This window comes from Sturnus vulgaris, chromosome 5, assembly GCF_052056855.1.
Source record: "Sturnus vulgaris isolate bStuVul1 chromosome 5, bStuVul1.hap1, whole genome shotgun sequence".
NCBI classification, from domain to species: domain Eukaryota; kingdom Metazoa; phylum Chordata; class Aves; order Passeriformes; family Sturnidae; genus Sturnus; species Sturnus vulgaris.
In genome coordinates this window covers 30,687,528-30,814,203 of record NC_142247.1, presented here as the reverse complement: position 1 = coordinate 30,814,203, position 126,676 = coordinate 30,687,528, and the positions used below count along the sequence as shown (strand labels likewise).

Genomic DNA, 126,676 nt, shown 5'->3' with positions numbered 1-126,676 from the left:
GCTTAATCATTTCAAGGATACTCAATGTTCTCACTTGGGAAGGAATAGCCAGTACTTTTGCCCTGCTTGCTTTCTTCAGACTATTTGTAATTTTAGAATCCTCAGTGGAGGAGAAGATGCAGACAGCTTTGATTCATGCTGATACGGCAGATTTTCTGCTGCTTTTCCACAAAATATTTCCTTCATTTGGAAGAAAGGTCCTGATCCCTGGGCAGATAAATTTGCTGCTTCTGCCTGGTGGTCACCTGGAGATGATCATTACAGAAACCAGAAAACCTATGCCTTCTTCCAGTGGGCCTTTTTCTTGCCTGAGATCTCAGCAGTGGAGGAGTAAACCATGAGAGCTGCCCCATCTGGAGGATGAGAAACCCTGATGCCATGGCTGTCTGCAGGGAATGTTTCTGGCAGGAGCCTTCTGGATGTGTGCTGTCCAAGGAACCCTGGTGCAGATCCAAGGAATCTCTTCTGTCCAGACAGTTCCAGGTGGTGGCAGTAGAAGGAGCTGACCCATCAGGGGAATCCTTTCCTGCCCACCAAATCCCCTCATTTATAACAGCAGGCTGGAAGCACATGCTCCACATCACACAGCAGAGGAGCCTGGCTGCAAGCACAGAGCCTGGTCATGGCACACATCACACACTGGCAGCGCAGCCACAGCCTCTGCATGGCTTGGAGACTCTGCCCCACACCAGACCACCCAGCTAGGGCTGGGATAAACTGGGAAAGGGGAGAGATCTGGTGCAGAGCAACACCACACACTGCCAAGGTGTCTGTCAGAAGGCACATTCCATTGCTACCACTCTGCCACAGTTACTTTCCCAATCTCCTGCCTCAGCCTCACTGTGCATCAAGATCCAAGATGCCCCACCACCCCTGCATGATGTGCTGCCTCAAGCACTGATGAAGCAGATGCCTGCCTCTCCAATCTCTCCCCATCTTCATGGATCCCAACAGGGTTTAGTGAATTAGTCTAAGATCCAGCTGTAGAACAGCTGGTTCAGCTAGATCCCAAGACATTTTTCTTGTAATCAAACATCTTGTGTCTCTCACTGCAGCACTTGCAGACCTGGATTTTCACCTGAGAGCTACCTATTAACTGGGAATCTTTGGACTCTGGCTTCAGGGTCCTGTTAGTGAAGCAAAAAGTCCCAGTTACCCTATCCATGAGCAAGCTGCTAAAAATATCAGGATCACATGGGATGAAGCCTGTACTTGCTGTACACAGAGGTGTGGTTTGTTTAATAGATCACTGAAACAGAAAGGTCTGCGGGATTCATTGAGATTTTCTTTCTCTGCCCACCAAAGCTGCTCTCTGAGTCATAATGTGTGGTGCTGAGTCTGTCCCCTGCCTGCAAGAACAGTATGTTACTTTCTCTCCTTCAGTCATTTTTAAAGTGATGCCCCTGCCCAAATCGGATTTTCTCTGTACTGTGGTCTTTGTTAAGAAATTCCAGCCTGTGGGTGATGCTCAGATACTGCAGTAGGTCATCTCTGGGGTCAAGGTGTGGAAGAAGCTGGTTACAGCTGAAAAGATTCAATAAGGAGCCAGGAGAGATCAGGAGATCCATCAGGGAAATGTGTCTGTAGGGCAAAGTGCTTGATCCCTCCTGGAAGTACTTTCCAGGGATGCTCTGAGTGTTCACCAGGTTCCTATGTCTGATGGTGTGGAAGAGGCCCCCGGCCTTCCTACCCCACATCACAGCTGTTTCTGGAAAAGTCATAACTGGAGTAATTTGGGCAGAGACATCATCTCAGAAATGACTGCAGCAGAGAATATCCAACTGACTCACACGCTAAGTTTCTTTTCACACAGTAATTGTATCTCAGCTTCCCCCCAGATTCCACCTTCTGTCTGCCCCAGTGCAGTGTAGGTTGGCCCCAATGCAGTGCCTGCCTGCCTGGGAACTTTAGCAGTACTTTCAGTGCACACTGATGCAGAAATGCTCTAAACCCAGTAGTGAATATTGCTGAACTGGCTTTTTTTTTTTCCTACCCCATATGGTCAATATTTAATTTTTGGTGAACAAAGATATTTCTCACATTCTGTTTCCCTGCAGGAATCCACTTCCTTTCAGGTTTGGATGACTCAAGATGTGAGGAATTATATTAGACATTATGTGAGAGGGGAAAATATGTGGATATGGGAGGAGACAGAAGCGGTTGAATGGAAGGAAAGAAATGGAGAAATAGGAAAAGGATAACAGATGGAAGATGGTGAGAGAAAATATCAAGAAAGTGAAGGGGAGGAGAGATAGAATAAATCATTACTCCTTAGGGAACCTCAGAGAGGTGAGGGTCAGTAAAGGAAGGTGAACAGAGAAAACAGGAAAAAAGGACAGTGTGAAGAGAGTGGTTCAAAATTGTGAGGAAAGCACAATCTGCAGGAAAGGAGGAGGGAGCTGATGGCCCAGAAGGTAAAGCAGATGTGAGAGGAGAACCTATGTCCTATTCTGACAGAGTTTTGGGTGACTGGTTGGTTCTAACAGGTAGCCAGGCAGAAGAAGGCCAGAGGTCTGGCTGCCATCATGTGCTGCTTCCCTCCATCCACCACACTAACCAGACTTGGGACTTAGTGATGTGAAGAGAAACCGAGGGAGACAAATCTCTTCCATTTCCCAAAGGTGTTTCATGAACTCTCTCGGTAACACTTTCCAAGAGATGGGGAATGTCACTTTCCAAGAGACCCAGGCAAGGCCATTCCTCCCCCAGAGCCAGAAGGGAGTTCTTCAGTTTCTTCAGACCTAGGACAGTGTGTTATGCTGTAACTGTGTGAATTCACAGATGTAATAACCTTGCAGCTTATACTTTTCAGAGGAAAGATTCCATAATATGTTGAAGTGATTGCTCCAAGGCCCTCAAGCAATGAGTTTCTTATTCCTCTGAGAGGGCATGGGGGTGTAGAGAGGCTGTGCTGGCAAATCCAACCACTTCAAAGCATCCCTGCATGGCAACAATTGAAAGCAGGAAGGAGATCTGTCATCTAAATCCTCTTTCTGGGCTGGCTAATGTGCCTCAGGCAGTTTCACCTTCAGGCACACACACTGCATAACAGGGCTGGAGAAATCAGTGCCCCCTTCTCTCTCTAGGATCTAGGTGGGGATAAGGGAGCAGTGTCTCCTCATCAACCCCAAAGTCAAACAACCAGAACATGCAGAGTGAAGGCAGGTGTAGACAGAGTAGCTCCGAGACAAAACCTGAAGGATCCCCTCCCTCCCTCTCACACTCCACCACTGGACTGGTGATCTCTCCCCAGAGACATCTGCACACTCAGTCACATCCTTCTTGGAAAGGCAGGATTGGGCCCATGACTCCTTCTTAGAGAAGCAGGCTACTCTCCAGGAGCACAGTTGTCACCTTGCAGTCTTGGGTGGCTGAGGGCTTTTCAGAGGTCATTCAAGCCTCGGTTTCTCTGGACATTGCCCTGGCAAGTTCTGCCTTCCAGCTCAGCCCTCCACAGCAGTGGAGGGAGAAATGAGAGATCTGGCACCCAGTTGCCCCTCCGACATCAGACCACAGCGCTATAGGAGATAAAAAACCCTTCACCTCCACCCCATCAGCCTGTGTCCAACCTTCCTTCTCACTCTCCTGAGTTGTGTGCTCCACCTCACACCTCTAGTGCCACTAAGGAGCCAGAATATCCTTTTCCTGGCCACCATAACCACCATCAATGCCACTGATACCTCCTGGCTCCTCTTCCTCATATGCACCATTTCCTACAATGGCCCAAAAAGGAGGGCACTACCCTCATGGAGTATGGTAATATGATCCTGAAAAGCCTCTAATTAACCCTTATTATATAATTCACAGCTTCATCCGGCAGCTCCTGCCACAAAGGGCTCAACAGACAGTGTCAAAAATACCAATTATCTCCCTGGCTGCCACTTGAGAAGCAGAGAGAAAGAGAAACAGGTGTCACAGGTAGGAAATCTTGTGGCTGACAGTGACACAAGACAGAAAATGTACAGCAGAGAAACAGAGGCAACAGCTTTCTCTCCCTACCTTATCATAAAGGGATGAGAAGCTGGGATCTCATGTGTCTTCTGGCCCAATGCCCAGTTTGAGCAAAGCCCAAAATGAAACCCCATTTCCTCCAGATAAGCAGGTATCACACTAAGCAGCTATTTTCTTTATCTGAAGGCACTCATACACAACAGGTACAGCCAGTCCAGCCTTTATAGATTTAACCTGCACCTCCTTGTCCTGATGAATCCACCCTGTGATGCAGTTTGGCTTGGCTTAGCCACTTTTGTCAGCTGCATCCCTGTTCTGCAGCTCAGGACCTCGGTCCAACAATGCCATTTTTGGATGTTAGGAATCCCCAGTCATCAATTCCAGATGTTCAGGGAGGGAAAGAACAGAGGGGAAAGAAATCCCTAGGCCTGTGTTGTGATCTGGCAACAGCAGGCAGCTGAGGCAAGTTTGTGCCTATTTTCTCACAAGTCTGTGGGCAAGTCTGACCCTTCCTCACGCTCCAGGCCTGGCTATGCTTTTCCCTCCTTCAGCCACTTCTCCCCAGATATTCCCAGATCCTCCACCCACTCTTCAGGTTTCACCTTATTATTCAGGTCCCGTTTGTCCCTCGATACTCATGGCAGAGCTTCCACTGTCTTTGGAGCTGGAGAAAGACAAGTGGGACAAGGCACTGGGCTGGAAAATTGGGTGCAGAAGTTGCAATGAATTCTTAATGATGCCCTTTCTGGCAATGTATACAGAGGGATGGAGCAGAATACTTCTCTTTTTTGAAGTGTTTCTTATTTAAAAAGTGATGAGGCTTTTGGCTCATTTCCTACAGCAGCATTGGCTGGGCACCTGCTTACTTCTGCCTTGCTTAGCAGGAGTCACCAATACAACTCCTCAGACTCATTTTAGATGCCATTCCTTTCTCCTTTGGGAATGCATGGTAACTGCCAATCCCTGAGGAGCCTGGAAATCCTTCTGTAAGAGGTATCACATAACCATGTTGTGAGAGCCAGACCCTGTTCCAAGGAGCCCGACAAGGGAAGGGAAGACACAGATCCCTGTTGAATATTTGGGAAAACAAAGAATGGAGCAGTTCTGCACACTGCCATAGTCCCACCAAACCTGTGGCAGAACCTGAGTTTGTCCCTGTAGAAGACCAGCAGTGATAGTGATCTAACCATCATCTTAACAGTGTATGGGAACCTGTATAAAAGTATTCAAGTCTGTGTTTCATCTCATCCTTTCACTCCTAAATATTTCACTTTAAGGCTGCTTGGGTTTTCTTTCTCTCAATTTGTGTTTCCTTCAAGGGTCAGAGGGAAAATGTAGAGGCTGTTCAGTGACATCCTCTGCTCCTCTGCTATGGGTGAGCATGGCCTGTGCACTAAAAATCCCAAATCCCCTTGGGCTCTGTGTAGCTCTTAGTCTGTTCTCCAGCTCTGCACAATACACACCTTGGCGTTTTAATAGAAAATGCATCCAAGACATGGGGAAAGATGTTAGCCTGAGAGTTCCCTAGCCTGCACTGCTCTCATCCCCTTGAGAGACAGCTCTCGGGACAAAGGTCAGCAGCATGACCCTCACACCTTCAACCATATGCTCATTGCCCTTCAGAGCTGTTGGTTACTGGTGCCATTGGAGTCAACATTATCTGGAGAGGAAAGATTCCTTACTCTCCTCTCTTAGGCTTGGCCTGACCCTGAGGAGTCATGATGGCTCAGGATGTCCAGGCACTTAGTGCTGCAGAGAAGCATCCTCTATTCCAAGATGGCTATTGTAAAAGCCACCAAGATTTGGATAGGAAATCAAGACCCAGAAAGGTTGTTACCTTTGAAGTGGAAAGAGGATTCACCTGCCATTCCATCAGAGATGTTGTTCCAGTGCCTACAGTCAGTCCAGAAGAGGGCAATGTTGCCTACTTGCCTGTTGGTACTGCAACACAGAGGCACATGCACATTACACATGGCCAAAGAGATGACAATTGTCCCATATGACTTCCAGCAAAAGGCTCTGTGGCTAAGTCAGGTCTTTCTGTGCTGCAGCCTGTTACGGTTTGGATAAGTCACTGAACTTCATAAGGTTGGAAAAGAACCACATCAGCGCAAACCAACCACAAGAAAACACAAAATAGTCTTCCCGAGTCTGCAGCCAGCCAAACATGAGGCTGTGCAAAGAACCCCTGTTCTTCTTCAAGGTGGGTTTGCTTAGCAGGCCAACTCACGCTGGTCACCCTCACATTGCCCACTGCAGCCACTTCACTGCCCACAGCACAGACCTTGCCCCTTCTCTCACTCCATGATGCAGACATCATGGTCCACCAAGCAGGTTCTGGACGCAAAGATTTGCTGCAGCAACTGCAGTCTGTTGGACACAGTTACATCCAGAGGCACTTGAGACAATAATGTAGACACACAGACACAGCTCACACCTCTTGCCTTCTCTCAACACACACCATCTCACACAACAATGTGCAGAGAAGAGGACTCCTAAGGTCTCTGACTGGAACCAGCCAAAGGCTGTTTAAATACAAGCACTGCTTAACTCTTCCATGATAAATCATTTTGGCCCAGAGGGCTGACTACAGTGCCTCCATGTCCCCTCAGCCCAACAGTCCTCACCTGGCTTCAGGACATTTATGATGTCTTCAGCCCTGACAGTCTTTCCTTCCCAAAGCTTCCTACTCCCCCTAGACAGCTTTTGCAAATACATCTTGTCCTTTCTCATCCCTATGGCAGAGCAACCAAATGAAATGCAAGGACTGTGGAGACAAAATCTAATTTAGCAACAAAATAAACAGCATGGGGGCTCTCTACTGATTAGATTACACCTCTTTATAATTTATGCATTAATTCCTCCCAAGGTCTAAGATACCCTGTCTTAGAAGGCCTGCATCTCTGCAGTGCAGAGATGCAGATGCCAGGAACATCACTTCGACCGAAACATCCACCTTTCCACCAAGCAGATGAAGCACTGATTAACCCCAGAAGAGGTCCTCTTTGTTATGCACCATTGTCCATCCTCCAAAGATACACAGCCCAGCATCATTCCTTCCCACATTCAATCATTCTTCCCAGGTCCAGTGGAGAACATGTCAGACTGTGAAGCATCTGTCTGTAGTAGCATCTGCTCCTAGGTCTGCTCTCAAATCAATTCAAGCATTCATAAGAGTCATCAGCTACTGCAGCATATATATGTCCAGGAGCTGTTATAGTCACAACTCCCTAGAACCATTTATTCCCATCCTTTGCTACACAAGGAGCAGAGACTGTGAGCTGAGCACACTCAATAAGGAAGGCTAGAAGCCATGGCTAGATCTGTCTAATCAGAGCTGGATGTGCAAGAGCAAAAAAAAGAAACCCTCTGAGCCAAAGAGCCATAGCACTCTCAGGAGAAACTAGAAACATTAAGAAACAGGAGGCAGAGAAGAGACAAGACATGCAAGGGAATGGCTGCTATGTCACCATACACAAATTGGCCTAATTATGTGTATAAATGCACCAATAGGCATGGATTTGCTGGCTGTATCCTTGACTTTAAATATTGATGCTTAGGAAGAGCTGAGATCAGGATATCTGCTGGTGGATTAGGCTACAGATTGCTCAGTCATTACCCACGGCTGGATTGCCTGCCTTGGATTGCCTTGCTCCAGAGAGCTCTGGAGCTCAGACAGAGGATTTGTTGTGTAGGCAATGGGCAAGGAAGCTCTGCCTTACACCCAGGCAGAGCTGTCTGCCTGCCCTGGGTGCTGATTGGTGCAGGAAAGGGCCAGTATAATGACAGAACTGACAGCTGGGTAAAAATAAGGATATATCCAGAACAGGCAGAGAAACTGTGTGTTTGGGGCAAGCAGATGACTGCAGGGTGCCTGGGAGAATCTTCCCATGCCCTGACCCAACTCTCTCAGTTTCACCCATACCCTGTTTCCTCCCATCCCATCCATCCCATCCCATCCATCCCATCCCGTCCCGTCCCGTCCCGTCCCTTCCCTTCCCTTCCCTTCCCTTCCCTTCCCTTCCCTTCCCTTCCCTTCCCTTCCCTTCCCTTCCCTTCCCTTCCCTTCCCTTCCCTTCCCTTCCCTTCCCTTCCCTTCCCTCTCATCCCATTCCACCTTCTCTACCAGACAAGTCTGGAACAAATGGACTCAGAAGCAGCTTTTCATAGTTTTTGCTTGTTGATTTTTTTTTTTTTTAGGTTTTTTGTTGGTTTTGTTTTTTTTTTTAAATAAGAAATTTATTGCAAATATAGAAATTGATTTTCTCCATACAGGAATCTCCAAGTTGAGGAAAAACGATTTCGTGCCATTCAGTTTTAAAACAGGAAAAGAAGGAAAGAGAGAAAAAAAAAAGAAAGAAAAGAACAAGAAAGAAATACAATTCTAAAAGAAGAAAAGAATTTTTTTTTTTTTAAATAAGAAAGTAAAGAACGTAACTCCAACTTAAATTTGTCCATACACAACCGGGGGGGGTCACAGGGTTGTTACGGAAGGAGGAACACCAAAGAGGCCACAAGGAGCCAGTCCCAGCAGCTGCCTCCAGGCCCTTCCTTACATTCAAGGGCTGACACCCCCTTCTCTGTGCCTGGCAGCTGCCCGCCCCTTCCCACCCCCTCACCCCAGACGCTGTGCTTGTGGATGGACCAGCCGTACCAGCCCTGGAGGGTCTGGCCTGACCCGGACAGACTCTTCTTCTTCCCCCCAGGGAAGCTGGAGAGCAGGCGGGGGGGACAGGCCACCCGAGAGCAAGGCCTCACAGTGGCGGTGGTAGAGTCAGGGGGGAGGCGAAGGCCGAGCCGAACGCGAGGATGGGGCACACGGAGGGGGACCCGAAAGGGGGGAAGAGGGAATTTAACCCCTGGGGAGGCAGAGAGGAGAAGGAGTGGGAGAAGAGGGAGAAGAAGAAGAAGCCAGGCAGGGGATGCCCTCTCTCCACTCAGGGACAGGGTGGTTGGGGCAGCCCTGCAGAGCTGCCCTCGAGTAGGATGGCCGGGGAGAGGTGCGGGGACACCGCCCCAGGGCCTGTGGGGGGACAGTCAGGGGAGGAGACCGAGAACGCCCCTCACAGTACAAGGCCAAAGTGGCTGAGGGACACGGTTGGGAATGCGTGCGTGGGTAGGGGGGATGCAACAGACGCTCCCCCCTGCCCCTTCTTAAGGGGAGGACCCAAAAACACCCGCTCAGACAGCGTGGGCAGGGCACGGCTGAGGTGGGGCAGGCTCCACCAGCCCTAGAAGAAACCCCCATAGCCTGGTGGGGGGGCACAATGTGTCCATCCCACAGCAAGCCTCCCTCCTGCTCAGACGGTGGGACAGCAGCAGGCCGGCTCCAGCAAGAGGACATGGCTCCATGAGGCTCTTCTTGACTGCAGCTTGTGCAGAAGGAGGTGGTGATGGTGGAAGGGATGGTCTCCAGGCTCCTGGAGGCTGTGTGTCCTTCCTGACACGGCTGAGCTTTCCAGTCAGCAACAAGCATGGCAAATGTGCTTTTGGGGCCCTGGGTCCAGCTCTTGCCCATATGCCCACGCTGTAGCACTGAGCTCTGCCCTACAGAGAGGGGTCACAGCTCATCACGAAGTCTGCCCAGATTGTTTTCTCCAGGCACTGCTGACTTACTCCGCACCTCCTCTCAGAGAGCCTTCACCCCTGCACTCAATCCTTTTCCTTGCTGTTCTCTTTGTCCCTTTATCATCCCATTCTTTCCACTGCAGCCATCTCTTCCCTAGGTCCTTCCAGCCTGTCCCTCTTCTACACCTTCTCCATCTCCCTCTGCCTCTTACCTCCTTGTCTCACCACTCCTTGGTCCCACCATACCTTATTCACCCCTGTGTCTGCCCCTCCTCTTTCTCAGCTCCTTTTCCACCTTCCTCCTGCATCTTCCCCTCCTTCCTTCAAGCCTACCAGGCAGAGCCTCCTCCAGCAAGGCAGGCTGATTAGCATTGCAAACACACAGAGGCCTCCTCAGCCCGACATAATTCTTCATTTGTCAGTCATGAATATTTCACACCTGCCTCAAGAGGGATTTATTCAGCATGGAAGAGTGGGGAGGGGGAGAAGGGAACATGGTACTGCAGCATAAACTGGGGCAGCACCAGCAGATATGGGAAAGAGCACTACCCCACAGGAACAGCATGCCTAGAGTCTCACCTTCACTCTCCTGGGTGCAGGACCCCAGCCCAGGCTTCTCCCCAGGGCTGTTCTTGGGGCTAGAGGGCAGGTCTGTGCCCAAACTCATTCCTCACCCTCCACAATTTCCAGTGAGGTGAACTGAACCCCTGTTTTCTCTGCCAAGAGTAACCAGGCCAGAAATAAACTGTGAAAGTGTTTGGTCTTGGTTTGGCCACAGAGGTCCACTTTGCCCCGGGAGAAGGCAGCATTGAGGGACTTGCTAAAGCCAAGCCATAGAAACTTAGAAACTTCAGGGAGTCTCTCCACACTTTTTCCCAACAAAGAGGTTTTGAGGTTTCATCACGCCCTCTGCCAGGGTAAGCCAGGGGAGAGAATGCATTGGACAGACCTAATCCAGAGGTCTATGCAACCAATAAGAGGAAGGTGGTGGGAGATCTTCTAAGTGATTGTAACCAGTTCCACATCAAGTTTTCACTGTATCAGATGTTTCCCTTCAGTTAAAGCACTCCACATTCCCTCAAGAATAACTTTGCTTTTTGGGAAAGAGCAACCAGTTCAAAGAGAAGGTGGTGACCATTTCTCTTACAAGATCTATCTTGACAGGCCTCACTCCTGTTCCTCAATAACTAGGAGAAATGATGGCCACTAGAAAGAGCAGGCCTTTGGTATATAACACGCACCCCTTTACACACATGACCATGAAAAGCAGCTGAGAGACCACATTGGGAGCAAGGGAAAGGGGGACACTGGAAAGAAGAAGGAATGAGGTTTATGGGGTGATTGGTTTGGGTTCTCTTTTGGGTATGGTCCCTCTCAAACTGGTAGGAGTCTCTCATAAAATCACATCAGGGATCAATGAAAGGAGCAGAGGAAACAGGGACAAGGACAGGAGAGACTTGGAAGGAGGAGGTTAAATTCCAACAAACTGGCACATACACAACAGGTGTTTGCTCAGAAAAATACAGTAAAATTGTCATGCAAATAGAACATTAAATCTGCTTTCCTCCAACAGGAGTGGCATCACTTTGTGAGCCCTCATCCTGAGGGAGGGAGCAGGACAAAGAAGCAGGGAGGAGGAAGGAAGGTGAGACACTTTGTTCCCCTTCCTTGCCCTCTTCCTCCCACAGAACAGTCCATCTTGTGCAAACTTCATCCAATGGTTTGAAATGGGGGGCTACAGCTGGGAGAGAAATGGCTTTTCCCTCCTATCCCGCCTTATCCCCACCAGAGAAAAAAGAAGGGCCTGATGATAGCTGTATCCCTGACCTTTCTTTTCTGCCTCATGAGGTGGTGAGGGGGAAAAACAGAAACCTTTACAGGTTAATGCTTCCCCTTAAAGTATTGACTGAGCAGAACTGCCTACAAGACTACACAGCAGAGAAGCACAGGGAGGGAAGAGTTGGGGAGAGGAACAAGACTCCATCCCCCTTTGCCTGTCATCTCCCTTTTCCTGTCCAATTCTGTGCCCCAGCCATTAGTCTTTTCTGCTTGGATGGCTGCTGTGCTGGAAGACCACTGAGCCTGCTCCATGTGGTGCCTGGGGAGGTCTCTGTTGTGCCTGAGCGTCTCTCACAGCATTTACGTGTCTTGGGACTGCTGCACACTCCCAACAGGAGGAACACCTGCCAGCAGTGATGTGATTTCCCTTTGTGACTTCCCTTCATCCTCCTACACACAGGTGCACACGTGTGCACACACACCCCTTCCTCTGGGTTGAATTGGCTCTTACCCTGTGGAGTCAGTCCCACGAACACCTCTGGACTCAAGGAAAAATAATGTTTTGACTGTGGGAAAGCAGGCGGACAGTGAAAAGTCTGAGGCAATGGGGTCAGGACCTCGCTTTGGATTGTTACCAACAGCATCCCTACAAGGAAGAAACTCCACAGATCTTCATAGGTTTACACTCTGGGGATACCTGCTCTGGTTTTCATGCACCAGACTGCCTACTGCTCCCTCTCACTTACAGAAGGTGAAATTGTCATTGTGGCATAGAAGCCAGCTCTCACAGCTGGCATTGCTACTACCTGGCACATAACAAGCAAGTTCTCTGCATGCAGCATGTAAATCCCTCCTAGAGAAGCTCCTACACCCTCATCCTTCTCCCAGGGCCCCCAAAAACACTGGGTCTTCTGAGGAGCACCTCGAAGAGGAAATAACTACTTAGGGAGGGCCAAGATAACATAGGCCCTCATCCTGACAGAGGTGAACTATGGTCAAGTGTTGGCCAGATCATGGAGAGGAGGCTCACTGTGTTGCATAAGGACGTGTTCAGCAGGCAGCACTCCTGCCTGACAGAAAAACCTTGGGGGAGATGGTGACAAGATTGTGCTTTGTTGGGTTGTTCAAAAATGGGACTAGGTGGAGAGGGCAGTAGGCTCATTCCCAACTCTGTGACAGATCTTCTACCCAAGAGGCAGAGGTTGGGACCCAGCAAGGGCAACTGGAATTTTGTCAAGACAAAAAAGGATCTCTAAGAAAAGTTTGTCACACCTGTGAGGATGTGGAGGATTTAGGAGATGGTATGTTGCTCTCACCCTCACGAGGGCCTCTAAGTAGTCAAAGGAACACTGCCATCCATGTCCTCTTCTATCCTGGCACACAGAGCGGCTGCACACGCAAAGGGAGCTTCTTCCAGGCCATCCTTCTTGGGCTACTCCCAGGCCCCGTTCTCACATCCTATTTGTTCCTTGTGCTCCTGTCTTCACCCTAGGCTGTCCCCTATGCATGCCAGAACGTCCATAGCCTATACAAGAGAAAGACTCTTTATGAGGCCAATCCAGTGAGATGAGCAACTGAAATCCTGTTCTTCACATACACCTGGAAATGAGGAGGTTGGATGATGCTCTTCTCATGGACACCCACCCCACAGCCCATGGTGTAAATCAGTTGGGAAGAGCCACAGAAGCTTCATGGAGAACTTGTTCTGCTGAGGTCCTCTCCATGTCCCTTCCTCATAGAAAGGAGGACACAAACAGAGAGTATTAAACTGACTACACAAGGGCAGCCTGAGCATAGGCATGTGTGGTGAGGAGGACTTCTGACCTGTAGCACTTGTGGAGAGATGGGAACCCTATACACCTCTGAGAGACCAGGCCTTCCTGCCTTTTCCTCCACCACTTCTTGAGGACCTGGCTTGCCATGCCAAAGAGAACATTCACAACCCATTTCTCCCCACCAACCTGGCAGAAAACTGTCTCTGAGAAGGCCTGGAGAATGCCTGTCCCTCCAGAATTGCTGGTGTTCATCAGCAGCAACATGGCAGGAGAAGGGAAGGAGGAAGAGCAGCAAGGGCACAGAGTTATACTGTTGTCCTACCCTCCTTGGTCCTTCACATCTCTTCTCCTTCCTCTGAGGAGGACAGAGATTTGTGAAGTATCTAGACTGGAAGTTCAAGTCTAGGGACCCTTAATAGAGAGAGATAGGGAAGGGCAAAATAAAAGAAGGGAGAGAACTTCTTCTAGCAATTCCCACCTGTCTTGGAAGGGGACAGGAGAGAGAGAAAAGACTCCACTGCTAAAGAAAATGAGGGCAAAAGTTAGTGATTGAAGATTTGGCATAGCAGGTGTACAAGGTGGATAAGGAAGCTTTCTAAACCAAAGTCCTTCCCTCCCACCCAAAAGAAAAATCAGCCTTCAACACCTTCAACAGGAACAGAAAGATGAATAGTTCACAGCTGAGTTTCATGCCCCGTGAGTGTCCATCCCTGCCCTTCTCCTGCCACCACTGCCACCCACTCCCAGGCCATTCCCACCCACCCACACTCCAACGTTGTTACCACAGTGTCAGAGCAAGACACTCCTCCCAGCCACCTGTGGGCAGAACAATGGTCCCCGTAACACAGTAGAGACAATTTGGCGTGTGTGTGTGTGTGTGTGTGTGTGTGTGTGTGTGTCAGTGTATGTGTCTGTGTGTGTAAGAGTTGTTGTAAACTTTAAGAAAAGGTTTTGTCAGTTTTGTATTTGTCAGGAGTATTTTGTTGTTGGTTTATTTTTCACAGTCAAGTGGCTTTTTTTTTTCTGGTTGTTGGAGGGGGGGTCTTGGTTTGTATTGTTTCCTTGTGAGGAAGAGTCACAGCTTCTGCTGAGCAGAGACTCCTTTCCAGTAATCCAGGATGTCATGCAGATCCTCGTCCTTGGCAAATTGAACTTTCTTCCGCAGGGCATGCCCAGCTGCCATGTAAACCTCTTCCCTGTGATGCTTCTTGTAAGGCCGGAATCGCTCCCAGATCTTGTGGGTGCTCTCTGAGGAGTACTCGGGGCTGGAGGAGTAGCCCGAGAAGTAGTGTCTGGGGGAGAGCTGGGAGTACGTGGAGTCTCGCTTGGACCGGGACAGTGGCTTGAGGAATGACACCCGCTGGCTCAAGGTGTCAGCACTTTCCTCATAGTACAGGGCCGGGAAGGAGTGACGGTGCTCACTGCAGTGGTAAGAAGGCTTGACCTCCAAGTGGTGGATGGCACTTGGAGACACCAAGGGAAGACGATCCAAAGGGCTGTTTAGTGGGCTGCCCTTCTCAATGTATTTGGAATCAGACTTGCTGAGTGGTGGGTGATCAGGCACATCCAAGCTGAAGACCTTGGCGCTCTTGATGGAGCCACTAGAGGAGACACTGCAGGTCTTCCTGGCCACAGCGGCATCAGCACTGAGCTGGCGCTGCAAAGGGTGGTGGGAGCTTTCCTTGTAGGGTGGGGAAAGAAAGCTGGGCCGCTCCAGCCCACTCGAGGAACCGGCTGGGATGGACTGGCACTCAAAGGCCATATCTGAGTCAACACCAGTCCCACCACCCAGGAAAGATGCTGTGTCCAGCTTGAGGGCATCAATACAGTTGTTGATGATCTGGTTGACCTTGTCTACCTCCTTGGCTATAGTAGAGATCTCAGCAGCTGAGCCTTGCCCATTGTCAAGCTCCCTCAGGTCCTCATCTCGCTGGGTTCTCTCCAGGCCATCCCCACCACCAGTCCGCACCTCAATGTAGTTACCTTTAGTGGTGACTTTAGGAGTCTCCATCCCAGCGTCCATTGACTTTGATGGGGGCAACTTCTCCCCAATCATGGAAGGGATGGAGGACATCCGTGAGACAGGAATGACAGGTGGCTCACCCAGCTTCTGGGAAGGATGGACCATGGTACTGGTATCGATATCTGATCCATAACGCATTTCCAGAATGGTCTTTTTGACATTGAGTGACTTCTGTTTCTCCTCCTGCATTCTCCGCTTCCGCAGGCAGTAGTACACCACCCCCAGGACAATGACCATCCCAAAGAGGCAACCCAGGGTGGTCATAATATAGTGTGTAGTGGTGGAAGTACTGGAAATAGGATCCTCCCTGCCTTTGCTCCGGGTTGCAAAGGTCAGGCAAGTATGGTTGTAACGCCTGTTGTTGCGGATAGAGGCCACACAGAATGTATAATCAGTGTGGGCCTTCAGCTTGTTGACAGTGACATATTCCTTCTTGCTCTTCAGAGTTGCTATGTCAGAAACGTAGCTGTTGTTGTATTGGACCAGCACATACATCTTACTGTAGGGCATGGGGATGGTGACCATCAAGATGGCTGAAGTGATTGTGACATCATGTAGCTTAATGCTGGGACTGAAGGAGGAGTCAGTGGTGGAAGAGGCTGGAGGCTTGACTGAGAGGAAATCCCCAGGGCTGATGGCTGACCCCTCATCCAGATCTCGCTGGGAGTCAGGGGTATAAGGAGTTGGGTTGACCCTGGAGAGGGAGGGGATGGTGCCCCCTCTGCACATGGACTGGAAGATGGTGATGGCATTGCGGTTGTGGTGAGGCCGAGGCACCAGAAGCGGATACCCAGCAAACTCCCGTGGAGTCTCACACTGGAGGCGGTCATAGTTCTTGGTGACATTGTTGAAGAGAGCCAGCCAGTTAAGAAAGCCGTAGAGGCTGCAGTCACAGTTGAAGGGGTTGCCAGCCAGCTCGCACACCATCAGGTTGCTCAAGCTGGTGAAAGTGTTGCCCTCCAGACGGCTGAGGCGGTTGGATGACAAGTCAATGCTAATCAAGCTGGGGCACTCAGAGAAGGCAGTAGGGGTGACGAGCTCAATTAGGTTATGCTGCACAAAGAGGAACTGGAGACGAGCCATGCCCCGCAACATGCCCTCTGTCAGGTTGGTGAGTTTGTTGTAGCCCAGCTGTAGGACCTGGAGGTTTGACTGACCCATGAAAGCCCCATCCTCAATGTAGGAGATCTCATTCTTGGTCAGGTTCAAATCAGTCAGGTTGCCGAAGCGGTTGAGGGAGGAGTACAGCACCACTTTGAGCTTGTTCTCATTCAGACGCAAGTCGTGCACCGTGCTGTTGATATGCTGGGGGATGGTCTCATACGGGGGCTGGTTCTGGCTGCAGATGGCCAGCCACACATACCCTTTGTCCCCCTCAATCAGCCAGCAGTCACCTCGCACAGTGCCAGGGGAAAACAAGCAGAGCAGGGCAGCTGCCCACCACCCCAGGCACAGCATGGTCTGCAGTGGTGCCCTCATCAGGATGGGGGAAAAGAAATCCCCAACAAAAACCAACGCCAAATCTCAGGACAACAGCAAAAAGAAACTAGGGGCACGAACTGGGGTTTAGCAATGGAAGGGAATGAGCACCCCAGTCCTATCAGATGTCATCACCATTATTTCTTCTTGCCCTCTGGGTCAAGCCAGGAGCATAGTGAAAGGGGGAACACATGCAATCTTCTTCCAGAACACCCAAAAGCTATGACCATGGATGTTTGGTCTGGAAGGGAACTACCTTGTGCTTCTTTTCTAAACAAAAATTCAGGCCAAGGATAATGAATCTTCTTTGATGTTCATGAGCGACTCACACACTTTTTCCACTTTTCTCCCCTCCCACCCACCCCCCACCCATACCAAACCCACCCCAAAACAAAAACCCAAGTCTTCCCCCCTCTAGTCTTCCCCCGCCCCTCCACAGTGTGATTTGGAAGAACAAGGCAGGGCTGCCTCCTGTGTCGCTCACGCTCCCTTGGTTTCTACTCCTTCTCTTCCTTCTTTCCTGGGTTCCCTCTGAGAAGCTTCAGAGCTTCGGATCAAACATGTTGAAAACAAAAATACAAAGAGGGAAAGAGCAAGTGTGCACGAGAGAGATCCATCTGTCACTGGAATCTGGAAAAGAAAACACAAAAGACAAGAAGAGGCATCATTTGGAAGGGTCTTCGAGATAAGTGTATAGACAGCAATGTTTCATGACAAGAGGGAGATGGGGAAGAGACACATTAAGGGGGGTGCAAGCAAGAGAGGTGTGGTACTGCCTGCCGTGCTGATAAGCCTTTGAGGAGGGAACCCGCACGATGTATAATGTCATATCAGGGATATGCAGAAGGGTATCTGGGCTCCCTTAAGTAGTGTGATCACAGCCAGGGACCTGGGGGAAGGCAGTGGCGTGGGAGTAGAAGGGGAAGGGAAAGAAGTGTGGGAAACATAAAGCTGTTACTGCGGGGGCTCAAAACCCCTAGTGTAAACAAAGGCAAGCCCCAATCACAGCCAAAGCCATGAATTTTCAGCTGCCTGAAAATGATGTACACAGAATGCATGAAGCGGGGAAAATGCAGACAAGCTTCTTCCCCCTCTACCCCCCCAAAAAAAGCCAAACTTTTTTTTCCTTTACTTCCTTCCTTCCTTGATGCAAGAGGGATAAATAATTCAAGCCACGTGTAACCACTTCTGCTCTAAAAATTGTTCCTGACTCTTGGTGCATGGACAAGGCTGTTGAGGTGAACCAGTCTGGCTTGAGCACAGTGGGGGGGTGAGGAGCAGGCAGTGTGTCAAATACCAGCCTCCAGTCTCTCACCCAACGATGCCAGAACTCCAAATCTGAAGCACATCACTCATCTACCCCCCACCAAAGAGAGGTGCACAGTTTTCACCTTCATAGTTTACTACCTCTCCCTGGGGGCTATGAACACTGCCCCTTTGTAAGAAAACACACCTTGCAGACAGAGTGACATTTGCTTGTTAAACCACAACAAATGTATTTCTGGGCTCTGGGAGAGCTTCTGGTTCTGACTGCGAAGCGCAGCCTGGAGCACCTTTTTCTCCAGCTACAGCTTCAACCCTTCTCCCTGTGCTGAGACAAGAGCTTGGCAGGGGTGTCCTCAGGCAGCACAGAGGAAATAATTTCATACAGCAGATAAACCATGTGGGCACTGTGCTCTTTTTTTTTTTTTTTTTTTTCATTGTGAGGAAAAAGGAAACACTAAAAAAACCAGAGAAAATTATTCTTTGTTAATGAAAAATAAAGATCCCCTCTTGCCCCTTTTATTTTGGGGGGAGCTGCTCACTAAAGATATCGCTGAAGCTTTTGCTGCAAAAGCTGAACCAATTTCTCGCACAGAGGCACAAAGGGCAGAAATAAAATGAAGGAAGATAAATGAAGGAGGAGTGAACCCTTGAGGAACAAGGCTTACGTCTGTGGAGAAATCTGAGCTGATTTGGGTCTGTGGAATTACCAGGCCAGCTGGATTAAGGGATCAGAGATAGTGTCACAGAGAAACACTTAAATATTCAATAATCCAAAAAGTAAAGCCAAGACAGAGAAGGGAAGAGGGAGAAGAGCTAGACCAATGAGAAAGAGAAAAAACCTCCGTTCCCCACAGCTCATTGTCTGAGGCAACCAAACTCATGTCACTTATGGTTGTCATATGATGGCCTTCAGTTGCTGCCTCAGCTCTGCCTCAGCCAGCAATGAAGCAGAAGGCAGAGGTTTTAACAGTCTGTTGCTTTGTTTCTCAGCCTTGTAATCCAACGAGAAATAATTTCCTGACACTGTTTCCCCAGATGCATCAGATAGGAGGCACATCTGGCTCTCCACAGGTTGGGATCCACAGGCCTCTGATATTCCTCAGCACCCATCCCCTGCCATTTCCAGAGGTGACTCCATGCAGATACACAGCCAATTCCCCATATCATCTCTGTCCCTTTACCTTCCTTGCTAATGTTCCTTCACTTCACCTGATTTCTTCCACTGAATAAAAGAGTGGCAGATACTACCATGCTTTTTGCACATTGGTGCCCAAAATATGTCCACCCCCAGCAGAGGCCAGGGGCAGCCCCTGAACAAGCAGTGGAAAGATTTAGAGATTATAGTCAGCATCCTTCTCTGAGCATTATGTCCTGGCATTATGTTCTCACCTCATCAATTACTCTGCACAATATCCAGTTCCATGCAGGAACATCCCAGCCTACTTGCTTTGACCCCTTTTGGTAGGGCAGACTGCTCCAAAAGGTGTGCTGAAGTCACCATTGCCTGCTGTAGATTGTTCATAGTGCACAGAGAGAAACTGAGGCCAGGACCATGTTCCTCTGCAGCAACCCCAGCAATCCCTGAGAGCCACCCCATCCCACTCAAGGAGCTGCACTCAGGCAGGACAGAGAGGGTTTGGAAGGGCAGATGTCCTAGTAGCCTGGAAAGGAAAGAGGTGAGTGGGCTACAGGTAGATGGAAACAAAGTGGTGTTTATTGTTGCTATTTGCCAAAACCAAGGGGACCATTCAGAAATTCCTGATTCCTGTCCACCTCCCACCTGGGCTGTATAGGGTCAAGTCATTCCTCAAGCCAAACTCATTGGTCCCCTTGGGTCCTAGCTGTGTATGAGAAATGCACAGACCTAGACATTCTTCCCCCAATGGTTCCTGTCTCCCCACAATCATGGTGGTTTCAAGGGCCCCGAGTCCAGCCCAATCCATGGCCTACTGCACCCCTGCCCATGGCCCAGCACCCCATTTCAGCTCAGCCCAATGCCATCATTCCCTGCTACAGCAATGCTGCAGGAGTGCTGGTCTCCAACTCTACCACAGCCATGCCCTGCCCTCTAGGGAACAGTTGCTCCCTGACCCTGGCAATGCTTAGTCAAAGGGAGGCCCGGAATGAGGGGCAGTACTATGCCCTCCTTTAAGCCAAAAGAACATAAATCACACAGCACTGGAGGCCAACAGCACAAGGAAGCAACACTCTGTCCTTTTTGCTGGCCTGAAAGGTGCTGACAATGGAGTTGGCTGTTTCCCTCTCTTGCTTCTCAGGGAACAGAGCAAGAAGGCACAGGGATGGAGTGTGGGAAGGGAAAGAAGAAAGTCCAGCACAGCATAGAGCCAAGGAAGGGGGATGCAAGGGTTGTGGAGAACTCATGGGCAAGAGAAAAAGTTAGGACACCAGATATGTTTTATACGGAAGGTACAAGACAGCCACCTCCATGTGCTAGACTTATTTAGTTGTAGGGTTTCAACACTCTTCAGTGTCACCCAAGATTTACAACAAGCCCTTGGCTCCTGGCCATCCTCATGTATGTGGGAACATGAAGGAACAGTAGTGACATTGCACCCATGAAAGCTGTGCTGTCCTTGGCCGGCACAAGTCAGCCTATCAGCTCCCACGTGATTTCCCTCTGCTTTATTGTCAATTAATGGATGCCTCAATGTTATTTATCTGCAGCACTTTGGAGAAGAGCAGAAGGCCACAGGGATGGTTCCATTGTTCAGAGTAAAGAAAAGAGAAAGGAAGGTGAAACAGAGGGTGGAGAGTCCCAAATCTGAGTAAGGAGATAGGCGTCAATGGCTGCAAACATCCTTTTGACTTGGAGCTCAAGGTAGCACAGGGGCTGACACAGGATTGAGGTCACTAGTGAGATGGCAGCATAAAATACAGACAGTGAAAGCATGGACAGGCAGGATAGGAGGCACAGAGGCAAACTGGGGCCTGAGGGAGTGGAAGAACCAAAACTGAGAGAGAATACAAGGCAACCAGAAAAGTCACAGCTGCAATTTTGGGCCTAAAATTCTGACCTTGCCAACCTTGTCCTCTTGGGGCCCCATGCACTGGAAAAACCAGCACTTAATTCTACCATTGCTTAAACGGTGCTAAGAGCCTCCCATTTGAAATGCATGCATTAAAAACTTGCCAAACACTCTTGACTCCTCTGGGGACACCCCGAAACCAGGCCAAAGCTCCTGCTGCTTTCTTAAGCTTCATGCTGCAGCTGAGCATCATCCCTCTTCCCAGCTCAGTGTGCTGCCTGCTCCTGGCAGGCCTCAGGGCACAAACTATCTCCAAGGGACTCTGCCTCCTCTTCTTGGCTTTAAGGTCCTTCCAGGATTTCTCTAACTACTTTCTGAAAGAGGAGCCTTTCACAGAGGTGCCTGGCACTCAAAATTTGTGCCTTACTTGAAGGGACTCTCCCTATCTGCTGGGTAGTTTCTGTAATTCACAGTGGTCTGAGCATCACTGCAGCCACCCCAAATCACCACCCAGACTTGCTTTTGCACCTGGCTCTAGTGGAAGCACAGTGCCGTGGGAGAAGCTTGCAGCACAGCTGTAGCACTTACACGACAGCAGTCCCTTCCCTCTCAGCCTTGCTTACAGGGAATTTTTGCAGGAGTGACCTTCAAGTCATGCAGCAAAGAACCTGTGACTGTGTCCAGAGGTGCTCCATAAGCTCTGACAAGTCTGGGAACAAGAGGGAGCAGGAAGCCTGATGACCTGTGGTTTTGTGGCAGGGAAGACATTTGTGCATCCATGAGAGTGAAAGAATGCCTTCTACTGTAGATTCTCTGATGCTCACCAAGAGTTGAGCTCACACAACACTCTTTCCTTTAATGGGTCTCAATGAAGGTTTCTTTCTCAAGTTCTCTCTTCTCTAATTGATCCCCTATTTTCATGGAACATGTAAGATCTCGACATCTCTCAGTTCCATTCCAATGTTACATTTGTTTGAAATCAGCCCTGTACCTTCAAAAATGCAGAGGTCAAAGGAGCTGAACAGCCATACTAGAAAGTCATGCGACAAAAGGTGTTCCCATGTCACTAACCGGACAACACTAACAGGAGGTGAACTGATTTCAGTGAGTCCTGCTGAAGGGTGTCCACTCAACCTTAGAGACTCTGTAAATTTGGCAGAATGCTGTTGCAAGAAAAATCTCAGGCTTCAGCTCTGGGCAGGTTCATTTCATCCTATACAAATCCACAGTGCCTGCAGGTAGAAAATTAATTCCTCTGAAAGCTGGGCTGGCCCTGCATAAGTGGGAGGAAGACTGCAGCTCCCAAACTCCAGCTGTCCCTCACATCTGGAAGCCCAAACCCCTAGGATCCCAGAAGGACATTGGGAACCAAACAAGATCCCAGCTGCTTCTCACAGGACACCACTGCAAGGATACTCAGAGAGCTCAAATTCCAGCCAGCAAGGATGGGACCCTGCAGAGAGGAAGGGAAAAGGGATGAAATATAGGCTGCAGTACTGCCCCAAGGACATGCTGCTCTGTGGTCTTGCCCTTTGGCCAGTTTGGGACACAGGAAGGAAGAATTCAGAAGGAAGAATTCACATACCCAGGCTCAAACAAACACACTGCCATTGACTCAAAATCTTTGCTAGGACAAACAGCTTAAAGACTAACCATGAAAAAAACCCAACATGTGGCTGTATATAAAGCCCTTGCTCTCCCATCGCGCCTCTCCAACAGCGATTAGATGCCTAATTTGTTAGGCAGCAAGAGAGAGAGAATGGGAAGGCTCAAGGGAGAAAAATGAAGCAGCTCAGAAGCATGAAAGAGAGAGCTTTAGAAGCATAAATCTTATTTTAGAGTGATAAATACTGGCAGAAAGGTCTTTCATATGCCTGTGGTTCCCTGGCAGGCCAGAAAGCCACTTTTGTTTTCCAAAGTGAAATGGTTACCTTTTATATTAATATGATTATTGAAGATTAAGGCGGATTTGCATCAAGCCAGCTCCACCCAGCCAGCCTGCAGCAGCAATCCACAGAAGCGTGTACATGGGGGTAGGCTTGGGAAACAGCCTTCTCCAGGATGAAGAGCATGTCAAGAGATTGAGGTTTCACAAAAATTATTACCAGTAATAAGGCTGCCTTCAGTGCTCTCCCTCCAGAGCGGAGCCTGGGAAACATACTCCCCTTGTCATTCCATGAGCCCAGATAGGAGGCGGTAGAAAGGCTTAGAAATAATTCCTGCTGGCCATGGGGAGGGAGCATGGGGTCTGTGTGACTCTCTGTAGGGATCTGCCATAGGGAGTTGACAGCAAGACTGGCTATGCTTGGTGCACTGGAATGGATGTGAGTCACTGTAGAGAAAGAAGTGGCTCTGTCGGCTCCAGGGGTGCGAGGTGGAGGGGGTGTGTGTGCGGAGGAGTCGCTGTAGGTGATGGGGTGGATGTGTGGGCTGGGGGTGGATGTGGTTTAGTCATCTGTGAAGCAGAGAATCAGTGGTGGCTCCTGGGGAGGGAGGAATTGCCATGGAGAGCCAGGCAAAGGCTGTTCGTGAGTTTATGTGTGTGTGCGTGTGTGCTGGCATGAAGCAGGCACCGCGGAGAAAGGGGTGGGAGTGCTCGGCTGTGTGAGAGGCGCTGCAGGGGACGGGGTGGGAGTGCAGGCTGCATGTGGGCGTGCAGGGATCATGGAGACAGCCAGTGTGTGTTTGGGAGAGAGGCTGTAGGGAAGGGGTGGGAACACTCCTTCAGTGTGTGTCCCCTGATGTGAGTCACTGTAGGGAGCGGGGTGTGAGGGCAGGCTCTGTGCATGTGCGTGTGCACGTGTGGAGGGGCTGCTCTACGGGACAAGGAATGACCTCTGCTGTCTGTGAGGTTTTGAGGGGTAAAGGCACAGGAATGGCAGCTCTGTATGAGCGTGTGTGTGAGCTGCTGCAGGTAACAGGCCAGGAGTGGGGGCTCTGGGAGCATTTGGCAGGCAGGGTGGGAGCACTGGTGCTGTTGTGTGCTCCCATGCAGCATGTCCAGCATGAAATAAGGAGAAATCCTTGGGCAGTATGTGCTGTCACTGCAAAGACCTCCTATTCCTCAGGGTCATTGCGATACCTCCTCTGCTGTCCTGTGCTGGTCTTGGTGTCCTTTTTCCTTCAACAAGCCCTGGCTCTCACCAGTCTGTCTATGAACAGCAGTAAGCTATTTAAGAAATGCCCTCACTCAAACCAAACATAACTCCAGTATTTCTGGATGCTAAAAGCATCCCCAGCAACCTAGCAGTGCCAGTTCAGAGTGCCTCCAAACATGCTACCCTGCAGGTAGGGCAGGAAAAGGGCACGGTCCTCGAATTACTGCTCACTACAGTCGCTTACAGGGGGGACCCAGAGCCTAAGGAATCACATATGTCCTGGAGTAGCAATCACTTCCTGACATGCACAGGCAGCCATTTGTCCTGTGTAGGACACCTGCAAATTCCTACAGGGTACAGACATCAGCATTCAAGCATCCTTCAACATTCTCTTGCCTTCCAGCCAACCTTGTCCTGGGTGGCCACCTTAGAGAGATTCCCTCACTGGCAGTGAGACCCTCAGCCCCTCAAAGCTCTTGCTCTGGTCAATGCATGCCTGGATTCAGCAAGAGGAATAGCCTCACACTGGGCAGGGCGTTATGTTTCCACACGGATGCTTCCACCTTCTTTCCATCCTCCACCCGCAGGCAGCAGCACAGCTCAGCCCGCTGAGGGGGGACCCTCCTCCCGGCCGGCTCGCCCACCTATATTTCAAGCTAACATCTGACATGCATTTTGACACAACCGTGCCTCCCCTCTCTTTTCCCCACTACCTTGCCTTGTTTAGACCCTGGTTTTTTCTTCCATTGCCAAAACACAATGACTGTTATAATTAACAGATTATCTCAGTGCGACAGCTGCAGTCCTTTGAAAATTAGGTTGAATAACAGGATCCTGCCGTATGGTAATTTCTTTTCATCTCTCAAATATTTTCTCTCTCTCACTCTCATTTCTACCTCATATCTATTTTTCTTTCTTTCTTTTCTCTCTCTCCCTTCCTACATTCCACCAGCTCCCTGACTGCATGAGCAGTATCTTTGAGGTGAGACAGGCTGAAGGGCTCTCTCTGCCTTCATCAGCTGTTTTCATTTCCCTTCTTTTACTACCACACCTCACAGAAAAGCAGTGCTTGCAAGTAGGCTCATAAATACGCGAGGAAAATACATGCCCACCAGAGGCAATGGTCAAGGGCCCTCTCTGAAGCCCCATTGGTTCAGAAAAGCAGCCCAGTGAATTTCATGGGGAGGAGAGGGGAGGGGAGAAACTGGGATGCAATAGCCTGAACCATTGCATGCAACTTTGCCACAGGGAGCTGAGTGCAACGGTGCAGCTGAGTGGTTTGCACTGTTAGCCAGGGTGCTCTACCCACCCACTACCCGTCCGCCTTCTTGCTGACTCAGTATCTGCCCCTGACTCACCACTTGCTCACTGAATGGGGACTGGCAGTACTTACACGGCATCCTTCCCTCTCACTCAGGCAATAGCTCTGCCACTTACCACCCCCTTTCCCATTATCCACCTACATCTGTCTCTCTACCGACTCAATCAACCCAAGGCAGCCAGAAAAGCAGCTTGCTGGGGATTCAGGGTTTCAAAATCAAAATAAGAACTGCTCCCAGCTGGACCCAAATTAGAGGCTCTGGAAATCTCCTCCTCCGAGACTAGAGATCCCCTGGCCCTAGCTGTAAACGGGACTGATCCATTCACAGAAGTGCCTGGACTCCTCGGTCTCTGCTTGGGCTGTGCCAGCAACACAGCGTTTCAGGCTGTGAGGATGACCAGCCAGACATGTGGGATGGGTCTCTTGGAATGGCGTCCAGGATTTGGCAACTGAAAGGTTTCAAGTTCATTATGTTCTGGACTCAAGAAGTCTGCAACTTTGTTGTTGACTGCACCAGGACAATTAGTTAATTATTCTCAATGCCTGGCTTGAACTCACACAAAATGCCTTGGGCCTGCACTGCTTATTTCAGCCATGTCTGTAATCGATACAATATCATCTGTTACATTTAAACATCATTTTTTCCTTTTCAAAAACAGGGAAGGATCCCTCCATATGACATGTCCATCACAGCCCAACACTCCTCTGCAGAAGCCAGTTTCAGCTGGGTCCCAGCCTCCTCCTGCCTCCTCAGCACAGCCATTTCCTCTCCTCCCATGGAGTTCCACCTCATTTATTTTCTTAATCCCAACTGGGTAGAACAGAAACTCTTTGTCACCATTATTCTGCCAAAAGCCAAGTAGTTTTTTTTATAACAAACACTTATCCATTCCATTGTATTTCAGCAGTCTCCAGCAATGCATCGCCTCATCGTCCGTGATCTCTCTCTTTTCATCCTTTGCCATCCTCAACCCCACATTTTCTCTGCTTTCACTCCAGGCCCTGTAATAGCTCATGGCACTTATAGCACATCTCTTCATTCATCCACTGTCACTTACCCAAATGTTACCTCCATTTATTAATTCTTCTTTTTTCTAGTAGCATCCCTCCTCTGAGTGCTTTGTACAGTCCTACTTACGTATCCAATAATAGTATTTTCCCAATGAGTGAGTCATATACCCCTTTGCTGACATTTAGAATTCTCCTTGTTCTTTGAAACACATTTATTCATTCCCCATCTCTACAATTATATATGTCTACTCATGGCGTTGCATTTCCTACAGCAGCTGTGCAGCAAACAGATGATTTGTGCAGATAACCCAGGAAAATACTTTTTCCTCCTGGTACTTTGACATCCTCCATTTTAATTATGTAGGCCAAAGCTAATTGAAGTTATGATGCAATCAAAAATAGGGAACAGCTCAATTTAAAAAACACCCCACCCTTTCCTTTGTTCTTGCTCAGTCCAGTCAGTTCTCCATCTTATTTCCCCACCTATTCTCTGCTCTGCTTCTTTCGATGCTGTCAGTAGCAGAGTACATGGAGGCCGCAATTGTTATTTGGCCTCTGATTTCATAGCTGCTGAAAATATTTTCAGTGAGAAACAATCTTTGCTTCAGACTGTTTCCAGGCTGAAAGGACCAAAAAAAAAAAAAAAAAAAAAAAAAAAAAAAAAAAAAAGAGCATTACTCAGCTAATACAGGCACGTAAATGTCTTACCCACTTACCCACGTAATAGGTACTTCATGGCCAGGGAATCATGCTTACCCCCTTAAATCTCTCTCCGGGTAGCCCTAGAAAGCATTCTGGCAGCCCCTCCTTGTTCCTCACTGTGGCCCTTTTTCTTCCCCCACAGTTCTTTGCTTCTCTTTGAGTCCTTAGTCACCCTTGCATATTCCATATTTTATTTATTCCTTACTACTCCTCCTAATCTGCATAGGCCAAACCCTAAGCTCCGGAGTCACCCTGACTCATTTTCTACCCAGGAAAAGCAATGATTTATATCAGTGGGAAAGCCTGTGATGTCAATCTGGACAGAGACTGATTCTGCATGGGGACTCCCGCATGATTATTTCTTGTTCTCACTCATTCAGGTCTCCATTTAGCAACACACTTAAGCATGCACCCAACTGTAAACCCATGCAAGTCCCATTCAGCTTCTCAATTGCTTTCTTCTGCAACATCTGTGTTGATGGTTCCCACATCTTCCAAACACAACAGATTCTCCCTCTGTGCTTCCTCTTCCTAACCTCTGTTACCCATTCACCAACATCCTTCCTCTTGCTCTGAGAAATTTGGTTTTTTCCATTTTTTTTTCCTTTGCTTGTTTGGATTTTCTTATTTTCACTGCTGCCTGGGGACTCCAGCTTGTAATTTCACCTCCCTGTTCCTGAGATTGCTATGTTGAATAAAACACTGGCTTCCCCCTCTTCTCTCCAAAATTCTGAAATACTGAATTGGGCCACATAAGGAGAAAAGCTATTGGCCAGGACTGCTGTCTCTGATACTGAAACAGAGCTGGCAGTAATATTTACAGGCGACTTTGAAAGCTCCAAGGATGGCTTGTGGCCAAAAATGATGATATCCACCCCCTCTTTTTTTTAATGATGTCTTCCTATGACTCAGTCTGGTCCATAAGTCAAAATATTTTTTTTTTTTTACCCATCCTCTCTTTAAGAAATGAGAACAAGAGCCTAAGAACAGAACGCTGTAGCATCACGGACAGGACAAGTTACGTCACAAGTAATGCAACTTGGGGTGTCCTTGGTATCTTTAAAAGAAGCAGAACAAAAGGCATATGTCCTCTTTCCGGAGAAATGAGTTTTGGCAGAGCTAAACTGGCAATTGCCTGAGTTTTCTAAACTTAGTTTTATCTGTAAGCAAAGCAAGAAACACGCGGGAAGCAGAGACACGGTGACCTCAGGGGCTCATGACTTCCCAGGCTCAGCAAGGAGCTGCCATGCCCTTTATTATCCACCATTGTGCGGAGGCAGAGCCTGGAATAAAGGGATGGTGTCGGGGGAGCTGTGACAGCTGTTTCAAAGTGGGGCTGTGGTGTACCAGCCCAGCCTGCCCACGCACCCGCACCTCTGCCTCCAGCCACGCACCCTGCAGCACAAACAGCCACTCAAACGCTTGGGAAACCAGCAGTTCAGCCCGAGACCACTAAATTTGCTCCTCGCCTTCTTTGTCTGCCAGTGGCAGGGAAAAAAAAAATGCATGTTTGGAAATTGGCAGTGTTGCGTATAGCATTACCAGGCTGGAGTTATACTGACTGCTAGACTGCTACAGGAAAAAAAAACAAACAAAACCAAACAAAACCAAACAAAACCAAACAAAACCAAACCAAATCAAACAAAACAAACAAAAAAACAAAACCACCACCACCAAAAAACCAAGACCCCCAAAAAACCAAACCAAACAAACAAAAAAAAACCCCAACAAACCAAAAAAACAAACAAACCCAACAAAAACCCAGGAAAAATCTAAACCAATTAAAAAAAAAAAACAGAAGAGGGGAGCAGGCTGAGAGCTGTGAAGAAGGGTGAGGTGTGAACGGGGGAGAGCCAGGCAAGGAAATAGGGAGAGAAATGAGACAGTACTGTATCCAAGAGTAGATACTATGATGATGGGGACATTAAGAATATGATAGATAGGCAGGGAAGGAAGGCAAGCAGACAGAGGAAGGTACAGAGAAAGAGACAGAGACGAGGGAGGGAGAGAGAAGGAAGAGAGAGAGGCAGAATTAATTTAGGAGGAATATACTGAAAACATAATCCTCTCAACAGAGTTAAAAAAGAGAGCGAGAGAGAATTAAACAAACAGCGACAGGAAACTGAGAAAGAATAACTTTTTTTTTATGAGCTTGTTAACATTTGTGAAGTTAAGTAACCCTAAATTTATGCCATTAATTTGCATGTATTACATTTTTTTTCTGTGCTGCCAGTTTATAGTCTCTGTGAAACCTTTAAAAAGTGGCTTTTTTTCTCCTTTTCCCTTTGCCTATGTTAATTAAGGCTTGTGATATATGTATATTTTTACACTGCTGCTGTGCTCTAGCATTTAATCATGAAATGGTCCTTTTTGCCTTTTCTTTGGGCTGCTCCTGCCTCATCTTTTCCCCTTCACAGAAACCTGAGGAGGCCTATGGGCCCACCCACCAGCACTGATCTGCAAGCATGCCTAGAGCCAGACCCATGATCCCAGGCTGGGATTCTCCCTGTCAAACAAGGCAGCAAGGCAGAGGATCTTCTGAAGGGTTAACATTTCCAATGCACTGGGGCATTCACATTGCTATACTGAAGCACATGGTATTTACACATTAGCAATCACTGGGGAGCCATAAATCGGATTCTCAGGGGAAATCCAGCCAAAGAACAGAGTGAAATTCCTAATGAAGGAAGTCACAGCCAAAGCTGGAGGAGGCGTAAGTGACAGATACCCTCTAATCGGCTGCTGGAATAAAAGGGGATGCAGGTCATCCTCCAGGGCTTTAGTAGCCCCTAGAATTATCCAACCTAGGATGTACATAGAAAGTGCTGCTGTAGAAAATGCGAGTCCAGTTTCTCCCCTGCTTCCAGGGGACTGCACCACTCCAGTTCTCAGGGGCAGTGTCCCTCCTCTCCTCCCAAGGACTCTTCTTTCTGGGCAGACAGATCTCTCTCTTGAGCACATTGCTGACTTTGGAAGTGCCCAAGGCCAACACAAAGCGTAGCTGGTGGAGCCCTTTTGGCAGCTGTCCCAGTGAGCATATTTCTGAGCTCAGCTGGACAGAAGTCCTGGTCCTAAATGTGCTTTGATTGCTTTGCTCCTCTCCAAAGGCTCTGTTTCTCCCAGCTGTAAGCAGAGTTTGCTGAAGCAAGAAGCAGGTTGCTAAGCCTGGCTTGGATGCTGTTTGGTCCTTAGTGGAGCTGATGGGACTCGTTAAAAGCCAGCTGAGCTGAGTCCATGAACAGTGAACACTGATTCAGGCCTAATCACCCTCCATGGGAGACACAGCAACTGGAGGAGGAAATAAGGGAGATTGCTGGTCACAGCAGAAGTGGTGTTCCCTCATCCCCTGTGGAGGAAGCTTGTGATCTCCTTGGGGTCTGACAGGCATATGAGAGGTCTCTGGAGGGTCTCTGCTGAACTGGAGTTGGGAAGGAGAGGTAGGGGAGACAGACCTGGCTTTCCACACTGTCATTTATTTTGCCATATGGGGGTGTTGAGCACCGGAGAGGATATTCTGATTTACTCCCTGGCTTACCGTTGCTGTGGCAACGGGAGAAATACAGGCCAAACCAGGCTGCATCTGCAATGTGGTGGTAATAGGGAGTTTGGATTCCCATGTGTGTGTATGTTTGTTTGTTTGTTTGTTTGGCTGTTGCAGGAGCCACATGGTAAAAAAGCACCGTTGTGATGAAAAGGGAATGAGGTCTGAATTGTACCCAAATACACCCTCCTCTCATGCAATAGCCAAACAGTCATGCATGCAGTCCTACTGACAGCACACAGCTCAAGGAACACCAGCACACACATGTGGCCTTTCTTCCCACCACAAGTACACCCCTGGAGCTGGGGGTCCCCAGCTGCTCTCCCACCCTTAAAAGAAGCCGGACTTCTTATTTCATAGGCACAAAGTCCCTGTACACCAGAAACTTTGTGCTTGGGTTCTGAAATGCAGCTAAGAGTCTAGGGTCCCCCTGGTGTCAGCAGGAGAATCTCCTCTGCTGTCAGACCCACATATCCCATATCCCACTCAGCTGTGATTCTAAGGCATCACAATTCCCCCATTGGTTACTGAGCAAATACTCCTCCCCGCAAATACTCCTCCAGCACATTGTAGTGACAAGTTCTTACCTCCCCACACACACACACTCCCCAAGCTGATCAACAAAACAAACTCAGACCTTTCTCAACAGTCATATCCCCAGTTGGGAGAGGTGGCCTTCATTGCCAACATCAGAGTGAGCCCTCAGGTCACATAAATTGGCCTGCTGCAGACACCAGCCTCCAGCTGTGCGAACTCATGAGTCTGCCAGCACAATTCCCACCCCAGAAAGCAAGTTGTAGAGCACAGTTAAATACAGCCTCTTTCACTCCCTCTCCTCCAGGCTGCTGGAACCTGAGTATCCTCAACCTAAACACTGGACTCTGGAGAAAGGCTCCATGTCCACTGCATCTGAAATATTGGCCCCAGAGACCTACTTTAGGTTAAGTGGAAGGAAGGAAATTATTTTTCAACTGCCCCTCATGACCCCAAAGCTTCTCCCTGCAGTGCTGGAAGCACAGAATAGCCTCATAGAAAGACAAAGTTGCTATTCAGCCATACCACGATCTGTTCTTCTCTGTCCCACAGTCCATAACAGGCTGAAGGTAGCATAGGTGCAGGCAAGAATGGCCTGGTAACAGGACAAGGACATGGTTTTCTCAGGCATGGAGAATTTGGAGTTCCTGGAAATCAGACTCCAAATCAGCTTTGGGGTTCCTCCATTGCAACTTTTGTAAAGGAGGGACAAAGTCCATGGCAGAGATAGGCAGAATTTCCTGAGTGTGGCAGAGCAAGAGCCTGTGAAGCAGGATTCCTCTGTGAGGACAGCACACTTGGGGTGAGACACCAGCAAAGACAAGGGGTGTCACTGAAAGGCTGGTGATGCCAGTAACCTGTTGGCTGCTGCTAACAGCACTAAGGTTGAGTTGGAAAAGATGAGGTGATGGAGATGAGAGGTATGAAAAGAGTATGAAAAGCTTCTATATTGCATATAATAATAATATTGTGCAGACAGGAGATGTCCAGCTCAATCCCAACAAGGACAGCCACAGGGAATGTGTGGTGGCTGCTGGTCTGCTGCAGGAATGCTGTGGATTTGCAGAATGCCTGTCCACCCGGGCTGTGCAGGAGAGGTGAGGCAGGATACAGATTCACCCCCTCTTGACTCCTGGCTGCCTTTTCTCCCATTATTCCTGAAACTCCATCTGGCCTCACTATTTTTACACACATACACATACAAAAAAAAAAAAAAGGGGGAAGATAAAATAAACACTTCATTTCTAACCTAATCAGCCCTTCTCTCACTAATTAGCACCCTCTGAGCACATCCACAGGCTGTGAGAGATACTCTGGGGCTGATAATGACCCCCAACCTGCAGTTGCATATGCTGAAGGGTCAGCAGAGCCAAGAGCAAGCCGTGGGGAAGCAGGGAACACAGCGACCTCTGTCATTGTCTCTTTTTTTCTCTGAAATGTAGGCTGATGGAAAGGGGACATCTTTTTTTTGGCAGGGTCCTTGGGCATGCATGTGTGTCTTTTTTGGTGAGAGAATGTGTGTGTGCACACGTGTGTCGAGAAGGGGGGAAGCTGGAGAGGTTTGGAGGGAGGGGACTGGAACAAGATTCTGGCACTGAGCCCAAACCTGAAACACATGCCAATTTATGCCTCTTGCTGGTGGTAATGAAGGGCTCCGTTCAGGACACACGGGACACTAATTAAGGGGCTTCAAAGGCGGCTTTCTGCAGAGTGCTCTCTAAAGGGGGGCTGAGGGGAGGAAGAAGCACAAGAGGGGGGTGTTCTCCACTCAATGGAAGACTTCTGGCTCCTAGTGCCGCTGGGGAAGGCACTTTTTCTTTCTCGCTGTTTCCCATAGCAACTCCTACCCGTGAGAGCTGAGAAGGTGCAAGCATCTGGCAGCTCCGGGCCAGCCCTCAGCAGCCAGCAGGCAAAGCAGGCTCCAGTGTGCAAAGGTGGAAAAGCAGCATAGCAGAGAGGAAGAAAAGAAGAAAAAGGTGGAACTGGGGAGGCAAATTGGTGTGATTACAAAAGTAGCACCTATAGTAACAGGAGTTGCTGTTAGTCTCCAGGGATTTGCAGGGACAAAGCTCCGGGTCACTGCAGCTCAAAACTCCATAGCTGAGCCTTGTCAGCTTCATCCCATAGGGTTATTTCATATGAAAGTTTGTGAACAGGACAACGGGCAGGGCTAGGAACGTGCCTCCATCCTGTCAGTCTGGGCACAAGGGCTTAGCTGGACACCAGAAACAAACAAAAACTGCACAGGCACCCAAACAGCTCTAGCCCACATCCCGGAGCTTCACAGACCTTGGCCTTACAACCTCTAAGCATTGCAGATCCACTCATAGCTGAGTGTCAAAGGAAAGGAGCCAGGCCATGGAACGGGTGACGTGACTCACCATGGTCATCAAAGGTCTCAGTTCAACTCTCTTGTAGGAAGGTCGGAAACCTGATACCCTTACCCTCACGCCTGGCTATCCCCTCCACCGGAGTAAACATGAAACAGCAGCTCTGGTGAAAAACAGGACTGTGCTGAGATTGATGAAACGGGGACAGAGTGTGGGAGGAAAGAGAAGAATAAACTGGCAGGGAGAGCAACAGAGTGTTAGTGAGAGACACGAAGAAAGGATGAGTGAGAAAGGTGGTGAGGAAGAGAAAAGAGAGAATAGAGGGTTATCATGGATTATAGTCACTGGGCCATGCACAACACAGAGAGAGAAAGTGAGGGAAAGAAAAGAGAGGTGATATGAGCACATGAAAAGAAGTGAGAAGAGGCTCACAAAAAGCAAAAGAAGCAGACGGCTTGAGAGATGAGCAGTGTTTCGCTGATCCTGCTCAACAGCATGGTGCCTGCCATCACTTACCACCCCACAAGCTGCCAGAATGCCCTACAGCTTCCCTTGGTTTCAGACAGAGTTGTCTTCTCTATGCCGGGCAGTCTCAGCACCACACACACCTGGACACAGCTCTTTGGGAGTCAGGACCAGTCCTGCCACGGGGAACCACAAGTACACGTTATTTAACCAAGGTGAAGCAGAAGGCTTTCAGTACTACTTTAATGCTTCTCCACAATTGTTTAGTTTCACTTAAACTAAAGTTAGTTTTTCTAACCTTTCTGCCCTCTCCTGTTCACTGTCCTCCTATGCACCAGCCCGCATTTAACTGCTTATTCCGGATGACCTGCTCCATGTCTCCCATGTTCAGTGTCACAAGCACGGCCACCTGCAGCCCAGAGCAGTTCAGCAGGGCTGTGCCTGCCACTGGAGACAAGGAGGGAGGAGGCTCATCCTGGAAGAAGCACCTGGGGTGAAACTGGCTGAGGTGTGACTGAGGCCAGTGACTGCCCAGAGCAAGAAGGACAGTGCAAGGCAGTTCTTAAGAGCTGCTCTTGGGCAACAGTTTTCACATGCATATCCAGAAATTCCCTGGTTTTTCTTACTACTGCCCAATGGTGAATCTTGCTGCCTAGTCCAAGTGATTTGTGAGAAGAGGTGGTCACGTTCCTAGACAGGCAGAATCAAAAGGGGGTTGGATGCAAAACACATTATGGTGCTAGAATCAGCCCTACAGCAGGTTTGCAACTGCCTGGGCTGAGAAACATCTGGGGTCTGCTGGGATCTGCAGAGAAAATAGATCAGCCTTAAGGAGGTACAAGCACAGTGTCAGAGGCAGTTGCAAGACACAGCCTTGGAAGAGCTTAGCTCCATCACTGACCTTTGCCCCATCCAAGCATAACAACCACTGCACAGGCCAGACAAGTTCAGGGCACTCATGTGTGCTGCCTCCACCCATCCCACAGACCACTAAACACTTCCCACCAGCGGCTAACAGCTGCTGAGCCTTTACAAGGAAACCCATAAAAGACCTAAATCAAATGGGAGAACAGCTGATCACCAGCCCCTTCTGACCATTGGGGAAAAAACAGTCAAGATATGCAGGTTCACAGAAAGACATCAGCCTTAGTTTCCATGGAGAGAGGAAACAGGAACACTCTCCAGCTTCCCCCTTCATCTCCCAGTTCTTCCTTCTCCCCCCACACCTCACCCTTCTGCCCTGTGCAATCCCAATTGGACACCATGCCAAAGACAGATAAACAGGCAACTAGTGAATCACTCCTATTAAGTTTGAACTTATTATTAAAAAAAAAGAAAAATAATAAAAACGAAAAACATGAAAAGAGGGAGAGAAAATCAAAGCTGGGATTACAGGCTTAGCAAGCATGAGTGCATATTCAGCCTACACTGTTCTCTTTGTGGCTCTGTCACACCGGTAGACTGCTAAGAGAGTTATACCATTACTAACATGACAGCATTGTCCTATACAGCCTGGCTTAGAAATCTCAGTAGCTGTGTGGAGGTGAAAAGTCCCTTGGCAGCGGCAGGCACTTGGCCTCATGATGCCTTCCACTCGCAGCATGGTGGCCAGGCAGGGAGAAGTATTCAATTATCAGACAGGCTCTGCCTTTTCCTAGGCCAGCTTTCTTTCATTGTCTGACTGCTTTCTCCCTGGCCAGTGATGCCTGAGAAGTCTGTCATGCAAGAGAAACTCAAGATGGTCCAGGCAATTCCTGAATCAGACAGACTTCTCACAGCTGAACCCCTGCTCCTCCTCACAAATACACAGTCTTCTCCAAGTATGGATAGGAGTCAGTCTTGAAGGTGGTGAATATCTCTTCACCAGCACAGGACCTCCAACAACTGCCTGGAAAACTGGATCTCCTTGTTCTCTGCTGGGCAGGAAGAACATCAGTCAGTTGTGTTTACTTCACATTTCTCTGGCCTAAAATTCATCCTACTGAGCCAAGACTGATTGCCCTCATTACTTCCACTTCCTAAGCAGGACCACACCAGTTTTTAAACACATCAAAGACATGTATGTTGCTCTGATGCATTTTTCAAACCCTTCCTTTTCCAGCTAATCCCCATATAAACATCACCCAGAGCACCACAGCAATCAGATAATCACCCATAGCCTCATCCACTGTTTGTACCCTTTGTGATGTCCTTGGGGACTGTGTTTCCTCACTGGGACAGTGATGTTACAGCGTGTCTGTGAATTGGCATGGATTGACAAGAAAAAGGCAGCTGGCAACAATAAATGCATCACCCCAGTCAGGACGTAGAAAGAGGAAAGGTCATTGTGTAACGTGGTCTCTCATTGCTCTGGAAACAGCCAGAATTCCTGCTTATGTAGCCACCAATGCAGGGGCTCAGCTTTGGTACCACTGAGGGAAGATGAGCTGGGTGCTGCAGGAATTGGCTGTGTCAGTCCCTGAGTCTTCAGAGAGGGAAAGAGGAGCTGGAGTGAGAAAGGCAGTGAGCTGAGAGGAGGAAAGAATTGGGTATGCAGTGCCTGGAGGGTGAGGGTCAGGACCAAGAGTAGCAGAAGGAGCTGCCTAGGACAGCTGCTCACCCAGATGGTCCCCAGTCTGTAGCCTTCAGATCTTGCCTTAGCTCCAGCCCCGTGGCTGGTGCTTGTGGCCTCATCTCCCCACATCTCTGTTCTGCATCCAGTACTGCAGGAATTGGGGCAGGGACCATTCCTCATTCACAGAACCCCAATACTATTTTCTCTGTCCCAACCCAAAGAGACAAGGGAAAAAAACCACAGGTTTTCTTTCCAAAGTTGTCCTGGGGCTAGGATACAATATTTTATGGCCCAGTTCTTAGCCTATTTGCATTCTGTATTTTTACTTCAACTGCTGTTTGTTTCCAGACATTTGGGATGCCTAATGATTTTCAAAGCACTGTTTATTTTAATCCCTCTAATTTATTAATAAATTAGTTGGCCTCGAAGTGCTTGGGAAAGAAGGGTAAGGAAGTTCTAACCAGTGCTTTGAATAAAGCATCAAACTGTCATATGATCACATCAAAGCAACAGCAAGCAGATCACTTTGTTGGCTATATCATGATACAGCCTCATAGGTCCTCCAGCTTGGTGTCAGGTTTCTTCATACATATCACTCTGCAACACTACCAGGCTCACCAACTCCAAGGATGAAGTAAAAAATAGCAATGCCCAGAGGCAGCTCCCTCTGAAAAGTCTGGCCCTTCTCACCCTCTGCGTGTTGTGAGAATGTAAGGTGCCACCGTGGTGCAGATAATATAAACCATGCTGACATCCACGTGGCTTTGCAGGCAAGGTTGTAATCTTCCCATAAATCACAGGTGCACTCAGCCTCCACTACACTTTCTTCAGCCCAGTGCTCTGTGACAAAGCTACAGTTTCACACACACAGGACAGTCCCTGAAAAAACAGCATAAAACACTGCTAATCATGCAAATGAAGGGCTAGGAATCGCTGCTAGTCCGTCCCAACAGGAGCATGCCATGTTTTCTCATCACCAGAAAGCAACTGACAGATCCTGAAAATCCTGGGGACTGCCACCAAATAACTTTTCCCATCTCCAGGAAAGTAGTGAGTGTGCCCCTTCGTATGTTTATGAGCCTCCCCCCATCTCGAGCCTTAAGACCGCATGCAGTCTTTTGCAGCTGATGGCTTCATCACATCCTTACTGCTGCAAAGCCCATTTGCTCTCAGTGATCCCACCGAGATAAAGACCCTCCTTCTCCCATCTCACGCTGACCTGTCAGCGTTGAACACGTTAGTCATGGGCTAGCCTTTGCCAGGGACACACGACCTGCAGGAAACAGAAGCCTCTCTCTTCTGTAGTGGCAGGGCTTGCTGCAAGTGCACATCTTGTGCTAAAGGGCTGAGGTGATTCCACAAACAGCTCTCTGAAAGCAGCCTGAAGTTGCTGCTGGTTGTCATGATGAGTTAGTTGTGCTAGATGTCCTCCAGAAGCACTGTTCTGCCTGGGAATAGACAATGACTACTTTTTAGAGGGGTTGAACACATCCTGCCTGAACCAGCTGATCACAACAGCCAACACGGCTGTCTGGCACGGGGGGGACACTTGCACCCATGTTCTCTTTGTACTTGTGGATAAATTGACAGAAACAGAGATGCCTCAAGAAAGGTGATCATGGGATAGAAGCTCTTTCACATAGGATGCAGTAAGAACAAAAACATTTCTGCAGTGCCAGTTGCAAAGTGGATTCCAGAGTGGAATCCTTGCTGCTATCCACAGGTCCTGTCAGTGCTGATGCAGCCTGAGCAGAAGTGAGCCCAGCCTGGCTCTGCACCCATCTAAAAGGCAGGTGCCTGCATGTCCAGCAGCTCAGATGTAACTCATTTGCAGGACAAGTGTATCATCAGGAGTGCCAGAGCAGGCAGTGATCACAGCAAGAGATTTCTCCCCTTCCCACCACAGATTAGGCACAGCTCCAGGGGCAGCTCCAGTTCCTGCAGAAACATCACTGCTGAGCGCTCACCGCACATTGCCATAGCTCCAGTCACAGTATTAATTTTTTTGTTTCTATTCTTTACTTAAAACCTCCCTTCTCTCCAAGCTGCATTTCCCATCTGATGCAGGTGAGCCCAGGGCCAAGGGCTGACTACCACAATGCTTTCTGGCTCGCCACCACTTTGAGGGGTGCCAGCCTGCCAATAGAGCATCTCCCCTCCCTTTATTCCTTCCCTGACTCCCTGCACTCCCACCACCTCTTGCCAGCACAAGAAGGGCCACCTGGGGAGGCAGTGAGACCGCTCACTCTCTTTCTGAGCTGTTTCCTCTCTCCCATTTCCTCCCTGTGTGTGGACAGACACCCTGGTGGCACCAACCCCCTCACTGGGAAGGGCACTAGAGACATGGTATCTGCCCTGCGCCTGGTATTCAACATCCAACACCTTGTTTTGAGGGCATATCAACCACTCCAGAAGCTTTTCCCTCTCACCCAGACCCCCAGAGTCAACAGGCAGTGATCCATGCTGTGCAGGAAGAAAAGGAATGTCATGAATCCCAGCACCCTGCTCTGTGTTGTGGACAGGGAGGAAAAGTGTACAAAGAAATCATAACTCTGCTCTTGGCTTGACTGTGGGAACTCAGTTGATAAAGTCAGGTTATTACCTGCATGTCCTAGCAAGGCACAAGCTCTCCTGTCTGCCCGTCTTCCCTGGGGCAGGGAGCTCCCTGCTTTAATAAAGCCTAATTGTCCAGCAAGTTCCCTGTGTGACAGAGGAAATAGAGATCTTCAAAATTTGGATTTGAATTGAGTCCTCAGCTTGACGATGTACCACTTAAAAAGAAGGCCAGGGTGGATGAACCCTGATCTTTGCTCTCAAAAAGGTGCACCAACAAGTGATAAGGACTTTGGGGAGAACTAACAAGGGGAACAGCATTTCTTGGAGCCTTCCCAAGAGGGGTATAACCAGCTCATGTACTTAAGGCTGTAACCTTTCTCATTCTCCCCATAGGTCTCTTGGTGTCTTTTCTTCTGTTGCCTCTCTGATCCTTGAGTAAAGAGCACAGCCTTAGCAACCCAGCCTCTGCAGGGAAGTCCAAGAAAGGCCAAACCCTTCAGGATCATGCCTTACTTGTCTCAGGGCACAGGGAAGGACCATCTGCCTCCAGGATGCTTCCTCCAGCAGTGGCAAACACTGAGGCCTGGGAAAAAGGAACAGAGGTTGGCCAATATAGATATGTCTCCCCAGGCCTCCCAGACAGGTTGAAAATGGTGGATTTTGTGAGTTGGCCAAAATTTACTATGAAATTATTAAACCTCACAAAATTATTCCATAAGGATTCTGCTCAGTGTTCACTTTAACTGTGCTTCATTGTTACATTTCACAGCTACACACCAGGTGCTTTTCTGCTGGGAAGAAAGGGGGCTGTAAAAGACCTATCCACGAAGGAGAGACTGCTCTGCACAGAGTGGTGTGTCTGTACACAGGGAGGAGGGCAGGTATTTCTTCTCCATGCTCCTCAGCAGGAGTGAACAGTAATGAACATGCTGGGAAAGGCCAGCAGCACCTGATTGAGGCACACAAGTCTTTGTGCAAGAGGTGCCAGCCAAAATGAAGAGACCATTCCTCTGTTAAATCATATTTAGTGTGCCCATAAAACTGGCGAGTGCCAACATCCTATTGTGAATGTTCACATGTGACGAGCCCACAGTGGCCCTGGGACATGTCCCCAGCCTGTGAGCCAGCCCCACAGGGTGTGTGTGTGCATTGCCTGGCTGCCAGGGCACCTGCCCACTGGGGAACTTTCCATCTCAACCAGCTGACAGCTGCTCTCCTGAGTTTCCTGGACACCAATAATGTTTTCCCTTTTCTAATCTCCCCGATGTAAATCCATTCACAACGAGCGCCTAGAGACTTTTAATTCCATCGGCATTAAACTCACTAAAACCTCTATTACCAAAAGCTTTTAGGATTTTCCCCGGAATCTACAAGTCAGGTTCATAACATGACAGAACTCCACCTCTCTAGGGTGTCTGAGAAATTAATTCACGCTTTCTAAACGCCAGGATCACTGACCAGACGTTCAAAGTATCTTCCTTGCCATTAGTAAGCTCGAGTTGCTGGTACAACACGGCCCTTGCTAGGGGCTGAGCTGTCTCCTGAAACACCTCTAACAGTCTGAGAAGAGCCCCCTCCCTGTACCAGGCAAGAGCAGATCACCTGCCATGGCAAAGCAGCACCAGAGGTTCACAGATGCTGTGTTAAAGGGAAGTGGTTCGTTTCAGTGCTGTTTTGCTGCATTCATAGAGCAAAGGTCTGGCAAATGCATCACAACACCAGTGCTCCTCTGTACCAAAATAAGTGAGAAGATATTGTGGTCTCACCTCAGTGCTGCACACAGGCAGGCACTGTAAAAGCACAAGGATTATCCAGCTACACCTCAGTAGAGAAGGTGGCTGGGTGCCGAGACAAATTGAAAGTGGTTGTGGTGGAGGGGTCAGACAGCTGTGAGTCAGTGAGTGAGGTTTCTAAATGCTGTAATACTCCAGCGATGGTGCATTTATCCTTTGGCCCTGGAGGTTCATTGGCTGCTGTAATAGAGCAGAGAGATGCAATCATCTTTTGATCCCAGAGGTCTTTTTAGGTGCTATAATAGAGTAGTGATGATCAAGCCATCTCCAAAGCCTTGGGGTTGCTGGCACACAGCTGGGTGACGTCAGTGTCTCTCAGCCCCCACAGTCCCCAGCTCCTGGATTCCAGGAGAGGTGTTGAAGATGTTGCTTCTACCCCAGAGGTTTGCAGGGACTGTGGTGATGTCAGCTTTGATACACTGCCAAAGTTCCCTCTGGCCTCACAGGAACTTTTAACCACGTGGAAAGGTGTGATACTGACCCCAGGTCTCTTGGCACTGGGCCACAAGTCTGGCTGCTCCCCCTCTATCCGCATCAGCTGTGGTGGGTGCAGCTCCAAGCTACCCACCAAAACAAATCACAGCTCTAAGAATTCAAGAGAGCTCACAGAGATCCAGCAAAGAGCAGCATGCAAAGACGATCCCCAGTGGTTTTTATCTGGGTTAAAAACATTTCCCTATGCAAGCAATCATTCTGCTTACACTTCATGGGCTGTCCAGGATGGAGACATTCTTACAAAGAGTCTGGCATTTGTGTCTAGTTACACATGCATTTGTAGCTACACACAAATAGCTAAAAATAAAAAAGGCTAAGTTAGCCAAGCTGCTGAAGATTTCAGCATCCTATATCATGGACTCAAAAAAAAAAACAAAAAACCCAAACCAAACCAAAAAACCTAAACAAGAACTGGGACCATGCTCCTGGGTAGGGAATGCTGTTGGACAGGGAAGATATGTTTGTACACTCAGGTCCTTACATTGAAGAGAGGAGGAAGTAAACAAATAAGGTTTCAGGATTTCCATAGGCTCAGGGATTTCTCTTCTCCCTTCAGCCCCAGCAGATTTCTAATTCTGGGCTCCAGCTTGGCTTGGAAATTGGAAGGTTTGCTGGATACCCTGTTATCCTGGCACTAAGTCCTGCATCCATAGTTCAGGCAGAAGATGGAAGCATGGGCAATCTCCCAGGAAGGTCTGGGAACTTTGCAGGTTAGGTTTCTGATCTGAGGCAATATCAAGAGTTTAGGTGGGTTTACACCTTTTCTGTGGCAGGGCTGGGGTTTGGTTTTCCCCAGAATTGAGTTCAAACTCAGAGGATGAAAATTCTTCGTACTATGGACTTCAACGTGATTAAACATGAACAGAATTTCCCTTCTCATGTCCCAGCAGGTAAGATGTGCACAAGGGAACAACTATTCCAGGTCAGAGAAATGTCCACACTGGCTCTCAGGAAAAACATGACTGGAATTCGAGGGAGAAAAGGTGGAAAAACATCAAAGCAGACAAATGAGGGACAATGTACTCCTGTCTCAATTTTCTTATTTGCCACTATGAGTTGCAGGCTAATATAGGCTCTGAAGACTGAACCTGCAGGTTCAGGCTCCAAAGTTGGGATCATCCTAAGCTAAAGCTCATTGGGGTACTCTTGTTCTCCACAAAATACACAAGTCCACTATGAACCTCTCTAAATTCTTGGACTTGACAAATTCTCATATCTTAGACCTCCACAGTTCAATACTGCAAATATGAATCCCATACATTTTAATTTCACTCTACATTCCTTCACTCCTAGGTGATGAGGAAAGGAAGGACAGATATATGTTTCATTATTTAATTTCCTACCACCATACACTCCCAGTCTGCTGACACCAACACCCCCTGTCTCCTCCATATCTTCACTTGGGGGTGTTCACAGGCTTTCTGTCTCACCTCAGAGGCCCTTCAGTTCTCCAGCATCCCTTCAGAAACAGGCTGACCTGGGTTTGGCTTGCAATTCCAAATGAAGCAGCACTGCAGGTGTACCAAGAGCTCTTCCAGAGCCCTCTCTCCCCACTACCTCTGCATCCAAACAGCTGATTTGCCTGCTCAAGGGCATCACAGCATGGGGCAGAGCTCTGCAAAGACATTCACCTTCACTTTCATTTGGCTGATACTCTTGATTCAGGACCTTTTGGGTATCTAAAGAGTTCTGAGTCTGCCCTGCAACACACATTACTTGGAACATACCAACATTCAGTTTCATTCACCAGAGCACAGTGCATTCTTTTCACTTAGTTCTCTTTCCCAGGCATTTCCCACAGCCCTTTCTGTCCACAGCCAACATAATAATTTTGTCTCATCTGCTAATTTCCATATAGTGTATCTCTCCTCCTACCTTTCCAATTCATTAAACAATAAGGTAAATCACAAGGGATTTAGAAGAGAACCTGGAGGCCACATTAACCTTTTGCCATGGTGAAACTTGGCTGTTTAATCTCCTCATTCTTTCAGTCTCCTACTCAGTTTTTGATCTATGTCAATATTTTGTCTCTCACTGACTGCTTAGCTTCTTTAGCAGCTCAAGTGCAGGATCTTTCAAAAGCCTTTTGGAAGTCTAAATACGTTATTTCACTTGGTTCTCCTTTATCCACTGCATTATTGACACATTCAAAAAGTTGTAGGAGATTAGCATGATGAAGTTTTCCCCTGCTGAACCCACACTGGATAGGCCCTATCAGACCACAATCTTCCAGATGTCTTCAAGCACTGCTTTTTAATTATCATTCCCACCAGTTTACCAGATACAGATGCAAAGCCTACTGATCTTTAATTCCCTAGATCATCACTGAAGCCTTTTTTTAAATATAGGTACAACATTTGGTCTTCTCCAATTCCCTGAATCAGTCGCTTTTTTATTTTTTTTCACAAGAGATTGCATATTTCTGTTAGCAGCTCAATCACTTAAGCTCCTTCCAAACTCTCGGATTTAACCATCTGGACTTGATAACTTATTGTTCAGGGAAAGGGGGGCGGAGGTTTCATAGTTGTTGGGTTGTTTTTTTTTCACTGGGTTTGTGGTTTTTTATGAGTTGCTTTGTCCCAGCACCATTATTCTACCAGCATATTTTCCAACAGATCCTCATCTAAGCAAATATAGGAAAAGAATCTCACAAATGCTGTTGGTAGGGACAGCTGATACAAGAGAAATAATATGAGAATTCAGCTCCCCAGCAACATCCTAAAAATGGAGATACTGAGTCACTTTAAGCACAGGAGGTGACTGGAATTGATCAATGCGAGTTTTCTTGGATAACATCCACCCTGTTCTGACCAACCAGGCTAGTTTTGCTCATTTGTTTGGGTCTCTTGCTGAATAGTGATTTCCCTCTTGACCCTAGAAGATTCAGGGCAGGAACAGTGCTAGCTTGATTATATACAGCCTAAGGTGTGATGAAAAGAAAGTGACCTCAATGCTGGGAGATGCATGAACCTGGGAGGAGATGAAACCCAGCAAGGATGAAAGGAAGTAAATCAGAAGGTGAGCAGAACATTGCTGGGCTGTTAGCTCCAGTGATTGCCTTTCAACTGCATCAGCCTCAAGACATGAAATGTAATGGGCAATGCTGAAGAACTCAAATAAGTAGCCCCATTATATGAGTGTTTCTCCTTTTGTGCAAGACTGGTTCTCGATAGATTTCACCATGCTGGCTGTCTTTAAAAGGCATGGCAGGATCAGGGTAGAGCCCAGTGGCCCTGATGTGCCACTCACTTTAAGCCACACCTTCCACTGGTCCTAAAACAGGGAGTCAGGGAGAAAGCTTGAGATAGAATAGAAGCACCCACAGGTTTATGTCACAGTGAACACACGACCAGCTGTGGATACATGTTCACCTGTCAGCCTGCCTCCCAGCCAACACTGGCATTCCAGCTTCTGGAAACCATCACACTCCCATCAAAAGTGACACTGAGAACATCTGTATGAAATCTGTGATATACCTGGCATACCTACCTTACCTGATGGACATGTACTCAAGTATTTATTTAGTAAAAGAAGAAGAGAAATTTCCATAAATCTCTCTTATCTAATTGCTGCTGTTCAGTTCTTGTGGGATATGTTGATGGGGCAATTATAGAAAAAAATATAGAAAAATTTGTAGAAAAAAATTGTGTAGATTGTTGAATTCATTCCCTGCAGACACTGCTTATGTGGGGTAATGTGGCCATAAGTTTTTCTGGGGAGCCATCTAAAGGCAAGTCTGTGCCTCCCTCTAAGACCTCACCAACATCCCTCCAGTACACAGCAAGGCAATTCTCAGCAGTGCTGGGCAGCACATTCACTTCCTCTGGCTCCGTGGGGCGAGGGCCAGGAGAACAGAGGACATGAGGAGGGGTTTCTCAGCCATCAGAGACCATATCAGGAGCAGACAAAAGTGCACAAGGAGAAGGCATCTCAAAGCAGGACAATCACAGGCTGGCTGTTCCCTTGATTAAGGAGGTGGATAGAAGATGAGCAGTTTACTGTGCAGAGCTGGTCCTCCTGCCACAATGCTTTTGAAACCACATCCCTGCCACAAATGTGGTCAGGCCAAACTATAGTCTGCAATATCAATATAAGATACTTCCATACCACTTTGTCACTGCAGGGACACGCTGCTCTTTTTCTGCCTCTGTCTCCACCCCTTTTTTCCCTTGCTGCTTCTGTCCTTTTTCTCTCAAGTGCTCCCTCTTTCTCATCTCAATGTCTGAATCCCCTCCATACTCTGAGTGTCTTGGATTCCCCTTTCCCTCTGCAACACCTCCCTCCACTGCCTACAGGTCTCCACCTCCACGAAGCAAGAGAGGGCTCACACTGGGCCGAGACAGAGAGGGAACCTGGAGGAGAAAGAGGTCTTCTTCATGCCTTGACTTAGCCCAACAAGACTCCCCACACACCAGACACAGCCCTGCTGCAGGTGCCTGTTTGGGCTGGAATGAAGCAACGTGGACACTCACACAGATGTTGTTCTACTGCACAGGGCATAAACCAGGCAGGGAGGTAGCACGAATCCCATCTAGCTGCTCTTCTAGCAAGGCTTTTAACTTGTCTCCCTCTCTTCACATGCACTGGTCTGCCATGTGTGTGTGTCTCAGGGCTGTCCTCAGCTGCTTGGCAGTGGATATGCAGAGGGTACAAGGGGGAGGTGAAATGACGGGGGCTGGGGATGGCCAGCTGCCAGTCATGGCCTGTACCAGGGTCCCCTCAGTCCCCTGACACACACAGACACGTGGCACGGCTGCTCGGGGAGGCCCAGCCAAGAAGCCTGTCCTTCTCCACTGAATCTCTACTCTGTTTCCTAAGTGACAAGCCACAAACTCCCTTTCTCTTCCCAAACAAACAGAGGCTTGAGAGAATCGCTGCCTCGGCCCTGGCAAGCAGCCCCCTGGTCATTACAGATTCTTGTCCAGCATCCAGCCCCCTGCGAATGACAGCCCTCAGCCATGTCAGCAGAGTCCACAGGCTGAACCTCCCTTTCCCCACTGCATCCCTCTGTGCAGCCTGAAGCCTTGCTCCTTCACATCCCTATTCCTCAACACCCCCCTCTCCCACTGGCTGCTGCCTGTTCCACGGAAAGGTAGGGGAAACTGTGGTACAGAATGGTGACCAGAGTGAGCGTTTGCTAGGATTAGGACCCTTAGCAACAAGGTTTGGTAGACAGTGTCACCTCTTGACTTTAACCTCCAAAAGCTCATTTTGCTGGGATTTATAGTAAAAGTGACTTCAAACTGCTAAACCTGGTGAACAAATTCTCCTCCTAATCACCAGAGACTTGCACACATCCACACAAAAGCATGAGGCAAATCACCCCTCCCCACCTTCCTGCCCTTTGGCCCTTCAGCACAAACAAAATTACCTCCCTCAGCAAGACAAGCACCTGAGTGACAGACCTGGAAAAAGTCCCTGCAGAGTAACAGTGAGAGTTTGCACTCATACTCTGTCCCAAACGAGCACCTGCCTCCAGTGGGGCTGGCTCAGCCTCTGTCCATGGTGCAACCCGATTTTCTGCCAACATGGTCCTATGAGGAATGATAATGCCTCTCCTGGGACCTGTGTGCTGACCTGTGGCGTGGTCAGGGCTGGAGAACAACATCCTCCTGCTGAGACAATGCTTCCCTCCCCTTCCTCTTCCTCTTCAGCATGATGCCTGCCCTCCTCCCAAAGAATGCCATCCTCTCCAGCATCTGCCTGGAGTGGGACATGGCTTGCTCCCAGACTGTAATTTAACCCTCTTTCAGACTGGCTTGCCTGACAGGAGGGACTGAACCAGGCTGGCTGCAGCGTGCAATTACATCTGTCAGATTAGCCATAGCACGCACGATCCGGAGCACGTGCCAGATGTGGCACACAAACAACACTCGGGCCAGCACCAAGACAGGGTTGTGCAGACAGATAATACCCAACACAACATAAATCTTGCCAGTACAGAGTTAAGCCAACATTCTTTTCTAAGCAAATCTCAAACAGCAGAGTGAAGTCATACTGGATCAGCATTTTCTACCATGTAGCTGCAGCAGTTTTAACCCAGCACCAAGGTCCCTAGAGCTGGATTTATTGTCTTGTCCACCCCGAGTCAGTGCCAAAGCCATGTCCTGAGAGGACAGAGGAATTTAACCAATGCCAAATTACTTTGGAGGCTCCAAATGGGAAGAGCTTGCTTTCTGCAAACCCTCCAACAATGACACTGAGAGTGACTGCATGGACACACTCCCTGCCAGGCTCCAGCCAAGAGGAGGAGCCACACATCAACAACACCATGGTCACTTGTCACCCGCAACACACACGCGCGCGCACCAAAGGGTGTGAACCACAGGGGAAAAGATCACTTCACAGTATCATCAGCTGGCACCAGCATCCAGAAACAACCCCACTGGGCAGCATCAGCCCTTCCCAAGGCTAACCAAAGCTGTTCCTGCCCAGCATGGTGGTCACAAAGGAGGAGAAGTGAGGAACGGGTGCTGAAAGAGGAAAAAGCAGGGCTCAGGACACCCCAGAGAAGGAAGAAAAAAAGCAAGAGGCACCAAAGTGAAGCTGAAGGCAGCAGTTTGTGTAGAAGGGTAGGTATTGGAGTAGTGGGTCAGGAGGCATTGAGAAACTGCAGATGCAGAAAACTGATGGCAGGGTCGTGCAGTGGCAGCAGAGAGATGCACTGGAAGATGCAGTGGAAGATGTGCCCTCCTTGTCAGCATCACCAGGTGGGACCTTGGCAGGAGGGGAGCAACCCATCACCTCCTTCAGGGGACACCACACCAGCACCACTGTTGGGGCTGCACAGTAGCACGGACCCTGCCAGTCCCTTCCCCTCAGAGAAACTCAGAAAAAACTCTGGTCTCTGCCAGAGTCTGTGCAGAGCCTGAAACTACAGCCTGGCAGGTTGCTAACTCCCAGACCTCCCCTTTAAAATCCACTCCTCTGAGGTTACCCACTACTTTGCCAGCAGCTCATTTCTTTAGGGTCTATTTTAGGGAGAGGCATCTCCAGGCACGTTCGTGCTTCTTGAGGACTGGCAGCACGTTTGGGCCTGCCCAGGCACTGGGAGAAACAGCTGCTCCCACTCCCCTCCTATCCCCACACCACAGCAGCACAGAGACATGGCATGGAAATAGTGCAGCTGATCTTCCTGCTTTCCCTGCAGAGGAGCTGAGGAAAGGGACACTGAGGGCAGCCCCAGGCAGCAGCAGGCCTTTCAGGTGCTCCCAAGAGCTTTGCACCCCAAAATGGGTCAGGCTCGGCACAGGGCCCCTTCACTGCCTGTGCAGGGCACATGGCGTTCCCAGCTTATGAAACACACTGTCTCCAGTAGGAAAATATCCCTTTCAGTTGAGAAGGAGCACCAGGGGATAGCAGATAATCAGTGACAAAGAGCATGCCCATCACCCCAAAAGCTGTGGCAGGCTGGGCTGGGTATTCAGAGGAGATACCTGGCTAGGAAATGGAGGCCACCATTGTCTGTGGGGAATTAGAATCCCTAAAATATCTGCGAGATGAGGAGGGAGGGGGAATCCTCCCCTCCATGCCCCACTCCCGGTAGCATGATGCCCACTCCTGCTCTGCTGCAAGCTGCATCCCTGAGGTGACCCAGGCCAGGGCTGCCGAGCCCAGCTTTGCTGCCGGCCAGGCTGCAGCAGAGTCAGCCTGGCTGTCCCTTCTCCCGAGAAACAGGGGAGGTGGAGGAAGATGACGAATGGAAAAGAGCAGACAGGTGTGTGCTGTGCCCAGGGAGGGATGGGAAAGGGGCGGAATGCACTCGGGACTGCGTGCGGGGGACCCGCAGCGCTTCCCCCGGCTGCTCGGCAAACAAGCCCTCCCTGCACACGCATGCAGAGCCGCCAGGGAAGGGGCTCACAAGGGAGGGAGCAGCTCTCCCTTGTGGGGAGAGCGCTGGTGAAAGCCTAGATTTTGTTCACAGCATAGCAGAAACCCTTCCCCTCCCTCACACCTCTGGGGGACGAGAGGAGGGAGGGCGGCATGGACGGAGAGAGGCACAGACAGAGGTGCAGGGGTTGGCTTACCTCACAGTGCCTGCGCTGGGGGTGCCCGGGTGCGCGGGAGGTAAATCCAGGGCTCTGCTCTCCTTGGCGAGTGCTGGGAAAGGTCTCTGTTCAGTCACATGAAGGAGTGGCCTGTGAGTAGGTGCTCCAGCTCACCGCTCGATCGAAGCTGCCATGGATTCATTGCGAACGACTTCGCCTTCTGTGAGGAGAGGAGGAAAGGGGAGGGAAAAAAAAAAGGAAAAAAACACCAGCTTAAGACTTGGAGGGTAGATTCACTTCTTTCTTAGGTTTCCAATGGCAACTGAATATGCCACATATGAAGATCCAGGGTGTGTGTGTGTGTGTGAATATGTGTGTGTGGGAGGGACAGAGAGATGCACAGCTGCTGAGTCCACAGGCAGTGTAGGGTGTGAGCTAGTCAAGGCATATCGGTGATTATGGGAACAGACAACTGGACACGGGCAGCAGAGTAGACAGACAGCCAGATGGAAAGAGACTAAAAGGATGGAAAGAGGTTGGCCTGTGTGCTAAAAGCTTGGCTGTCCCACTGCACACAAAAGGAGAGAGCACCTGACCCAGCACAGGGCAAGGTGCTGACAGAGCTGCACGGGGAGAAGGTGAAGTGTCTGCACACACACACGGCCGCACACACACACACACACACACACACACACACACACCACCTCCCAGCCCGCACAGCCACCCAGGCATGCCCCCTGCAAGGACACTCTACACACTCTGGACACACACACACAGATATTTACTCACACTACCTTACATACAACCCCTAGAAACTCAGAGCCCCTCTCAAGGATGAGGTGCTTCTCTTCTACGCATACACCCTGCACCTACCTACAAGGTTGCACATCTGTATTAAGATGCACACGTGATAACTCAGACAACCATCACACAACACCACATCAGCTCCACCCAGCCTATTCCATCACTCCTATGAGTACACAGCAAAAACATTTTTATATAGCACAGCAAATTGTGATCCCTGCACAAATGCACTTGGAACACACCAGCTCCTGACCCCTTATACAAAACTATCACTGCACAAACACACAGCATTTAATGAGCCCATTCCCGCAGCAGATACCAGAAAAAGTGCCATGTACACACACACATCCATATCAATGTAAACACCACACTAGCAAATGACGTATCTGTAAGAAAATGAGGGCACATAAAACATCCTCATGCACTCAAGAACATAAGTAAGCACCAGTGGCTGTATATCACACACAGATATACTCTGCTTATGAATTGCCTGCAGCATACAAACTGATTGTATCAGATACTGTTACCTACCTAAACTCAGCCCACACAGTGGCATAGCATCCTTCTGGATCCTAAACGTTAGCCCCAGCAACCACCAGACATATTCTGTCACATGGAAAACACAAATACTCATCAACATCCAACACAGGCAGACAAACACAAACTAGACATGAAACACAGACAGCCAGCACCACTCATCAAGAAATAAAAATAAAAATAAAAATAAAAATTAAAATTAAAATTAAAATTAAAATTAAAATTAAAAAATATATATTCTTGAAAGTTATGAAGCTGGAACTCACTTTGAAGACAGCTGTATTATTCTGTGCAAGTGCACGGCTGCATATGGACACATACACACTCCACTGTCACACCAAATCTGCTTTAACTGCCTCCATCTCTGAGTAAGATAGTAAGATTCCCCCCCTCCCTTTCTTTTTTTTTTTCACACTTTCTCTAATTCTGCCCGTTCTACAGTCTCCCATGTGTCTGTTAACGGTCTGGAGTTGCTGCTCCGGGAGGCAAAGTCTCTGGAGCAGAAAGCTTGCAAAAGCATCCAAGATCATCCCTTCTCTTTCCCTCCGTTCTGGTCTTAGATGTATATAATTTGCATGCAAAGAAGAGTGCACAGTCCCACCAGTCCCGAGTGCTCTGAAATTGGCTGATAGTGGCATCAGGGGATGTGACTGCAAACCTAAGCGTGGTGGAGATGTACATAAACCCTTATGGGAAGCGGAGATTTGGCCAGGAAGGCGCCGGCTTTCCCCAGGCCCCAGGAAAGACAAAGAGATACACGAGGTGGGTAAGAAGGGACAGGGGAATGCAGAGAGATCGGCCCAGCACCAGGGACAGCACAGTGAGCGCTCTGCCAGGCTTGTTTAACAAGCTCGGCAGTGTCACAGCGAGATGCTGCCAGCGATGACGGACAACAATCAGGGTTCGACATCAGGGCAAGCAAGCGTACCTGTGTGCCCCTGGGAAATGGGAGAGGCAGGGAAAAGCATGGACTTTGCAGCGGGGAAGAGCAGCTTAGTGTGGGTGCAGCTGTACATTATATGGCTTAGGGGTCCATGGCTGCACTGGGATCATTGGAGCAGTGGTGGCACAGACAAAAAAAGAAGAGCTCGCAGGCAGAAAAAGGGCTGGCATAGGCGTGGCTTAGACACAGGCAATGCAGGGGTTGCAGTCGGGTCTAGCCCCAGCCACATGGAGGAAGTGTGAAAGGAATCCCTTGTCCTGTGCTATTGGACAGCATGGGCTTCCAGCACATATAGATACACCTCAGTGTCAGTCAGTGGAGTGTACATTGCAATGGCCTCTTTCAGGAGCTCCCTGCCCTCACACACATTACCAGCAGCCTCAGCCCCTTCCCAGTGCACAGACTTTCCACACCATTACTCTGGCATGCCAACTTTCCACTCCTCAAAGCCACCTACTTCAGCACACTCTCACCTCCCCATGCTCGTGCCACATCCATGTCCATGTGGCAGCATCAGAGGAGCCAGAAGAAACATGTGGGGAAGCCCTCACTGCCACCTGAGCACCAAACAGCCCCTCTTCCCCTCTGCCTTCACTGGTGCTTCACTTTACTGAAGTGCTCTGAAGGAGTAGAAATTTCCTGTCTCTCTCAGCTAAGTTTGGCCCGCGCATCCAGGCAATTTCAGCTTGCTAGTAACGTCAGTGCCTCAGCACTGTGCTCAGCTGTACCTGCGTGCCTCTTCCCACAAACAGCCATTGTGCATTACAGCAGATGAATAATTTAGGCTGAAAGGGGACAAGTGAGAGAGTCTTTTGGGTCTCAGCAAGGCACATGTACAAAGAAGAGTGGAGATGGAGCTGCCTCATTTGGTCAAAGGTAACAGATGCTGCCAAACCTAGAAAAGCCACTATGGCCTGAAGTGCTACTTGGGTTAAAGTACGATCATGAGGGCAATTTAAAGAGGTATTTGGACTCAGAATTTCTAATAGGTGCTGAGAGTGACACAGAGATGTTGTGTGTGGATGGGCAAGGAGGATCTTCATCTCTGAGACACTTAGCACGGACCTAAGCAGCTGAAGAGAATTACTAGCAGAAAAGGGAACCATCATCCTAAACTGACCTGCAAACCATCTGCTCCTGTGCTTCAGAGGCATGGAAGAAGTACTATGACTGGCTAAACAAAGGAAAAGGGATTGAGAAAGCACAGAAAACAGGAGCTGAGTGGGATGCAGATGCGTGTTTGCATATGCACATCGGTGTTCCTCTCAAAGAGATTCCACATCAGAGTTTTCTGGTGGCATGCAGGGGGACCTGGAAGACACAAACCTGTGTATGTCAGTGCTGCACTGATGAGCCCATCTACATGGGATAATGCTGGAAGGGGGCAATATGGACAACGTGGCACCACGTGTGCAGGTGGGTGTGCAGGAATGCATGGCCTCTGGTGAGCACCTCTGTGTTGGTGCTGTGCATGTGCAGGTATGGATGTGCACGTGTGCATCAAGTGCTGCAGTGCAGAGTGAGCAGTGACTGTGTGTGAGTCTGTGCCTTGATGCACTGGTGCATTAATGAGGTGTCACAGGGGGCTGTGGGTCCCCTGTGGGCTGCCTTGTGTGTGTGTGGCAGCATTTACCTCGGTGAGACACTGGTGTGTTACTGCACACCTGCAGAGCCTTGGCAAAGCAGTGCAGTGCAGCAGCACAAAACTGTGGGAGTGTGCATGTACTGGAGGGCACCCCTGAGAGCATCCAGGTTTGCAGGGATGGGATCCCCTCTCTGGGTGGAACAGTCTGTCTGGCTCCTGCACTGCCTCTCCTCCTGGACTCCACTTTTCCTTTCTCACCTTCCCTCAGCTCCCCCTGCTCACTGGCAGCAGCATGCTCTGCCCTGGGAACCAACTCCCACTCACCACACTGGGACGGAACTCCTTTCTTAGCAGTTCCCTGGTATTTTCCCATATCGAGAGCCAGAAAGTGAAGAAAAAACCCACTGGGCAACCTGAACTGGACCTATTCCTTTTCCATGTCCTTATTCCTCTTTCCAACCCACAGGAACTGCATTACAAACTTACAGATTTTCACCCAAACCCACAAACTTCCACCCCCAAGCCTCACATCCAAGCCACGGGCCGTCTCAAGCTGACACAGCTCAGGTAGGGCAGCTCAAGGTAACAGAGTTAGGAGAGAGCAGTCCCTGAAGCTGGGAATATGGAGAGGCTCCTGCAGCTGCAGCCACACCTGTCTGACTTTCAGCTCCCCAGCCAGAATCACCCATAGCTGGGGTTGGAGTAAGAAATTGTATGCAAGAATTGCACTCAGCTCAGCTCAAAGTCATGCTTCTGGAGCCAAAACAACATGTCTTAGCTGCTCTGTTATTGCTCCTATCAGAAGGCTAAACCATCAGCCAGATCCCACTTCCAGGGGAACTTCCAGGCTGGGTTCCAAAGCATGGAGCCTGTCCACTTGGAGCACATCCTGGGGCAGTGGGATTTGAATAAGAAGAAAATTCCAAAGACATTTCTTTATTTCTTTAGCCAATTCTGCAGATCACTACCTCCCTCCCAAAAATCCTACCCAGAGCTCTACTTGTTTGTTCTGAGGCTGATCTAAATTACTCAACTCCCCAAACTGAAATGCAAGCAACTGGCCTCCATTTCAGGCTTTTCTTTTGCCCTATATCCCACTTCGCACCTATTCCCTGTGGAGGACAAAACTAGCACACAGGAGCCACTTGTGAAAATATGCACACCTTCCCTGGAAGGCTTCATGAGCTCCCAGTAAGACCCAGTTTCACCCAGGACCAGAAACATACAGTTTTGCCATGAAATGAAGCCGTAACACTTAAGCACTATCTGTTTTTTTCTCAACTGCAGTCTTGAATCTGGGATATCCCCAAACTTTACTCAACCTTATGTACTGAAAGCCTCACCTCTAAGCTCCATTTTGAACCCTTTGTCTCCAGTTTTCTTCTGAACTCAGCCTTTCACTTTACACATGAGTGTTCCATACCAGATCCCTTCTCTGATGTTTTCTCCACACCATACAAGATGACAGACTGGCAAAGTCTGGCTCTCTGATCCACAGCGCAGCAGCAGTCATGACCCACAGTGGACAGGATTTGCCAGATTTCTTTTCCCTACAGAGGAGCCCTGCTCATGCCTTAGACAGTTTGGGTGACCTTTTCACTGCTGGCAATCACAACCAGGAAAATAGCTCTCTGTGCTAATATTTAAATGTCCACTATGAAAAGCATGGAACCAGCCTCAGCACCTGCTTCAGGCTCTCCCTATGCAGTACCACAGCCTTGCTACTCCAATTCTTCCCTCACACTGAGCTCTTTCCCTCCAGCCCTGCATCTTTCTCTTCCCTGCTCAGCTTCATGAGCAGCTCCTGCCGATGCCTTTCCCCCATCCTGCCCTGCAGCCCTGCCAGCTTTCCAGGCCCCACCAGGAATACGGAGAGTGAGCCCCTGATTACCATTCAAGCCGGATTCTCATTAGGCTGAAATGCCCCTCCAGGAGATCCATTAACAGTCCATAAGGTTAACTCAATCCAGCCAGTCTTGTGAGGTCTCTGCCCAAATTCCCTATTACATTAACAATCTTGAGCCTTAATTAGCATGTGAGGCAGAGGTGGCATTATTAATGGAGATAATATGGAGCATTAAGAATAAACAGGCCAAAGCTGTCTCTCCCCCACCATGCATGCAAATCCTCTTCTGTGCAGAAACAGCATGAGCTTCCCCCATGAGCAGCACATGTGAGGGACTGGGGGGCCCCAGACCAAAGACAAACGCTGGAGCATACAGCCAGGCTGCTGCAGGAGGATGATGGGGAGGAAATGAGATCCCACAGTGGCTTTTCATCCACCTGGGAGATGAGGGGGGAGTGGGAAGACCACAGTGTGGCAAGTCCTGTGAGGTAAATCCTTGCACCAGGAAGGAGCAGCCGTGTCCTTGGCTAATCCAGTCATCCCATCTTTCTGGGAGGCTTGGCAAAGCAAGGCCAAGGTTATGTGAACTTCTATTCCCTTGCACGTTCAATTCACGCTGTCGTGTGCATGCACACAGGATAACACGATGGGTGTATGGGTTTGAACACCATGTGTAAGGAGGGGGTGTCTGTCCAAGGGGGAGCAGGCTGTAGGAACAAGCTGCAGCTGTGCAAAATGCTCCTCATGAGTCTCCTTTCTGACCACTGAGCCCCAGCACACTGAGAATACAGGACAGGACAGAGGGGCTTCAGCTGAAGGAGAGAAGCAGCCATTTGGGGGACCAGAGAATAAATGATGAGGATTCCAGCTTGGTGCAAATTGACCATGGAGTGGGGAAGGAACAGGTCCCTTTTCAGACAGACTGCTGACTGGCTGCACAGGTGGCTGCTCAAAACAGCTTGGTCATTACAGGTGAAGGGGCAGACCCTCTCCCAGGCCAGGCAGAGCCAGCACGGGTTACAGTAGAGGAGGGGAGGACTGGTGCTGCCAGCAGCAGCAAGGGGCTGGAGCAGCAAGGGGTCAGGGATGCACTGAGTATCAGCCAGGAGAAATTGCAAGCCTGACACTTTCTTCTAATACAAGCACTTGCAAAATCAGAAGGCAAAACGGGGGGGAGAGAAGCAGAAACAGCTAAGCCAAGGAAGCAGAGCCTAATGACAGGACCTATGGATTGCTAATTCACTTCCAGCAGCACCCAGCAGGATGGGGGCAAAGAGAGAAGCTTGTCTCAGGGAATGTCTTCCTGGCTTGTTCCTGAGGCCTGACCCATGCTGTTCCAGCATGGCTCTGTTGTGCTCAGTGTGTCCCTCCAGGCTTTGCAGAAGGGCTTGCACTGAGAGCAACGATCCCTGAAGCACAGAGTGATATCCTGTGCCTTGGCCCTGGAGCACTCGGCCAGTGCTAAATAGCCTTGCTTAGCAAGGAGCAGTGCCTCAGGCTGGGCTGCTCTCTCCCAGGGCTGCACTCAGCATCAGCCCAGCTGCCTTCACATGCCCAGAGGTGCAGCAGACAACAGTGGAGGCCCTGAGCAGAGCCCAGCTCTTCCACTTTCCAGCACAGCAAGTTCCCACTCCCCCAGGCCCACCAGCCAGCCCCTGCCAAATCCATTTGTCCAATCTTGCGCTTTCTACTAATCCTGTTGAGCCGTCCTTTAAGTTGCTCTGAGGCAGAGATAGAAAATACAAAGATGCCTTAAGAAGCTTCCCCTGACCTTGCTCAATTCAAGATAAAGGGCTTTGATTTAAAAAATTACAGTGGGGGTCTGTCACTGATCCATTGCGTGGATTAAAGGGAAACAAACAGAGACACAGGATGCAGCTAGTGCTAGGTGAGCAGACAGGGAGGGGAGAAAGGTTACAACCAGAGCCGGGGAGGAGACAAAACAAAAGAAAGGACAGAAAGTGAGAGGGGAGGAAGAAAAAATACCTTCTCCCTTGCCATCTCCGTACTTGGCTATTGGTAGAAAAGCTTTGTACATTCATGATGTTATACAACATGTCCCACCACCTTTCCTGGTCTGTAAGGAGGAGCGAAGCAGCTGCACTCTCAGTGGTGCAGTCAGGCTGGGGACTGGGAGGAGCTCCTTGCCCTGTCAGAAGCATCCAGTGGGGAACCTGACTGAAATCCCAAGGTACAAGTGCCTGCTAAAGAGATTGCTATCACTATCTCTCCTTACTATGTTGTGCAGACTTTTCTTCCTCCACCCCTTGACCCTTCCTTCACACCAGACCTCTCAGCTCATCTCCTTCCCTTCATGACAGTGCTGTCTCACTCTCCCTGCTGCTTGTCCTGGCCCACATCACATTTAACAGCATCTAAATGGACTTCCAACCACCCACCTCAGTCCCCTACAAACCTTGACTCAAAGGTTACTCAGAACAATTTTCCCCTGTAGGAAACGTCATAATGTCATAAGGACTAGTGAGGGCACCTTCTTCTTTTCCTGTGCCCTCCAACGTTTGTTGCACCCCACAAGGGCCCTTTAGTCCCTGGCATGAGCCTGTTTCCTCCCCCTGAACCTAATCTGTTTGAAGATCACTCACAAGATGGCTGATGTTTCATTTTCATTCTTCTTTTACAGGTATGTTAAACAGAAAATGAAGCTTAAAGAAGGTGTACACCTCTCAGAAAATGGTGGGAAAATGATAACAATGGGTGAGGAGAAGGCTAAAGTACTCAACAACTCTTTTTGCCTCAGTCTTCAATGGTAACATTTCTTCCCACATCTCTTGAGTGGATGGACAGTGGCATGGGGACTTGGAGAGCAAAGTGCTTCCCACTCTAAGTTCAAGTTCATGAACACCCGAGGAACCTGAACATACAAAAGTCTATGGGTCCTGACAAGATACATCCCAGAGTCCAAGGGAATTGTCCGATCTAGTTGCCAAGCCACTCTCCATGACTGACCTTTTATCAAAAAACTCATGGTAGTAAAATTAAGTTGCAGGTGACTGGGAGAAAGGAACTGTATACATCTTTGAAAAGGGTAGAATGGAGAACCCTGGGAACTACCAACCTGTCAGCCTCACTTCTGCGCCTGGGAAGATCATGGAAGATCCCCTTCCTATTCTTCAAGCCTCCTCAGAACCTGCCCAGTTATGTCTTGATGACCAAAGGCACCTTCAACTGCTTTCAGAATTTTTGCCCAGCTTCTTCAGCTCCCCTGTACCATGCATGGATATGTGGACACTGCAGCTGACTCAGACATTTTCACCTGAGTGGGACCTGGTGCAGCTCATTGCTGTGATGTCAATTCCCACCCAGCAGTGCCCCATGTCCTGTTGCTAAAAGCTACACCGTTGTAGCCAAGAAGGAAGCAGCTGATGGATGCAGAGAGATGAAAGGTAAAGCGATACTGGAAAAGAGACAACAAAGGGCGTAATATGAGACAGGTCTATAAAACCACAGATGACAGAGGAAAGAGGTGTGAACAGCCTCTTCCCACTCAAAGATCAAGGGTCAGGAAAGTTACAGGTTCAAGACAAACTGCATTTTTATGCTGCACAATTTCCTACTGCGAGAGTCTGAGGATGCTAAAACTTTACCTGACCTCAAAAATTGGCGGGAAAAATTCAGGGAGGAAACAAATCCACCAAGAACTATAAAGTACACAACAGATTTTCCAGCATTGGGTCCCTCAAACATGCATCACTGGAGGCTGAAAGGGTGTTCAGAGGAAGTGCTCCTATACAGTTGTCCTACCTGTATGCTATTCCCTCTTTCAGCTACAGCTGGAGATACTGCACTGGCTTGGTAAGGCTTTTTGTATTCCTATGGCTTTCCACAGCCAGGCTGACCCAGAAGTCATGGACAAGAGTACCTCTAAGTAACAGTATCATTTTGGTGCATTTTGGAGATGGATGGACAAGGCAGACCTCATCCAAGAAAGATTTTTTTTTTCCCTAACCAAAAGCTGGAAGGGGGTCAGGTGTCATTTAAACCAGTCATTTCAGTACAGATCCTTGCTGGGAATAACATCTCTGCTTGAGCCCTAGCTCCCTCGATGCCTATTTCCAGACTTTTCTAAGACCAAATCCCCTTTCCCTGTTGATAAACACAGAACCCTTTAAACAGACCATCTGTAACAGGTCCAACCCCCCTGAATTCCCTTCCATTTCCCTGACCTGTCTATCACACTATTCATGGCAGGCTCTCCACACTAATCCTTTTATTATGATCTCACTCAATTTTCCTGGCCTATGACTGCAATGTGGAAAAAAGGAGGGGTATTAATCCTTCTGACCTTGTTGTCCCAATTCTGGGCCATCTGTGACTAGGAATTCAGAAGAGGGAAGTCTGATCCTCCTGACCCCACTATCAACCCCTTGCTTTGGGAGGTACAGTTTGTACCGTCCTAGAAAATGTTGTGGGAAAGCCCCTTTTCACTTAGAGGCACTTCCTATGAGATTGCTTCCTAGACTATCTTTCCAGTCAGAGAGGGGGGAGGGAATAATACCTTCCACCTCCATCAGGCTCTGTTTACTTATTCCTCCTGTATCATCTCTCTGCTCCCTCAACAGCAGTGTCTGTGGGTTCTTCCCAGCCATGAGACAGGGAATCAATAAAAGGTGAAAGACATTCAAACATCTCTCAGAATTTCCCTGTCAATGCTGCATATAAAAAGGCCTTGCAGCTCACTCCACTTCCACCACTGGCTGAGGGTAGCCTGTTCCCTCCACCCCTTCCCACCACCATGTTTCCTTGCTGCCAGCAGTTGAATCTCCATGAAGCTGCCACACTATTTCATAGATGGTGTGAGCACTCATAACAGGAAGTTTGCATATATCCTCAAGAGACAAATATTCTCCTCTTTGCTTAGCTTCATCCATACCTCTGACTTTGCCCATTTTTTGCCACTTTAAACAATCTCTTCCTTTCCTTGGTGTTTACAATCCTCAATATACACAAACTGTTACATATCATCATTTAGTCAAGCTCTACATATTTTTTATTTTAATCTCTCCTCATAAATAAATACCTTCAGTCATACATGTGGCACCAGGTAATACAAAGGCTGTCTCCCCAGAGAGAGGAAGAAGAAGGTTCATGAGAGGTGGGAAGAAGCAGACACGTGGACAGGTGGGACAGATGCAGCTGAACAAGGCACACGACTACAAACCCTTACATACATGCCTCGAGGAGAGACATCAAGTCCTGGATATGGAAAAGGTGCATATGCACACACACATAAACACACACGTGTTCACTCCACAAACAAACCTCCCTGCGACCTGCATCACACACGAGTGCACACAGGAACACTCCATAGACCAGGATAATACCATGAGGCAGGAATGGCACACATGTGCATGGAGACTTTGGGCATGCACACGTAACACATGCACACAAGAGGACAGGACAAAGTCTAGCAGAAAATGGTGCTCTCCCTGCTCACAAACATACATGTTCTCATGCATAAACCAATGCTCCCAGAGGAAAGATAGCAGCTCATGGAGTCCTTGTAGTAGCCTAAAAAAACACAGGCAGCTCTGACCCATCTGGTCTGCAGATTGAGCCTATGAGCCATGGAAAGAATGAAGACAAACATATGACACCTTGCCTTAAGGCAACTGGTAGCACATGCATCATACTGAGACAGTCTTCATACCTACAGACCCTTCCATAGTGATTACATTATCACCAAAGCTATTCAAAAGTGAGGTGAAAGCTGAGGACCACAGAGAGGAAGAAAGGAACTCTCTACAGGGTGCCAGAGCTAGGGATCCTCCCTCCTACTCTGTGACCCTCTCCCTGAGACATGTTACCGATGATCCTTCTTCACAAGGATGTACTTCCTCCATCTCCCTGCTATCAGACATCCAAAGGAGTCAAAAGCACACACAGTTTCTTGCAAACAGTCTTTCCTTTACAGCTCACCAAAACCAGACAGGTATTAACATTTTGTGAGTGTCAGTGTATAGAGAACGCAAATTCTTGGCCCCCAGACACAGCTTCTCACTTCTGTGAAATTCATACTGCACCATCAGCTCCCCAGAGCATCACCTGGAATGAAAGTCTGTGCTAAAGGGCTGAAAAGCTGGAGATACATTCTCCAGGGTGACTGCAGACGGGGAAGAACAGCCCCAGCACATCAGTCAGGTCAGCACAGAATGGGCTTCACTTTCAACAGCAGAACAGACTCACCTGTGGGGTTTTGATCCCATGCCTATCTCCGTGGCATCTGATGCTATGCTATAGGGCACCATGTGGCCACTGAGACTCCCCACACCAGTGATGCTTAGGGACCTTTAAAGACTCCCTGCAAGTCGCAACATCTAGGGACAAAACCCATCAAGTCATTCACCTCAACCTGACTCCTGGTAGCTTATTTCCCACCTCTTAAAATACCATGGAAAGAGTGACAACTGCCCTTCCCTCCTGTACCTCAGCTGGTCAGCTGGAACTGGGTTTCCTCTTGGCTTATGAATGTTGAGAAAATGAGGTCATTTCTCCTCAGTGACAGAAAATTATTTGGTGAGGAAAGCAGTTCATCTCAGGCAATGGCTGTGTACCCCCGAGCTACCCAGGAGACCCTTAAAGAGGAGGTCAGGGCAAAGTAAAGCATGAAACCATCACCAGCTGGGGAGCACAGGCAAGTCAGGGCACAAATGCACTGCTGCTGAATTGAGGCTGTAACTGCTGCCAGGCCAGCTCACCACTGAAGCAAACACAACAGCAGTCCCACAGTCATTGTCACCTCCAAAGTGTCAAGCTTGACTCATCTGGGGATTTAATTACAGCACTCATCTGGTTCACAGCTGTGAGAAACTCATCCTGACCCAGCAGAGAGAAAGGGCTAGAGGTGGGTCACAGCCCAGTCCTGCTCCCTGAGTTTTGCATTCTCTGCTTCCAGACCATAGAAGGGATCAGTGCCCCGCTACCCTGGCAAAAGAGGTGGCTCCCATGCATTCAGCTTGCCTACCCTTCAGTAGATCATTCCTCTCTCACCCTCTTCCCACATGGAAAGGCACTGGGGGACACAGAGCTCTGCTCCTTGGAACTGCTCAAGCACTTGCTGTAACTCTAGTCTGGGCAATCCTCAGAGCCTGCAGAGCTCCCAGGCAAACTCCAGCTTTCCCCATAGTTGCCAGCAGCCTGGGATCCCCCACTGCTCAGGACAGCTCTGCTCCATGAAGGAGAAAAGCAAAATCACCTCTGTTCCCATAAAAGAGGATGTTTTGCTGGAACACATTTGCTTTGCACCTAAGCTGCTGCTGTCCTACTCTGGTGTGCAGACCTGGGCAAGGTCTGCAAGTGTTTTTTGGGACATCACATCCCTTTACCAGAGCAAGGTGGCCCTCCTGAGCTCACAAAAGTGTGAGGACAGAGGTGTTCCTTGCATGTCCTCTGCCCTCCCTCATACTAATAAAAGAAACAGTCCAGGTCCATACTTACAAGGGATCAAGGGAAAAAAGCCCCACAGTATTTAGGATGAAGGAGAGAGCAGCCAGGTCTCTCTCCTTCAGAAAATGTGCTGATATTTTCTGACACAGCTGATAAGAGCACTGGGAGGTTTCAACAGGCCCTGATATGACCAGTAGCTTTTTTCCCAGGTGGGCAGAGCTTTTCACCACTCTTCAACAGGGTCAGATGAGGCAGCTGCACTCTGCCTGGAGCTGCATCTGGCTTCTGACATGACCCCAGGTAAGAACAAACATCGCGGACATCATCACAGCTACGCTTCCCTCCCTTCTGCCTTCCCTGCAATTTTTACCTTTCCGATTTTAACTGCAAGCTGCCCCCCAGCAAAACCTACACCTCTGTATGCCCTCCTTTCCCAAATACCCTCTCTACCCTCCAAGTGGAGGGTACTACTCCACAGCATAGCTTTGCATCAGTGCAGCGGATCAGACAGCGAATTCCCAAATACCCACTTTGCCTGGAGCTGGGGGAAGCGCGGGAAAGGCCATGCATCCACAATTCTTCCCTTGATGTCGTAGTTTTTGATGGGGGAAAAGCAATGAAGGCAGTTTGCTTCATGCCGACAAATCTGCATGCTTGTGGTTTGGGTGTCCTGAAAGCCAATCACCCCCCAGGGAAAATAATGGCGTGAGGAGGGTGGTAGATGAGGAAGGGGTTGGGGGTGGGGGGAAGGTTGGTAGGTTGGGGAAATCAGTGGGATTAAAGTGTCTGCTTCTCACCCCTGGCACTGCATCGGCACCCTTCCACTCCCTGCAGCTTCCTCACTGCTGCTGGTACAGTCTGCACAGAGCGGGGAGGCGAGAGGGGGGCTGTATTTAAATATATTAATAATGCATGTTCCATGCAAATGAAGCTTCCTTTGAATATTACATTAGCGATGCTGTCAGGCTGCGCTTCTTGGGACCCAGGAGTGACGGGATGTGTGGGGACCCGGAAGGGGGGGTGTGGGGCTCACCAGAAATTCCCTGACACCCCAGCACAGCCTCCTTTCTGCCCCTCCACCCTAGCTCCCCCTCATTACACACACTCCCACTCCCTCCCACCTCTCCGTGCATGACAAATTCCTTGGCTCGCAGCATGCAATGCAGCCAGGCTCCCCAGTCCCTAGGCCCCTCCAGTGGCACGGTTCCCCCCTCCACTCCCTACATAATCTGTACCCCCCCCTCCAATCTCAGCAATCCTCTCCCTGCTCCACAGCTTGCTTTATAGCTCTGTGCCTCCAGAGTGGGGAGAAGGGTTCTGCTCTGCAGCCTTTAGAGGGAAGGATGGGGAGCAATTCCTAAGTCTGGCCTGCACATGTGCACCCGTTTTGTTTGCACCCACCGTGCTCGTGTGAGCCCAGAGTGGGTGCCAAAGCACCGCGGGCTGTGCCAGATGTATTTGCCCGCAGCACAGGAGAGATGCTCTCCCTCCTCATCACAGACACCCCCTTCCCTGGGCGCTGGTGGGGATGTTTGGTGTTTGTGCACAGCCAGCCCGGCTCTGTGCACACTCACACGCGGGATGTGTGCTGCATGCACGCGTGCAGGGCTGGGGCACACCAGCACACACACGCGAGAGGGCATTACGCACAGCAGCTCCCGAATATACTGCCTCCTGCAGTATTAGCTGATTTATGCTGCCTTTCCCCAGCCAGATCCAAGCTCTGGAATGGGAACAGCGGCAGCTGTGCACTCCTGCCTGTCCTGGGATGAGAATAGGATGCGCCTGTTCGTCTCTCTCCCCCACGCCCACCCCTCCTCCTTCCCCCTCCTTTTGCTCCCATTCATTCATTCAGCTTCTCCTCCCCCCCATCCCATGCCCCAAAGCAGGAAGATCCTTATGCATAAAAATGTGGGCATGCTTTCTCTGGTGGCATAAACGGGCATGCAGACACCCTGCAGGCAATACACATACACTTACATATGCATTCGAGTAGCTGTCCTGGGCCCCTACATAAATACTCGGCTCCCACCACCACCATAGACACATTCACACACCCGACAGACACCACGCAATGACTTTTCTGCAGCCAGCCAGTCTCCCAGCAGAGCAGTGTAAGAGCAGAGGAGAGATTTACTCACTCCCCTGCATGCAAACCAGGCGAATATTCACACACACCACACAAGTGACAGACACACAGAGACAGACAAACCACTGTCCGCAGAGGCTCCCCGACAAAGTTTGCAGAGAGACAGGGAGCAGGGGGCTGAGGGGTGAAACTGGCTCCTTCTCTGTCCCATAACTGCAGGCAATACACAGAGAGGTCTGCCTGTCTGTCTGTACATGCAAATGCATGCATGTGTGGGGGTATGTACACACACCTATAGCTATACATGAATACATACATGAGCATACACGGACTATATATACATATAGATACATGTACATATACGTCTATCGCCTCCTTTAGCAAGGTCTGAATCAATGTAGACGGGTCAAACACAGCTGTGTGCGGCAAGCCCTGAACCTATTCAGCATCCCGATCCTAAGCAGAGCACACACACACACCACACACACATGGTGAAAGGGAGACCCGTCTCCAAGCCTCTCTCCCTCCCTCCCTCCTCCCTCCCTCCCTCCCATGTAGGCATAATCTCCACACACACACCCTGGGCCACTTCCCCATCTCCTTTGCACTCACCCCTCGCCTTCATCCTCTGATCAGAGGCATCCAACCCCCAGGGAGTGCGTGCACAAGCTGGAGGAAAAGGGCAATCCATGCATCCTGCCCTTCTCCCCTTCTTCCAACCTCAGCTGCTTCTCCGAGAGGCAAAACACGGACGGCAGCTGGGAGCCGGGGACACGCGAGGCAGCAGCACAAGGATTGCACACAAAAACGTGTCTCACACACACACACACGCACACGCACACGTACCTGCTTCTGGAGGGGCGACTGCTCCCAGCTTCCCTACGGGGCATGACACAGACGAAGTGGAGGCACAAAAGACCCCGGTCCTCACGCAACTTGCAGCCCTGCAGATGTGTCTGGGGTGGGGGGGGTATCCCCCGCTAGTGTCAGCCCTTGGAGCTGCTCCGTTCCTTGCCTCGCAGCTGTCTCATTCCCGGCCGCACCTAGGCAGCGCTCCCAGCCAGGCACACGCGCGGGCACGGCAGGCGGGGATGGAGCAGCAGTCCAGGGAGGGCACGCACAGCCGGAGGATTTGCTGCCTTCGCCGCATCCGCATCACTGGGGGAAGAAGGCAGAAAGGGCTGTATTGGCATTTAAAACGCAAGTGATTAATTCGCCACAGGCTCGGCTGATAGGGCTCTGGGACCAGAGCCGGCGGCACTGCTTCTGCCAGCCGGGAAGGCTCTGACATGCGAAGGACCCTCTCCCATGGAGCCGGTTCCGAGCTCTCCTCGCCAGCACAACCACTGCTCTGGTGCAGGCGGAAAGGGGTGGGCCTCCACCGGAGACATGAGCACACGCATGCAACAGCTGCTGGAACTGCACACACACACACAAACACACACACTGACACAATTCCCCTCAACAGCTGCTCAGGAGCTACACACAGCACACAACAGCTTCCCAGGAACACACACAAACAACAGCTGCTGAGGAATCACACACACGCAGAGGCTACAGCTTCTTAGGATTAAGTCACCCACACAAAAATACAACAGCTTCTAGGAACCACCCAGCTACAAGCAACAGCTGCCGAGGAGACACACACACACAGAGATGCATGCAACAGCTATACACCTACTTACACAGGTATGTGCAACAGCAATGGGAAACTACACCTGGATACAAGCCCCTATGGTATTTGCTAAAAGAATTGACACATAAAAACGTAACAGGAGGTGGAGAAAACCTTTCATCCACACACAAACACACGCATGTGACTGCTCTGGGGAGATTGTGTATCATACACCTCCTCAAATCACCACCACAGAAACACAACAGCTCCTCAGAAAGCTGGAGCCATATACCCTCATGTATGTCTGGAAGACCTTCCACCAAGCTCTCTCCAAACCCACACGTGCCATCACCAATGGAGATCTTGCTCACAGTCAGAAACAAGCATCCATGTACACTAGGTGCTGGGGACTCAGCCACAGCTTGGCCCCCAAACACTCCACGCAGGCAATACCTACTAGGAAAGCACATTACAAACACAGGGTCACTCTCAAGAAATTATGCCCCAGTTCCCTGACAGAAAGCAGAAACACACATGACAGACATAAATAATCTCTGCCTAGACATGCAAGACCACAACTGAAGGGACACAATGCACCCCTCACGCTCACCACAGCAGTGGAGGGACTGCCTGTCTCACTCAGAGACACATACATATATGCAACTGCTGAAAAGATTTAGGGACACTGCATGGGAGCTGGCTTCCTGGGACGTACAATCCAGCCTCCTGCTATTCCAGGCAACCACATCATACAGTCTTACTCAGAAATGTCTCAAGGTCCATCTGGGTACCATGAGACTATTTCCTTCCTGCTCAGAAGCCACGTTGAAGTTAAAAGCCTGCCCCAACATCTGCATTTACCCAATTCAAACCCACATGTTCCTGGGCCAGCTGGCCATGTTCTTCACCTGGGCACATACAGAGGTTGCAAGAACAAATGGAAATGCTCTGAAACCCCCATCCCATCTGAACAGACACCTCCTGCCCCCCTGCTTCACACAAACATAATGCACACGCAACAGCTGGGTGAAGACCTTCCCCTCAGCATAAATACCAACATTCTGGCAACAGCTTCTAGGTAAACAGACACCTAAGCCTGACCCCCACAGCACTCATGTGCACTCAGGTACAGACTATACAAACATGCATAACCTCTGATGGGAAACTAATTATTTTCTTCATGCAGTCCAGAAACTGAAGAGGAATTAGGCTGACACACACACCACTGCAAGCAGCACTGTTATTAAACGTATTATATTAATGGCATGAAAATGCATCAAAGGAGGTTTAGGTTGGATATTAGGAAAAGATTTTTCACCCAGAGGGTGGTTGACACTTGAACAGAGTCCCCAGGGAAGTGGTCACAGCACCAGCCTGACAGAGTTTAAGAACAATACTGTGAGGTACATGGTGTGATTTTTGGGTTGTCTTGTGCAGAACCAGGAGTTGGACTTTATGTTTCTTGTGGATCCCTTCCAATTCAGGATATTCTATTCTATTCTATTCTATTCTATTCTATTCTATTCTATTCTATTCTATTCTATTCTATTCTATTCTATTCTATTCTATTCTATTCTATTCTATTCTATTCTACTCTATTCTATATTGTGACGCCTCATGGACAGAACACTGAACCAATAAACTTCTACATGGGAAGACAACCAATAAATAGCCCTAAGGGAATGAATCGTCTCCTTCAAAACACAGGCAAGTGCAAAGGATCCATCTACAGAAGGACGCCCAGGATCATAGACACCAGCTGGATGGCACAAAGAAACAAGTTGGCCCACTAGGCACAAACACACAAGTCATCAATCCTTTTGAAGATGACACATAGGAAGCTTGTTGTGCCCTCTTGTACTTCAAACCTGCAAACCCAAGTGGGAAAATTCACCCAGACACAAAAATACACACAAAAATACACAGACTCCTCAGGCAGACAGGCATGCAGCTCTGAGGACACTTCTGGATGTTCCCTGGACCATCTGTAGACATCTGTTCCCAATGGATTAAATGCCAAAACTACTCACACCTCCCAGAATCAGAGAAGGAAGCTTGTCTTGGCAACTAGAGACTCGAGTTTCCTTGCCTTTATCACTTTTGGGTGTTATGACTGTGGGGTGTTTCCTCCAAGCTCTTTTGAAGCTAAAAGCTAAGGGAACAGAGACTTGCTTCCATCTCTCTCTACTTCCTCCAAGGACAGACAGTATCTAATTTTGGAGGGTGTTGAAGTAGGAGAAAAGGTTTCCAACTCCAAATTAATGCAAGATTTGTTCCTGCTTGAGTTCCTCCAGGATCATCTTGCAGTCTGTTTGTGATGAGTCTCCCAGAGGGTCTCCTGCTGGCACACATCCCTCCAGGACTCAGAAGTTCTGGGGCAGGATTCTTGTACTACACCAGGGCCTCTGGGGGTCAAATGGTATTTGCTCATACTCCCACTGACCCAGGAACAACACTTAACTCCCGCAGAACAGAAGTGCCCAAAGAGACAAACAGAAGCAAGTACCACATTTCCAGCAGTGTGGGACATTTGGGTTCTCAATCTAATTCAAAGCCAGCCCCGCTATGCCTATTTGTCCCATTGCAGATGATCTAGAGGGTACAGAAGCTCACCTTCATGTTTATTTTGCAGAGGCTCTGACCTTGCCAAAAGTCCTGGAAAGACTCGGTTGTTTCTTACTTCACAAATAAAAAAAAAAAAAAAAATCAACGAGAGAGAAAAAAAAGCCTCCTAAGGACGTCATAGATACTTTAAGTCAGCTGCAGAGGTGCCTCATTCTCTATGTCCAGCAGAACAGAAAAACAATCACCTTCTAATTATTTTGTGCCAATGTATTTGAGACCACTACCTACAGTCAGGCCTGACCTCTCTGCCCCCTTAATGGGGATGAAAACAGCCCCAAAAAACACTTTGGTTTATACCTTTGTGCTCAACTCCTGCTCTGGTGGGCTGCCACATCCTCTAAGACTGGAGATGCTGTTGGGGCGAACAAGGGAGCTGACCTTATTAGAGCAATTCCCTAATGTTTTTCCAACATATACCGGGGAGCTCTAAAGTCCTAGAATAGCCCAGAATCTGGGAATCACAAAAGTGATGATAAAACTGATTTTTTAACCCTCTGTGCCCCGCCTGGGGATTATCAGTTCAGTGGGGACGGTACCTACACTCCATGTAAGGAGAGGGGCGGGGAGTGCAGCCATCCATCCCCTCTCACCCATCACCTTGTGCCGTGTACCCCCAGGAGGAGGGGAGAGCAGCCACGGAGCCTGCCTGCGCTACCTGCGGTGTGTGCTGCCAGGGAAGGGAGCCTCACTGGCAGCGTCTCCACCTCACGGAGCCGGTGAATCAGCCCTTCTCCCTCTCTACCTCTCCCCCTGGCCATCTCCCCATCTCCCCCCAGGGCACAACTGGGTCCCACGGATGGGAAAACAGGCCGAGGGAGAAGGCTGGGCTCTGCCCTCGTTGCAGTCAGAATCTCTCCGCTGATCTATACTGCGGTGAGCAGTGACAGATTGATTTTACAGCTCTGCTTGGAGCCGGCCGCTGGCCCTGGGCTGTGGATGAATCAGCTTTCTCTGGTCCTTGGCTTTTATTTCATTATTTTACTGCAACCTCGCTCACAGGCAGCTAAAGAGGGAGCGACAGGGAGAAACACGAAGTTGGCAGATTTCCTTGCCTGCTTGTGTGCTCCCAGCCTCCCAGCCTGGCTTTGGGACTCCAGGAGGAGGGAGGGAAGGGATTGTTTTCCAGGAACTGACATCTGTCAGGAATAAAGACATGAGGCTCCTTCTGCATGGGTAGATGCATGTTGCAGTGGCTGTGGGAGACTGCACAGAACTGCACAGGCACTGCACAGCATGAATGGTTCCTGCTCTGCTATGACAATGCCTTGGTCCTTGCCAAATGGAGAGGGGCCCAATTTTCCATACAAGGGGCAGCATGTTTGGAAATAACAATGCACTCAATCCATGAGTGCATTGGGCACTAACCTGCTTACAGATTCCAGTGTGGAAGTGATTCCAGGTTCTCCTCTTATAGCAGAGGAGGGGGCAAGGGCTGTACCATGCTGTCTCCAAGAGGTCTCAGAGCATGACACAGATACAAGGTTCTCCTGGAATGAAGTAGCACCTCCAGGCATAGAATTGACCTTCTTCCCTCTCATGGCTGTGGATATTGCAGACTTTGTCCAGGGAAAAGCCAGTGCTAACTCTCTTGGTTCTTGCACCATCAAGAAGAGCAACAGTGAACTCAAGCAAGCACAGAGAAACAAAAGCAAAGGACAGAAAGGTGCTGGGTTTTTCTAATTCTGCTCTGGAACTACAGTGGGACAGCTCAAGCCAGACTGTTGGTGCAGTCTGGAGACAAAAGAGCAGAGAACAGAAGGACCAACCAAAGTGCAACAAATGTTCCTCTCCACACCCCCAACACTTCAGGCGTGAATAGGACCAAATATCTGCTCTATCAGACTTGCTTCTGAAAAAATCTCTGTCAGAACTGAAGATCTGCTCAGAGGGCCCCTCACCTGTGCTGACACCTGCTCTGCGAGAGGAGTAGCCAAAGGAACCCAACACCAGTTTGGTCTGCTCCAGCCTTCTTCCCACAGGCTCACCTCCCAAGGGGGCTTCACATCACAATGAATAGTGCTTCCATTGCAATGGGTTCGGGACACCTTGGAACTTTATCCTGCCTTACTCCAGAGCCCTCCAGCAATACAGACTGCCTAGGGAAGGAGTGCTCCTCAGAGGAGAAATGTCTGAAGACAGACAGCTACAGCATTGTGTCATTGGGCTCCCCCAAGCTCACACACATCCTCTCTCTCCACCTGCCCATGCACAAGCATCAGAGAGCGGCCTCAAAGGTGGCTAGCACAGCTCAAACCATCAGAAGGCAAGGCCCTTTTGATCTGCAAAGATCAAGGTGTGGGAGGGGAAGGGAGGGGAAGCAAGACAGGAAAAGCAGGAGAGAGAGGCTTCCCAGTGGTCTGTCCCAGAAAGAGCGAGGGAGGCAGCAAAGTCCATCTCATCCACTTTGTGTCATCTTTTAATCTCTTGGGTTTTAATCTTTCACATCAAGAATGAGACACATCATTAAGAGTAGAAGAAATCCCAGTTGGAAGGGAGATGGGGATGGTGAAGGAGACAAAAAGTTCTCTTACTTCTAAGTCTTCTGCCTTGTTGCCTTTTTCTATGTCTCTCTCTCCCCTCCTTCCTTTTTTCCATCTGCTTATAAGCAATAACATAGGTGACCTGAGAGACACAGAACACACTGGGGGCCTCAGCACCTGGAGTAAGGGCAGTGCCATGGCATAGGTATGGTGCAGGTCAAGCCCTCCCTTGGTGACAGTCTGCGGTGACACACAGGCACAAGGCTCAGTGTGCCAGCTCCTCTTGAAAAGCTCTTCTGCAGCCAGAGACATACAGAGCAAACATTGCCAGCCAGGTTTCCTCTTGTCAGAGACAGGGTGACCTGTAGAAGCCAGCCCATCCCTCATCGGGAGAGGAGAGACAAGTTTTTGGAGGGCAAAGGAGGACCTGGTGGCACTGAGTGACTTGTCCCACAGCCTCAGGCTGGGCACTCCACATCTCAGCTTCTCCCATCTGTCCAATCCTGTGGATAGCAATCCTCACCTCAGAGGGTGATTGAAAGAGGTTAATGAATTAACATTTGTAAAAGCTTTAGATAAAAGGCTAAGGATTATTACTGTTGTTATGCATGGAAACAACTCCTAACGAGCATTTCCCATCTCCTCCCTCCTGCGAGCCTGGGGGATCATCTGACACAGATCCTGCCACACAGGAGCTCCCCCAGAGATGGAATTACAGGGAGAGGGCTACAGGCTGCCAGAGACACTAATCAGGGGAAGACAAATTGGGGCCACTCCATCAACCAGCAACGCACTGGACTGCGGGACTCTAATGACTGTCTCTCTAGTGACATGTCCATGCCACTCCCGTCAAAGTTCAGCAGGAAAAGGCTGCTGACTCCTGACCATAGCAAGCCTGCCCCTCTTCTTGCCCTTTCAAGGCTGTCGACTGACCCAAGATACATGCACAAGGATTTGCTTTAAGGAAAGCTTAATCCCCAAAGGAAACTTCTGGGCTGCTTGCTTGCAGCAAGATTCAGGAACAGGCCTGAATGACAGACATTCTAATCATAGGCATAGGAAGAGACTAGCTGGGATCAGATTTCGGTGTCTTAAACTTTGAACAAAACGTTTTCTAGGCTAGGGATGAGAAGTAATTCAAAGCAAAAGTCATAACATTATACATCTCTCCCTTACACACAAGTATAACCTCAAGGGAGAAAAGCCCTCCCTAACTTTCCTGCTATAAATACACCAAACCACTTAAAATGGCTACGTTAAAAGAGAGCTGGTAATTTGATAGTGGTCTCCACTTAATTAGATTATGCTCTTCTTGAACTCAAGGGCTGAAAGCAGCTGATCCTCCTTTCTTTTTCAGTATTATCACGTCAGCTGCCATGGAGGAAATTACTGAAGTCACCTATGTCTTGGGCAGCTGAATCACCATCACATCTGTGCCACGAAGTGCAGAGCTCAATGTCCTAGAAGAGAGTGGCTGCACCAGTACAGTGTCCGTCTGGGCTGCTCAGCACTGCAGAAAGCAAGCAGTGCTGTGCACAGCTGGGTGACAAAGTTCTTCCATCACATCCGGGGCACAAATCAGCCTCTCTGCACTGCAACGGGTGGGAATTGCACCTGAGCTAGGCAAACAGCAAACAGCACAGTTAGTCCCCCCAGGCAACAGGAGCCCAGAGGACAGCACTACCTTGGTCTTCTCAGGAGACTAGAGCATATGTTAATAAACCATATATGCAGCCAGAATCTTTTTTAAAGTATCTTGTTTGCCTGGCTTCTCACTTAGAAGGAAATAAGTGACCTGTTTGTAGGTTACTGGAGCTGGTTGGCAAGGTCTGTACCTGATCATCATTGATTATAAGACAGAAAGTCACTTGGATGGGAGAGGTGAAGTTGTTCTGGTCTTAGGACAGTGATTTGACTTCGTCAACTCTTGAGGGATTTGCCAAGCCTCCCCAGCAATGCAGTCAGCCAGTCATTACCTTCCTCCCTGGAGTCCAATCCAGTTCTCACTTAAACTGAGAATAATTGTGGCACTGCTATTAAACTGCTGTATTGGAATGATGCCCTTCCTATCCGGGTCTTCCAACCTGTGCTCAGTGAACTTTATTCTGTCCCTAGTAGGGCTGCATTCTGCTCCCTCCACAAAACACCTCCAGAATTGGAGAATTAAAATTATCAGACCTTTTGCTCTCCTTCAACAATGGAGGAAGCTTGTTTTAACAATGCACAATTTTCTATTCAGTATGTTCTTAATTAATAATAAAATATGTGTCGGGTTGTTTTGTTGTGGGGTTTATTTTAATCCTCCTTTTTTTTGTTAGTTATTCAGTTTGATTTTTTTTATTTTACCTCGTTAATGTAGTGGTGATTTAGATGCAGTTTCCTCTCTCTGCTGCACTTAATGAGTCGTCAGCTTTATTCACTCTCACCCGCACCCTCATGGGAGCATGCTTTGATTTTCTAGTGGGTGCATGAAAACACAGATTAAAGCAATTAGACAGAAATAATCTTAGGGAAAGGGGAAAGAGATCCAGAGCACCTAATTATACCATTTTAATCAAGATACAATTATGCAGAGACTTTTATAGATTATAAATTAACCAAACTCCAAAGGCAGAAAAAATATCATTTTAAATATGGTTAATTATGCTTGTTGTTTCTGTCTTATGAGCTCCCACAAACTGGACTTCAGAGTTCACTTATAAAAAAAATCTGGACAGGGCTGTGCAGAAAGAGAGGAGAAATAGAAGACCCTGCTTGCTAGGATCTGGAAATGGCCTCTGAGAGAAGGTGGGGAACCACAGCACATTTCTCACTGATCTCACCAGTCTTTTTGCAGTGAGTAGGTGCACCTGCTGGTGAGCTAGGCTTGACTGAAGGCCTCCAGCCACCTGCATGGCTCAGGTAAGGAAAACCCCAGGTCTGGGTCTTGCCCGAAAAGGCTGTGCCAAGTTGCCAGTGAAGGACTGTGGGTACTGTAGTCTGAGGAGCAATTTTCCAAGCGACAAACATTCCAATTAGAAACACAGTGAGTGGGCAAACAAAACACATCAGCCTGGATGTGTTTTCTTCTGAACCCTGGAGGAACTTAAGCCAGCTGCTCCAGATTTATAGCTGCTCCAGATTTATTGCAGCAAAACCACAAGGCACTCAGTCTCTCCGAGCACGTAGGAAGGTGCTCTGCTCCTGCCATCTCTGCAAAGGAGACAGAAGACCCCCACCCCCCCCCCCAGAACTCCAGGGAATCCCAGTTTCCCATGTAGCTGTCATGTCTACTTTATGATGGGGAAGGTGTCCAGACCTTGGGCAGAAGCAGGAGACTCCAGCACCTCTGACTTTGTGGCTGCAGCCCAGTGATGTCTGTGAGCATCTTGCTGTTCAATTCTGCTGTGAGCACAGCTTGAGAGATCTCTCCTGCACTGTCGTGTAGCAGTCCTGGAGCTGCTTCCAGGTGATGAGGAGACAGGAGAGGGCTCACTGCAGTGATCCTCAGATCTTCCTGAGAGATTTGCCAGCAAGTCTCCTGAAAGGTTTTGCTGACTGGGGCCTGTGCAAAACACTTCTCCAGGAGAGTCTGCTGCCAGGCACCTCTCACAAGGGTATCTCAACCCATCAGGGCTTCTCTCCATGGTCATGGTCACCCTATGCCATGAGCAGCAGTGCTGAAATGGCTCCTGTCTTCTCCATTCAGGGCAATGCCCTCATTTGCCGAAGGACCAGCCTTGACCACTTCCCACCTGCGATTCAGTCCTGCTGACACTCTGTCTGCAGGGTGAGGATGGCTGGGATGTGCCCAGAGCTGGTCTATCACAGTGACAGGGACATCACCAAGATAGGCAGCTGGAAAAGGAAGGGGACTGATGGGTCCTACTATTGAGCCTAAGGCTTCAAGGAGTGAAAGACAGCTGCCCTTTCACTCAGCTGCCCTGTGCCAGAGCCATGCTGCACCCACTGCCTCGGCAGGGAAATCCCTGGGCTGTGTGTACTGTATCTCCCATCCATGTCTGTGTCTGAGTGAGCTGATGAAGACAGACGTGGGAGATTCCTAGGACAATCTCTCCCTTGCATCCTCCTCGCCCATTTTCTCCTCTTCCCCTCCCGCAGCGATGAAAACATGGCTTGCAAGGCTGCTGCACTTCATCATCATCGCCTCCTTCAGTCAGGGCAAAGCCCCTAAGGGCTGCAGGGTTTTGGGGGCGGCCCCGCTCCCCACCGGAGGGCTCGGTCGGGTGGGTGAGCGGTGGTATCGGAGTGCCCTCTGCTGGCCCCATTCCCGGACCGTCTGGCCTGTCCAAGTCTTGCGCGCTCCCCAGCAGCCCTGGACAGCTGGGTCTCGGCTTGCCCCCACCGTGCCCCGACACCCCTGCCATGGTAGGCACCACTCCAGCAGCCACACGAGCCAGTCCAGGGGCAACACGAAGCCCTGCCAGTGCTGGGCCAGAGCCCCAAAGGAGCCAGCACGATGGGGACAGGGACAGAAATTATTATAAGTCAGCAATTGCTCTCCTGCTCACCGAGTGCTACAGCGGAGATGTGGCAGAGACTCCCAGTGACTTTTTGGGATATGTGCCCCATTCCGTGGAAGGAAAAGTGTGTCCCCTCCTCCTTAGCTCCAAGAGACAAGAAAATGAGAGTTGTGAAAGGGGCAGAGGAAGAGCACTCTCTCTCCCTTTAGGCTTGGTGCCATTCAAATGGTTGACCCTGTGAACGAGTCTACACAGAGCTGGGGCAAAACATTCTGACCATTTACCTGTTCCAGGTGGTTGGGATCTTCTGTCACACTGAGATGTGCATGCATCTTATTCTCTTATTCCTCATGCCAAATTATCCTGCAGGGCTCCCCTAGATAACTCCCAATGTTTTGACTATCCAAATCTTACATCTGGAATCATTCTGCCTGGACTGGGGACACCTGGATTCGGACCCACCCGTGGATTCCTGAGTTATGCTAAGAAAGCTCCCAAGACTGAGTACGCGGAGTGGAGGTCTGAAGTCCCTGTGGATCGATGCTGATTTACACCAGCAGAAAACCTGGCATGCTGGCTCTGGGCTCTGGAACTAAAAAAATGACATTCATTTGCTCTCAGGAGTGGAGAAAAGGAGAGAGTGAGATGACAATCCAAGGAACTCAGGTCTCTCTGTGGAGCTGGTCACTTGGTGCTTCAGCACGAAAGCCATTCAAGCAGGGATCACACCGACCTGACAGATATAGGTGAGCTAATTAGCAGTCCTCTTCTCCGGCTCCTTCCAAGCTCAAGTGCTGCAGAAATGCTAAATACTAGGTCTAGTTACTATTCAGGGCAATTGTTTGCTGGAAAGAGGTAATAGAGACTGGTTATCCGGGAAGATGACTTGAGTTTGGGTCTGGGGGTGTATTGAGGTATTTGGGGGCCTTTGAGGGAGAGATGCAGCAAGGTGCTGAACATGTCAGCGGGCTTGAGTAGAGAGGATTCCCAGAGGAGCCCTGAAGAGAAATTTCCTCCCACATGTCATGGGTAGGCAGCTGAACCCTGCAAGCACTTCCATCAGGAACTGCCCTTTATAAATATTACAAAACAGTGACAGCAGAAAAAAAATCATATGCAGTGGAAGGAGGGTTTTCTAAAGGAGAAAAACAAGTGTCCTGCAGCCTCATCAGGGGGAACAGTGCTGTGTCCTGCACTGGAAGAAAACATTGAAATTGCTTAGATATACAGTACACCAAAAGACTTCAGCATGGACTAACACGAAATGTTGCCACCCTCACTGGGAGTGCTTGCAGTCTTGAAATGCCATGCATGGCAGCTCTCTGCCAGGGAGGGAGCTCTGAGTGGATACCATTCTTTCCTGGCCTTCATTAGAGTAACATAAAAAATAAGCTGACAGCATCCAAGGTGAAGTAAAAACTTCCCTTTCCCTCAGCTTTTCATTAAGCACTGCTGAAACCACTGCCCTCTCTCCCTGTCTGATAGTCATCTAAATGTCGAGCCACAGACAATGAGGAGCCAACCTCTGCTCCTATTAACCCAAAGTGCTGGAAGAATTGCAGGGCAGGAAAACTACTTTGCCTGGTAAAAATGTAAATGTCACTTTACAGAGGACAACTACAATTTGACAGAAAATCCGTTGCCTCTTCCAAACACTTTGTGAGATCTTTTGGATGCCATGCCATGGCTTGTTGATCAAGCAAGGTGGAACACAACTGCTATTTTTCCAGATCCATCTACTCAATCTCCATCTGCAGTCCATTTATCTGTCACTGGATGGGCCTGACACTGCCACAAGGGCTCCCATTTTTAAAAAGCACTAAAAAGGCAGCCAAGAGCTCCTTCCTTTTACTCACCAGACAAATTCAGATCCCTAAAATATTGGCATGGATCCCATTCTCTATGGTCCCCTGGCTAACTCCCAACCAAAGTGGTGTCAGGCTGGGAGTTCCCTGGGCTCCTCTAAATGAAAATGATTTTCTGCAACTGAAATTGAGATCCCATCATCCCACACTGGATCACTTCCAAGTAGCACAGAAGCCTTCAGCCTGTTTTCTCACCCACTAGGTACCAGCTCCTACCAGGTAAGTCAATACACTTTCCTGGTGTCCTGCAGCAGTGTTGGGGAAGAGCTTCAGGGACATCTCAAGATTTAAAAAGCTCCCGGGGGAAAGAAGCCTGTGATGATTCCTGTGCCACCAAAACTAGATTTTCAGGAGAAGAGCTGAGAGATAGAAATCCACACTGAAGTCCTGACTACAAAGCTCTGCAAGCTTCTTTCCCTCAAGGTCTCTATGGCCTTCTGCCCCATTCCCAGCCTGGTTGTTCTGTGCCAGCACAGACCATGACCATAAAGACCAGAATTCTGAGATATAGGAAATGCTTTTTATCAGAGCTCTACCCAACCCACCTATCCATTAATCAGTGACTCCCACTGTCTCCCAGACTGCTTTAATTCCTTTTCTGTGATTGCTTCCTGCCTTCACCACCCTGGAAGTTACTCCTTAGATCAGGTGGAAGGCATGGGGCAGTGTGTGAAATAGTTAACTCCCCAGATGAGGATGCCAAGCTCCATCAGCCAAAAAAACAAGAACACTCCAGGTATTTTGCACTCCAGGGCACTGAGGGCTCTCAGAGAAACTCACAGCACTGTGGAAATAACCACAGAGAAACAACCAGGACAGCGAATGAGAAAAAGAGATATAAAAAGAGATATAAAAAAGAAAGCAGAAAAATGCACACATTTGAGAGCAGGGAAAGCACAAAGAGCAGTGGGGAGATGCAGAGCAGCAGAAAGTGAGACGATAAAATGATATTCACAGAGACCTGGCAATAGGGAAAGAAAAGAGGAGGGAGCAATATAGAGGGGAGAGCACAGATGCAAGGAAAGAGAACACAGGGCATGGAAGGGAAGGGGGGAGTCAGACAGGGAGAAAGGGAGGGATCTGGAGGGATTGCCTGATGTCAAATCTGATAGAAAAGAGGATTTATCTGCAAAAATAACCCAGATCTAAGCCACGGCTTCAGAGCAGCTGCGCACACAGCCACCGCACTATTTGCTCTCAAGCAAGAGAAAAAATGTGCTGGTGCAGGTTGCAAGGCAAAGCAGAGTCGTGCCGCACCAAGAGGCTGCCCATCAGCCTGGACGAAGACGAAGGGAAGGCGAGGCAAGGGAAAGAAAAAAAAGAAAGACAAGGCAAAGCAATGAAAGGCAAGGGCCAGCAGAAGCGGCGGGTCCGTCCCTGTCCAGGGTGCTGACCAGAGCCCACTTCCTCCACACCCGGCCCGCTCTCCTCCTCCTGCCCCTTCCCGTCCCAGAGGGAACTGGGAACTTGTCTGCCTGGGGACTGCAGGCAGACAAAAGCAGTGTTCTTTCCAGAGCGAGCTGAGCAGGGGGGAAAGAAACACTCAGTCAGCTACAAACAAAATAGATTTTCTCCATTCCTCTCTCCTGCAGTATTTTCAGCAGTGGGGCTGGGCTTTCTCAGGGCAGGACTGGATGACCAGCAGTAAAGTGTATGCGCATGGCTGGAGAAGTGAATGAGCATAAGGCACCTCTGGAGCTGCATTTCTGACCTGTCTGGAAAGGTCATTGTATGGATTGGACATCCTCTCCGTGAAGGGCAGGCCTCACTCCTCCTTGAACTAGCCTATGCCCTCTGTCCCTATGGCTGCTGGATCCCAGGCTGTCAGAGATAGAGATGGGAGGATGAACTCACAGCCATCCCACCTGCACCTGATCCGTCCAGATTACATGACCAGGAATTGGCAGTCACAAAAGTGCGGTGTGTCTTGGGCCGTGCTTGCCACCAGGGAGCTTTTGGTGGGGAGGCTTCACTCCATGGCCTTGATGCTTACAAAAGGCTTAGCTTGAAAAGAGGTCTTAAAACTGCGGTCCACCCACAGGTGCTCTGTCCACACAGCAGTTTGAGCTGTGACTGCCAAGTCATTTCGAAAGATTAAAAGGCTGGAATGGAGCTTGGCTTCCTCTGCTCCCAGCTCTAGGATGTGTCTCTGCCTCTTCCCAAACACGTCCTGGCCTCACCAGGCCATTTTTGTTCCAGAGAATTGCAAATCAGCTGCCTCACAGAGGAGAAAGCAGTGCCCAGGACCCTGACAGAGCTGAAATGGGCACCTACAAATGGTTTTGGCACAGCGCTGCAGAACAAACCTGTCTTTTCAGATCAACCAGGTATCAGTGCTTTACTATCAGAAACTTGGTTTTCGATTCCAGCACCAATAGTCTTGACCAGAACAATGTGTTTTAAGAGCAAGATGGACAAACATCTGATGGAAGGGGTATAAGGTGGCTGGCCCTGTTGCAGGATTAGACAACCTGATAGCTGAATAACAGCACTTCTCTAACTCTCTGTGATTCTAACATGTGACCAAGTCAGAGTACAGTTTCCAGTCACACAGATCATTGTCCTACCAGACTAATAACAACACAAACAATTTTTTCCAACACTGACATCTTGGTTATATGTCATGTGTAGCAGGAACTTGATATGGCACAAACATGATTCATGCCATGTCCATGTAATAGCAAGCATGACTATATAAACACCTTTCTGCAGGTCACCATAAGAAGTAAAATGACCTCCAGGGATGCAGATGCAGGGCATCAGCTGGGTTCCAACTCTCTTGTGAACCAAGCAAATCAGGGAGCTTTTAATCAACTGGGCCCACATTACATGAAGCTGTGCTGCCTGTCAGCAAGCTCAGTCTGATCTTTTGGTTTGACTGAAGCCAGAAAAATAAAGAAGGAAGAATCGGAACAGAACACCACAGTCCCAGGTTAGCTAGGATAAATTTACCTGCCTTGTGGCATCTCCCCCAGCCCTGTTCTCCTCAGCTGTCCTGTGCCCAGTAGCTTGCTGGCTGAGTAGCCATCCCTCTCTGGTGGGCCAGTGCCACACATTTAAGTTGGAACATTATTCTCCAGTTCTAGGAAATTGGATTAAGGGTCAGACAATACTGACTGTTATTTACCTTTGATTAAAACCAGCCCTCCTCCCTCCTGGGCCAGAGAAACCAATGTTGCTGTTATTTACTCTGCTGCCAAACCCGGAGTTCAATCCCTGCCCTGCGGCACTCAATAAAAGTCAGCGCAGAGGTGGGGGTGTGCAGCAGGCAGGGCTGAGTGGGTGGAAGGGATTATCCAGGCCACCATGTCCAGCTAGTTTCTTTTGCAATCAGACTCTGGCTCAGAAAGGACAGGGGTGCTCAGAGTGCCTGCCTCTGCGGCTCATAGGGCTGAGGAATCCAGCCAGAGTGATCCCAAGCGAGCCCTGTTTGCCCCCATGCCTCTCCCCTCAACAAATCCCCACTTTCACACAGCTTCCCTTTTTGTTTGTCCTTCTTTCTCTCTCTTCCTTCAGCCTCCCCTCCTTGCCACGTCCTCCCTGCTTCCCCTTTCTGCCTTTTCCTCTCTTCTGCTCCCACTCCTTCCCACCCTCTTCCCCCCAGTCCCTTTCTCATTCCTCTCATTCTCCTCCTTCCCTCTTCCCCACTCTCCAAAGCCGCTATTCCAGGACAATAGAGCAGATGGCAGGCTGTTTGTTTTATATGTCCCTTTGGAAAATCAGCTCAGCTGTTGAATCTGCGACTTTTGCTAAAAACAGACACCGTCCAATGCAGCTGAATGCCAGGGAGAAAGGAGAGGGTGTGGGGGGGCCCTGCTCTCCCTACCAGCTGCACCGAGACTCTGTCTGCACCCCACACCATGCCTTTGGGAAACAAGCCTGACAGACAGCCCAGAGAGGAGCTTCTCCCCTGCAGAAAAAACACCGTGGCAAACAGAAAGCTTGGCCAGCTTCTACAGTCAGCCTCACTCCAGCCAAAGCTGATGATGATGTAGGAAAGGTGGGGCAGTGTGGAAGGGGCAGACTCAAGTCAGCACACCCATCTTGCTCATTGCCCCAGCCTGCTGCTACTCCCAGTGTTTGTGGAAGCTGAGTTACCTGGGGTATACTCAGGCAGAAGATGTAGCATAGAGTAGAAGCTGATGCTCTTTGCCAGACCCTCACCTCCTCCTATGCTACTGGGAGAGCCATGAGTGAGAAACCACCAGCCAAGAACAAGTGTGTGGAGAGGGGAAGACAGTCCTTGCCTTTTTCCTTCTGGCTTTCCCTTCTTTTTTGAACCCCTAAGCCCCAAGGTACTGGTCATCAGGCCACCATTCATTATTTGCCAGCACAGTCATGAAAGGGATGTAGATCTTTTTCTTTCTCTTATCCAAACCACTTGCTTCATCCCTCACCTCTCCTTTCATATGTGCTCATACCCAACATCTTCCAGATCTTCATAGTATTTCTGAGTGGAAACTCTGCCCCTCCCTGGCCCAAAAAGCATCTTCTTCTCCCTGCTTAGATATGATAATACTGTCTTATCGATCCTGTAAGCCCTCCTCTCCTTCCTCACGCTGCCTCTGCTTGTTAAGTAATTCAGAGTAGGCACCCTGTCCAGCATAAAGGACAAGCTTGCCTTGGCTCAGAACCAGGACTGCTGGATTCTCTGCCAGTGCAGTTGCTGGATATTTCATGGCATATCCTCCATCTGATACAACGTGGCCAAAGGCACCAGCTGCAGATTCTGTCTGTGCCCCACTTCTGGGGTGGGATAGGGAAAGCAGGGTTTCAGAATAGAAGCATCTCTCCCCATCCAAATGCCCTGCTTCATCGCACTTCTTTCTCCTACAGTGCTAAAATCAACACTGTCTTGTTTTCAAGCAGTGGCAGAAGGGTCAGGGCCAGCAAATCCTGTTTAATTTGTTCTTAAAGTTCATTACAGATCAGATGCAGCTCCCAACAAAACCAAAAGAGGCTTAACTGAGGCACAGTCAGCAGTAAAATCGGAAGAGGCTCCTTAGCCTTGCAAAATCCTGGAAGGCATTTTAAACACAAGAGATAGGCAAGAAGCCCATTCTTGGGGTCTGTAATTAATCACTTACAGTTCAAACAGGAAGAGAGATAAGTTTCCAGCTTTCTTGGGGTCCAAGCTGGATTAAATATGAAGGGAAAAGGATCTCAGGCTGTCAAGGAACAGCCTTAAGAGGCAATGCCATATGAGCAACAACAGTTCAGTTCTGCACTCCTTTAACCTCCCAGGTATTTAGGCAGAAAGTCTACAGGAAAAATTCCTGCATCAGCTGGTGAGAACAGACACAGTTACGTGAACATTTATGATGCTGCTCTTCTTCCTGGCCTTGCTTATGTCTATGGCAACACCAGCATCCTCTTCAGTGGAGCCACATGATGAGCATCATTTGGCAGAGGAGAAAGTTCCAGTTAGTCTGAGATTCCAACTGCTAGCAGATTCCTCAAGGAAAAATGTAAGGATGGTCCATGCCTCCCTACAACCATGCACTTACTGAATGGAGTAGTCACCCACCCTCCTTCAGCTGTGGATCCATCCCAGAAGTGTGTAGAGCCAGCCGTCAGGTTGGGTTTTTCAGAGATTGAAGACAAAAGAAATTTAACAGATTAATTAAAAGAGCTGCTGATCACACTCTGGACTGTCTGAAAAGACTGCATTGTAAGCAAGAGCAGAAGAAGTAAATTAAGAAGCTAAATCTGTTGTAATACTGATGAAAAGCCACTGACTTCTCTGGAGTGTTATTAAAAAAGAAGAGGTTCAGGGCCAACCAAACTGATCTCACCTCTTCCAAGGTGCACTGTGTCTCACAGGCTGGTGTCCTTGGTGAGCTGCAGTTGCACTGATGACAAAAAAAATTCCAGAACTGGGGGGCCAGGCAACACTCCCTTTCCTACTCTTGCTGGGCAGCCCCCAAACAGCACTTTCAATGCACTGCTGAAATTCCCATGCTCCTCCAAGGCCTCGCTTGGTGGTTTCTTTCCTTCCCATCTCCTTTCTGCCTGTTCCTATTTCTCATCCTTTGACTTCTGATAAACTGCTCACCTTTTGAAGGCTGCTTCCTTAGCAAGAAGCCTGGGGAGAGAGCTGAAGGCTGCAGTCTGGGTACAAGTTGGGCAAATCCCACAGTGGCTCAGGAATCTGTTTTTCTTTGGCAGCAGAGCTGTTAAGAGGAGTTGGCACCAGAGACAGAACCACTGTCTAGTGTTGCTATTCTTCTCTCTCCCCTTCAAGTCTTTAGCAACAACTGCAGTTTCCCACCTATTTCAACTAACTTCTCTTTCCCCCTAAAGAAAGGACAGTCATTAGCATTTTTTTTTGCACAGTCAAATAGGGCTTTTCTTATAAAAATTCTTCACGCTAAGGGGAAAGTGAAGAAAAGATATTGTTAACATGAAAGCCTTACTTAATATTTTACATTTCAAATACTGTAACTGCTTTTTTTTTTTCCCTCCTTCTCCTTTTTCTGAATTTTCAGTATACAGTTTAAACATCATTAATAGTGCTGGTTGCTATGGTGTTGGGCAGGCAGAGGTGTCTGTACTTGAAACCTTGAACAACACTTAATGTTGTACAACAGCAGGGTCATGCCAACACCCTTGACTTTGACCCCATTTTTTCCCAGTAAAATATAAAGACCATGTCTCCACTCCTTTTTGTTCTTGGGAGAGGGTTTTTTTCCCTGCAATGAGAAAAGGAAGTGTGAGCTAGTGAAAGGTAGAGATATAGAAAAAAAAACCAACAAAAAAAAGAAAATACAAATTTAATAGCCCCAGTGGAACCTTTCCAAAATCTTTGTTACATCAAGAGAAAGAGAATAAAAAAAGACAGCCCACTGAAAAGTTTCACATGAGATTGTTTCTCATTTTCCCAAGCAGCTAAACATTTTAATAAACTAGGAAAATGAGACTGTAAAACCACAACATCTGACAGCAAGCCCCAGGGGCAGGAACCATTCCTGAAACTAATTTTAACTCATGTTTTAACGTTGATCAGATTTCATGTGGTGAATGTCCCATTAAGCTGCCTCTCTGTTCTTAGAGAAAACCTGGTTTCTTTTGTCAAAGCTATTTTCTTTCCAGCGTATTGTCGTCACAGGCATAGCAGGACTCTTCTGTCATTCATTTCTCTGCAGCCCAAGAGATGCCCTGCCCCAGACATCTTCTCATCTGTTCTGTTTCCTTATGAGACAAGACATTTTCCACAGAAGTGGTACTTAACTACTCCAGCAACAAAATCCAGTCTTAAACGGGTCTCCATGCAGCCACTCAAGGATTCAACCCATTAAACATCTGATCTTCACCCGTGCAAAAGGCACCAGGTCAATTCAGACCAGCTGAAGCCAGGATCCAAAGCAAGCTTTCAGTTTCTCTGCTTTGCTTTTACCCCAGGGAAGTGAAGCTGCTGTACCAGTTTCCTCACATGAATTGCATTTTGCTCTGATTATCACCAGGACATCTACAGATAGGACCAGCTTTTTAACTGAAAAGTTTCTATTAACATCAGCTGAAAATCTGAACGGCGAAAAATGATATATCCAAGTAGTGTAGGTTTCTCTTGAAGACTCACTCCTTCTCACAAAACCTTATTTCATCTTCTGGTTGTGTTCAAACCCAACCACTAGTGCTGTGGGGCACGACTTCTTGGTGCTGCACGCCTCTTCCAATAGTTGTGTCTCTGTTTTGTGCCACGTGGATTCTGGGGTAGTGCAGCTGTGTGAGCCAAGGGCTTTCCACAGCTCAAGGAATGCTCACTGGCATCAGCTCGCTCCTGTGCCTGCTCAGGATGAACTTCTACTTCAAAGGCCTGTTGTGCAACAGAAGAAAGCAAGGCTGTGTGCTGCTACACAAGCTGACTAAATGCCAGTAAGAATGGCCACGTTGGAAAACAGCTCTACAAGCTCCTGCCTTCTCTTTCTTCCAGAAATTAAAGTGCTCGTTCCTTTTTACATCCCCCTTTGCAGAGGTTGAAGGTCTTTCTGATGCCTTTCCTTTAAACTTTGTGTGCACTGTGTAGGAGATGCTGGTGCTTGGGGGTGGAAGGAGGTGACAGAGTGGCCAGTTTTCAAAACAGCAAAGCCACAGTGACAGTCGCCTTTGGCTCTCCCAGCCCACCAGCAGCAGGCTTAGTCACATCAGCAGCATCAAAGCTGAACAGCTCTTTAGAGAAAGGGCATTTGTCCTTTCATCTGGAGATTACAGGATCTCTCACAGATCCCAGCAGTCTGTTTTTAAACGCTCTTTAAAGAAAAATACCTGTTTGTGGCACCAGCTGCCATTTGAAACAGCCTCTTTGCCTTCCTGCAACACCCTCCCCCAGCCACTTAACTGTGTGTGCAAGGACAAAATGATGCCAAAGTTCATTCCCCAGCAAGGACCATTGCCCAGCTTTCACACCGGGCACTGTATTGAGAAAAGGACCCTTCACAAACATGCCAGAAAGCTTGTAACCTATTTGGGCCCACTCCTTCCCCCTGTTGCACTCAGCAGGGACAGCAGGAAGGCAGAAAGCTGCTAATAGCATCTGGAGGGAAGACCCACAGAGATAAAAAGCTCTTTGCCTTGCAGTTTCCATTCCTTCATGACTTAATTTTTTTGGTTGGGGACAGAAAAGATTATGAAGCTGTAACCTCTAATCCACTCCTGAGCAGTCCTTCTCCATCTCTTCCTTTCTCCTCTCTTTCGGCCAGTTCTAATCCTTTATGTCTCTTCTCACAGATAGGAGCTGGAGTCTAATCTCAGATGACAGGTTGGTAATTAGAGCAAGAGATTATCCTGACCCCACGTCAGGAAGGTAAGAGGAGAGGAATAATGCAGCACCATACAAGATCAAACCTTCAACATTCAATGCGGGAACCATCCCCATCTCACTGAGTTTCCTCTTGGCTCCCTTACCCCATCCCCTCTCCTTTGTCCCAGCAGAGCAGGGGATTCCTGATTCTTTGTAATTCCTGCCCATCTCCCCTCTGTTGAGCAAGGACTAAGCTTTTCCAGGATTCATTCAGCACAGAAATGGTCACATTTTCCATTTCCATTGACTTTGACTATGCAGAGACTCAGCAGGTCTGTGGCTGTGAAGGATAGGCAGTAGGGAAAGCACAGATATGGAGGAAGAGGCCCTGCTCAGAGAGTCTGGAGCCATGACACGCTGCCACCCACGAGGAGCTGGGCACCAGGTATACACACCTACAGGGCACTTCCAGTCCAGCAAGATGCAGCCAGGGCACAGAGCAGCAGCAGCAGCAGCAAGTCCTCATCTCCACCCAGATGCCCAGCAGTCACTATCTGATCCTCAATCTGCTCAGAAGGCATACTGCTCCCATCCCTTGCACATATCCCAGCACAGATGAGAAGCTCATTCATGTGTCCAGCTCATCTTTTCCATCTTTGGATCAGACCTTGTCTCTTGTCCTGTGTCACCAGTATTGAATAAGGACCAAGAAAGCCATCACAGAGCCCCAAGACCACCACAGTGAAGGTGAAATTGGGAGCACCAAGCTTCTTCAGTGTCCCAGTCCCTACAGGTGAACAGGTGTCACCTGGATCCGCTGTAGCTGAGGCTCAGGCATCACCAGCCAACAGCCTGCAGGCACCAGGAGGTGTCAGGATAGAGGTGACAGTGGAGTGATCGAAACCTGCTGGGGAGAAAGCAAAGTAAGGTCAGAGGACAGTTTTTACACCAGCACACAGCTAGAAGATGAAAGATGTCTCCCTCACACCCCATTCCACATCAGGCACCCATTCTGCACCACAACTCTCAGGACTGATTGTTGACCCCAGGATGCCTTTTCTTAGCAAAGTCTGCTTCTGATACCCAAATCCAGCTCTAGCCCATGGAGCCCAAGCCCACAGCTCACCCTGATCACAGGCAGGGAGATGGGCACTGCACTAGCCCCTGCTACATGGTTCTGTTGATGCTCTTTTCAACACCTAGCTGCTTCCCACCCCTGCTATCTCCAGCCAGGATCTTCCTGCTCAGGCTCTGCAAATAACAACTTTAGGTTTGTTCACTCAAAGAGGAGAAGGTAAATCAAAGAACAGTTTTGTTTGCAGTCAGCCTGAAGTGAACCTTTTTCCTTTTTCCTTTCAGTTTTCTCAGCAAAGCATAAAATGAAAAAACAAGCAGAATTTCCTTTCCTGAGTTTAAAAGAACATTTCTGTTCCTATCCCTAAGGTAAAAGGTTAGCTTGTTCAGCCTCAAAATGGGAAATAAACAGCAATACTTTTGGCTTAGGCATTGTCCAAATAAAATGTTTTGAATGCTTCGTTTCTTCCCACTCACCCAAAAAGGTTTGCAAAGTTTATAAGGGTTCACAAGTAGCTTAATGCTGCAGTGCCCCTCACCCAATAAAACCAGGTGACTGTAAGGTTTCTGTCTCTCCCTCTAGCCCTCCTGCACCCCGTTGGGCTGCTTCCCCCTCCCAGCCTGTTGTCTGAGGGCTCACACAGCTGCAGCACCCAGAGCACTCATGCCCCATACCTTGAGGGATCCTCCTGAGGCGAGAATGGGCCACTGAGCTCAATGACATTGAGTTTGTTCTCAAACACACCATAGCTGAGGGTGACCTACAAAGTGGTGAGAAAGGAGTAGAAAGAATTAGATGAGCTCAGAAGCAAGGAATTTGCTGTGGATGACAAAAACTCCCATTCTAGTTCTTTTTCTGCTGGCTTAGCCTCTGCCTTCCACACCTCTCTCATCTTCCTTCCCATGATGGCCCACCCTACTAGTCCTTTGCCCACTAGTTCTTTGCAAGGCAGACACAGTGCCATGTCAAAGGCCCTTTCCGAATCAATCATCATTTCTGCTTGTCCTTGTGCCACATTCTCCCAGGGATGCCCTCAATCCTCCCATCACTCCCCATACATGTGCTCCCCACCACTGATCCCAGGGCACCATGACTGGCAGCTGTGCTGCAGGCAACATCTGCTCCTTATTTCAAAGCAGCATTTGTCAGGAAATCCTCCTCAGAAGAGCAGATGATTGATTCAATGCACATCAGTGCCATCAGTGGAATGACGTGCCTGTAAGCTCCCCTCCACTTCTCCTTCCTCACACACCTCCCTCTTGCTTCCTTTCCCCTCCTCACCTGTTGCATGAGCTGAGAGGTGGGGATGAGCTGCAGGTTCTCCAGGTGGGAGTGGAAGAGTGCACTGGGAATCAGCTGCCCACCAACTTTGCACTCGATGATGTAACCCATGGTGCAGTCATCCGGCAGGCGGATGAGCTCGGAAGTGCTCAGGAAGTTCCTGCCACTGGAAGACAGTAGGGCTGCAGGGGTTAGGAAAAGGGTAGGGGCAGATGTAGGCATCCACTTGGGCAGGAGATTACTGAAAACCAGAGTAAATCCTGCAACTAGGCAAGAAATCCCTGAGTTCCACCTGCAAATACTTGGGAATGGGCTTGCTCTTTCACCATTCCCAGCCATGCTTTCCCTGATACTTAATCCAGGTCCTTGGTAAGCTGATGCAGAGAGCTGACAGACTTCACTCAGTCACTTCTCCATGTGTTTGGTGAAGTGCACTGAACCCCTGGGGTGGACAGACAACCTACCACAAGAGAAACAGTGGGAGCACATGGCCAGGTCCAGGGGGGGACACAGCTTGGATAGGCCATCTACTGTAATGTAACACCACATACTTGGACACCTTTTGATGACAGGCTAAACCCAACTTTAAGGCTTCTGGAATTGGAATTATTTACATAGTATGAAGTGCTGTCTACAACAACCACCAGCAAACTGAAATGTGTTTTAAGCATTTTTAAAACAGTAGTGGCACACTTTATGCCAGGTTAGGCACTATCTGTGCCACTTTCACTTTACGCTAGATCACAGATCATCCTCTTGACTGGTCTACCATAAGATACATATCATGGGCTTTAGCTAAAGCAATCACCTGGCGTGGATCAGATCTGTCCTTCTGGGTATGCTCAGATCTGGTTAAGGCTGGCACAGCCAATGCCTACCAGTGTTATGCCTGTGGTATAACCTAGGGCATTATGGAATACATAATCTTGTTCTAAGCTGGGATAACATGACCTTGGGACCTATTTCTGTTCTCCATTCATCAAGCTGAGGAAATGACAGTGGACACCTGAGAAGTCAAAGAGAGTTTGGGGTGAGGGAACAGAAAATTAGCTCTGGAGGGAGGTCAGAAAGCTGGAAAGAGGCAGATGAAGGGGAGATGAGATAGGCAGATAGGAAAAGAGTCAGAAGAAGCTGAAAGGGATGGGAAGGAGTGTGGGGAGTAACCAAGAGCTTTAAGGAGAGGAGAGAGGAGTACATCATCCCATGACCATGTTTACTGATGTGCTTGCTCTTGCCAGCTTTCAATCAGTTGGCAGACTCACTCACTACATCCTTTCTCCAGTCTCCCATCTTGCAGACGTGCAGCACGTGGCACGCTGCACCTTTGCAAACACCACATGCACAAATCCAGGTCTGACACTGCCAAGAATTAATGTGCAGCCATGTTGCTCATCCCCAAAGGCTCCCACACTCCCTAGCTCACCTGGCCCAGGGCACCATCTTCCTTGCCAGCCTGCGGCTGATGCAGAACCCAGCCCCTCCCGTGGCAAACCAGAAGCGCACGGATTTCTGGAGAGGAACACCAGAGAAAATCAATGGCAGAAGCTCAGACAATACCATACTCCTCAAGGTGAGAATGCTGGCATTCCAGCTTTGATGTCAGGACAAACACAGCCCTATTGTCACCCCAGCTCCCGACTGCTGCCCAGCAGAAAGACTTGCTAGCAGTACAGCATAGATTTTCCTCATAACTGGAACAGCCAGTTGCTCCTGCTGGCAGCAACAGGTGGAGTGCCTAGGGCAGCTTATGTCCTGTCAGACACGTACCCAAAGGCAGAGCAGCAACGTGGGACTCTGCCCCTTGGATGATCATATTTAGTCACCATCTACAGCCACGTTCAGACAAGCTGGCAAGTTTTCAGCCATTGCCATTGCTCTCGGGGCCTGTCTCTCCTTGAGATACTATGCTAGTTTTGGCAGGGGTAGAGTTAACTTTTTCCACAGTGGCTGGTATGGAATTGTGTTTTGGATTTGTGCTGAACACAGAACTGATGATATAGAGATGCTTTTGTTATTGTTAGGTAGGTTTTACATAGAAGCAGGGCCTTTTTTGCTTTTCTACTGCCACACTGGTGAGGAAACTGGGGTGCAGGGGAGGCTGAGAGGAGACACTGCCAGGACAGGTGACCTCAACTGACCAAAGGGATGTTCCAATCCATATGACATCCCGCTTAGTACATAAAGTGTGGGGAGAAGGAGGAAAGGGGAGACTTTTGGAGTGATGGTGTTTGTCTTCCCAAGTCACCATAACATGTGATGGGGCCCTGCTCTCCTGGAGGTGGCTGAACACCTGCCTGCCTGTGGGAAACAGTGATTCGATTCCTTGTTTTACTTTGCTTGTGTGCATGGCTTTTGCTTTCCCTGTCTTTATCTCAATCCACAAGTTTTCTACCTTTTGTCCTTTCAATTCTCTCCCCACTCTCTCTGGGGAGAGTGAGTGAGCGGCTGCATGGGGCCTGGCTGCTGGCTGGGGTTAAACCACAACAAATGTGAGCCAGAGCACCAAAACCACCCACTGCCCCCACAGCACCACCACAGGCTGTACCGTCTGGTTGTTTGGCAGCGTTTCGGAGGCCCTGATGGGTCGGTTCAGGCTGGGTTTGCCCAGGTAAACATCCCACGTCTCCGCGTAGGAGGACAAGAGCTTCAGGAGCGCCCGAGGGTTCAGGTAGTTGTCATCATCCAAGTGGCAAAACCAGCTGGGGCAGACAGGAAGACACAAGAAGTCTGCAGTAAGGAGGGCGCCTCTCGCTCTCAGGGGTCCCCCCATGGCAGCCCTGCCTCACCTCAGGCCGCTGGCCAGGAAGGCGTCGAACTCTGCGGCCATCTTGCAAGACAGGGCCTGGTGGCTGTGCTCGGCAGAGCAGTTGGTGAAGATCACACGGCCACCTGCCAGAGGAGGGAAAGCTCAGAGCCAGCCCACTTTGCACGGTCACAGGGAGGACATCTGGGCAGGAGGGAAGTGGTTTGTTCACAGACAGTCTCCTCATGGCCACCCAAAAGGCATCCAAGCCCATAGTGACATGGGTTCCACTCCTCCTACCAAGAGATGAAACCTGGACAAAGCCAAGCAACTTGGCCAGGACTCGAACGCCTGCCATCCACACTTCCACCTTGCCCACTGCCAACCATGATACAGAGGTTGAGAGGCTCTGTCATGTGCTGCTTCTACCCATGGATGCTTTAAAGCAGACAGCACCCTGTCTCCAGTAGGCTGCATGCCCTGGGATAAGCCAACTACACCCAACCATCACCACCACAGACACGGCAAGGGGCGTGTTTCAATGGGCAGTGCTGGTGCAGGACAGCCAGCCATCACACCAGACCCTTCTCAAGGCCAGGGCAGTTCAGGGGCTGAAGGTGCAATAGAAAAGTGGTGTCATAGGACAGGTCATTACCCATTCTCCTTTTCAAGGCACCATCTTCTTCATCAGTGAAGATGTAGGTCTGGGGAAACAAGGAAAAGAGATTACTCTCAGGATGGAGCTGGTGCTGTTCCTGGCTGCCCACTTCTTCCTCCCACAGCTGGAAACACTTGGAGTAACATGGTTACCCCACTTCATCCTCTGCTGCTGTACCCGCTCCAAGGCAGCAGATGAACAGAAGGATGGCTGTGCTCCCCCTTCCTGAAGGGCACAACCACTAGCGCTTGTGTGGCTTCATTTCCACCACCATCCCACTGCCTTGGGAACAGGGGACCCATGATGCCGAGTGAGGGGGTGAGGTAGCCCTGGATTAAGTGCCAGTGGTAGAAAAATTAAAGCACTGTGGTTAAATGATGCTTGAGTTAAAAGAACATCTGCTTTGTGTGTGAAGTGTGCTCAGCCCCCTGCCACTTTCTGCCCCCTCTTCCTCCTCTTCCCCCACTCCCAGGCTTCTCTAATCCCCCTTGCTGCCATTATGTGGCACATCTCCCCCTCTTCAGAGCCAGGCGGGGATCAGGGCTGGTGGAGAAAAGCTTTCCTCAGGCAGAAAATGAGCTTTCATGAAATGAAAAGGGAGTCGCGAGCCGTAAACAGTCTCCCCACCAGCTGCCCACAGGCTGGTTAAACACAGCACCTGCGCAGGCACAAAGGCAACAACAAGACAGGCAGACAGCAGCTCCAGGAGCCATCACTGCTCCCAAAGGCTCTGGCAGGGAGACACGAGTCTCTACATCTCCCCATACCCACCCAGTATTTGGGAGATAAATCCCTATCCAGAGGACATAGCAGGAGAAATGTTGTGTACCTGAAAATAAGGCAATGAAGGACCCTCAGAGATCACCTGGCTCAAGGAGAGACAGCAGGATGGTTTCATGATCTCAGATGGACGAGCTACAGTGCTTGGTGAATTACCCTCCAAGAGCTGAGCTACAGCAATGGAACATGCACAAATTCCTACCCTGCCCCATCAGTAAAATCTCTTAGTTAAAACCACTTTCAAGGATCATGTGACAAGAAGCAATTAGCCAAGTCTCAGGTAAAGGAGCTGCTCTGGGTCATGGGACCATATCACAACCTTCAGGCAAAGTAGGGATTGTCAGCAGCATGGGATTTCCCTTGCCAGCATGTCAGAGTCAGAAATTTCCACTATGGCAGACATTTTCATTTTAAGAAAAACAAAATCTGAAACTATTGAAACTTTCTGACATTTTAAAAAAACCAAAAAACAACAAAAAAAAAAAACCCCAAAAATACTGTTGCTGGAAATTACTTGCTTACAGATATAAAACCAACTACTTATCACGTGTTTAACAAACATCACATTTGATTGACTTAAAATAGCAATCTGCATCTTTTCCAAATTTTCTGCTTGTAAAAATATTCTGAGGTTCCCAGTTTTCTCTTGATGCAAGATGGGAAATGGGGTTTTTTTGCAGACATCCAACATGTTTCTGTGGAAGCCAAGGATGAAAGTACACAGTCACCACCAGTCTGGCAACACCAGACTGTCCAAAATAAAAGGGTAAAAGGGAAATATGAGTGTGAAGACTAGGCGAGTCTGATTTTTCTGGCACTTTCAAACTCTGATCTCCATGGCACGCCCGGCTGTGCTCAAGAAATGCAAAAGAAGATCACAGTAGCACATGCAGCTGCCTCCATCCTCATCTCTCCATCCCTCACACCCCTGAGGGTGGGAAACCTGGAACAGCAGTTGCTGCCAGAGATGAAGCACAGAAAGTATCCTTCCATTGTGAAATGGAAAATATGTCTGTGTAGGAAAGGATGTCTGCTGGACAGCAGTGCAAGCAGTGCTATGGAGCCACTGTGTCAAACAGCTTTTTCTGGCAGCTCTTCATGAACATAAGAGCCCTGGGAATGGATAAACACTAGACTTTGAGACCTCATTACCCCAAAATGGGGAAATAGCCTAGCAATAAAAAACTAGGAAAAGAGAATAAAGATGTGGAACCTGACAATCCAGTGCCATGTTCATCGCCTAGGCTCCCAAGGTATCTTTTCTCTATGAAGAAACCCTCCCCAAAATGCAAACACATCAGCAGGATCACTGCTGTGTCCTGCACAGAGAACAGTTTCAAAATCTGTGGTGTGTTCGCATCACTGAAAATCTAAAAGTCAGTTCAGGATGGGCCATTCAAAGGTTTCATTTCAATTTGCTGGGTGTGTGGGCTCCAAAAAGGAGGGGAAGTGCTAGAAATAGTTCATGTTACCAAACCACACCAGAAAGCTGGACTTACCTCCATCAAAACTACTGGGGCCAAGAGTGTAAGTTGCTCCAAGATTCTGCCCAGCTAAGCAATCATCAGAACCCACACTTTTATTTAGATTAAGCTTTTGCTGAGGAAAAGGCCTTACACTAAAATGACTTTTACATCAATCTCCAGTGGGAAGTTTGTCATGGATCAATTCTCAAGAGGCAGAGCATGGTCCAGCAGAATGCCCATCTTGCACTTCCCAATCTCTCACCAACTGCATGTTTAATCTGTCTTCAGATTAAACAGAGCAGTTTCAGAGACAATCTCTCACTCTTATTTTCTACCCCAACAGAGTCCAACACAGAAGATTTTTAATTCGGCTCCCATACAGTCTGTCCTTGCCACCAAAACCACAGCTGTTCCTGCCTCCTGTTACAGTCACCTAAGCCTGACCTGGGAGGTCTGGGTTGCTTCCCCCAGCAGGAAACCATGCAGGCACCCAGCTCTGAAGCCAGGCTTGGCATCAGCAACATAGCCAGCTGCTTAAATTTCCCTGCTGGCCACTGGTGGAGAAAGACTCACTGAATTAGTCTCTAGCCATGATTAAGGGCAAGTGAGACAGTAAGATGCTGGATCAGCCCTAGGAGAAGGCAGCCTCTGCACATCAGGACTTCTGAGACCTAAATTTCTCTGGGACTGGCTCCTAAAGCCTATGTCTCGCCATAAAGACTCAATAATAGGAGGTCTGCTGCACTATTCCTGTCTCCACAACAATTAAATGTCCTTTGCAAATTGAAAGCTTCCTTTTTTTTTTGCTAAGTGAGGTTTTCTATATTGTCAAATTTTCAAAACTAGCCCTTTTCTTGTAAACATAAAAAACCCTTAATCAGGAATATATTAAAAAAAAAAGTTTTTGACTTTCATGTACTTCTCTTTACTCCCCTTTCTACTCCCACTCCCCTTCCCTCAAAGCCATTTTGTAAAAAAATGCAAGAAAGAAGAAGAACACAGAAAATTGAGGAGGGTGGAAGAAAATACCGAGCTTGCAACAAAAATTGATAACACTGAAAAAAACTCTGTTTAAAAATTAGTGACACTCTCGTTCTACCCCTTCCTTCCTATTTTCCTGGTCAGTCTGTGTAGCTTTCCAGAGGCTGGCAGCAGCATGGAAAATTCAACACCTCTTCCAAGGTCTGGCACTTGTATGCCAGAGGGGATCAGATCTAGGGAGTGTGTAATTCCTGTGATCAGCAGAATGGCCAGGCACTGATTTGTCAAACAAAGAAGGGCCAGGTGAATTGCTCCTTAAAACCCCACTGTGAAGGCCCTGTGAGCAATATCCCATTGCCAGTGCAGCCATGTGGTTGGGTTTGGTTTCTCCAAGGAGCTGCTGGGCTGGAGCCAGCCAGAGAGAAGAAGTGCATCTGGAGGAGGAAGCAGGGCATCTCAGATGCTGAGAGGGACACACAGCCAGGAGAGGAAGCGTGCTCAAAATAGGACATGGCTTCCTGTGACGACCGCAGCAGACTAGACAGTTGCAGCACCATGAAGTTGAAAACCACCCTTACCCAGAAAACCCTGTATTGCTTCAGGCACTCTCCTACCTAGTACTTCCACCCCCGTCCCCCTTCCTTGCTGGGACCTGAATTTGCCTTATAGGCACCCATCACACACAGGCAGAGGCAAAAAAACCCACCCTTCAGGGCAGCCACGTGATTTCTTCTTTCTTGAGGAGCAGCTCTGCGAGGGAGGGAGAAAAGAAGCGGAGCTCTGGGGAGTACTCCTGCCCACCAGTAAACCAGTCTGCACAGCACCACTAATGTGGTGCCCCACATCAGTTTCTCTGGCAGGAAGGATACTCTCCAAACTGTTTTAGCAAAGGATGGAAACATCGGGCCTCCAGTTAAAAAAAAAAAATTAAAAATACACCTGCATCACTTCAAGATCATGCACACGAAAGCATCAGTACAAGAAAGGAAAGTATGGATTGTGTTGATGTGCTGTGGGGTGAACAGGGCTAACTACAGGAGGTCATCCAGGAGCCTCTTGCCCACTGCACTGCACCTTTCCAGGGATGCCAGGAACAGTGTAGGCATCGTGACAAAGGGCCAGGCAAACCTATCAGCTCCAAACCCAACAAACTCATGACACTACGAGGTAGAAAGGCACGATTTCATACAGACACAGGATAGTCTATGCTTTCAGTCTAGTATGGCATCTTCACCAGTCTTTCCCATGAAGCAGCTACTAGTGAAACATTTTCCTGGGTAGCATCTCTCTTTGAATGTGAAGTGAGAAATAGAGAAAAGTACTGAGCAGCACTACAGTGCTCAGCTTCCCCTTCCTATGGCTTTTATCCCCTTGCCCTGACACCCCATCCCTGCCCATTACTAACACCTTCTCTCTAGTCAGAATCCACACACTCACCTGTTCGCTGGCCTGGGATATCCACGTGTCCAGGAGCAGCTCCACCCTGCTCTGGTGAAACCTCTTGGTCGTCTTCACAGCTATGAAAATGTCCCCAAGCGTCAGGCTACCCTCAGTCCTGTGTGCCTCCGGAGGATGGAGTTTGAGGTCCTTCTGCCCCCTGCCACCAGATCCCTCTGGTGGGCTCCCTTCGCTCTGCTGCTCTGGCTTCTCCAACACCCCCTCCCCGATTCCCGGGTACTGAGCTGCTTCCCGAGTCCCACGGTGCCGCATGGAGAGGAGAGCCACGCTGGCAAGGAAGACTGCGGCTCCGGAGACACCATGGACGAGCCGACGGCCCATGGCTCCCACACCGATGCCGCCGCAGCCTGTATCCTATCGAACCAGGACAAACTCTGCCTGTACCTCCACGTGACGCTGTCTGCTCTTCTCGAAGCCTCCGAAGGGGCAGGATTAGTCAAGAGCGAGGTCTTGAACAGGATGTGGTCAAGGAACAGGGTGGGCAAAGACGAGGAAGCCCAAAAGTCAGCAGACGTGAAGGATCCCGGTGAAGCAGGGGGGATTTTCACAGACTACGGAGGGCTCAGTGACCCAGTGAGGCAGGGACACATGACTGGAAAATACTCCGAGGAGACCGCACAGCCTGCCAGGAGGAAAGCGAGCATCCCTGCTCCCCAGGGAGAGGCTGAGTGTCCCGGGCTGGGTGCTGAGGGGGCGGCAGAGGAGATCAGAGCCATGAGGGGGAAGCCTGGGCCGAAGGCATCAGCTGCCCAGATGACACCGGCACGCAGAGGCGAGCCAGCGGCTCCAGACAGAGAAAGGGACGGCTCCGAGCCGCCCCTCCACCTGCTCCCTGCCGCAGCTCCCGCCGCTGCCAGCCCCGGTCCCGCCTCCACGGGGGCACGGGGCGGGGCACGGCCCGGGGGAGGAAGGATGGGAACGGGGAGGCCACAGTCTGACCGGGGGTTTGCCTCAGCTGGGCATCCCCGCTCTGGGACGCCTCCGAGGTGACAAACGGCGCATCTGGGAGGACAAACCTGTTGCTTGACTGATTCCTCCGCTTTTCCGTGGCAGCTCAGCCCGATCTCTGCAGCCCTGTTCATTCCCGTGCTCTTGAAAGAGGAGGGGACGGTGACACTGATGAAGTTAAGGTGCTGGGTCTTCTTGTTCTTGCGAAGACTTATTTTTCCCCAGGAATTGTCTCAGACCCAAACTATTCCTATGGACACAGGTCTGAATTGCTGCCCCTCACTGCCTTTTAGTCCCAGCTTTTGATCCCAAAGCAGGATCGTGTGTCCCCTGCTGTCCCTCCCACCACCACACCTCAGAGTCTCAAGCTGGGGTGTGGCCCCCACTTCTGACGCCCATCTCCCTAAACCATGGCTCTGCTCCAGAAGGTCCCTCTTCCTCTGCCTCCAGCCCTGCAATCCCCACCAGGATGTCCAAGGATATTCTGCTGCCCAGGTGGCTGCAGAGTCAGTGCACTCACAGGAAGAGGTATGCCAGCAACCAAACGCATGAGGAAGGGCCTACTGCCTCCCTTTCAGCTGTAGAATCACAGAATCACTTGGGTTGGAAGGAACTTTAAAGATCATCCAGTTCCAAGCCCACTGCCATAGGCAAGGACACCTTTCACTAGACCAGGTTGTTCAGAGCCCCATCAAACCTGGCCTTGAACATGTCTGGGGGAGCACGGGGGATGTGTGCAGTGTCACTGCTGAATTTATATCCCATCCACGTCCTTGCCCCCTGCAGCAGGGCTGAGCTCAGCAATTTGTCCCTTGTGGCTTTCGTGCAGTCCAAGATGTAGCTTCCCTTTCCCTGGCCAAGGAAAGGGGATGTCCTCTCTTTGGAAAACCTCAGAGACCTGCAGGCACAGCAGCAAAGTGGCACCCCCAGCTCCTTCCTCACCTCCCCACCTTCACCCCTGATCTCCCCGAGAGACCTTCACTTCCAGCCCTCTGGTTGCCAGCAACGGATAGAGACCCTCAAAAGGTGTGAGAGCCCCGCCTAAGGACAAAGACCACCATGGAAGGGAAATTCTGGGGAATCACCGCAGATTGCTGCATGCTTTTGCTGATTCAGTTAGATGTGGGGCAGGTGACCATGCAGTCCCCTTCACACTACCTGTGGGCCACTTTACAGAGTAGCCAGAGGAATACAGAGTGACAACCAGGCCAGGAGGGGGGATGATATCCACATCCCCATCTCAGCTTCCCTGTGCAGCAAGCGTGGGGAGATGGTAGTGCTCTACATAAGCTGCTGAAATCAGAGCGCCTCCTCAGGGAGCTACAAGCTGTGGGCATCCAATCTCAGCATACCAAAAAATAAAAATAAAAAGTAATAATTTGGGGCCCAGGAGAATTGGTGGGGGTGTGGAATAGCTCCATGTGGAAAAGGACACCCCAGCCCACGCATATGTCAGATCATGGGGCCTTAGAAAAGAGAGGCAGGGCAGCCTGCCAGGGTCCCTCTGTTGCACATTCCCACCGCGCATCCAGCCACAGACACTTCCCTGCCATAGAGGGAAGACCTCCCTGCAGGGCTGAACCCCTGTGCTGTTTCTCCACATCTCAGACACACTTTCACTCTGCCCTGGCTACAACTTTTTATTTTTGTAAGTAAGAAACCACTGAATCCACTTTTCTTCCCTTCTCCCCTGGAGATCTGGATTTCTCCAAATCTCAAAGACTCTTGCCTTCCCCTGAAATAAGAACATCTCCAGAGCATCTCCCATAGCCCTTTGGAGAGTCCCTGCAGGTTTTATTTTTAGATCCCTTTGAATACTGATGTTTTCTTACACTGATCTGGGGCACAGGGAGAATAATTCTCCTTCAGGCCTTACATTACTGCAGGGATGTGAACCTGGTGTGACTGGGATTGCTCCCACAGCTGGCCAATGCTCCTGAACCAGAAATTAACCTCCCTGAGTGCTCCAGCCACATGCCAGCAGCCTCAGGCACCCGTAAAGGAAGCTTCTATAGCTCCAAGGCATCCTGCAGCATCTCCCAGCTCTGGCTTAGGAGATCATTTAGGAGGCACAGGTGGGGCACAGGCACAGCTCCTTAATGATGGCCCCAGAAGACATTACAAACACAAATCAAAGCTACCTCGTACAGAGCATGGTGCCAGGAAACTGCTGGGGCAGGGGGCCACTGTGGACAGGAGTGGTGACTTCCCAGGGTGACACATGTGCCACCTCGACAATCCCCTCCTTGGAGGGAGAAATCTTGTTCCCCAGTGACTCTTTACAGGGGTTTGCACAAGGCTGTTATACCTGGTAATTGGTGCCCAGGGCTGCTAATTGCATTGTGCCTGTTACCTAACCCGTGACTCATTCCTCCAAGCAGGCAGCCACCCTACAGGAGGTAAAAAGAAGGTGGGCTGCGGTGTGCAGGGCAGAGAGGGCCATTTATGTTTGCCTTGGAGGCCTCTGCTCCACTTCTCACCCATGTCCAGAACAAGTTACAGCTGGATTTTGAAAGCCTCAGGAGAGAGAAGCTGGATAAAGACAGAGCCTGGAAGAAGCCTGGGAGCAGGGGAGGCAGCGCTGCTGCTGCTGCTTGGCTAGCTGGGCAGTGCCAGCCTGCCTCCCAGCAACCTCCCTTTGCCTCCCTTTCACTGTGGTTGAGAGCACCCATGGCCCAGGGAAGTGCTGGGGGACACGATTCTTTGGAGGGGGCAGCAAGGGCTAAGCTGGGAGCACAGCCTGATTAACCCAAAGTGGAGGGGCTGCTTTTAACCCCCTTCAGCCTAGGCGATAGGGCTGGTTCCCAGTGCCAGCAGGTACGAGGAAGTTTCAAGCCCTGAGTCACAGTGTTTTCCCGGAATACTCAAGCACTATTTTCCCCAGCAAAGATGCAAATTGCCATCTCCCAATCCATGACAGGGTGAATGCGAACTTGTTTTGGGAACTTGTCTTCTCATCAGCTCAACAAGAATCCTGCTTTGTTTGCCTGCAGGGCAAGCACCCTCCCAGGAGACTGGCTGTGTCGGGATGCTCAGGCTGCATCCCCTGGAGTGGATGCCACTTGGGAGCTTTCATCTGGAGCCCTGTGTATGCCAGTTCCCCCTTCCCTGAGAGAAGAGTTGCATGGCTCCAGGGCAGAGCAAGGACTTTGCTCTACATTTTAGTGACTGCAAGTTAAAATCTTAATTTTCTTTCCTCTTCCCTTCACTCTCGTCCTCATAAAAGGCACAGGCAACTGGATTAGAGCTTGAAATAACACCTCACAGGGGACTCGTGAAGATCAGCAAGTTAATCTTTGCTCAGAGCTTCACAACTGCCACCAGCAGAGCCAAACCACAGGGGCAAGGAGGACACAGAGGATCTGACTCTGGTGCTGGTTGCCCATCTTCTCCCACTGACCCCAGAATCAGTGGACTTTGCCTGACCTCGTGCCCCAAGGTAGCCCCAAGCCTCCCAGAGCCACAGACTTCATTTTCCTCTGGCATGCCTCAGGAAAGACCACCTACCACCACAACCACCACCTCTCCACAGCGTGGGTATCCTGGCACCCCTTTCCTAAGGCATCTGATAACGGTGGCTGCATAACAGGATTCAGGACCATGCAGCCTAAGTGAGCACTGCTGTGGCTACCCAAAGCCTTCATCTTCCCCCTGCCAGAGTCTGAACCCACTCTAGGCCCCATCTCAGGATGAGAACTCCACCTTGCAGGGCACTGTCCCCCTTCTCCTAGTAGCATGGCTGGGCTCAGTCTCCTTGTTGTCCCCCAGGAGGGTGAGGTAGCTGGCTTGTCACTTCACGCTAACCAGGACATGGAGGGATGCAAAACTCTAGGGACCCCAGCCAGACACAATTCAAAACTCAAGTGAGTTTTTCCCTGACCTTCCTAAAGCACTCTGACCAAGATCAGAGCTGGGGAGAGGCAAGGGACTGAAAACCAGGGGCCAGGTAGAAAAGGGAGGAGATTTATTCTGTGGCATACTTAGCCTGTCCTCTCCCCACACTTCTTGCTGCCCTACAACAGTAACAGCAGTGCTCCCTCCTCCCCCTGGAGGGCTGGGCAGTTTGGTCTCTCCTAAAGGAGGAGAAAAATATCACGTTGTGCATGACCCATACCTTCCCAGTAAAACACAAGCCCACATCGTGCCACCCATTCCCATTATGAATGGTATTTAATTCTCTTTTACAGGCGGTTTGCCAATGAAAGGCTCCATTAATAATTTACAAGCAATAAAGAGCACAGTTCCTATAAAATGAGGGTTTGTTGCAACCTTAGTGTCACTCCAGCCACAGTGGGTCACAGCTGTATGAGCCATGCTCTCTGTGCCTCGGGGCCAGAGGCGAGGTAGATGGGAAGAAAGGACCCGGAGCACACAGTGCCACCTGGCAGGGGAGATGATGGTGATGGGAAAAGAGCTTCAAATGTGTGTGAGAAATGCTCCTAGGCAGCCTGATCCCACACAGTTCCACTACATTCCCTGTCTGTCAATCTGACCACGTACAAGGGCAGCCCAAGGTGACAGGGAGCAGCCCACAGGGGTGGTTTCCTCCATGATGATGGAAGACGTCTTTCCAATGAAATACAGACAGCTCAGACAGGGGAGGCACTATCTGTTACTTCCTGGATCACGGTGGCCCTCAAGGGGATGAGAAAGGCCACCCTGGGGGACCCTTAGCTACCAGCATCCCCTCAGGGAGGAAGAACACACTGCCTGGAGGGGCTTAGGAAGTCAGGGACCTCTGAGAGCAGCTCTTGGGGACAGGAGGTGCCAGTAGCCACTCTGCTACCCTCCCACTCAGTCATTGCCCTCCTCAATCCACAGTGGGCGGGTTTGCTCCTGGAAGATGCATCCACGAACCACCTTAGGCAGCTCCTCAGCGTGGCTCCAGGCATGGGGCTCCACTCGGGCCCAGGAGCAGGGCAGGGTGTGGAGAGCCCGCTCCACTCCACGGCACACCTTCAGCACCTCCGAGTCCCGCTGGCCTGCCTTCCCCAGCAAGCTCCTACAGAAAACGTAAGGACCAATGTTACACTCAGCATAAAGAGGTGGGGTGGCAAAACCGCCCAGGAATGTGCTTGCATGTACAGAAAGCCAATTATTCCCCTCACAGCACCAACCCCAGCACGCACATCCAGTGCTCTTGCCTGACCCTTGTTCTGTCTCTGAACAGAAACATGGGCTTCTCTCTCCTCCCGTGGTACCCTCCGTCCATGCCACACCGTCTTTCCTCACCTGAGTCCTCTAACATTCTTCTCAGTGACCTCAACATGGATAACGATGGGGTATATTTCACTTTTAATTAGATCCCTCACACCCTCAACTCCCAGCTCTAGCAGGCAGTGTTTATTCTGGAAAGGAAATTGAATAGATTTACTGATTTAAATGGAGAAAAAAATAACCCCAGCCCCTGACAGTTACATTAAATCAAACCCCATACTGTGCAATATCATTGCTTTTCCAATACTAATTCCATTAAAAGTAAGATTTATGAACAGTGCCAATAGAAAAGGGGAGAATTAAAGAGCAGGGTCACCCACTCCATCACTGCCAATCCAACCCAAGAGCTCACTGGACCCCTCTCTCAGCCACAGCTCATCTTCACTTCCCCTTTGTCATCACTGTCACCCACAGCCTCACATTTCTGCCCTGAGCAGAGCTGTTGCCACTCTGGTGAACATGAGGAATGTGAGAGCAGGGAGGTCACTTCTGAGTATTGCATGTCCCACTGCCTCCCCCACAAATCCCCATTTGCCATTTATTTTATCTGAGCTCATCAGAGACTCAGGGAAATGTCCATATCTGCTTCTCCACAACTCCACAGCACCTTGACCTGAAACACTCTCCAAATTACACAGCCCCCAAGCAAGCAGCTCCTTCTCTATCACCATACCACTCTTCCCCCATTCAGCTGCCCACTCCTCTCCCCTCCAGTCTGAATGAGGTGCCCCATCCTGGCCCTTTCTCCCCACACCAAAAGCCTCAGCACCTTCTCCATTGCCTCTCGGATCATGTGGATTCGTCCACTCTCCCTCTGGTCCTGGGGGGCAGTTCTAGGCACAGGGTGGTCCTGAGCGTGGGTTGTGCTGGGATCCCCTCCTGCCAGCTTCTCTGCAAGCCAAGAGGAAATAGGGGGAGAGAGAGATATCAGCCCGTTCTCCCTCTTGTACGGACTTTCTACCTCAGATCTCACACATTTGCTGCTGCACTGGTGCTTATCAAGTTCAGTGTTTATGGATTCTGGATAGCAAGTCTAATTATACAGTATCACACTTTGGCATGGATCTCCTGCAGCTTTCTGGTAGGGAACAAGCAAGATATCACAGCTGAAGACACCTTGCATGGCAAGAGCAGCACCTTGTGTTGTACCACAGCAGCCTAAGCTGGCTCACAGTCATTATCCACCCACTGCCAAACTGTCCAAACCCCTCCCTAACAGAGTATGGCAGAAAAATAACCAGATAGGTTTTCTGCAGGGTTTGAGTGCTACACAGGCTTATAGACAGATCCTGTAAGTGAGCACCATGGGAGGGGGAAGCAAGAGGAGTGGGTGTATGCTGGGAGAGTGGGAGGAAAATGGGGATGAGCTGAACCTTCTTTTGCTGGTGGCAGCCTGCCCAGAGGCAGGACAGCATGCAGCAGCCAGCACCAGGAAAGCAGCAGAGAGGTGGTGCTGGGACAGAGAACTGGGGGCAGAGCTGGCTGTACAGAGCTGCAGCATGGTCATAGCAATGGTCAAAGCAAGGACAGCTAGGTGCCCCTGGTAACTCCCAACAGAGGCTGACACAACACACACACTCAGAGCTGCCTTGGGAGCCACAGGCCCTGCATCCCAGTGTGGCTGAGGCAGGTGCCAGGCTTTAACTGCCCACCATGCTGCTCTAGGCACCTGCCTACACTGCCACAGAAACATGAGGAGGCATCTTAAAAAGGCTTCTAGGACCTGCTTGTCCCTAAGATGGAAATAAAGCAATATTTTTAGCAGAAGGCATGTTTGGAACTGGGTCCAGAACATGTTCCAGTTATGCCAGGTTCCAGGCTGGCTGGGCATCCTCTGCCTGGTGGCACAGTACTTCCCAGGTAGACCTGGATCCTGCAAAACCATGTTTCCTTTGCAGGCAGCAGTCTCTCCCAGGAGATCTAAAGAAAATACAGGCAGCAAACAAAAGAGAAATGGCTTGAGGCTCATGGATTATTTTCCTTCCATCGCAGCAGGCAAAACTGGTAAGGGACAATAAGAGTTTTTGCCCTCAGTGTAAATTCCCAGTCGTAGTAAAAGCAGGTCTCCCGTGCAGTGTGATGGGGACCCTGCAGGGGGCTCAGCAGGACAGGATATATGACCAAGTCAGTCAGTTGAGAAGCCCAGCAGCCAAAATTTTCAGAGCCATCCTTCAGCAAACCAGAGCCTTTTCATTACCTCCTTCATTACCCCACAAACAAATAAACCAACTCATTTTTCAGTCCTGCAGTTGGCAAAGGAAGAACTCTAAACACTGGGAAAAGAGAGCACTGGAGAAGTGGGAGGGAAGGAGGAAAGAGGGAGTTGTCCTCTCTGAACATTCCCTATGGGAGAAATGCCCGTTCCCTAGCAGCCTCTTCAGCCACGTGTCAGCCTCACATCTACTGGCAGAAGGAAGAGGATAACAGCACTAAGGTTGAATCCTCCCATTCCTGGGCAGGAAGAGCTGGCATGAAGTCATCCTGCAGATCCCACATCCACCCAGGGTTTTCATCTCTGGGAACAGCCACCCAGAGCAGCAAGGCAATGCTACACCACCACCCACTCAAGGGAAGAGAGAACATCCCCATGCCTCAGGCAACCAGAAGGGAGGGATGGCTTCCCTGTGGGCCAAAGGGATAGGACACAGTTAAAAATAGCAAGGAATATCTTGCAGACACTCAGCCCCAAAAAGTGACCTGTCAACAGGTATTACAAGGGAAGACTGAGAGATTCCCACACTTACCCTCTGAAGGGAGATCCCTTGGGCTTTCCAAGACTCCCATGAGACCAAAACTCAACCTTCCAAGAAAAGAGCAGCTCTTCATTGGAATGGACTGAGCAATCACATATTGCTGCCTACCTGCTGGGCACACGTGGAAGTCCAGGCGAGAGGTGGGCAGGTCCAGCAGGTTCCTGATGAGCCGTGGTGCAATGCAGCTTGGGGACAGCACCACAGGACGAGGTGTCTTCACCACCACAGGGCGCACCAGGCTGTAAGGCTTCGTCTCTGGGTCTGGAAGACAGCATTGAGGAAGAGAAAGCCAAAGGTGAGAACACAGGAGACCAGGCCCGCCTACAGACTATCCCACTGTTCTGTACCACCTCCTCATCCTGAATCATGGAGGCACCTACCAAAACATCTTACGTCCCAGGAGAGGCCCTACCCTGGTTACAGCACTCACTCATGGACAGAGACTCTGGATGTAGACCCCCTGCCTGTTTTCTGGGATTCCCTTGAGTTACACAGCAGTTTATTCTCCACAAAAAGTTGGATGACCAGAGGACAACTGGGTCTCCAAGGGTGACAGGGCAGGCACAGGGCTAACAGCTCACCTGAGCAGGGGTCCAGCCACAGCTGCTGGGGAGGCTGTTCTGGGCTCCTCTGTGGTTTGGATTTCACCAAGCGCAGTTGGCCCAAGGCCCGTTTCTTTAGCTGGGGAAAAAGTGAGGGCAATAAGGCTGAGAGCACTGCCCTTTTCACACACCTGCACAACTGGCTGCAGAACACCCTCCAGCTAAAAGGATGGAGCACACTTACAAAGAGCAAGGGATTAGGTCTGCCACCCATTAGGTTTGGTCTAGGAAGTGGAGAAGTGGTAGAAAAGTAGCCACAGAGCAGTAACACTGCCTGGCCTAAAAGCTTTGCTTGCTATCCCATCTGCCACCTCTATACAAGTTGGTTTACCAACAGTGGGGCAGATTGTCTCGGGTGGTGAGATGGCCATGCGCACACACACGGTTCTCATCACCCACTTCTTTGGCTTACATTATTTCTGTGGCCTCTCTGCTGCCCAGGCATCTGGCGCTTCTCCTGGATCTTCAAAAGCTGATGAGCTCTGAAAAGACAAAGAGCTTGCACTCAAGCAACTCCACAAGCCCCAGGGACCATAGCTGCTGGGATCCTCTTCACCAATCCCACAGACCTGCTGAAGCATATCAAAACCCTCACTCAACCTCCCAGTCCCTCAATAGCTCCCAAACACTACCACACTGGTGCCCATATAAGACTTGGTCATCCTACACCATCAAGAGGCCAGTCTGCAGCCCCAGGGCCACTAGGGGATGTCCAGCACAGACAAACAGGGCAGGTACCCCTGCCTCCCTCCCTCCTCAGGCTGGTTACCTGCTGTAGTTGGGCACTGTGCCCTTGTCCAGGTCGCGCACAGTCAAGGGATCGACGCGAGAGCAGTACCACTCCAGCCGGCCCTTGTGCATGGTGTCCGTGACGTGCAGGATCTCCCGGCACTTCACGCACAGCGCGTAAGGGTCTGACAGCTCCACGAGGGACACGTTGCTGCGGACATAGAACGAGTCTCCAGAAAGTTTCTTCCCTTCCTCCAGGGCTGCCCGCAGAGGCTGGTATCCTGGAACATAAAACACCGGTCACCACAGGTGGGGACGCCGTAGACAACAGTCACCAGTAAGAAAGTCAAGTCCCCGGCACGGTTGTGATACTCCGGTTTGGGGTTGGGGTGCAGAGGAGGCAAACAGACAGAAGGTCTGTACCTCTGTCCCGTAACTCAGAGGATGCACAAGTCACACCAGAGAGGGAAAGCTACTGAAGCTACAGCCAACCTCTGTGTCTGATATGGTGGCCTAGGACCAAACAGGAGAGGAGAGAGAATAGCTGAGATTAATCTTCAGGTTTGAGTGAAGGGTCTAGAAAGGGAAACAGAGAGCTCAGGTTCAAAGGTGACCCAGCTGCCAGCACCTTACCTTCCAGGTCAAGCTGAAAGATGAGACTAGATGGCTCATCCCAGTGCAGCAGGCTCAGGTAGGCCACCTCCCGTGTGCAGTTCTCCAGGGAAAGCACCTCTTCCTTCAGGGACGGCACCCTCAGCTAGCAAGGACCCAATGCCTTAGTTAGACCTAAGGACTGGAAGAGCACGCATGCCCCAGGCTCCCTCACCCATCAGGGTCACACAAAAGGTGTTATAGAGTGAGGCAGGTCTGGGAAAAACTATATCTGAGGACAAGGCATCCTCATTCTGCCTCTGGCTCCCTCTTCTGCCTCTGAAATACTTGCTGCTAGCCATCACCCAGTCTGGATGGTGGGCCGTCGTGAAAGGAAATGTGTGTGTGCATGAACGTGTGTGGGAGCAGGAGCACTGCCTTGTTTTCAGTTACAGGTGGGATATTAATTCAAGTAGTGCAGCTGTATTTCAAGTGGTGTCATTCTTGGCAAAACAAATGCCCTTCCCTCCTTCCAGGAGCCTTCTGCAGAGCAATTATTCTGTATAACTCAGAAGGGTCACAAAGGCCTGAGAAAACTTGCTCCAGAATTGATTGTTTTGCAATGGGCATGTGCAGGATGCAAACTGCTCTGAAAAACTACAAGGTGACAGACAACTCGAGGGACACAAAGCCATACTGGCATCTTAATTGTGTGACTGCTTTTTGTTCCTCCCTTCCCACACCTCAAGGAAAGGTTTCAGAAGGTCTTGGCATTTTTACATGCACAGGTACACTCAGGTGCCATGAGACCTGGGTGGGTGTTTGTGCTATGTAAAACTCTAAACAGGGAGCAGTCCTGGAAAATAAGAGAAATGGACTTCAAGCTGGGTAGAGGTCATCTTGCACAGGGGTTCATTCCTCACATCATCTCAGGTGCTTTGCAAACCCACAAAAGGAGCCCATTCCCAGACTTACCTCAATGAGCCGGCACCCTTCCCTGAGTCCTGCTTTTTCGACCTGTGAGCCTGGCTTGACCCATTGGACATAAATTCCTGTCCTGTTGCCTCCAAGGATGGAGATGTCTGCTCCAAGCCTCTTCTCCTGGGGTGAGGGGTTGCTGGGATGACCAACACTAGGGAGCTGTACCATCAGTGACCTGGCAAGGAGAAACACCAAGTCTGGCAACTGAGGTTTCCTGCCTTTTCTAAGAGCCAGTCCCCTACGTCTTGTGTCCAGCTATAGGGTGGTTTACTGCAGCACAGAGCTCATGACTCACAGCGTGCCCATCACACAGAGCACACAGAGCTTACAAAGCCTCACACAGCCCCTTCTATCCCACCAGCCCCATCACCAAAGCCAAGCTGGGCTCCCACAGTCCTTCCCTACCTGGACAGATGCATGTCCAGACCAGAGCAACATCTCCACCCCTGCCATAACCAATACGACAGTGCAAAAAACGGAAGTCCTGCTAGGAAGCAAAGACTATAGGATTTTCATTTCTTTCCTCTCCCACTAGCGAGAAAGGGCCTGCAACAGGAGGGGCAGAAAGGAAGAGTCTCCCAAGTATGGCTCCTGGCACCACAAAACACCCCCTCAAGCACCACCACAGAGTGCCCAGCTCAGAGATCAACAGTCACCTCCTGGGGACTTCCTTGCGGCTGGAAAGCGTGGACAAGCAGATCTCCGACTTCACCCTGGTGTACGTGCTGCTGGAAGAAGAGGAGAAGGCCCCCAGCAAGGTGCCAGGAAAACTGCTGCCTAGGGAAGAGCAAAAAGGAGAGGGAGCACTTTACCTGTACATGTTTTGGGGGTGGCAAGGGTCTGCCATCCTAGCATCTGACTGGGAAACTGAGGCTGCAGGGAGGCTTTGAATGGTCACCCTCAAGAAAAGGGTTTCCCATGTTTCCTGAGAACAAGCAAATCTTTGTTCCCTTCATAAGCATTTTGGTCAGGAGGCAGCAGCAGCCAGGGCCACCTGGATGTGCTCAGTACCCACCACAGGCCCTGCCAGCACCAGGAGCTTCACTCTAGGAGACTTACCACCCATCATAAAGGTAGTAGCAGATGAAGGGAATATCCAGTAACACGCCAGGGCAAAGGCATTTCCCTCTTCTATTACCTACTCCCCTCAATAGCTCTCCATGAGTCCAGCAGAGCTGATGAAAATAGCTACCCGCTCTGCAGAGGAAAAGCCAGCTTTTCCAGCTGCTCTGCCTGACAAGGCACGGGGGAATACGGGAATACGAAGGCCTACAGTACTAAGCTGCAGGTTTAGAGTCCTTGCAATGAGCTGCACAAACCAGAGGTGTGAGGTAGGGTAGTTGTCCAACCTCTCTCCCCACCACTTCTTTTCAGCTAAGCCCATTGAGGAAAGCCTTGTACCTGTTCCATCTTCAAGGCTGCTAAAGGAGCCACAGGACAAGCTACAAAGGAGACACAAAATGGATCTGTAAGGTAGCAGCTTTTCCAAAGCCTGTTTGCATCCCATTCTCAATCTCAGCTCCACAGACTTCCCCACCACCCCCAAGCACCCCTGCACCGCCACACAGCTCCCAGCCAGTCTTTCCACTCAGTTCCCATTCCAGGTTCTCTCCTAACCCTGCCAGGCTGCTCTCTCTGGACCCCACAAACCCCACAGAGGAGATAAGCAATCCCCAGCAATCACCTTTTGTAGGGCATGCACCTCTCTTCCCGCTGCCGACGGAGGATGGAGCCAATGCAGGGAGGGAAGGGGAAGGTGGAAAGGCGGTTGATATCCTTCTCACTGTCAGGGGTCCCATCCTTGGGCAGAGTGAGAGACATACTTGCTAACATCTACACCCAGCACCACTTCCCCCCCTCCCTTCAGGCCAGGGGAGCAAACAGCTCCTTGGCTACCACAACACTCTCTAGGAAAATCCACATCCCTCCAAACTCCCAGGGGCACCTTGTTTTCCCAAGAAGATAGCTCAGCTAGACATCCACGACACTGCATCCCCATCTTTTTGCAAAGCACAACCTGTGGGAGCAGTAGCAGATGAATAGACTATCCAACCCTTGTTCTTATATTTCTGTTTTAGCCACCACACACCCAGAGGTCTGAGTAACCTGTAGGACTGCCCATTTCAGAGTGCTCTGGGATGACAGTTCAAGGAGTCAAAGGAAAGAACCTGACTCCCTTAAGAACAACACAGTGCTGCTATAGGGTTCAAAGGAGTCTGGATTTCTCCTCCAGCATGCATAGATTAAACAGCATTTTAGTGAGGATAGCATCTTACACGAGACTGTTGGTTTCTACAGTGTCATATGGGATGAAGAGTTTTCACACACTTTAGGGCAGCATTGGCCAGTTTGCTAGAGACTGAGAGCTTTGCATCTGAGATCTTACACACCATCCCATGCCCAGTCTTCCACCAAATCACAACCCCACGATGAAGCCACTCCAATACCTGTGTGCCCTTCCTGAGCAGTGTCTCCACTGGCCTCAACTGAGGGCCAGCCTCACATGGTCAAGCACTCACCATGCTCTGAATGGCTGAATCCCCTGGGAATGGTGTAACAGAAGTCCCCAGAGTATCCATGAGTACATTCGTAGGGTTGTCTATGAGGCTCCAGGTGCTGCTGAGGTTGGAGCAGAGGGAGTAGGAAGAGCTGCACATCTGGGAGAGAAGGGACTCCATCACCCCATTTGCACCCCCCAGAATTCATTCCTGACCTCTTAGCCTTCCCTCTTGCCACCCTCACCTTGCTGAGGCTGCGGCCACCTTGGCACCGCTGCAGCTGTGCCTCCAGCGTGCTGTTCAGCCCTTCTGCCTGGCTCAGCTTGCTGAGGAGCTCATCCCGCTCCTCCTCCAGGGCCCGCACACGTTTGCGGTACTGGTCCTTCTCGATCAGGCTCTGGGAGTATTGCAGCTGCACCCCATCACGGCTCTGGATGGCCTGCAAGGAGCCAGACTGAGAGCGAGAAGAGACACAGAACCGCACTGCTAATCCACAGCTCTCACCCTGGCATGGCTGGACAAGATCCACTGGGGAAGAAGAGGGTATCCAGAGCCCTGTTATTGCTGCGTGGTGAAAAGCAATTTACCTGGTCCCGTTCTTTTTCAATCTCCTCCAGCTGCAGCAGCACTGTGTTCATACGATGCTTGTAGAGATCACAGTCCTTCTGCAGTGTCCGGTATTTCAGCTGCAGATCTTCCACCTCCTGGAGGTACTGGTAACAGCAAGCAACAAGCATCAGCTTCCCTGAAAGGAACTCCTTTACAGTATCCCTTCCCTCTCTTCCAGGCCCTGCTTGGTGTGCAGGGACAGAGGAAGTGATTAATGCCCTACCTTATCCCTCAGCTCTTCGGCCCACTGCAGCTCGTTCTGCAGGGAGTTGAGTTTCTGACAGAGATCCTGCCGGTCATCTTGAGCTTCCTTCCAGTCATGCTCCAGGATGTCCAGAAGGATCTGTTCACAGCCTGACACTGGGCCCTCACTGGGTTTCTAAGAGGCAAGAGGGTACTGTCACTGTACCACAGGCACCAAGGGAGCAACAGAGCAGGACAGTGACTGGCAGATTGGCGAACCGCCATCATCATCCAGCATTGATCTGCTGTGCACTCCAAGGCACAAGGTCACACTTGTGAGCACAACCAAGAATTACAGAGCTGGAAAAAAGCACCAGTCACTACCCAAACATAATGGCAGCCACCACAGCCAGGCAATACGCTCAGAGGATGGGACAGACCAGCCCAAATCAGCAGTTTCCCCATCTTTCCAGTGGCTATGTAAGCAGCACAGGGGGTGTCCCAGGAAAGGAGATGACCTGGAGCCTGCCCCACCCTGGCAGGTACCTGCAACATGCCCTGCAGCTCCTGCAGTGATGCCGTGAGCCGCTGGTTCTCAGCCCACAGCTCAGACACGGTGTCAGGGTGGCCCCGCTCCTCTGCCTCTCGCTGGGGCAGTGCCGACACCTGTTTCCGCAGCAGGCTGCACTCCTCCTCCAGGCTGGAAACTTTGCATTTCAGCTGGTCCACCTGCAACCCAGGGGAGAAACAGTCTGACACACGTGGCCCTGCACCTCTGCCTTATTAGGAGAGCAAAGCAGAGAAGGTGCAGAGAAGAAAACAGGTCTGGAGGCAAGTAAGGCACAGGCAACCATGTGAAGGAGTATCCTACTGCTGGGCCAAGGTTAGCAGCACAGCTGCACACAAAAGCTTCTCCCCTCAGGGAAAGGAGGAAGATGCACTTGCATAAGCACATTCAGTATCGTCTCTTGGTGCAACAACTTTCTTGCTACCCTGGGGCATCCTCAGTGCAGCTGGCCTTGACCGTGGGTGGATGTGGGACCTCTGGTACACTGTCAGGGCCAGCAGCTGTGAGTATCTCCTAGACAGACTCCTAGAGCAGCTGAAAAACAAATTCACAGCATTAAAATCCATTGGAAGCTAGTCAGTGTGGGACACCACCTCTAGCCTGGGAGGTATTTGAGGTTCAAGCTGCTGGAGGCTGCAGCATCCTCATTCAGGGGCATCATCATTCCCTGGCCTGGTCCCACATTACTCCACCAATATGTCACAGGAGACTGGAGGTCAGTTACTTTTAAGAATAAAAAAGGTCCTCCCAGACCTGTAATAACTGATTAGATTGATCACAGAACCAATCTCACAAGTAAGTAAGGCTTTGAGAGGAAATAGGACAGGAAAAGCCTATTAAAGCCACCAAGAAGAATTGCCAAAATTGCCACGGAGGGATTCAGGAACTGAATTACTTCTGTGAATCTGCCCAAAAGACTGAGAATGACTTTTGCGGACCAGAAACTTCTGGACCTAAGAGTCAGGAGGGGAAGGCAAGCTGAGACGCTGCTTCCAGGGGGATTTCTTCAGCCCACAGCTATCTACAAGTGATTCACCTCCCTGCTCCAAAGAGGCCCAGAGGAGCTGGCATTGGCAGGAACACCGGAAAAAAGGTAGGGGAGGATCCCGCCACTGGCGGAACAGAATGAAGTATGAAAGGTAATCACAAGGCTGCGTGAGAGGTCCAGGCCCAGACTGGTAGGGGGAATGCCAGGAGCACTTAAAAATATAGGTTATTAATAGGTTCAAGGTAGGGCTGTCCTTGCCCAGGCAGGAAACGGGTGCATGTTTGCAGGAGGTGAGAGCTTGGCAGCTGGAGTGCAGTGTCACGAATTCTTTCAGCTATGCAGGGCGTGAGTCTTATAAACGTCATGAGAGCCATGAGAGGAGGCGGTGGGGAGTGGCAGGGAGAATGAAGTCTGGGCCAAAAGGCTCCTAAACTCAACAAGGCAGGCTGAGCAGCTCCAGGCAGCACACATGCACCCAGCGTGGGTGACTGCACAGCCACCGGCCTCACTAGAGAGAGGAAAACACAAACCCTTGAAGGGGAAAAAGTAAATATACACAGCCTGACAGAGTGAGCTGCCTGTGCTGCCCAAAGAGCAGAGCAGGCAGCACAGGGCAGCAAGCACAGGCAGGAGCACAAAGGGCATCTTGTGGTGCATCAGGGGATGCCAGGGAAGGCATCAGCCCTGCTTCTGGCTCCTCTAGTGATGTAGTTCCAACTACATCAGTTGGCAGGAGCTGGTGATGTATCTCCAGCTGCTCCCAGGCAGTGGCGAGCCTCCTGCACTATGCCCATGTCTCAGCCTCTCTGCAGGGCACATTTCCATCACGAGCAGGGCAGGAATCCCCAACACACATCCTGCGTGCTATCAGCTCCTTCATGTGTGCCATCGTGCTCACAAGCCACCACGTGGGGACATCTGTGTGCATCCTTCTGGGCTTTCAGACCCCCCCACCACATCCCGCTGCCCACCCCCGTGCTCCCCAGGATCCTACCAGCAGCTGCAGGTCCCTGCTCCGCAGCACGGCCATGTTCTTCTCCTCGCAGAGCTGCGCGTAGCGCATGGCCATCATGTAGTTCTCGTCCTTCAGCCTCAGCAGCTCCACACTGTTGGAGTCCCACTCCTCTCTCAGCCGCTGGCAACGCTCCTGCACCTTCAGGAGCTCCTTCAGCTGCTGCTCCAGCCGGATCTGCTCTTGCTCCAACGTCTGGTTTTTCACCTGGAGCTGGTGCTCCTTCAGCAGGTGTTCTTTCCGTTGAGCCCTCACCTTCTTCACCTCCATCATCAGGAACTGAGTTAGGCCCTCAGGGCCTTCCTCATCTGGGGAGAGACAAAGGAGAACCTGTTTCTGACTGCTGAAACAGAGGTAACCCCAAGAAACACATTTGCCCAATGCTCTGTTTTCCACCAAGAGGTGACAAGTTCTCCAGAGGGTTTGCAGCCCTTCTTGTCCCAGGCTTATGGCAACACAGCCTGTCACACCTGTATACATGGCCCCCTCCCTGACAGTTCCAGAGTACAGAACTGTCAGGATTCCTCACACACCACCACCATGAACCCGGTTTTTATGCAGGCAAGTGAGCTTGCACAAATTTTTCTGGCCCTTCCTATGCAAGCAGCAGCTGAAGGGAGAACAGAGCACCTGCTCCTACCCAGGATCATAGAGCAGCGCTGGGCTGGTTCCCGCCCCGTGAGCCGTGTGTAGTGCTCTGGGTAGTAAAACTCCAAGGATTCAAGGAAGGCTTCATAGCCTCGCTTTCCACGGCGCCGAAGGATGTCCATCAGGTAACCTGGAAGAACAAATAAAGAGCTAGGATGAATTCCCTGCAAAACAGAGAGAACACTGTGTAGCCCCACTTCATGATATGAAAATGGCATCTCCACCAGTTCTGCTTCCACCCACAAAAATGGGAATGGCTAGAGAAAAGAGCATGAGGTGAGAGCACTGCCCTCCTCTGTGTGCATGCACGGGGAGGCCCTGGGTGCAGAGAACAACAGAGAACAACAAAGATGAGGGAGCAGTGCAGTCCGTGCATCCACTCTGTGTGAAAATCAGGTTATCTCCCCCAAACTAGGCCCATCCAAGTGCAAGTTTGTGTCTTCTCCCACCTGTCTGGTTGCTCTTGCAAGGGAATCGGCACGAGTTCAGCACCTCCTCCTCATCCTGCTCGTCTATGACGCGGCACTGGCGCAGGTACGGGGTGAGCTTGGCTGGGTTCAGGGAGCGGGTCAGCTGGTGTCGTGCACTCTCGATCTTCTCCCAGATGCTGTCTTCTTCCTCCTCCTGCTCTGAGAGGCTGCTGGCTTGGAGAGATGCATTCTCCACGGCTGGAAGGATAAAAGGAAAGGATTATATGATGAGGAATGATGGAGGAGCACAGGTAGCAGGCATGAGTCGGCATGGCAGAACATGAGTCGAGGTATGATCCTGCAAACGATCCATTGGTCTTGCAAATGGGACTCAGATATATTAGAAAACATTTTATATACAAATGAGTTCAGCAGGATCTCGAGTGTCCACCTAGAGCCTTAGATAATGCAGAAGGCAAGTGGTACATAAGGGAGTTGGAAACATATTCAGTAGGAAGTCTAGAGAAGATATCATCCTTATCTCTCAAACATTCTTAAATCCTCCCAGCCATCACACACCTTCCCTTTTGTCCCACTCCTGAGAATGGGAAACTCTCAGGACCAAGAGTTTTCACAGTCTGGAACATGCATTCTCATACTGGGGCTGGAAAAGTATCCAGCAAATGAATCCCTGGCACTGTGCACCAAGCATTGGTGACCAAACAAGTTCTCAAGGGCACCATGCCACAGAGAAGCTTGGCTACAGGTACTGGAATCAGCAGGGAATCACATGAGCATATCTTTCCTGTATCTTCTACACAGCTGTACAGAACCCTGAAAATACATAGCAAAAAGGCAAGCACTCTGCCAACCAAATAAAGCAAGAGAGAGCCCCTCAAGTGAATGGGCCAAAACCTCTCAAAGCCATGGTGAACCTGCTCCTTTAAGTCCTACAAGCTGTGATGGAGCAGGTATACACAATGTGCTCTCTCTCCAGCTGTGGATCAACTCAAACAGTTTTATCTATTTGCACTCAAGAAATGAAGTCTGCTTCACTGGCCAGCACAAATCCTTTCAGCTGTCAAGGCAAAGCACAGCAAAGATCTCCTGAGACTTAGAAGCCATTTCTCCTCCAACATGTGCATGGTCACCTGCTGCTCTGGTGCTGGCATTAAATTCAGCTTTGGTAGCCCAGGCACACAAACATCCCCAGGGGCAGGGCAGAGGTTCACTTTCCATGGGGGAAGGAAACGTCTTAAGTCTTTTTCCTTTTCTTTGGAAATTTGGGGGTGGAGCTCTGTAAGTGTTTTGGTTTTTTTTCTTTCTTGTGGTACAAATGCAGAAATTAAACTCTCATTTGGGACTCTTGCCACATAGACATAACTTTGCCGGAGAAGGACGCAGCAGCAGGTCACAGAAGCTGAGCTGTTTCAAACTCCACAGCAGATTTATCTCTTTAAGTCAAACTGTTTCTCCAAGAAACTTAAGCCGGCTGTGCAAGCTACGACCAGCTTCTCGGCAGGCAGGCTCGGCAGAAAGGGAAAGGGAGAGGGAAGGACAGAAACAGAGGGGAGGAGTGGGCAGAAGGTTCCAGAGCCGATAGCTCCGCTCCCGCCCAGAACAACCCCTTCCCTCCCGGGGTACCCCTCTCCCGCCCGGGCGGAGGGAGCGCTTCCCTTTCGCCGGCCTGAAGGCGCTCTTCGAGAAATGCCAAGCCGGAGGCCATTCCTGACGAGGTGGCTGGGGAAGAGGATAAGAAGCGCAGACATTCCCCACCACCACCACTCCCGATCCAGTACGAAACTCACGTCCCGGGGCGATGCCGACGAGCAGCCGCCGCCTCTGCGGCAGAGGGGGCCCAGCGGGGCTCTACCGGCCCCAGGACCCCATTCCCGGACGGGGGCTCGCCCCTTACCTGCCATGCCCACTCCGGGCAGCTGCTCCCCGCTCCGCTCCGCTCGGCTCCGCGCCGCCGCCCCGCAGGTGTGTCTGAAGCGCCCTCCCCACCCCGCTGCACTTTCCCACCCTCTTTCCCTGCCTCCCTCCCTCTCTCTCATTCCCTCCTTCGTCCGGCCGGCTGGAAAAAGCCAGCAACCCCCCGGGCTATGAGGAGCTTAGCTCTGCCCACCTCCGGGGGTCGCGGGGCACTCACCGGCGGGGCGGGGGCGGATCCCCCTCGGCCACTCCCGGTTTCTGAGAGCCTCCGGCTGCTCCCACCTGGGCGAGCCAGGGAAGGGCTTTTCTCTGCGTGTGTCCTGTCTTTCTAACTTGCCTCGGTCCCCAGCCCCGGGACAGAGCGGGTCTCCGGAAGGATGTGGCTCGCTAGCCACTTCTCTTCTGAAACGCGCCCGACAGACCGGCGGGGGAAGGGGGGTTCCCGCCTTTTCCAGGATAGGATCGGGGTCTCCTCGGCAAGGCACAGCTCCTCCCAGCTCTGCTGCAAAGAAGAGATTCATAAGGATGAGGCTTCCTTTGGTTCCAGGGCTGCAGAAATTGTAGCCAGGCCACCCAAGTTGGAGACCTGGTTCTGGATGGAGGGGGAATCCAAGCAAGGGGAAAAAATGGAAAATGCTGAAAAGATACCTACTCCGGGCCAACAAGAGATCCCACAGGCTAGATTTTAGCCCTAGTCCTCAGCTGTGTCGCTGGGTGGAACTGGGTGTGGAGACACCCCAGGGCAGTGTGATGGGGATGTACTCCAGGGCATGCAGGGGCTTGCAACCTTGGCCTGACCCGGCCCTGAGTTGCCCAGGCCAGGAGTGGATGCTGGGAAGCCTTCCTCTGGTCCAAGTGGCCACAGCAATCCCAGGAATGGACCTGTGTGTCCACACAGCATCCCAAACAGTTTGCACATAGTACCCTCCACACCTGCCACGTACTCAGTAGCCCAAATCAGCATATCACTGGACAAAGAGGCTTCTGGGACAGATGGAACTGGACACCAACATCAAGCCTCTCCCTTCAAGGCTAAGATGTTTTTCTCTAGCAACCCTATTTCACTCTCATTTCACCACTCTCAGCTGTGTCAGACCTCAATAGCCAGGCTACACAGCACAGGCTCTGTACAAGAAATTCCCGATGCATTCTCAAGCTCATAAGAAATGGGAGTTCCCTGATTCTCCCCAGCCTTGGAGTCAGCCCTCAGGGTAGCATAGACTACTGCTGTGCATCCCTGCAGGGTTCTGAACACAACATGAAGGAGCCCTGCATTGCTCCTGCCCCTGCCAACATACTCGAAAAAGGGAAGTGCCTTTAGCACCCCGCCACTGCAGCTTCTAGTCCCCACGTCTGCACGAAAATCTTCCTCTCCTCGTCCACATAAGTGAAGAAGCAGATGTATGAACTGGGCCACCCTTTCCTAAAGAATTTCCGCTGCACCCAAACTGAACATCTTCATTCTTTTCTCCTCCAGGGCCAATGGCAGGGCTCCTGCACCAGTTTCAGTAAGGTGATTTGAGGGAAGGGAGGCTTTCACAAGACCCTTTCCCCATGCTGCTACGTTCTTTTCAAGATCAAGCACAACCACCACCTGGGAACTGAGAGTGCATCTGTGTGATTGATGCACAAAGCACACAGCATTTTTTTGTTGCAAAGTATATACAGATATTGAGCCAACGCCAGGCACTCACACGCTCACGAGGCTTTCAGCAAACTGCCCTTGGATGGCATCCATCCCAACAGGCACTCATTGACACTCTGAGCACATGAATTTGTTGTCGACTCACCCTCCCTGGGAGGGGTCCCAACAGCCCCCTCCACTGCCTAGTAAGCCCAGCACTGCACAGCTCCCACACAGAGGGCGCACAGTGACCCAGGACCACCAGCAGCAGGGCACAGCTCCGTATCCAGCCCTTACCTCCAGCCAGAGGCATCCAGCTGAGTGATGAAAAGCAAGTACAAGCAACGCTGCCTGCTGGGAGCCCGTTCTGACTCAGGCCATGTCAATTTTTGTCTGCTAGTTGTTCTCTTGAAAACAACTCAGATCTCTCTCTCTCTCTCTCTCTCTAGTGAAAAGATTTCCTGAGCTGGATATTATGTGGTGGTAGAAGATAAGATCTTCACAAGCCTGATAAAAGTCCCAAAGCAAGAGTTGGTTTCTCTCATCCAACTCAAGGCTGATGACAAAGAAATCCTCTTCCTCCACCCACCCTGACCCCACGGGCAGTGGCTGCACTGCTTTGTGACTCAGAGCACTCAGACATCAGACAGAACAGGTCCCACATCAAGAACAGCTAGAGAAATATCTTCACCCTAGATTGCCCACGGAAGAGTCTCAGACATCCAAGTCCAGGGGAAAATAAATAATTCAATAATTGACTGGTACTACAGTAAGGGCAGGTCCTTAGACTAAGTGACTAATTTCCTTAATTTTTTTACAAGCTCCATTACCTGGTCTCCTTCACGGAGAGTCCACCCCTGGCTCTGGGCTGGGTAACTGATCCCAGCAGCTCCTGAGAGGAACAATATATTCCATGCTTGGTTTTTGGCCAGGGTGTGGAGGCACAGGGATGCAAAGCTCACGCTTTGGAGGGAAGCTGCAGTTGTATGAGGCAACCTCTGTTTGCTGGAGATACACAGTCCCACCAGACTGTGCATGCTCACAGCAAGGTATTACATTTCCAAAATAGCTTCACCAGTAGCACTTGCTTTTGTGCTGGCACACTTGAGTTCACACTAGGAATGACACTGGAGTGTTTGGGTGGGTTGGTTTTTTTCGTTTGTTAGGGGTTTTTTGTTTTTGTTTTTTTTTGGGGGGGGGGGTTGGTTTGGTTTTGGTTTTTGGGGTTTTTTTTTTGTTCTTGTATTGGTTTGGTTTGGTGTTTTGGTTTTTTTTCAAATCCTAACCAAAATAGTCACACTGGTAAAATTTTCCAAGCCACAGGGGCTCACACAGGAAATCGAAAAGAAGCTAGCACACATGGCCCACAGAGCATGGTAGGCTGCTGGATTTTCTGCAGAACCTCGCGGTGTGGGGTGACTGATGGCACTAAGTTATCAGAGGGATCCCACTGAGGTGAGTGAGCCCATGCTGTGGAGACCTGGGCTGGATATGCTTCAGCAATGCATTGTTTGCCCCTGCCTGGAAATAGCTTTAGGAAGGTCTGAGGTGGGGCAGGAATTCAATAAATTCCTGATCGTGTGGCTAAAATGCCATTGGTACAAAACTCAAGCTGTGGTTACAGATGGTGGAGCTGGGTGCTCTGTAAAGTCTTGCCCTGTGTTTTGAGAAGCACAGTAAATTTACAAAGCTGAAACTGCCTACCCACACAGTGTCCAGAATGTGAGCCAGTGAAAACATCTTCAGCAATATATTTTTTGCCTGGTCCTTCTTTTTTTATTTCCTTTTTTTTCTTTGCCAATCAAAATAAGCTATTCTTCTTGCAGCCTGGTGATTTGCAGAGACCTACAGCTTCCACTGACGTTTTAGGGGGGAGGTTTGCTAAGGTCTCCAGGGTGATCTGCCAAGTCAGGTTGAGGAAGCGAGTTTGAAATATTTCCCCTAATAATAAAAACTTCCACCCTGCAATAGCTGTCCCAACACGATCTGGTGTAATGAAAAAACTCTGCAGTTGCTGTTCCTGTGTGGAAAAAAACAAATGCCAAAAACACAAAAGACCTTGTGAAACAGAATTATCCATTCCAAACTGATCAAATTGGCTCATACACTGCTTCATGCCAGATTAGTTAACACACACAGAAAAAAAACCTTTTTTTAATGACACTCATCAAACTCAGTGTTTATATAAACAGCCTTTGCAAGGGCTTTGACTACCTGCTTTTTTACTGAGACTTTTAATAGCAGATGTAAGACTGCTACAGCACACTGAGAGTGGTTTATTCCCTTCACAGTAGTGGCTGCAGAAGGGAGGAGGAATGAGGTTCCCCCTCAAAAACCGAGTGGCCTTTATAGCAGGAAGGAAATGCGTGTATCTGTGTGGAGATAGCAAAACAAGCAAAATATTTCCTTCAGCATTCCACCCCCTCACCACAGGCACACACCCATGGCCTGGAGCTACAGGAGGCAAAAGCATGTGGGAGCCTTTTGGTAAGGTATTGGCAAGAAATCTGTATCTTTCTTAGGGCACCAGAGGTGTGCAGGGTCACAAGGAAAACCTGAATTAGAGCAGAATGACGGGATTAGAGTCACTGGGATGAACTTTCTCACTCCAAGGCTGCCCTAGCTGCCCCTGGCAAAGGGGGTCCAACTCAGCAGTTGATTTATTCTTAAACCATTATCCCAGTGGGGTTAGTCCCAGCTTTTTTCCCCTCTCTCTCTCCAGAATATAAACCAATCAAGAGTCCATTTCACCGGTCATTGTGAATCCAGTCTGGTTGGTCACCCTTTGCAAGAGGACCATTAAAGTCTGCCCTTGGCTGCATGAGAAGGGTCTGAACTTCTGACAGCACAGAGGTTACAGTGAATACAGGGGAACAGCCTGCTCTTACCAGATATGACCCACTCTGTCTAGAAACTGGGAGTGAATTCAGCTTTCCAACAAAGGACCCACCTTTGTTTTTTACTAGTGTGTGTGCAAGAGAATTTGTTTCTCAGGGAGAAGAACCACATGGACTGAAGGTGTATCCACAAAGAGTGGACACCTGCTTCGAGAAGAAAACAAATTACTGTCTGAGAGGAGAGGGGAATGGAGCCTAGAGAAGGAATAAACCCCACAGCATTTCAACTGCAGCAAGCAGCAGCTTACCAAACCCAGCCCGTTTGCATCAGTGCCTCCTTGCACGCCAAGGCTGCAGCCACCAGAGGTCAATGTGACCACATGAACCTCACCCAGCTGCTGGGTGCTGCACCCCTTTGAAACTGGGACGTCAAACACAAGTACGAAGTAGTGTTTTCTGCCTCTTAGGACATAACTTTGGGACAGATTTACATGTAAACCAACATTCAAAGCATTAATCACAATAAGACCTCAGCATTATCCTGGGGAAAAAAGAGCTTGAGAATGACAATGTGTCCAGTTAGCATCCTGCAAGCCCACTAAATTGAGACTCTTACTTGGCTGTGGACCCCCAAATGCTCCTGACACTCCAAGCATGTCTCAGTCCTGCTGGTTTCAGTGTCACTCAGGTATTCTCACCAATCCCAGCCTTAGTAGCAGAAAAGGGGTGGAAATAGGCAATCTGTCCTTCTGTGAGTTCCAATTCTGCTTTCTGGGATATAGGTCTGTCATAGTGAATGAGGTCTGCCCCAGATTCATACTGGCTGGATAAAATAAGTAGCTGACCTGCAGCCAGAGAAAGGCAAATGGGTTAAATGAGACAGGGTCATCAGTCTGGGTTAGAAGTCAGAGAGAGATGATGAGACTGCAGAACAGAAATCAATATGTCTAGATAGCTTTGTAACAGCCAACCATACCTCTGCACTCCCACGTGTACCAGTTCTCCTCTCTATCTCCCCTATGTCCTCCCCTAGACCTCCTCAAACACTCACCAAGAAGCCCTTTCCATCCTGGCCTCCCAACCACTCCATCACCTACGTGGACACCCACCTAGGTCAGAGCAAACAAAACACTCCTATTCCACCTCCAACAGAGCTCCAGCCTTGTGGGATGGACAGGTTTCCCCAGACAGTACACATCAGCTTCTCCGAGAAGACTCCACTGCACAGCAGGATCATCAGTGAGCCCCTCCACAAGGCCAGCTGCTCAGACCAAGCATGTTTCCACCACCTCGAGGAACATTAGCTTAGGATGGGAGCAAAGAAGGACCAAGAGGCAAACCCGGGCTTGTTTTTGAAGGGCAGATGAAGGCAAAGACGCTGAGACAGTGAGAAGAACCAGCTCAGATGTCATCACAGAGATGAATAAACTGTCTGTAAGCAGTTTGAATTCAGAACAAATTGTCCCCAAGACATCAGCTGCTTAGCTGGGAGCTCTGCTCACCCCACTTCAGAAATACTCTGTATACTTCAGAAGGAGGAAAGGAAGAAGCATGGATAGAAAACACCACTTCCATCTTCCCTTCCTCTTCTCTGAGATGACCCAAGTCCTGTATGTCTCCTCTCCTGAGCTGGTGCATAAACATGCCCAGAGTGTTCGGCTGCCAGAGTCCCTGAGTCACTGTCAGGCTGAGGAGGAGAGGCAGGAGAAGTGATACCATCCCACAACACTCATACTAAACATGTGCCATATGAGGGACAGGGGCAGGTCAGGACTATATCAGGACCTTTCCCTTTTGGCTGGAGAGCAAACCTGTCCGGGACATGAACAGGGAAAAGAGCTGAGTACATGCTAAGAGGACAGAGTCTCTGTAGAGAGGGCAGAGAACAGCCAAGTGCTACCATCACTTGTAACACTGCTCCAGAGCCATAGGGTGTCACCACCCCACCAGCCAACCCCTTGGGGAAGGAGCTGATTGGGCAAAGCCCAAATGCTTTGGGTCGGTGTGGCCTTAAACTGGAGCCCTTGCAAAGGGAAGGATATGGGGAGCCAATGACTGTGCCTGTTCCTGCCCCACAGACCTGCCAGGGCTCCTTGCTTCTGACTGTGGGGCCCTTCCCAAGACCTTTCATGGAATGGCTTTAACATGACAGAGAGTACGTTTAGATTAGATATAGGAAGACATTCTTAACTGTGAGGCTGGTGAGACACTGGAACAGGTTGCCCAGAGAAACAGCAGATGCTCCATCCCTGGAAGTATTCAAGGCCAGGTGGAATGAGGCTCTGAGCAACCTGGTCAAGTGGAAGGTGTCCCTGCCCTTGGCAAGGGGGTTGGAACTGGATGAACTTTAATGTCCCTTCCAACCCAAACACTTTTATTGTTCAGCGATTCTATGACCTACACTGCACCCAGCTATTCTTACCCTACGGCGGCTGCACTCAGCCAGGCCTGGGCTTTCTTGTGGGACTGCAAAGGGGCTGTAACTCCCATCTGCTCCTGTTAATGCTGCCTAATGGTGTGTCCTCCAGGGCATCCACCAGAGGTGTAACAAAGCACCCCTCGAACCACACTCAGCATGAGCCAAGGACTACAAACTAAAGCTGAGATATGACAAATTCGGTACAGATGTGACCTAAGCCAGAGCAGTATAGTGCCAGAGGTGAAGAAAAGAGCATGGCATCTTGGATCTCATTTCCTCCTCTGCATCCCACCCCGGCCACACCAGATGCCCTGCAGGATGTGACCCTAGATAACATGGGAGGTCTCCAGCCAGAGACAACCATGGGAGGAATCAAAGCCTGGCATGTAGCAGGAGCTGTCCCTCACTTCCCAGGAAGCTAACCACAGTCTTTCCCTTAGAACAGAGCTTCACAAGGCCCCAGAATGCAATCCTAGCCCTCCTGCATAGAAGTTATACCCCGCCACACAGATGCAATCCCTGGGCTAAGAGTCACAGTCAGTCGCTTGCTGGAGCCTGCCCAAGAGCAATGAGCTTTCCAAGCCCTTTCCCTTTCTTGGGGGTCTGGTAGTCACATAAACAGGAAGAGCCTGGCCTCTCCCTCCCCCTTCCAGGGCTCTGCCTCCCTCCCCTGTTCTGCGGCGGGCGCCGGCATGATGCAAGCCGCAGCGCTGGGCTGCTTGGCCCCCTCGGGAGGAGCTGCCGGCTGGCCCCTGACCTCCAGGCTCCGCATTTCCTGTGGCAGCCGAGGAGGGAGACGAGGCCCCTTCTTCCAGACGCTGTGGCTGGGCGTAAGGGGGCCTGTATGGGCCAGCCTGCAGGGCAAAAGGAAAGGTCATGGCGGTCCTTTGCCTGCAGCAGCCCGAGGTCGGAGGAGGCAAAGATGCCAGCAGCCCCGGTGGAGGTGGGAGCATCGCTGGGACGGAGGCGTCCAGCCCAAATGACAGGGCAAGGGCCGTGCTCCCACCCCCGCCCTGCAGCCAGCTCTCCAAACCCTTCTTTATCTCCCGGCATTTATTTTTAAAAGCGTTGTGGCCTTCTCTCCCAAACCCAAAGGCAGCCACACCAGGTCTGGGCTGCTGCCCAGAAGAGAGAAGAGCCGCTGCCTGCAGGAGAAGGGTGCAGCTGTAGAGCCCAGCACTGTTAACCCTCAGCAAGCTAAACTCTGCTGCAGGAATAGGTGTCCATCCTAAAATTAAAAAGTTGGACTGTTGCCTAGGAGGGTGTTACTCCTTTTCCCAGGTCCTTCTAAGGAGGACTAAGCTGAGACATGCATCCCACATTCCTCAACACATCTCCCATGGGTTATGACAGGGAACAGGACTGAGATCTGCAGAGGGAACCAGGAAGGACAGAGCCTTGCTGAAGGCATTCAGTTTAAGAGGCATATCCATGTCTCTGTGGTCCCCATCCGTGCTTGGACTCTGTGCAAGCCCTGGCTTCTAGGATGCTGACCATATGTGATGCCTGCTCTTCACGACCTGGCAAGAGGTGCCGGATGCCTGGGGAGAGCAGGGAGGAGGGATGGCATCCCGGATGGAAACCTCTGGTATGCCTCTGCACTGATCTCCACTCTGCCCTGGAATGTGCCGGCCAGCAGCATGTGGGAAAGTGGAGGCAGCAGAGACCTTGGATGTGTCAGCTCCCCGGCTGAGTAAACAAGAGGAGCCCTGGCAAGCATTCAGCCCCAAGTATCCAAGACCTTGAAAAAAGGGGGCTGGAAACAGGGAGGTTCTTCTGTCCCCTTCTTGCTTAATCTTTGCAAAATATGTCCAAATCTCTTCCCTACCTCAGGTGCTAACACCACCTCCTTGTACCCCGAGTAAGTCTGGAGAAGAAGTGTGGGGAGAGACTCTCCCTGTGGAGTTTCCAGCACCATGCTGTTAGATCTAACATCCGGGAGAGACACTGCCTCAAAAGGAGGGTCTGGAGAAGAAAGAGGTAGGATAAAAGGATTTATCACCCCCTACCATGCACACATATCCATGCCCCTTGGCAGTCTCCCAGACAGCAGGGAGCACAGAGCATGGAGGGAGTTTCCATCAATACTGGCACTGCCTTGGGGAGCAGAGTGACAGCCAGGACAGAGGCATATTTATCCCAGATAAATACCTTCCCAGCCCCACCTGGGGACATTCCCACTGCGGGGTGCAAGCTCCAGCCACACTCTAGGCTTCAGAGGCTCAAGAGAGGCTGACAGTGCATTCCCCAGTGCTGGCTGGAAACGTGTTCCCACCACTCTTTTTTTTTTTTTTTAGGTTGGCAGCATTGCCTCTCTGGTCTCCTCTATAAAGTGCACCCACTGTGAGTAAGCCCCTCATCTCCTCCACACCCTGGCACAGGAACCTGGGGAAGAGGGGTAGGCTGGGGAAGATCCCCCTGCATCCCACCAGTGGAGCCCATCATCTCCTGGGGGCTGAACTCCTGGCGC

General features: G+C 49.9%; 3 protein-coding genes and 1 long non-coding RNA gene across 6 annotated transcripts; all 4 read right to left on the bottom strand.

The window, feature by feature from the left end:
* Positions 1-8,112: 8,112 nt before the first annotated feature.
* Positions 8,113-16,929, bottom strand: ELFN2 (extracellular leucine rich repeat and fibronectin type III domain containing 2). Its single transcript, XM_088165329.1, has one exon. The coding sequence runs from the start codon at positions 16,573-16,575 to the stop codon at positions 14,149-14,151; it is 2,427 nt and encodes an 808-aa protein (XP_088021455.1). The 5' UTR covers positions 16,576-16,929; the 3' UTR covers positions 8,113-14,148.
* Positions 16,930-16,965: 36 nt separating this feature from the next.
* LOC148223644 (uncharacterized) lies at positions 16,966-66,124 on the bottom strand. Of its 2 annotated transcripts, XR_015803876.1 has the most exons (4): positions 66,110-66,124; positions 65,271-65,582; positions 49,256-49,436; positions 16,966-17,205 (listed from the first exon to the last, which is right to left on the bottom strand). It is a non-coding gene; the product is annotated as an uncharacterized LOC148223644 (long non-coding RNA). The 2 variants fall into 2 exon arrangements; XR_015803875.1 differs by lacking the exon at positions 66,110-66,124 and having other exon boundaries at positions 16,968-17,205; positions 65,271-66,100.
* Positions 66,125-84,229: 18,105 nt separating this feature from the next.
* On the bottom strand, positions 84,230-97,466 carry MFNG (MFNG O-fucosylpeptide 3-beta-N-acetylglucosaminyltransferase). 2 transcript variants are annotated; one of them, XM_088165327.1, is made up of 8 exons: positions 96,634-97,466; positions 91,967-92,015; positions 91,355-91,457; positions 91,114-91,267; positions 89,992-90,077; positions 88,569-88,734; positions 87,962-88,047; positions 84,230-87,119 (listed from the first exon to the last, which is right to left on the bottom strand). In XM_088165327.1, the coding sequence occupies exons 1-8, from the start codon at positions 96,973-96,975 to the stop codon at positions 87,050-87,052; spliced, it is 1,056 nt and encodes a 351-aa protein (XP_088021453.1). In that variant the 5' UTR covers positions 96,976-97,466; the 3' UTR covers positions 84,230-87,049. The 2 variants fall into 2 exon arrangements, with proteins under 2 accessions (XP_088021453.1, XP_014740765.2); XM_014885279.2 differs by having other exon boundaries at positions 84,230-87,116; positions 96,634-97,464.
* A 4,287-nt stretch (positions 97,467-101,753) lies between these two features.
* CARD10 (caspase recruitment domain family member 10) lies at positions 101,754-117,377 on the bottom strand. Its single transcript, XM_088165326.1, has 21 exons — positions 117,307-117,377; positions 115,431-115,649; positions 114,974-115,111; positions 114,316-114,641; positions 112,312-112,494; positions 111,806-111,961; positions 111,561-111,686; positions 111,218-111,412; positions 110,995-111,132; positions 110,160-110,275; positions 109,877-109,917; positions 109,132-109,252; positions 108,470-108,650; positions 107,537-107,660; positions 106,944-107,184; positions 106,587-106,656; positions 106,154-106,253; positions 105,681-105,833; positions 103,589-103,710; positions 102,835-102,950; positions 101,754-102,604 (listed from the first exon to the last, which is right to left on the bottom strand). The coding sequence occupies exons 1-21, from the start codon at positions 117,311-117,313 to the stop codon at positions 102,397-102,399; spliced, it is 3,081 nt and encodes a 1,026-aa protein (XP_088021452.1). The 5' UTR covers positions 117,314-117,377; the 3' UTR covers positions 101,754-102,396.
* Between the last annotated feature and the right edge of the window lie 9,299 nt (positions 117,378-126,676).

What these genes read in the sequence shown, in the direction of transcription:
- CARD10 (XM_088165326.1), bottom strand. An exon ending in GCGCTGCTCTATGATCCTGG is followed by an intron (nt 114,642 to 114,973) that starts GTAGGAGCAGGT and finishes GTCTCTCCCCAG; the next exon opens with ATGAGGAAGGCCCTGAGGGC. An exon ending in TCCGAGAGGCAATGGAGAAG is followed by an intron (nt 102,951 to 103,588) that starts GTGCTGAGGCTT and finishes TTTCCTTTCCAG; the next exon opens with AATAAACACTGCCTGCTAGA.
- MFNG (XM_088165327.1), bottom strand. Translation starts at nt 96,975, where the DNA reads ATGGGCCGTCGGCTCGTCCATGGTGTCTCCGGAGCCGCAGTCTTCCTT. An exon ending in TTCCTGGCCAGCGGCCTGAG is followed by an intron (nt 91,268 to 91,354) that starts GTGAGGCAGGGC and finishes TGTCTGCCCCAG; the next exon opens with CTGGTTTTGCCACTTGGATG. An exon ending in CCTCAGGAGGATCCCTCAAG is followed by an intron (nt 87,120 to 87,961) that starts GTATGGGGCATG and finishes CTTTCTCCCCAG; the next exon opens with CAGGTTTCGATCACTCCACT.
- ELFN2 (XM_088165329.1), bottom strand. Translation starts at nt 16,575, where the DNA reads ATGAGGGCACCACTGCAGACCATGCTGTGCCTGGGGTGGTGGGCAGCT.